Source organism: Sceloporus occidentalis, unplaced genomic scaffold (genome assembly GCF_023333645.1).
Source record: "Sceloporus occidentalis isolate IW3139 unplaced genomic scaffold, rSceOcc1.0.p SCAF_239, whole genome shotgun sequence".
Lineage (NCBI taxonomy): Eukaryota > Metazoa > Chordata > Lepidosauria > Squamata > Phrynosomatidae > Sceloporus > Sceloporus occidentalis.
Genome location: NW_028317219.1, coordinates 702,328 through 846,506, shown reverse-complemented (window position 1 = coordinate 846,506; position 144,179 = coordinate 702,328). Strand labels below are relative to the sequence as shown.

At 43.4% G+C, this 144,179-nt stretch overlaps 1 protein-coding gene across 1 annotated transcript; it reads left to right on the top strand.

The window, feature by feature from the left end:
- The first annotated feature begins 48,847 nt into the window (after window positions 1-48,847).
- On the top strand, window positions 48,848-101,014 carry LOC149276438 (potassium channel subfamily K member 4-like). Its single transcript, XM_089503661.1, has 6 exons — window positions 48,848-49,042; window positions 49,593-49,710; window positions 50,465-50,625; window positions 95,954-96,140; window positions 99,796-99,935; window positions 100,538-101,014. The coding sequence occupies exons 1-6, from the start codon at window positions 48,854-48,856 to the stop codon at window positions 101,012-101,014; spliced, it is 1,272 nt and encodes a 423-aa protein (XP_089359787.1). The 5' UTR covers window positions 48,848-48,853.
- Window positions 101,015-144,179: the final 43,165 nt, after the last annotated feature.

Genomic DNA, 144,179 nt, shown 5'->3' with positions numbered 1-144,179 from the left:
CTTCATGAAATGGGTTTCCATAGCTGAGCAGCAGCATGCAAGCCACCCATCACCAAGTAGAATGCCAAGTGTCGCATCGGTTAGTGTAAAGCATGCTTCTCTGTCTGATGGGCAAGCCTGGGTTTGGTGGATGCCAGGAAAATGTTACCTGCCTGACTGCATTGTGCCAACTGTAAAGTTTTTTGTTTTTTTTCTATTTGATGCAATCTGAGGGGACAGATTTCATATAGTAATAGCGTACTGTCATATCTTTCTCGTCATTTTGCATCAAGTATAAACAAAATTATAGCTTTAGTTACATTTAACAGCTCTACTGATTTATTTATCTAGTTAGCTAAATGTACACAGACACCTTAACTTAAACACTTAAACACTAACAGGCAACTAGAGCATAGTGGAGAATTGTTTGGAGGGGGTTATAAACTAAGATTGGAAATGTATAGTTATGTGCATTTAATAGGGCTCTTTATAGAAAAGTTGCTAATGTTTTATAAATATCAGATTGAGTGTTTGATGTACAGATTCCTTTCTCCATATCTATCTGATATTTAAGTTGAGTATGAACTGCTGACCATGGAGGCAGAGTGTTTGTTTTCCAATTTCTTGCAATTATAATCTTTGTGGAACCAGTCAGAGCATATATTTGGGCCATTTGTCCTTGCAGTGAGATTGATATACAGGGCTGTTATTGCTTGAAGTATCCAGTTACCCATCTCCATTTGTTGTAGGGTTTGACAAATTGTTGTGGGGTTTGTTGAATTCCCAGCTGACCCTGTCAAACGCTTTCTCTGCGTCTATTGACAGGGTCAGCAGCGGGATCTTCCTCTGTTCTTTTTAGTATATTAATTATCCTGCGGGTATTTATACTTGATAATCTGTTAGGAATAAAGCCTATTTGATCGTTATTGATTAAAATTTCCAGCATGGGTTTCAGTCGTTCCGCTAATATTACATAGTAACATAGTTCATAAGGTTGAAAAAAGACCAAAGTCCATCAAGTTCAACCTATATACATATTGTGTCCCTACTGTGTTGATCCAGAGGAAGGCAAAAAACCCTTATGAAGCAGATGCCAATTGCCCCATACCAGGGGGAAAATTCCTTCCCGACTCCAAATATGGCAATCAGAATAAATCCCTGGATCAACGTTCTGTCCCTATTAATCTAATATCCATAACTTGTAATATTATTGCTTTCAAGAAACACGTCCAGGCTCCTTTTGAACTCTTTTATTGAGTTTACCATAACCACTTCCTCTGGCAGAGAGTTCCATAATCTCACCGCTCTTACTGTAAAGAACCCCCGTCTGTGCTGGTGTAGAAACCTTCTTTCCTCCAGCCGTAGAGGATGTCCCCTTGTTATAGATACAGTCCTGGGTATAAATAAGGTCCTGGGAGTGATCTCTGTACTGCCCCCTTATATATTTATACATAGTTATTAAGTCCCCCCTAAACCGTCTTTTTTCCAAACTAAATAACCCCAATTCTGATAATCAGAATAGATTATTCTATTGCTGAATAGATTTTTTTATCTACATTAAGTAGCGAAATAGGTCTATAATTTTCTGTTTTTGTTGAGTCTTTACCTTGTTTTAATATAGGGAAGATATTGGCCCTGAATAATTCTTCCGGGGCGGTTCCTTTTTCCGCTATGTCATTAAATGCCAAGTTTAATTTAGGAGTTATAAATTCTGCAAAAATCTTATAAAAATAGTTGCTAAATCTGTCTGGGTCTGGCGTTTTTTTTCCAATTTTGTGATAATTGATTGAATTTCTGCATTTGTAAATTGTTTATTTATCCTGGATCTTTGATCTTGAGACAATTGAGCTAGATTAGATCTTTTTAGATAAGGAGCTAGTTTTGTTTTAATATCTTGTACCAGAAGATTATATAGGTCTTCATAATAATTGTTAAAGGCTTGGCCTATTTCTCTTGGGTGTAAAATGGTTTTACCATTTACTATTAGCTTGTTGATATTGTTATTCTGCCTTATTTTATTAAGTTTATTTGACATCATTTTCTCAATTCGATTTCCTTGGGAGTAATATTTTTGCTTCAGTTTCTCCATATTTCTAAATATTTTAAGTCTTAAGAGTTTGTTAATCTCTTCTTGAATAGTGAGAAAGTCTGAAAATTTTTCATGGAGACTATTCGTTTTAACTTCTCGTGCTATTTTGTAGAATTGGATGTAGAGGTTCGCTAATCGTTGTTTAGTTGATTTTTTCCTATGGGTCTCAATATTTATTAGGGGACCTCTGCATACTGCTTTAAAAGCACACCAGTTGTTTATCGGTGAAGTATCGATTGGGTCATTCTCTTCAAAAAATTGTTTTATTATGCGTAAAAGATGTTCTTTTACAGTTGAATCATTAAGAAGATGATCTTTGATTCGCCACGAGTTTCTAACAAAAGGTTGATTATTATCTTTTAATTCGATTGAGACTATACTGGGGTCCGACCATGTATTATCTACAATTTCTATTTTTTTGGTTTGAAAGAGATTGCCCCATATCATGTCTATCCTGGAGAGTGACAAATGGACCCTTGAGAGGTGGGTAAACTCGCCCTCTAAGGGGTGAAGTACCCACCAGATATCATATAGTTCTGAGTTTAATAGGGCTTTGTTCAGTCGTTTAGCTTCTTAAATAATATTAGGATTAACTGTATTTTGTTTTACTATTTTTTTATCTATATCAGGGTCTAAAATAGCATTAAAGTCACCTGTAATTATGATTTTTCCTACTTTGATTTGTTGAATATTATTCAGTACTCAAGTTGGATGAACATTTGGTAAATATAAGTTTACCAACGTGTACATCTCATTGTTTATTTTGCATACTAAGATAATAAATCATCCTTGAGGATCCAAAATTTGAAAAATATTTTCAAATTGGATCCTCTTAGATATAATTATTGGAACGCCCTTCTTTTTTTAAAATTTATCTGAAGCGTGTATAATAATTGGGAATTTATTTCCACCCCAGGTGATTTTATCATTTATTCTCCAATGAGTTTCTTGGACACAGCTAATATCAATTAGATTTTTTTACATATGATGATATAACATGGATCTTTTAACGTTTGAGTTGAGGCCTTGCACATTTAACGATATCAATTTAATCATTTATATCTCGTAATTTATTTCCTCCCTCCTCTCCTCTATTCACAAAATTGTTGCCAAAAAAAAAGACATACCATTAAAAATAGAAAGAAGTACCTAACACATATTCTATGACTTACACACCCAAGTAGGCTGTTTGTGAGTTTGCGGGCAGCCTTGGGTAACGTTTTCTTGGAAGCCCTACCTGCCTTATGGCTGTATACTTCCATACGTGTCTAAAGAAAAGAAAAAATAGACATGGGTCCTAGGCTAAATCTATAGCCCAAAGAGGGGTTGAATGGAGTGAAGCTGGGAGGGAAGGGGGAGGAAAAAGAGTAGTAGTAGTAGTGGAAACCTAGATAAAAAAAGAAATAAGTGCCTAGTGAAACGTTAATAATAATGTGTATTGCAGGGAAAAAATAAATAAATTAATGGAATTGGATTTCTAAGTGTAATAATTAGGGAGGGTGATTGGTTTAGTGATATAATATAATTATGATATTGTGAGTAAGGGGACAAAAAAAAAAGAAGGGTCTTTGTGAGGGAATGTGAGAATAATGTTGTAAAATTATGATTGTGAGATAATTAATAAAGAGGGTGAGTGATTTGATAATAAAATTTAGTTATGATAATGTGAAGTGAAAAGAGAGAAAAAAAAAGAAGAATAAAAGAAAAGAAGGGTCTCTGTGAGGGATTTTAATGTTGTAAAATTATGATTGTGGTAGTGGTGGGGGCCTAGATTAGAGGAGAAAAATAAATAAATAAATAAATAAAATAGAAAACAAATAAATAATAATAATAAAAAATGTTAAAAAAAAGTGCCAAGTGAAGCGTGTAGTAATAATAATGTATGTCACAAAGGAAAAGTAAAATAAATAATAATTAAAAAAAAGTTCCTTGTCTGCCCTAGATTCTAAAGTCGTTTATATCAAACTTGGTTGGTTTTAGCTATTCTTGGGTTTAGCCAGCTTTCTAGTTCGTCTGGAGAATCAAATATTTTAGGGTGACCCTCTATCAAGACTCTAATTTTGCCTGCGGGTCTCCACTGATACCTAATTCCCTTTTTTTTTAGGGTTTCTAAAGCAGTAGTGAAGCTCCTTCTCCACACCCGAGTTGCTGGAGAAATATCTTGGTATATTTGTATATCTTTAAATCTTCGGTCTTGTTCCTTTTTCTGCCTTCATTATCTTTTCTTTTAAATCAAAAGAATGAAATTGAATTATTACATCTCTAGGAGTTGAAATGGGTATTTCTTTTGGTTTAAAGAGCCTATGATATCTTTCTAATATAGGCTCTTGGGTTAGTTGAATCGGAAAAAATGATTTGAAAAAGTCCAAGAAAAAGGTCAATAAGTGATCCTGATTAATTGATTCAGGGATATTTCTAATGCGTAAATGTGCTCTGTGCGATCTGTCCTCCATATCCCTTAGTTTGGTTCCAAAAATTTCACTTTTAACTCTATATTTTGTGTGGTAGTTGTTAAAGTAGAACGATCTTTCGTGACTGTTGTTAATTTCTCTTCTAAATGATTGATTTTAACAATTTCTTGTGTGAGTGTCAATGCTTGATTCTCAAAGCATTTTTGGAGGAAATTCTCTGTTATAAAGTAAACCTCTAGTGGGTCAGCACTCCCTTGAGTACTTGTTGTTTGGCTCATCCCTTGATAGTTTAAATCTAGTTTGGGATGGGCTGTAATAATCTGACACCCGTTTTTCAGATTTGTCATCTTTTTTCATTTTATCTGCCCCTTTCTCTTTCCTAGATTGTATACTTTTAGATGCCATTCTCTGAGAGTGATAGTCCTAGGGTATCCCTCTGGAATCAAGGTATTAAATGTAATTGGGGGTTAATTGGTAAGAACTAGTCAGTTTGCACCAATTACCTCTTCTGACAGGTCTCCTCCACGTTTGGCCTGTATAGACTACTCTTTCACCAACTCCTCTTTGTTTGCACAGTCTAGTATTATTAAATATATGTCTGTTTGTGACAAGAGAAAGAAAGAGAAAATAAACTTATCTGAGTTATCGTTCGGCACCTTAGGGATCCCTCACTAAAAACTCCACTGCAGAGAAGAGGGTCAGCACTCAAAGCCTACACCTCACTGTCACCTCTAAGCCTGAGATGATCCAGGCTTGCTGCCTCCAGACAGGTCTCCATTCCGCAAAACAACAGGCACGCTACTTTCCCTTCTTGCTCCACGAACTCCAACCAACACCAGCAGCAGACTGATACCCCCTCCGAGCACTCACTCCATTCAGCACACCTCCTCCTGACGTTCACATGTTTACATCATCCGCCAACTGTAAAGTTTGATGGAGGTTGCAGGTTGGGGTGGCACTTTGTCTAACAGGTGCATTTAACACATTTTGCCCTTCTTTCACAAACAATGTTTGGTGATGAAACCCAATAAAAATAAATACAAAGCTAACAATTGTCCCATAGCCATTAGCACCATCTGCTCTGCATACATTTGCTGGATTGTAACCATTTGATTTTCTTTTTTTTCCCATCTCAATAAAAAACCTAAGTAATCTAAGGTACAGTTAGGTCTAATGCTTAGACCTTTCTCATTCCTCTGTTGATGGAATTAGTTAGTTCTGCATTTTCACTGGGCCGAAGTCTATATTCTTTGAATATAGGTTAAGTGACAAACTCACCAGAAGGATCACTTTAAAGATGATTTGTATATCCATTTGTCTTTTAAAATCCATCATCATAGATATAATCTGCTTCAGCTAAGGCATCGCTAGACTAAAATATAAAATACATAACCAAAAGCTGATCTCACATACATACTGGTAATAGGGTGACCACATATTATTTCTGCCATTCAGGGACACACTATGAAGCGAATGGGATCACACACACACAGGTGTATATATTAGACTTGTGCATTTGTTTTGGGCAAACATGAAAACGAACACGAATAGTGCGTTTTCTGTGTTCAAACCGAAAGACGAACAAACGAAGATGGCGGTGGCAAAACGTAGACAAAGACGCACAAAACGAAGAATCTTCATTTCTTCGTGTTCGTTTTCGCAACGCGTCCGCCAATTTTTCAAAGAGGAGGACACAGATTGAGTGAGCTGATCTTCGTTTGTCCAATCAGCTCACTCTTGTGACATCATGCTGGGGGCTCGTCCAATGCCTGTGCTGCTTTTTTTGAAATAGGAAACAGTCTATATAAGAGCACAGCTTGCATTTAAACCCTTTCATTTGCGCTGTGACTGCTTTTGCAACACTGCTGTGCTGCATCCGAGCGTTACAGAGAGGAAGATTGTTCTGTGTGAGACTGGTAATCCTCAGCCTGCCATTACTCACAGTGTACTCTTACTGAAGTAGGTTTTTTTCAGTGATTCTTTGTCAACTGTGTAGTGCTGTTGCACACAGTGTCTCACTGGCACTGGGGTGCCCTTGCCCTGTCTTCCCTTAGTTGTTTTTTTTTTAAATTTTAACTAGATTTTGTAACTTCAGGACAGTCAATAATTTAATAATTTAATTAATTTGCCACGTCAATGGCACCACGCAAGGGGGCGGGGCGACACCTAGCGGTGGATTTAAAAACTGGCACTGAACTTCACTCAGTGCTCAGTTATTGTGCTTGACAGAGCTAATTAGTTTTCGCTCCCGTTTGTATTGATTCCTGTTTCTGACCTCTGGCTTGTTTATCGCTGTTCCTGACCTCTCCTATCCCGACCTATTGGCTTGTTATACGGACTTTGCTGCTCTCTGCCTCCCTGACCTTCGGACCGGTTTTGGATTTCACCTTGCCTACTAAACCTTCCCTCATCTCCTGGAAGGTAGCTGCATACTGGGTTCCTCACCTCGCTCCTTTTAGCCTGACATCACTAGAGTTTTCCCCTGTCTCGCTAGAGTTGTGGTCCATTCCTGGATTTCCATATGCTCTGTTCTGTGCTTCTGATTCCTTGATCCCAGTTCTGCTCTTTTCTTCAGCTCTGTTTCCTTTAAGGTGTGCCCCACTTGTTTGTTATGTTTGTCTCAGTCTGCAGTCTAAAGGTATGTCCCTCTCTGTTCTGTGTATAGATTCAATGTTTCGTTTCAGTTTATTAATAATTCAGTAGGCAGGGTTTAGTGCTAGGACCCACCGAATATTGGAGTACTTTGGCGTAGTGGTGGGCTAAGCATACTATGGCCATACGATGTGACTAAATCTCCAATTGTTATCACATAGTCCTAGGCTAGTTCCTGTATTCATGCTTGTCTGTCTCTTTTGTGCCTTTGTCCTCTATTCCCTGAATCACCTGAGGATCTCGGTTCCTCTCTCCTCTCCCCATGTCCCCGTAAAGATATCCTATCTTTGCTTGTCTCGCTCTGTCCCCCTTGCTTGCTATGTTTCAGCTGTTATTCTGTAACATAGTAACATAGTAACATAGTAACATAGTTCATAAGGTTGAAAAAAGACCAAAGTCCATCAAGTTCAACCTATATACATATTGTGTCCCTACTGTGTTGATCCAGAGGAAGGCAAAAAACCCTTATGAAGCAGATGCCAATTGCCCCATACCAGGGGGAAAATTCCTTCCCGACTCCAAATATGGCAATCAGAATAAATCCCTGGATCAACGTTCTGTCCCTATTAATCTAATATCCATAACTTGTAATATTATTGCTTTCAAGAAACACGTCCAGGCTCCGTTTGAACTCTTTTATTGAGTTTACCATCACCACTTCCTCTGGCAGAGAGTTCCATAACCTCACCGCTCTTACTGTAAAGAACCCCCGTCTGTGCTGGTGTAGAAACCTTCTTTCCTCCAGCCGTAGAGGATGTCCCCTTGTTATAGATACAGTCCTGGGTATAAATAGGTCCTGGGAGTGATCTCTGTACTGCCCCCTTATATATTTATACATAGTTATTAAGTCCCCCCTAAGCCGTCTTTTTTCCAAACTAAATAACCCCAATTCTGATAATCTTTCTGGGTACTGTAGTCCTCCCATTCCCCTTATTACTCTGGTTGCCCGTCTTTGAACCCTCTCCAGCTCCACTATATCTTTCTTGTACACTGGTGCCCAGTACTGTACACAGTATTCCATGTGTGGTCTGACTAGTGACTTGTACAGTGGTAGAATTATTTCCTTGTCGTGGGCACCTATGCCCCTTTTGATGCACCCCATGATTTTATTTGCCTTAGCAGCAGCTGCCTGACACTGGTCGCTACAGGTAAATTTACTGTTAACTAAAACTCCTAAGTCCTTTTCCATGTCAGTCGTCCCCAGTGTTTTCCCATTTAATACATATTCCCAGCCTGGATTTTTCTTCCCCATGTGCATAACCTTACATTTATCTGTGTTGAACCTCATCTGCCACATCCCAGCCCAAGCCTCCAACCTATGCAGATCCATTTGTAATCGTGCGCTGTCCTCTATTGTGTTAACCACGTTACAGAGCTTAGTATCGTCTGCAAAGATTGATACTTTACTATGCAATCCCTCTACAAGGTCATTAATAAATATATTAAAAAGAATAGGACCCAAAACTGACCCCTGTGGTACCCCACTAGCAACAGTCACCCACTCAGAGTATGTACCATTAATAACCACCCTCTGTTTCCTATCACTGAGCCAGTTACTTACCCACATACACACATTCTCCCCCAGCCCAAGCATTCTCATTTTATGTACCAGCCTTTTATGTGGCACCGTATCAAATGCTTTGGAAAAATCAAGATATACGACATCCAGCGATTCACCCCGATCCAGTCTTGAGCTCACCTCCTCATAAAAGCTGATCAGGTTAGTTTGACAGGACCGATCCCTTGTAAACCCATGCTGATATGGAGTCATACATTTATTTTCATTGAGATACTCCAAAATAGCATCTCTTAGGAAACCCTCAAACAGTTTACACACAACAGAAGTTAAACTAACAGGCCTATAATTCCCCGGGTCACTTTTTGTCCCCTTTTTTAATATTGGCACAACATTTGCTATGCGCCAGTCCTGGGGAACAGACCCTGTCACTATAGAGTCCTTGAATATTAGAAATAGGGGTCTGTCTATTACATTACTTAACTCCCTTAGAACGCGGGGGTGAATGCCATCTGGACCTGGTGATTTGTCTATTTTGATTTTTTTTAGGCGGCACTGCACTTCTTCCTGCGTTAGACAGGCGACATGTACTGAGGCATTTATCTCATCCTGCTGTATATTACCTGGCATTTCATTTTCCTCTGTGAATACAGCAGAGAAGAATATATTTAATAGATTAGCTTTTTCCTGATCCCCATCTATAACTTCTCCCTCATTACTTTTTTAGGGGCCAACGCTTTCATTTTTAACCTTTTTACTATTTATATAGTTAAAGAACATTTTGGGGTTTGTTTTACTCTCTTTGGCAATGAGTCTTTCTGTCTCCAATTTTGCTGCTTTTATCTGATTTTTACATATTTTATTTTTTTCCCGATAGCTTTTTAGTGCTTCCTCACTGCCTTCCTGTTTTAGTAGCTTAAATGCCTTTTTTTTGCCATTTATTGCCCCCTTTACATTTTTATTTATCCACATTGGTTTTCTCTTGTTCCTGACTCTTTTATTCCCATACGGTATGTACCTTTCACAGTGAGAATTTAAGATATTCTTAAAAATCTCCCATTGAGTGTCTGTACTCTTGTTTTTGAGGACATTTTCCCAATTTACAGTGTTAAGGGCTTCTCTTAGTTGATCAAACTTTGCCCTCCTAAAGTTCATAGTTCTTGTGGCTCCTCTAAGAGTTCCCTTATTGAAGGACAAGTTATAATGCATCATATTGTGATCACTATTTCCTAGATGTCCCCTGACCTGCACATTAGTTACTCTGTCAGGTCTGTTGGTTAATATTAAGTCCAGTAGGGCGCCCCCTCTGGTCGGGTCCTGTACCATTTGGGACAGATAATTATCCTTACTTATAGTCAGAAACCGGTTTCCTTTATGAGATTCACAGGTCTCGCTTTCCCAGTTTATGTCGGGATAGTTAAAGTCCCCCATAATAACCACCTCATTGTGATTAGCTGCCTTGTTTATTTGCTTTAATAATTGATCTTCTGCTGCTTCCATTATATTTGGTGGCTTATAGCAAACCCCGATCAGTATTTTATTATTTTTCTTTCCATATATTTCTACCCATAATGACTCCACATTATCATTTCCCTCACATATATTCTCCCGCAGTGTGGCCTTTAGGCTGGACTTTACATAAAGGCAAACTCCTCCCCCTTTTCGTTTTTTCCGATCCTTCCTGAATAGACTATACCCCTGTATGTTAACCGCCCAGTCATAGCTATCATCCAACCATGTCTCTGTTATACCCACTATGTCATAATTTTCTTCAGACATTATTAACTCCAGTTCGTCAGTTTTATTGGTCAGACTTCTGGCATTAGTAAGCATACAATTTAGAGGTGTATGGTTTTTTTCCCTATGAAGCCTATCCCTATTAACTATTCTAACCCCTCCCTCCGCTCCACCCCCAGGTACATTTGTAAGCCCCAGATCTCTATCTACACTATCTTCCCCTTCTATATTGTAGTTTCCCTCCCCCCCTTTCCCTAGTTTAAACACTCCTCCACCCTTCTGACCATCTTCTCCCCAAGCACAGCTGCACCCTCCCCATTGAGGTGCAGCCCGTCCCTACCGTAGAGCCTGTATCCGACAGAGAAGTCGGCCCAGTTCTCCATGAACCCAAACCCCTCCTTCCTACACCAGCTTCTGAGCCACTTGTTTAGCTCCCTAATCTCCCGCTGCCTCTCTGGTGTGGCACGTGGTACAGGTAATATTTCAGAAAATACTACCTTGGAGGTCCTTGCCTTAAGCTTGCTACCTAAGTCCCTGAAATCATTTTTAAGGACACTCCGCCTCCCTCTCACTTTGTCATTGGTGCCAATGTGCACCATGACTGCTGGGTCTTCTCCAGCCCCTCCCAGTAATCTGTCAACCCGATCCGCGATGTGCCGAACTCGAGCGCCAGGCAGACAACACACTGTTCGGCGATCCCGGTCTTTGTGACAGATCGCCCTGTCTGTCCCCCTAATAATTGAGTCCCCCACTACCAGCACCTGTCTGGCCTGCCCTGCGCTCCTCCTTCCCTCCTTACTGGAGCAGACACCCCTCTGGTGGTCAGAGGCAGTGACTTGCTGCAGTACTGCTAACTCTGAACTAACATCCCCCTCATCTGCCAAACGGGCAAACTTGTTGGGGTGTGCTAGATCAGGACTAGCCTCCCTGGCGCTTTTCCCCCTACCCCGCCTTCTAACTGTAACCCAGCTAGCTGCCTGACTGTCCTGTACCTCCATCCCACTATCCTCCCCCACCTCTACCTGAGAGAGAGCTTGCTCAGTGAGCAGCAGACTCCTCTCCAAGTTGTCAATAGATCTCAGTGTTGCCAGTTGCTCCTCTAGACTCAGGATTTGTGCTTCCAAATGAGCAACCCGCACACATCTCGCACAGCAATATGCACCCTCGAAGCGCTGCTCAAGGATTGCATACATTGAGCAAGATGTACACCTGACCGCATTGTCAAACATGGAGGACATCTTGGCAATGGGGATAGCTCAAATAACTGGCAAAAACAGACAGTAAGGCGCAAAATATATATAAATATATTATATGCAATCACAAGGATTTATACTTTACCCTCCTTCTTGCTTTTTAACTCCTTTTTGCTTTTTAACTCCTTCTTTGCTTGTAACTCCTCGCTTAGAGATGTCACTTAGGAGATTCGCCCCAGCTCAGGATTCGCTTGTGTGTCCAAGCTAAATGCAACTGCAAAAGCCAAGCAGAACTCACAGAGAAGGTTACTTAATTAGCAACACACCTGAAATAGCCCTTACCCTTTTTTTTTTTTGCTTTTTTCAACAAAACTTTACACTGAACACAACACAAACAAACACAGTGCTCCCCCTTGCAATAGTAATGAATATACTCTCCTTCTTTGCTTGTAACTCCTCACTTAGAGATGTCACTTAGGAGATTCGCCCCAGCTCAGGATTCGCTTGTGTGTCCAAGCTAAATGCAACTGCAAAAGCCAAGCAGAACTCACAGAGAAGGTTACTTAATTAGCAACACACCTGAAATAGCCCTTACCCTTTTTTTTTTTTGCTTTTTTCAACAAAACTTTACACTGAACACAACACAAACAAACACAGTGCTCCCCCTTGCAATAGTAATGAATATACTCTCCTTCTTTGCTTGTAACTCCTCACTTAGAGATGTCACTTAGGAGATTCGCCCCAGCTCAGGATTCGCTTGTGTGTCCAAGCTAAATGCAACTGCAAAAGCCAAGCAGAACTCACAGAGAAGGTTACTTAATTAGCAACACACCTGAAATAGCCCTTACCCTTTTTTTTTTTGCTTTTTTCAACAAAACTTTACACTGAACACAACACAAACAAACACAGTGCTCCCCCTTGCAATAGTAATGAATATACTCTCCTTCTTTGCTTGTAACTCCTCACTTAGAGATGTCACTTAGGAGATTCGCCCCAGCTCAGGATTCGCTTGTGTGTCCAAGCTAAATGCAACTGCAAAAGCCAAGCAGAACTCACAGAGAAGGTTACTTAATTAGCAACACACCTGAAATAGCCCTTACCCTTTTTTTTTTTTGCTTTTTTCAACAAAACTTTACACTGAACACAACACAAACAAACACAGTGCTCCCCCTTGCAATAGTAATGAATATACTCTCCTTCTTTGCCTGTAACTCCTCACTTAGAGATGTCACTTAGGAGATTCGCCCCAGCTCAGGATTCGCTTGTGTGTCCAAGCTAAATGCAACTGCAAAAGCCAAGCAGAACTCACAGAGTTTCCATGCTTAGTTTCCATACTCCCAGTTTGCAGCATCCTGCACATTCGTCTCTTGTGCTATGTCTCATGCCTTCTCCAGGGTTCCTGCAGGATATCACTTTGCTTTGTTCTGGACAACATCCGCTTCTATGTCAGGGCCTTGGTATGTGGCCGCAGAACCCTAGATGCCCACCCGGGAGAGTGCAGTCGCCATGAACCAGGCCCTGTCCAACTCTGCTACTGCACAATAACTCCTGAACTCCATGTTTGGGCACTCTGGGTCATAACAGTCGTCTGTACGGACCCAGTTCCTGACAACCATTGTAGACAACTACTAGTGCGTAATATAAAATCATTAATATTTAATAATATTATTATAATTAATTTTAGCTAGCTTATATTATCTTATTTTGCTTGAGACATTCTGTCAGGTAGAAGAGTTAATTTATCCCACATAAAGATTAACCAGTCCACTACTACCCTTAAGCTTAAGCTAGAAGTTGATAATTAATTTTAATATTAATTATATTAATATAAGAAATCCCTAAAAATGTATTACTTACTTAGTTAATAATTTAGTTAATACATTTTAAGTTTAAAGTTACGCTAATCTTACTAGTACTGGTGCTGCAGTGCTTTAGTTTGTGCTTTGTGTTAGCAACAGCAAGAGACAAAGTAAATTTTTCTTTTTAATATTAATTAATAATTTTATTAATTTTAATTATTTTTAATTTAATTTGTTTTGCTCACCTCAGTCCATCAGTGAAGTGAACTTGTTGGGCTAGTGAGTCCAGCCGCATAATTGCTGTGTGTTTTTTGTTTGGCAAGCAGTGAAGCTGTTAAATTTTATTTTCTGACTTCTTTTCAAGAAAGATTGACTGTGTGATGACAACTGTAGTAAGCAAAGCTTCAAGGTACTAGTAAAAATAATTTAGCAAATATGTCTGCTTCTGTATTTGAGTAAAAGTTGTTTAACCCCATAATATAATAATTAATTATAATTTATAATCTATTACATAGTTACTGTTACTCACCTGTCGTCGGTTCCCACGCCGCCGCAGCAGCCACCACGAAGGAGAGGGAGACCCCCCTACACCGCACGGCCACCTCCGCAGCAGCCGCCACGAAGGAGAGGGAGACCCCCCTCCAGCGCACGGCAACCTCTGCTACCATCTTCAGAGGAGTCGCGCAGGAGAGGCAGACCTCCAGCCGCACGGCACTCCGCTTCGGCGCTCCCAGACTACAGGCCTTTGTGAAAGCAGACTACGCCACACTCAAAGTGGCCGCGTTTCCCGGACACCGGAATTGACATCATGAGGGTTTGGCAGGAAATTCGAACTTCCTCTGCGGTTCCCTATTTAAGCTCCTCAGACCAGCTATACCTTGCCTTCTGATGGTTGTCTATGCCTTGTGCTAGTGCCCAGATAGCGTTTACTTTCCTGATTCCCGTGTTTTGACCTTGGCTTGCCTGACTACGTTGATCTTCTGAATCCTGACCTCGGCTACGTTTATTGTTTATCCTGATCTCATGAATCCTGACCTTGGCTATGTTTATCGTTTATCCTGCTCTCCGGAATCCTGACCTCGGCTTGTCTGAACTTGTTCTATCCTGGAGTCCTACCTGACCACGGTGTCTCCTACTACTTGTACGTGACAGTTACATAGTTAGATAGGCTGAAAAAAGACATGTGTTCAGCCTTTCCTATATCTGTTTATTTCTTGCTGTTGATTCAAAATACTGTATTTTCTCGATTATAAGACAAGGTTTTATTATACCCCTCGTCTTATAATCGAGGTCGTCTTCTAATCAGACCTTGATTAGGTTGCCAGGCTGCTTACCGGTGCTTTGGTCGCGAGCAGCGTCTCCTCTTCTAGCAGCAGGAGAACAGGAAGCTAGTAGAGTGTCACATAACTCTGCCTCCCCCCTCCTTCCTCTGGGGGCTGGGCCAGAGAAGTTGCTCGCCGGGCCCCTGCAGAAGTCTTCAAATGAGAGATCTGCAGTTCAGGTAAGGGGGGCGGGGGAGGGTTTTTGAGCAAGTATGTGTGATTGTGGAATGAATGAGTATTTAAATGTTTGTGAATGAGTGTGTGTATGATAGCATGGATGTGTAAGGTGGGTGGTGGTGGTAGCATGCCATAGAGAGGCTGTACTCACACTCCTATCATCCCCAGGTTCCAGCATGTACTGGCTGCCTTGGCTTGATAGGAGTGTGATTGCTGTTAGCAGTTATATATATATATACCTCCAGAAATGCCTTTTAACCCCCTATATGCCACTCTGCCCAATGATATGCCTTTTAACCCCCTATATGCCACTTTGGCATATAGAGGGTTAAAAGACACATCATGGGGCAGAGTGGCAAATAGGGGGTATAAGGCATTTCGGGGACCAGAGTGGCAACCCTGGGGGCAGATATGCATAACTGGGGGGGCAGGTTGGCAAATAAAAGGAAATAAAAAAAATATATATTTTTCTCAATCATAGCTTTTATTAGATATGAAAAAATTGTTTACATGCATTAATATTTACTAGTAAAACTTTTTTTTTCTATAGGGTAGTCTTATATTCAGGCTTTTTGTTGAATGAATATTTAGATTTTGGGGGGTCGTCTTATAATCGAGCAAATACGGTAATATACTGATATAACCTCGCTTTAGCTTAGTGGGCTTGAACGCGTCTGCTCTTGCCTAGAGGTAGAGGAAAGGAAATATAGCTTTAGCATATATGATGCACACAACATCACAGTGCAGTTGTGCGTAATTTTTCAGCAGTAGCACTGAAGAGAAAATTCCGCAAACTTTTTTGTGTTTCCATTTTTTCTTTTTTTCTTAAATCCTATTTTTCTTTATAAAGCTATTTTCCCTGCCCCCCTAGCTTTAAACACTACAAACAAAACACAAAATTTGAAATGGATCCTCCTTTTGGGACTAAGAAAAGGAGGGAGGGACAGGCTCCATCTACACGTAGTGGAACTCCATCTAGCAAGGTACCAGAGGAGCGTGAGACTGAGAGGCCAAGTGCAGAGTTAGACTCTGTTCTTCCTGCTAGTACTACTACTAGTAGTAGTCATGAGATCAGCCATAGCTCCAGCCTAGCAGGAATTCCATTTGATCTGGCTAATGAAGATCTTGACTATGAGCCAGAGGAAGTGGAGAAGAGAATAGAGGAGATGAGTGGTCAGGAATCAGATTCCTCAGGGAGCAGTGTATGAATGACTAGTCCAAACCCCCCCCCCAAGTCTCCACCTTCTCCTCTAATATCATCATTACCACAAACAGCAAAACCTACCAAATCTGGTAGAATTTAAAAAATTAGCAGTCCCACTAGCATTTCGATGGCCAGTACTCCTGTTTGCACTGGCACAGTTACCAGTGCCACCACCAGTACTGTAACTGTGCCAATATGAAGAACAACCACTGTTAGTAGCAGTGTAGAGAGCCTAGAGACGGAGAGTGAGATTAATGTGCCATCTCCCAGTGTTTGCAGAACTAGTCCTGCTGCTGCTCATCCACCCAGAGCAGTAGAAGCAGCACCCAAAAGTGCACTGTCCAGGGCTCTCCACACCCCAATTTGGGAGCACAATGAAAAAGTGCAAACATTGTGGGAAGCTAATAGGCAGAGGAAAAGTCTCTGGGCATTTCGCCAGTGCTAGCATATAGCATATAACACAGCACTCAACACAACGCTGTGTTATTGGGGAAAGATGCAGAAAAACATAGGGCAGGCAGCATAGCTGGTGGCCTTGGTACTGCAACAACTAGTACCATCTCCAGAGTGGAAACCTCCAACAGCTGCTTCTGAGCCAATAGCAGCTACAGCTAGTGCTGGCAGGCAAAGACCAAGGCAGGTTGGAGCACTGCAACATGTCCAGCCCACCCTGGAAGAATTTGGGGCATTCCACTCCAGGAGGTCAATGTCCAAACAGCAGGCCAATAAAATGACCAGACTTATTGGGCAGTTCATTGCTTTTTGAGGGGCATCCTTCTCCATGATTGAAGGGGAGCCTTTCAGGGCTGTGGCTCCACAATACACAGTTCCCTCACGTTCCACTTTCAGTAGGAATGTTGCCCCACTCACTATATCGGTCCTGTGTTTCAGCAGTGAAAGAGGATGTCACGTCTACCACAAGCCAGAGCACTCACCGCGGAAGTTCTTCTCCTGGAGGAGTGCGCAGAGACGCAACCCCCAGGTATTCGATGATCCCAACAGTGAGGAGGCCCCGGAGTAGGTAGATATGGAGAGGTAGATAGTCTCTGGGTACAGCTGGAGAGATCTCCACCAAAATAGTATAGGAGGAGAGCAAAACAAACGCAGAGTCAGACAAGCCAGGGGTCATACACGGGACGGGTAGTCAGCCAGAAGGTGGGTCAGATCCAAAGCGGGTAGTCAAACGATCCAGGTCATACACAGGACGGGTAGTCAGCCAGAAGGTGGGTAAGATCCAAGGCGGGTAGTCAGACGATCCAGGTCATACACGTAGAGGAACAAACACAGCCAAATCGCAGAGCAGAGGGTAGTCAGGACAAGCCAAATGGTCAGATAAATCATAGAACGCACTAGACAGGTAACCAGCAAAAGACCACACCAGGGTACCGGTAACAGGGCTTCCGGATTTTTAAATTTGGCGCCGGTAGCCACCACGCCCCCAACGCTGACGTCACACGCGCCCCCTACCTGCCAAAACGCGGCAGCTGCGGCTATACCTAGCTGCAGTAACGCGCGTGTCCAGCAGGGGGAGCACGACCGCAATGCCGAGCGCAGCCGGCCGACGCTTCCTCCTGACCTCGCCACGAGGTAAGTGTAGCGGCGAGCCGGGAGCCGGACAGACGGACGCAGGACGACGGGGGACAGCGGATCCACGGGAGCTGGTGACAGAGGAGCTTTCCAAGGCTGCTGGTCAGTGTGTACATTTCACAACAGATTTGTGGAGTGCACCTAGCGGGCAGCATGCCTTTCTTTCCTTGATAGCAAACTGGTGGCAGCCCGGTGTGTCTAAGGAAGCTTCTGCAGAAGGCTACCGATCATTCCTTCTCCATGCAGAAGTGATGGATCAAAAGCACACTTCCAAAAATATTCTGCATGCAATAAGGAAAATGTTTTGCCTTTCGGTAGGAGCAAAGGCTGGCACCAATGTTAAAGATGGGTTTGTGGTAACTGACGGAGATGCAAACATGGCGAAAGCGCTGCGAGATGTCATATTGTTTGTGTGCGCTGTGCAGCCCAAATCATCCATTTTATGGTCAAGTCAGCAACGTCAGAAGGAAGTAATTTAGCAGCAGTAGTTCTGTCACACTGCAGAAAGGTCGCAGGGCACTTCCACCACAGTGTTAAGGCTAGCCAACCTGCAAGAGAGGTCAGGTCTTCCCATACACTGTATACGACAAGATGTGAGTATGCGGTGGAACTCCACTTTAGATATGCTGGAGAGGATTTTGGAGCAGCAGAGAGCAATCCATAATCTTGCTTCAGAGCACAATATTGGGATTACATCTCCATTGAATAGGGAAGATTGGACAGTGATCGCCCAGATAGTGGCAGTGCTTAAACCATTCAGGGATGCCAGAGAAAATTTAAGCTCAAACACTGCCAGTCTGGCCCAGGTAATCCCAGTGTTATCCCATATAGGCAGCAAGATGGATGTGTTCCTTGAAAACCATGAGGCTGTTCAAGGTGGCACTCTACATCCTGACGTAGAAGGCATAGTCAGGAAGCTGAAGGATCTGCTAAAAGTATGCCTTCGCAAACACATGGAAGAAAGTCCCGAAATGATGCTAGGGTGCCGTTGCGATCCATAATAATCAAATTCAATGTTGTTAGTAGCTACGTGACCGGCAGCATAAAAAGGGAATGCTGTTCGAGGAGGGAGAGGTGCAGGAGGAGGAAGGGATGATGTTGTCTGCTACTCCTAGCAGCAGCATCAGCAGCAGTGCTGCAAGCAGCACAACATAGCTGAGTGGAGCAGCTTCATTTTGGGAAGAGGCACTTGGAAGTATAGTCGAACCCACTGACAGAGCTAGCAGCAGAAAGGAGAGTAGTGCTGCTGAAATGGTCAAACTTTACCTCTGTGAAGTTCCTTCTGCGCCTAATGTTGATCCTCTTAGCTACTGGGATGAAAAGAAGAGAGTGTGGCCTGCACTCTCATGGGTTGCGCAGCAGCTACTATCATGTCCGGCACCTCATCTGATGGAGCAGATTGCCTTTCTTAAATTCAATCTTCGAAAAGAAAAAATGTTGGTGCGCTAAGCTAGTCACAGGCTCAAATAATACAAATGTATAATACGAGGCCTACCAAACAGGTGTAAGCATACTGCAAAAACAGTGTATTGGCTGTACAATGTATACAAAAAACACCCTATTGAGAGTGTGCCTTGACGTGGCGGGTGAGTTTAATTATGCTTTGGCCAATTCATATAACCAAAACCTCTCATTTATATTATGTTTATATATTTGTTGTCCAACTTTATTAGGGTAAGAAGCGCAGACAGTTTTTGTTTTTTGTATACATTGTACAGCCAATACACTGTTTTTGCAGCATGCTTACACCTGTTTGGTAGGCCTCGTATTATACATTTGTATTATTTGAGCCTGTGACTAGCTTAGTGCACCGACATTTTTTCTTTTCCCTGTTTGCACATATTTGAGGTTGTTGGCTCCTCATTAGTCTGGTTGCAGCTTGCTGTCCAGGGGTTAATAGGGAGGAGGTTTAATTGCACCTCCGCCAACACATTAATAAGGTTTTGGTAGCAGTATAAACTGCTTTGTGTGCCCACTATGTAGGAGGTGAGCGTAGGTTCTCACCCTATTGAGAGTGTGCCTTGACGTGGCGGGTGAGCTTAATTATGCTTTGGCCAATTCATATAACCAAAACCTCTCATTTATATTATGTTTATATATTTGTTGCCAACTTTATTAGGGTGAGAAGCGCAGACAGTTTTTGTTTTTTGTTTTTTTTAAAATTCAATCTTCCCCAGTTGGGGTACCCAGCTCTTAGCTTGGAAAGTTAATTTTCCCAAATGGTCAAGGTAGTTTCTCCCCCTGGCTGCGTCTGTTTGCGGTGTGGCGACGCCTGCTATCTCCGCCGGTGTAGCCAGCTTCCACTTGGACTTATTGTTTGAGTTCTGGATATCCGCTCCCAAACGTCAACGACTGACAATGTTTGGATGCTTTGCCCTGGGGGTGAAACAAGTGAGCGGGTCTTCAATTGCCCACTCATTCACCTTTTCAATTTCCAATGCTGCTTCTTCTTGTGGTGGTGCCAGCGTCTTTTGCCAGTCAGTTCGCTTCCTGGCTAAATTCATGCCTCAAATGTCCCCAATGGTCAAGGTAGTTTCTCCCCCTTGGCTGCATCTGTTTGCAGTGTGCCAATGCCTGCTACCTCCGCCGGAGCGGCCAGCTTACACTTGGGACAAATGTTTGAGCTCTGGAAGTCCCCTGCCAAACGTCACGGACTGATAATGTTTGGATGCTTTGACCTGGGGTGAAACAGGTGAGTGGGTCCCCAATTGCCCACTCATTAACCTTTTCCATTTTTCGATCATCTACTTTTTCTTTGCAAATCTTGCTTTTTCCTTCCTTTCATTGTTTTCTGTCTGATTCACAACCAACCAAACATAACATACACATATACACAATTCACAAGGATCTTTCCTGTTATTTGCTCTGGCCATTACTTCTACACTCACTAGCCTACAATTAACGCTATAATTTACACTTCACCCTATAACCCTAAGATAATATTTGGAGTTTTTTGGCCCTCTTTCTTCTAACAAATAACTTCCAACGGTTCCAAATTTCCCTACAGTCCCGTTGTTTGCATCTTGTCAACTTTGGTAAGTTAGTATGCCCTTGTGGGTAAAAATAAATATAATAAAACAACTTGTATAATATAATAAAATAAATATAAGAAATGTACCCATTATTTTTTATAAAATTGGATATATTATTTATTAATAATAGATTTTTAACCAACCCAGTGCACTACTTCTATTCTTAAACGTAACCTTATATTAACCCTATAAGTCTAAGCTTATTTTGAGTATTTGTCCCACATTCTTCCATCTGCTAAGTCTCAGACAACTGCTCTGAGCAACTTGGCCTGGGAGGAACGGGGATTTCATTTTAGGGCAAGGTACACTTCGGAGCACCTCGGATTGCGCCATGATTTAAACTTCCCTGTGTGCTACTCTATTGGTCGCGGGCAGGGGGCTCGTCTGGCATCAACGAATGAAGTGCATGTGCAATGTGTTTGTTAACCCTGTATTAACCCCTGCTAGGAAACCGGGAGAAAACGAAGATGGAAACGAACAAGAATAAAGTATACAAAAAAAATCTTCATATTCTACGAATATTCGCCTGTTCCTGTGTGAATATTTTTTTTCCCCCAAAGACGAAGACGAACACGGAGACTTTGCCAGCGCCCAAGTCTAGTATATATATATATATATATATATATATATTATATATATATATATAAATATTATAAATGCGTTAGACATGCATTTTTAAATACTTATTTATCTTATCTTATCTCTTTGTTTGAAATATGATTTCAAAATAACATCTAAACTGGCAGTTTCTTTAATATTAGCCCCTGCTGCCAATATATATTAATATTAGACCCTGCTGCCGATATATATAAATACTAGACCCTGCTGCTGATATAAAGTAATATTAGACCTTGCTGCCAATATGTGTAAATATTAGATCCTGCTGCTAATATATATTAATATTAACATCTGCTGCCAATATATATATATAAATATTAGCCCCTGCTGCCGATATATATTAATATTAGCCCCTGCTGTCAATATATATAAATATTAGCCTCTGCCGATATATATAAATATTAGATCCTGCTGCCAATACATTTTATATTGAAAAAATGGGACCCTAGGCAAGCAGTTCCTTGGACCCCGCCTCACGCTCTCTAACATGCAATCCCTCCCTCCCTTCCCGCACCAAAAAATAGTTATAGATCACATAAAACAGCACTTGCATGTATAGATCAACTGAATAAGACATACAAACTTTATATTTACAGGTATACATAGCAGGTATAGATCAACACATTAACACAAAAACCCAGCTTTGCATGTATGGATCAATTGAAATTCACATGTGAACTCAGCACTGAAGGCATAGAATCAGAAATACAAATCCTGTATTTGCAGGTATACAATAATAATGTAAGGAAACATAGAATTGCAGGTATAGATCACCAGAACACACAAACCCAGCATTGCAGGTATAGATGAACTGGAAATTACATGTAAACTCAGCACTGAGGGTATAGATCAAATAAACACATGGAAACAACATTGCAGGTATTGATCAACTGAATAAGACATGCAAACCCTGTATTTGCAGGTATACATAAATAACCCCTTAAAGTCCATTGACGGGTCAGGCAGGTCACGGAAAAACTCAATTAATGACCTTTGACGCGCCTGACACATCATTTCACAAGCTTAGAAAGTGATCTACGCTTTCTTCGCTTAAATGGTGTTTCTGTATGTCGAGGTCTCGATGTCAAGGCATTCAGCAACACCAAGATCGGCATCATGGGCCATGTCTGGCCCCTCCCCGTGGGCGTCAACATCCGCCATACACTGTATGGCGGCGGACGCCCGTTTTAACCCCTACAATCCCAGGGGTTTTTGGTACCTCAAAGCCCAGAGCAATTTTGCCATTTTTGCGCTATGTCGGTTCAGAGATTATTCTCTTTTCCTGTGAATAGTGTACCCATGTAAACTATATATTGTTTTTTCAAGGAGAGATAGAGCTTTCTTTTGATACCATAGTTGGATGATTCGCTGAAAATTTAATGAGTAATTTAGTAAAAACTAGAGAAAATTAGAAAAAAAAAAATTTCTTTTTACATTTTCCCTCTGAATCCTCACAAAATTAGGTAAAGTGATGGAAAATCCCCTCCAATTTTATCAATTCAGGTGCCCTGATTTCAGAAATACCTAATTTATATAGATTTTCCATGCTTTCCCAGCACCAGGGAGCATACTATAAGGTGTACATTTTTTGTATAATTTTTATGCCTATGGCTTAACAGGTTTGGGGGTTGTGAACGGGGCAGGAGGGTCATACTGGCTAGATGTTATGCTAGGGCAATGGGATGTAACGTTTTATAATTATTTTTTTAATTATATTTTTTTGCTATTTCTTAAAAAAAAAATTATATTATTATTTTTTTATTTTTTATGTATTTGTTTTACACAAAAATGGTTAGAGGTCCTCTTAGGGACCTCCTGAACATGCCAGTGATGTCACAATGACATCACAGCTCACATTATTATTTTTATTATTATTTATATTATTATTTTAATGATTTTTTTATTATTTTTTAAATGAATTACCTGCTTTTTTTTCCGTCACTGCTTCAGGACGGGAGGGGGAGTGAGAGACATGGTTTCTCACTCCCCTCCCCGCGATCCCCCTGCACGGATCACACTGTGATCTTTATGCAGGTCCTCACAGACCAGCACAGAGATTGCAGCGTCTGCGCCTCATCGGAGGACAGGATATCCCCTGCAGGGGATATCCTGCCCTCCGATGACCTTCCGGGTTACGTCAGCAGTGACGCAACCCGGAAGGGAATGCCCGATCGCGAGATTTGGCATTTGAAACAGCCCGATCGCGCGATCGGGCAGTTTGAAATGTAACAGCTTTCCGGCTTTCATGCCGGAAGCTGTTACAGCAGATCAGACAGCAGAAAGCCGGGACAAACGACAGCCTGATCTCCCGTGCAGCGGCAGGGATGTGTCCCTGACGCTGCAAGAAGGGCTGGATGTACCGGGACGTCCATTGGGGTTTCTTAATAGGCGTTTTTTGGACGTCCCGGTACGTCTATAGGGGATTGAAGGGGTTAAAAGTTTAGGAGGTGATCAACGATCACTTCCTAAACTTCAATGGTGTTGCTGAAATGCCTCAATCACGGCCGCCACTGCGAGTGATTTTGCCACTCGCAAGATGGCGGGCGTCCTGTAATAAATTAACAAAGTTAGAAAAGTTCGCCAGAGGGTCTCCAGACCCTCTAGAGAACTCTGGCTCCACTTGCAGGTTGAATACAGGTACTGCATTCAACCATGAAAGTCAATGGAGCCCAGCTTTCTAATCACTATGTGATTAGTAAAATATTAAAAAAATAATTTAAAAAAATATGGAAAAAATTGTAACGTTTAAAAATTATTATGCATCAGAGAAACCATCCAGTCCCAGCCAAATGTAAAAAAAAATTCCAAAAAGAATAAAATAAAAAAATAAAGTTTATTATTATGAGCAAGTGCTAAAATTAGCGCTGTATCTTCAGAAAGACCTTGACATGGAAAGAGTTAATGTAAAAGTATTTCTGTCATGGAATAAGTTTGTTTATTTGTTGTTTCCCTTTCTCCCATTAAGTGGCTGGTTGCCCTGGCAACTTTCCAATTCTCATAGCTGAGATTGGGCTATTCCTCTTCCCGTGCAACTTTTCTGTATTTGGTTTGTCCTGGGTGTTTTCCTGTTCACCTGAATCTCTCCTCTGTACGTTCTATCTCAGCAGCCTCTGTGAGTACAGGTTCTGATTTTCTTCTCCCTTGCAAGGCAATCCGTTTTTACCTTCCCCTTGCAGAAGCACTTCCACCCAAACCAAAGCACCTTCTTCTAGAGAAGCACGTTTCCAACACTATACAAGTGCCTTTATTTCTGTGACTTTCCTAATAAAGAAAAGAAAATACAGAAGACTTTGTGTGCTTTTATAGGGGATGAGTTAAGCTATCTGACCTTATTCATATCCTGGCATTTGATATTCATATCCAGGCATCTGACCCTGCTGTTCCAGAATAATTTAAAAAAAATGAATGGTTTGATGGGGTAAATTGGAGTGGCCGGGCTCAAAGATAGGCACAGAGTGACCAAAATGGGGAAAAGAAAGCTCATTTCACAAATGTGGCCTTTTAACCCCAAACAACCTGGCAAACCCATGCATGGGGGTATCACTGTACTTGAGAGATATTGCTGAACACATATTGGGGTGTTGTTTGATATGTACCAGGAGCTGTAAATCCATACCTGAAGCACAATTTTAGTGAAAAAAAAACACAAAATATATTACTACCACAAAGTTTGACAAAGGGTGGTAGTAGAATTAGTGCATGGAAAGGGTTTAAATACTCATAAGTTGATTGACTTAATTTCTCAAGTGCACTCTACATGTACTCCTTCTACCTTTTTGGCACTGGATGCCGAGAAGGCTTTTGATAGAGTCAACTGGAACTGTTTGAGCGCTACCTTAGATGTGGTCTGATTGTTGTTTTTTTAAAAAGAGTATAATGGCCCTGTATAGTAACCCCAGTGCCAAGGTGACAGGTCCTTCACTAAACTCTTTTTTTGACCCGTGAGGGATGCCCTCTGGCACCCCTGCTTTACGTCTTATCAATTGAGCTATCTTAATTAGATCCTTATATGGAATTAAGGGGATTAACTTCAAAGATCAGTCCTTTAAAATAACACTAAATGCAGATGTCATTCTTCTCACCTTTGTCAGCTATTCAGGAATTTATTATAAGGTGAACCTCCCAAAGACTCAAAAGACTATGCTTACTGAAGGGTATCTGTTTGACTGCTCAAGAGAATGGGTTGATTATCTAGGGGTCAGATTAAGGTTTGACTTAAAGAAAATTTTTATTAATTAAAAAACTCTCCCTTCTAATAGAAAGGATGAAATGGGTGGAGGTGTCCTGGCTTGGGAGAGTGAATTTGATAAAAACCTACTTGATTCCTAAAATATTGTATTTATTCAGGACTATACTACTTCGCGTCCCTGGGCCTGTTTTGGATAGACTCTCGAAATTACTTTTTTCATTTGTATGGAAATCTGGGAAACCTAGAATCAGTCAAGAACTCAATTATAAGACAAGGTTTTTTTCAGAGCAAATGCTCTGAAAAATACTCCTCGTCTTATAATCGAGGACGTCTTATAATCAGACCTCAAATAGGTCTGACTATGAGACTAAGATCCAGATCCCCCGCAGCATTGCCGGGGCAGCGTGTAGACGTCTACACAATTTGCGTAGACAACTTCCGCTGCAGCCGGAAGGAGGTGCGGTTAGCAGCGGGGGTTGTCTGCGTCCATTGCGCAGACCTTCTCCGGCTATCGGAGATCAGAGTTCCCCGCACCGGTGCATGGAATTCTCTCTCACAGTCGGTGCGGGGAATACTCTCTGACAGTCGGGGAAGGTCTGCGCGATGGGCGCAGACAACCCCCGCTGCTAACCGCACCTCCTTCCGGCTGCAGCAGAAGTTACCTACGCGAATCGCGTAGACGTCTATCCGCTACGCCGGTGAGTCAGAAGCACCGGTATGTTGGGGGGGGTGTTCAATGGGGGGCATAAGCAATGTTCCATCTAATTTTTCTTAGGTGGCGTGCGCAGAAAATTTCTCTTGTGCAAAAATTTTCCCAGAGCCAACATTTTGTGTGTACAATATCCACGCTGCATAAAGTATCAAAAAAAATAATATATATTTTTTTCTTTTTTTTTATTGGGAAAAACTTGTGCGCACAATTTTTGGACAAGAGAGCGCACAGCTTAGAGGGAACACTGGGCATAGGGCATTTCTGTAGGCAGAGTGCTGTATGAAATGCATTTTAACCCCCTTAATGCCACTCTGCCTCCAGAAATGCCTTATACCTCCCTATATGCCACCCTGCCCCATAATATGCCTTTTAACCGAGTGGCATATAGGGGTATAAGGCATTTCTGGAGGCAGAGTGGCACATAGGGGGTCAAAAGGCATATCATGGGGCACAGTGGCATTTAGAGGGTTAAAAGGCATATCATGGGGCACAGTGGCATTTAGAGGGTTAAAAGGCATATCATGGGGCACAGTAGCATATAGGGGGTAAAAGGCAATTCTGGGCAGAGTGACAAGCCTGGAGGCAGATGTGCATAACTGGGGGGCAGGTTGGAAGATTAAAGGAAATAAAAACAAAATATTTTTCTCAATCATAGCTTTTATTAAAAAAAACTAGTTTACATAGTTTACATGAATTAACATTTAATGGTAAAACTTTTTTTCCTATAGGGTCGTCTTATATTCAGGTTTTTTTTTTCTTTTTTTCCTAAATTAATATTCAGATTTTGGGGGGTCATCTTACAATCGAGCAAATACGGTAATTACAATAAGCTGTAGATACCTGGGTTTCGGCTTCACAGATATAAGAATGCTACATGAAGCCTCAATGTTTATCCATGTACTTCATTGGGATGCTAAAAAAGACAATCATTTGGGTTGGATTTATTGCGAACACAATCAGACAACAATTTACTAACCCTATTATAACTGATGCAATAAAAACTAGTTTTAAGAACAGGGCCTCATTAGGTATACAAGAGGACTTCACTGTTTATACACCTATAAATGTATTAAAATACTTTATTCAAGATATAGACTTAACGAACTGGATGTCTAGTGGTATCCTCATATTTGGCGATTTAAAATCGAATGACTCTGTTCTGAGCTTTGCTGAAATTCAAACTAGAGTTCCCTTAGCAGATAAGGACCTATTTTTATACTTGAGAGTGAAGCATTTTTTGAAATCCAAAATAATTTTTCCATCATCAGAATTGGATGTATTCTTTAGTAAACATCATAAACAAATCTTATTTCCAGTGACACAATACTTAGATACCCATAAAAATGATTTTATACCTTCTTCAATAGAGAAATGGAGTGAATGTAAGATCTCTTTTCCTATGCAGTGTTGGTCAAACATATGGCTACAAGTTAGGAAGGTGGTTCACTCAGTTAGTTTACACGTTTTATAAACTTCTCCACCAATGGTACTTGGTTCCCTCTTGCTTAAGTAAGTTTTATAACTCATCTCCTGTTGGAGATGTGGCCGAGCAGGAAGGGACCCACTCCCATATTTGGTGGACATGCAGCAAATTGGCAAATATTAAGCTAGAAACTACTAAACTTCTCTCATATATTCAGAGCCAGTTTCGCTCTTTATTCTCAAACTTGGCTCTTTCATTTGGATTTACCTACCTCAAGCAATTCCTCTAAGCTTTTGGCAGACAACATATTGCTTGCTATAAAAATCTGTCTCGCTAGATGTTGGTGCAAAGAGGAGCGCCCCACTTGGATTGAGATTTTGAACCAAATTTCATTCCAATCAAATATGGAACGTTATTTTTACTCTTTGAACCATACTCTTCATAAATATAACGATATATGGTCCCTGGTTTGAATATGGTTTGTATATGGTTTGAATATACCAAACCTAATGATCTTTATAGATGGTCCTTTATCATTTCTTAGGACTACACCCCTATGAGTTTAGTGCGCCAGTGACAACTCTCATTACACTCAAGAATTAGCTTTGGATGCCCTCTGAACACTGCTGCTGATTGTCTACGTCTTGGTTTCTCTAATAGAAGTCCAGTTGATACTTGTTCTATGAAGATTTGATATGATACTGTGTCGCTAATACCTGATCCTTGTATTCTGTCTGGACTTTTAACAAGATTCTATTTATGTATTTTTATTAGACTTGGGCACCGGCCAACTGCGTTCATTTCAGGCGAATATTCGTGTACATTCTTGGTGTTCGTTTTTTTCTTCGTTTTTTGTAGAAGGGGTTAATACGGGTTAATACAGGGTTAACACTGCACGGACTACGCAGAAGCTTTGGCACCAGGATTTAAAATGTCCGTGCGAGCAACTCTATTGGTCGCCTGCATCAACCAATGAAGTACACCTGGAAAGTACAGAACTGGGGGTGGAGGAAGACCACCGCCGCCACGAGGTGGACCGGCACCCTGCGACGCGACCATGCCGCCCCCTCCTAGTGCGTGCTATGGAAGTGCGGCAGCAAAGAGAGGTAGGTACATAACTGGACCACCTCCTCAAGCGGGCCCTCCAGCTGCGCTCAGAACCAGGGCAATCAGGGTGAGAAAGATGGAAAGTACGTATTTTGGCAGGTGCGTGAATGTGCTGTATTGGTTCCCAGGAGCCTGCTTCACTGTACCCCTTCCAGTGGATGAGGTATTCCAACTGACCCCTCCTAATCCTGGAGTCAAGGATCCGTTGTACCTCATATTCCTCCTCACCACTGACTTCTATGGGACCTGGTGCTGATGCTTCAGAGATGCAGAGGGATCAGGAACCCATGGCTTTATGGGGGATACATGGAACACAGGGAGTATTTTATAGGTCCCTGGCAGCTGAAGGTGAACAGCAGCATGACCAACCATCTGCAGTGCTGAAAAAGGACCAATGAATTGGGGTCCGAGCTTCTTGGTAGGACAGTTGAGTCGGAGATGGGTGGTTGAGAGCCAGACTTTATCTCCTGGTTGATATCAAGGTGTTGAGGTATGGAGACTGTCAGCATTTGTCTTGTATCTATGTTGGGCTCTTAGTAAATTGCGTCAAATTATTTTATAGGTATCTAAGAGATCCCAGAGTCATTTGGTGGCCTCAGGTACAGATCCCGGGAGCAAGATTGGATGATATCCATAGTTGGAGTAGAAAGGCGAATAACCTGTGGCTTTTTGTATATGATTGTTATATGGATACTCTGTCGTGAGTAGTAGATGGGTCATCTTGTAGATAGGATACAAAACACCTTACTGTTCTATAATTTGATTGATGAGTTCTTTGTCAGTTGCTTTGGGGGTGAAAAGCGGTCATTCGGTTGACTTGAATGAGGTAAACTGGGTACCACGGTCCAAAGTAATAGTGTTGGGTAGTACGTGTAACCGAAAAATCTCCTTGATGAACAGAGTAGCTGTTTCTGAAGCTGTTGGTAAACCTTTAGTAGGTACAAAGCGTGCCATCTTGGTGAATTGGTCAACAATGCCGAAGATAGTTGTGAACCTTGGGCAGTCAGAAGATCTACGATAAAATCCATCGAAATGTTTACTCACTGTTGTTTGGGTACTGGAAGCGGTTGTAAAAGGCCTGCTGGTCTTAGACATGATGACTTGGTGCTGGCACAGGTTTGACATCTGGATACAAAGTCATGTATATCCTTGCGCATGGAAGGCCACCGGAAATTCCATTTGATGAGGTCCTTTGTCTTTTTATAACCTCTGTGACCCGATAAGACAGTTGCATGATGTTGGTGTAGCACCTCATGACGGACCTGTGGTGGTACATATATGTTGGTAAGATGGTATAAAAGACCCTCACGCGGTAACAACTGGGGTATGTTAGATGGCATAACATGTTTTTGAAGAAGATCCCAGAAGGAAGGATTAGTAGCTAGGAAGTGTCCCTGGCGTAAAATAGTCTCTTTATCATCCTGTGCAGTTGTTGATGGTTCGTATATCCGAGACAATGCATCAGCTTTGCCGTTCTTGGATCCTGGTCTGTAGATCAAAACGGCAGAAAAACATTGCCCAGCGGGCTTGTTGTGGTTTAAGGCATCTGGCAGAACGGATATATTTGAGATTTCTATGGTCGTGTAGACGAATATGGGGAATTTTGCTCCCTTCAGATGCTGCCTCCCCTCCTCCAGTGCCAGTTTCATGGCAAGTAGTTCTCTATCTCCTACATCGTAGTCATTTGGAGAAAAAAGCTACCGGATGGAGTAGATCTCATTCTCGTTGTCTTTGGGACAGTACCACACCAACAGCAGATGCATCTACCTCCAGTACGAATGGTTTTGTAGGATCGGGAAACACAAGGATCGGGGCAGAGGTAAATAGCAGTTTTAGGTGGTCAAAAGCCTTTTGTGCTGATGAGGTCCAGAGGAAGTTATGTTCTTTTTTTTGACTGGATGCTGTCCCCTCTTTATCAGTAGCATCCATAGTGGATAGCTGTGCGACCTGTTGTAAACAATGTCCCATGCAATAGGAGGATGGAAAGGACACAACATACCAGGACTCCAGTTTATACTGAGATTGTGGCGTCTGAGCCAAGGGAGGCCCAGTATTATGGGGAACAAGGGAGCAAGTCAAATGTTAAATGTTCTAGATGCCCGGTTCCAAGACGTGTCTCCAAAGCCTCTGTTTCATGAATAATTGGACCAGAAGCCGAGGGATTGCCATCCACAAGATGTATATGGACATGGATCTTCTGAGAACAACGTGGTATTTGATTTAAGGTAGCAAAGGTCATATCTGTGAAATTTCTGCTGGCCCCAGAGTCTATCATAGCAGTGGTTGTTATAGCCCTTTCATTCCACTGTAACAGGAGAGAGACAAAAAGGTGAGGTGCATTGTACGGAGATACTGGTAGACCTTTAGGTTGTGTAGATAGCAGTTTAGCTCTAGGTCTAGAGGGCCGTTCAGGGCAGAGTAAGTGGTTAGCTTTACCGCAATACAAACATAGGTGTAGAGTCCGTCTCCTAGCACGTTCAGCGGCAGTTAGTGGTCCTCTGAAGAGACCAATTTGCATGGGTTCGTCAGTGCTCTGGGTAGGAAAAGGGATAGGTGGGGCGACTGGTCGATTAACCACTGGTTACAGGCGACGTCTTGGTGGACTGTATCCAGTGGCACGTTCCTGTCTGCGCTCCCGTAAACGTCTTTCTATCTGTATTGCAAGATCTACCAAGGCCTCCAGAGTAGGGGGTACCCCAATACGGGCTAGTTCATCCTTCAAGGCCTCGGTGTCAGGGTTTCGGCCTACCTGCACTGGCTTTCCTCCTCATGGCTCTCTGTTTGTTAGGCCGCACCCCCTTCCTCTTCCAACTTTATGTCCAAGTTAACCCCTCCTCTTCCTGCAGGCTGTGACTATATTAACCAGCTAGTTCAGTTGCTGGTTGCCCTTTCGTGGTTCCGGACCTGTGAGTGCATGCCTCCTTCCAGTGTTTGATTCTTGTGTATGACCTGGCCTGTCTGACTCCCATTCTGGTGCTGACTCCTGCCTGCTTTTGGACTACGTGGATTTCTGGACTCCTGACCTTGGCTCGTATGACTACCCATTCTGGCTCCTGACCTTGGCTTGTTCTACGACCACCCGCTTGTCTTATGTTTTGGATTCTTGTTATTATTTTATTTTAATAAACATTTTGACCAGTACCTTTTTGCCTCCATCCTGATTCACTGGTACCCTGACACTCGGAAAGACCCAGACAAAATTGATCAAGGAGATTGGCTTTGTTCCATGCTGTCTTCACAGCTGCCTGGTGGAATGCCGTCACATATTCCTCGATGGGTCTTCTACCTTGTCGGAAACGTCGTAAGGTGTTCTGTGCTGTGGAGGCTCTATGGGGATCATCATATAATGTCGCTATGGCTTGTTGAAAGGAGGTCCAGGAATCCAGAATTGGGATCCGCAAGAGATGGTGAGCCCATTGTTGCTGTTCCCCCGTAAGGAGAGTGATCACATTATGCTCTCTTATATGATCCATGCTCTAGGTTCTTGGCCGTAAAGTGAACATCACTTGACAGGCAGTAATGAAAGTCTGATACTGGGTTCTGTCACCTCCGAATTTCTCTGGAAAAGAAACCCGTGGTTCAGGTGCTGCGGTGCCCTCAGGGTTAACTATCGGTTGTACCGGATGGTGGGCTGGTCCTGGAGCATAACGTCCGGAGCGTAATTCACTTAACTGGTGGTGCAGGTCGGCTTGTCCAGCTTGTAACTCTTGTACAGTCTGTGTTAGAGCAGAGACTTGTTGTGACATGGCATCAATGGCCTCAGCTAGTCCTGCGGATTCTATTAGTAAGGCTCAGGTATTCTGTAACAACCTGAGAAGGTATCAGGAGTAGGAACCCGTTATGCAGGAGAGAGCTTGGAGACAATGAAGGAGGCACCACAATGTAGTGAAACCGAGAACAGGAACCAGTTCAAATGGTAATGGGTTAAACAGCAAATATAACTAATCCAGGTGACAGTCCAGGGGTGAAGGACAGGCAGAAGACAAGAGCAATCCGGGTCACGGTCCAAGGGTCAGAGGCAGGCAAGAAGTAATCCAGGTCACGGTCCAAGGGTCAGAGGCAGGTGTCAGACAAAAGGCAGAAGACGGGGTACAAACTGGGTCAAGAAGCAGGGTTTACAAGGACAGGACAATAGCAGCAGGAAGACACGGAATGCAACTAAGCAGCTGTGAATACCTGAGCACCGCCATCATGGTTCCAGAGTCTTTTATAGGACTGGCAGGCACCTCCCCCGTAGCTCCACCCCTCGCTTCTTCCAGCAACAGAGGGGTTAATGAAGAAACACTGACCCCTGCCTGTTCTGGCAATGAAGGGGTCCTCTGTTAACAGCTGCGCCTCCTCATCACCGCGGTCTGCGAGGGCGCAGGGAGTGAAGAACTGGGGGTGGAGAAAGACCACCGCCGCCACGAGGAGGACCGGCACCCTGCGACGTGACCATGCTGCCCCCTGCCATGGAGGTGCGACAGCAACAAGAGGTAGGTACATGACAGGTAGATAGTGAGAAAGAGGGTAGTAAGGGAAGGGAGAGAATTAATGAATTTGTGGGAATGCATTAATGAATATGCGTAAATGATTTGGGTGAATGAGCGAGAGAATGAATGATTGTGTGAATGAATTATGTGAATGAAAGTATGAGTTAATGAGTGACTGTAAATGGTTTTGTGTGTATCATAGATGTATAATTGATTTGTGGAAAGGCAAAGATGGCACAAGCAGAGTGTTCCAGCCTTGGGGACCAAGATGCCACAGGCAGGGTGTTTATGGGACAAAGATGGCATAGGACGGGCTGTTTGGGGACAAAGTTGACTCATGCTGGGCTGTTTGGGGATAAAGATGGCAAGTCCTATGTGTGTTATCTGGGTGCTGGTCATGTTCTATGTGGGCAGTGTGGACGCCAGGGTTGGCTTTGGGTTGTGCAGCCTTTGATCTATGTCTGTATTTTAGGGGGTTTTATCTATACCTTTAATACTGAGTTTTTATGTGAATTCCAATTGATCTATACCTGCAAAGCTGGGTTTGTGTGTTATCCTGTTGATCCATATTTGCTATGTTATGTTTCCATACATTATTTATGTATACCTGCAAATACAGGGTTTGCATGTCTTATTCAGTTGATCAATACCTGCAATGCTGTTTCCATGTGTTTATTTGATCTATATCCTCAGTGCTGAGTTTACATGTGATTTCTAGTTGATCTATACTTGCAATGCTGGGCTTGTGTGTTCTGGTGATCTATACCTGCAATTCTATGTTTCCTTACATTATTATTGTATACCTGCAAGTACAGGATTTGTATGTCTGATTCTATGCCTTCAGTGCTGAGTTCACATGTGAATTTCAATTGATCTTTACATGCAAAGCTGGGTTTGTGTGTTTATGTGTTACATAGTTACATATTTCATAAGGTTGACCTAAGTTCACCAAGTTCAATCGGATTTCTCCTTGGATCAAGAAGCTCTAAAATATTAATGTTATTCTATTTATAGCCCTGTATGTCATGCCTTTCTAAAAAAATATCCAGACCCCTTTTGAAGGCATCTGTGAGGCACAGAGGCCACCTCCTACCTCGTCCCAGGGACCGTCACACTTCGGACTTTCACCTCCTAACAGGTGTACGGGGGGGTGGAGACCTCAAGAGAGGGGGAGGGGTTCCTACCTGCCTGACCCTTTATAAACCCTCCAGACACCTCACACAGTGCTAACTAGTTGAGCTATGTACATGTGCTATACCTGCTCTAGCAACCTGGTGTCTACCTGTGCTTTGACCCTTTGGATCGTGACCCCGATACCGACTGTTTTCTGCCTGCCTCGACCTTGGATTGTGATCCCGATACTGATTGATTGCCACCTGCCTCGACCTTTGGATTGTGACCTTGCCCAGCGCACCTTCTGGTGGCCTACGATGCCAAAAGACATAGACAAATACCTCAGATCCTGCTTGGTGTGTGCTCATTCCAAGAACCCCACCACTACTGCCACAGGCCTCCTCCAACCACCACCCCTACCAGATCAACCCTGGAAGGAGATCACAGTCGACTTTGTGGTAGACCTACCGCCCTCACAAGACCATAACACAATCATGGTTGTAGTGGACCGACTGACCAAGATGGCTCACTTCATCCCGACTACCGGTCTACTCACATCCGCCAAGACCGCTGACCTGTTTCTGCGCTACGTTTTTCGACTCCATGGGACACCGAGAACCATCCTCTCCGACCGGGGCACCCAATTCACCTGCCGATTCTGGAAGGCCTTCTGCGCCGGCATCTCCATCCAGCGTTGTTTAACATCGGCCTATCACCCCAGAACCAACGGACAAACGGAGAGAGTGAATCAAATCTTAGTGCAATACCTCTGTTGTTTCGTTTCTCAGTCAAGACGACTGGTTTTCGCTGTTACCCATCGCGGCATTTTCCCACAACAACCATCTTCAGAGGTCCATAGGAATGTCTCCCTTCAGGGCCAACTACGGATACGATCCCTCATTCATCTGTGATTTACCATCAGCCCTGGACGTCCCGCCTGCTGGGGACAGTGTCCAGCGCCTCCAACGCACCTTGCCCCTACTGCGAGACACACTCCTGAAAGCACAAAGCAGCTACAAACGACAGTTCGACAAACACAGACGTCCCCACCCCATGTGTACCAAGTAGGGGACAAAGTGTGGCTCTCCTCCTGTCACATCGCAACCAAGACGCCATCCAAGAAACTCAGTCCAAGATTCCTGTGTCCTTTTCCAGTCACTGCCCTCGTCGGACCTGCGGCAGTACGGCTCCAGCTCCCCGCTTCGTGGCACATCCACCCTACCTTCCACGTCTCCCTGATTAAGAAATGGGCCCCGGACCCACGGCAAGACCACCACCTACCATGCTGGAGGGGGAGACCCAGGAATACCAGGTGGACCGTATCCTCGACTCTCGTGTGTGCGGAGAGGCCATTTCGAGTACTTTGTCCTCTGGAAGGGTTACGGCCTGGAAGAACGTTCCTGGGAACCCATGTCCAACATACACGTCCCCGCGAAGCTCAGGGCGTTCCATCGGGCGCATCCTCATCGCCCCTATCCGGGAAGCACCCGGAGGTCACTCGTTCGGGGGGTGTGTGAGGCACAGAGGCCACCTCTTACCTCGTCCCGGGGACCATCACCCCAACTACGCGGTCAGCGCGCGCCGCGTCTCCCACATGTGAGCGCGCCTCCGACGAGGAGGGGGCATGGCTTAGCCTCCGTGATTGTGGAAGGGAGGGGAGGTGGAGTCTTCGGACTTTCACCTCCTAACAGGTGTACAAGGGGGGCGGAAACCTCAAGAGAGGGGGAGGGGTTCCTACCTGCCTGACCCTATATAAACCCACCAGACACCTCACACAGTGCTAACTAGTTGAGCTATGTACATGTGCTATACCTGCTCTAGGAACCTGATGTCTACCTGTGCTTTGACCCTTTGGATTGTGACCCCGATACCTACTGTTTTCTGCCTGCCTCGACCTAGGATTGTGACCCCGATACTGATTGATTGCCGCCTGCCTCGACCTTTGGATTGTGACCCCGATACCGCTTGTTTGCTGCCAACTTTTTTTGCTTTCGTTCCTGCGCTACGCTCCACAACCCGGCCTGACAGCATCTAATGTATTTGATAACACCACCTCCCTTGGCAGTGAATTCCATACCTTTATTGTCCTTACTGTAAAGTATCCCTTCCTTTGTCGTCTAGGAAATCTATCTATACCTGCTATCTTTCCATACATTATTTATGTATACCTGCAAATATAAAGTTTGTATGTCTTATTCAGTTGATCTATACATGCAAGTGCTGTTTTATGTGTTGTTTATTTGATCTATACCTATTTTTTGGTGTGGGAGCAGAGGGATTGATTACATGCTAGGGAGTGTGGAGCAAGGCCCAAGGAAATACTTGTGTCCAATTTTTTCAATATAAAATGTATTGGCAGCAGGGGCTAATATTTATATATATCGGCAGCAGGGGCTAATATTAATATATATTGGCAGCAGGGGCTAATAATATATATTGGCAGCAGGGTTTAATATTTATATATATCGGCAGCAGGGTCTAATATTAATATATTTTGGCAACAGGGGCTAATAATTTATATATTGGCAGCGGGGTCTAATATTAATATATATTGGCAGCAGGGGCCAATGATATATATTGGCAGCAGGGTATAATATTTATATATATCGGCAGCAGGGGCTAATATTAAAGAAACTGCCAGTTTAGCTGTTATTTTGAAATCATATTACATATTATGTAGTTAAAAATGTGTATATATATATATATATATATATATATATACACCTGTGTGTGTGATCTCATGCGCTTCATAGTGTGGCAGAAATAAAATGTGGTCACCCTAATTCATATGTGTGTTTGTTTCTTGTGTAGAGAACCATCTCAACTTCTCTCCGGAAGCTCCCTGCTGATAATATGGTTATTGACCGTTATTGATCATGATCATTTATCTTAAAATGCTGAGGGAGCAGAGAAGAGTTTTTATGCTCTCTCAGGAACCAATTAATAAGGAAGTGTGCGATTGCTGCCTTCTGCACAATTTCATGTGAGGCTTGAGTGGAGTCTTTATATTGGTAGGGAAAGGGTTATATTGTTATTGGGCTCTAGACAGGTTGATTGAATGTATGGGGACAATGAAGATGATGTTATGTCTGCTGGGCTCTTTTAGGGCGCGGATAAAGTTATCCATTATAATGTTTACTTATGTGGAAGAGGCTACGTAATGCTGTGTCTCAGGGGTTAAGACTGACCTCAGCATTCTTGTATTGTTATATTTTGTGTGGCTGTCCCTGTGAAGAACCTGTGGCAGAGAGACTACAGAGCATCACAGTGCACTGAGCTTGTGGCAATGCAGAGCATTATCGAGTGCTGAGACAGAGCAAGAACACAAGCGTCGCAAACAGTGAGACTCCTGTATCCCTTCTATTATTACACTAATCAGATTCCTTTTTTTAAATACCTGTCTCATCTTGTCCCGGTACATAAAGTTTGGACTTTGTTACCTCTTGCACTCTAGTTTATCACGTCTGAATTTTATTTCACTATTTGTATGGAATGAATTCTATTATAGAGTAATGTTCTCATGGTTTTCAGTTCCCACATTTTCTGTTATAGAATATATGTAGAGAAAATCAATGATAAATTAATTACCAGTAAGAGAATCCAGTCCTCTGTCTCTTTGCTTACTCTCAAGCCTTGCTTATTCTGTCTCGTTATGTCTGTGTATTTAGTATTTGTCTCATATTGCTTAGCTCTTTGTCTATATATCTGTCTCCTTAGCCTGTGCTTGTCTTTCTGTCTAATGGAGTCTTTAGTCAAATTTGATAACTTTGATTGGACAAAGAAAGTGATATAAAGTTAAATAAAGTGGACCCCTAAAACAGATAGGGACATGGGATTAGCGGGGCCAGAGCAAAGGTGTGAACAGGATGTAATTACAAATGTTCAATGAGGTTCCATCAAGAGATGGTGTAGTAGACAGAAGTCTGTTCCTGACCAAAAGACTATGAAAATCGACTGGCTGCTGGTATGACACTTTTGTAGAGCGAGCTGACATATTATACAAACATCTAGAATCTGGTCGGAAACCACCTTGCATAAAATATGGAACCTGCTAGCACTTTCTATGAGGACATTCTATGCTGTACTTGTAAAGGTTCCCAAGATAAGTAGAGAAGGGAGAGAATAATGGCAGTTTATCCATGTGTATATTTATATATTCCTTTGTGTATTTATTTGTATAATTTTTAGTGTGAGCTTGTGGATATATATGAGTGTGTGAGTCAATGCATGTACATATTTGTCAGAACATGCTTGGAGGTAAGTGTCTGTCTGTATTTGTTCACATGAATTTATGAATTTCAGATGCAAATAATGTATTGAGTGTGTCAATGTGTTTATGACAGATGGTTTGTGTGTTTTTATTGCTCTTTTATGCCAATTTTACATGGGGCATCTGCAGTCTTTTCACAAAAGCTTTGCCATCTCTGTACAGATCTACAAAATATGTATTGACAGACCTGTATCTGGCTTTTATGACACTTATTAAGGTTATGGTAGATAAACCGCAGGTACATGATGCAGCAAATACTTCGGTAGCTGAGAGGGTATGTGGAGCTGAGAAGGGTTGAACGACCGCTAATTTTGTTGGTTAGCAGTAAACAAATACTTTTTCTACATTGTTTTCATACAAATATATGGAAAACAGTCTGTGATTCTCTAAACAGAGCTTTCTAGGGCTGGCCTTTGGGGTGTGTACCACGAGCAGTGACTAATGCCATTGCATGGAGAGGGGAGCAACCTATTCACTGTGATTGTATGTCATACATGCCAACTGTTCTGATTTCCCCAGGACACTCCTGTTATTTGAGAGCTTGTCCCAGTATTGTCTTGTCCCGGGAAATCAGCAGTTGCGAATGTAGGTGTAGGGTCAGTTGCGGAGATCACAGATCTTCCTGTGACCGGCCCAAAATGAAGGGAGTGTGAGGTCTGTTTATTCAGACCTCTGCCTCAGCACTCCCTAACGCTGTGGGCCAACAATTGTTGTTGAGCACTTGTATATGATGCATACATGCCAACTGTCCTGACTTTTCCCAAGACAGTCCCAGGACTTAGGAGCTCATCCCTATACTTTTATGTCGACAGACATGTCCCAGGAAATCAGATGTTGTGGGCATTGTACAGGTGCAGGGCAGGTTGGGTCGTGATCTCCCTCTAACCGGCCCAAAAATAAGGGAGGGCGAGGTCTGCTTCTTCAGACCTCCGCTTCAGGGCTCAGAATGGAAGCTACGCACCCAGAGTGGGAGTGCTGAAGCAAAACAGGCCTTGTGCTCCCACGAAGATGAAGAGGAAAGCAGAGGCAGAAAGATAACGTATGGGGAGAAGGGGGAAAGAAGAAGAAAAAAAAGAGATGGGGTGAAGAGGACTGAGGGAAAAAGTAAAATGATGGGTAGAAAGGGAACAGGAAAGAGAGAGAAGGGGGTACAGTGAGAGAAAGAAAAGAGATGGGGAGAAGGGGCAGAGGGAGAAATGAGAAAGATAGGGAGAAGGGGGCAGAGGGAGAAAGGAAAAAGATGGAGAGAAGGGGCAGAGGGAGAAAGGAAAGAGATGAGGAGAATGGGGGCAGAGTTAGAAAGGAGAGTGATGGGGAGAAAGGGGAGGCAGTGTATGTGTATATGTGTATTTTGACAGTCTATTCATAGTATTACGTAACACAGGTTTAACATAGGGGCACTTTTTAGTACTGTTTTTTGTAATACTTAATATTTTGCATTATATTAACTAGTAATTTTCAGGTTATTCTGGGTTATTTCGATCTAACCTCCATGCCAACTGATTTTATATGATTCATCTACTGTAAATTTTATTTGAATATATATGTATATAATAATACAACATATGTTTTTTCAGAAAGTATTTTTAATGTCTTGTGATTTCTTGATATAGGTATTTGGGTATGTATATATAATGTGCGAGTGCAAAGCAAGATAGCTGACGTAGGATTTGGTTGTGAAGCAAAAATCAATGTATTTTAATTTCCCCTTTATGGCGCACTTGCTTGCTGAGCATGGACAGGTGCCTGCAGGGTTCAATCCCATAAAACATACAAACCTAGAACCTACATCTGCTAGCTACCCATTAAAACTAAAGTATCCTGGGCAATAGCAACTCATGTGAATTTGGTGATATGATCCGCACCATAACAGCTAGACGGACCTGAATTATGCTAATTATGTATGGGTAGAATGGGTGGAGCTTTGGGGTAGTGGGTGTGGTAAATTAGTAAGTAATTGAAAAAAAGTAACTGAAAACTGGGCTGGAAAGTATACCTGAACGTTGTTTTCAAATGTTGGCAACTATGTTATGGTGCCTCTTAAGATAAGTGGAGAAGGAATGAGAGATATGTGACAGCAATGGTTGTGCGTATGTATATATCAATCACTATACGAATAATGGACCAGTGTGAGTTTGTCAATGTCTATGCATGAGTTAGTGTGTGTGTGTGTGTGTGTGTGTGTGTGTAACTTCCTAATAAGATGTTACTGTATGTACATAAGAATTTATGAGTATGTCAGTGTGCTTGTTTATGAGGATCGGTGTGTATTTTTTGATGAGTTGTCAGTTTGTGGATTCCGCACAGAGCTCCTGACAGCCTAAGAGCAGTCTTCTTGGCCACCCACTCTCCTTAAGTCTGTGTCTGTGTCTCACAGCCTCTTGCTTTTTCATTCCGTATCTCCACGCCCATGCAGTGTGTGGATGGGAGGGAGGGCTCCATTTGGGATTCATTCTCCTGTTAGCATCAGAAACACTATGTGAGCTGCCGGCCCTGCTTGTGAGTAGATACACCTGTAAGAGACCGTGTCCATTTGTACATAGATCTATATAAATAGATATACGCATATATATGTTAGCTAACTATCTTTCCTGGTAAGTGATTAAATTAAATGCTATTGCTCACATAAATAACTTACGTTTTAATAATATCAGTCTGTATTAGTGCTATAATGTGTGTATATATATATATATATATATATATATATATATATATATATTTATATACATATTAGTTAAATCTGTGTACGTACAATAGTTTGTGTATTTTTGTGTCTGCTACATGTAAATGTTTTAAATGATATATCTGTCACTCTGTCAGTGTTTTCAAACCTGGTTTTTCGAGGCGCATTAATAGGACAGGATTTAATAACTACCAATTCCAAAAGGGAGATACATAAAATCCAGACCATTGGTTTGCTTTGAGGAATGTATTTTGAACTACTGCTCTATGTCAATAAATAATCTTGTTTAAGGTTTGTGTATTGATATGTTTAAAAGTTATTTTAAAATATGTTTATAGTTTGTAAAATTGGATATGCTGTATGTGTGGCAGCACACTATAAAGCAAGGAATCTGCTCTCCCAGTAAATATACTGTAAATAATATAAATGGTAAGTGGCGGGCTAAACAATATTTTTCGGCATATAAAGTGACTGCATCTGCAATATTTATACTTGAGATAGATATTATTTAATAGCATTTACTAGACTTAGGCACCGGCCAACTCTTTGTGTTCATCTTCGTCTCTTTTTCTGTGTTCAGGCGAATATTCGTGTACATTCTTCGTGTTTGTTTTTTCCTTGTTTTTTGTAGAAGGGGTTAATATGGGGGTTAACGCGGTACGCATTACGCAGCAGCTTTAACTCTTGGAGCCAAGTTGCTGCACCAGGATTTTAAAAGTCTGTACGAGCAACTCTATTGGTCCACGGCAGGGGCCTCCTCTGCCATCAACCAATGAAGTGCAAGTGCTGGTGACCAATAGAGTCTCTCGCACAGCCTTTTAACTCCTGAGGCCAAACCTACGGATTTCCGCTCCCTATAACCCCTGCGATGCTGCGTCGATAAGGTAGGCTAGATGGGGAAGGGACCAGGGAGATTTGTAAAGAAGATGAACATGAAGATTCTTGTGTGTCTTCGTATTCATGTACGTTTTGCCGCCGCCATGTTTGGTATTCGGGATGAACAATGAAAACACACCCTTCGTGTTCGTTTTCATGTTCACCCGAATACCAATGCACAAGTCTAGCATTTACTAGTTTATATATATGTACACACACATTTGTATGTGTTACCGTATCATACTATAGTATAGAAGTATATCTACATGTCTGTATCTTAAAGAATTTTGTGTTTAATCTAATTGCCCAATGTTCATAATTGCTACTATTTTTATTGTGCCAGGAAACCCCAGGAAATCAATACTCATCAGAGTTCATGCATGTGAACAGGAATTTTGTTATTAAGCAGACGTTACCCTCAATAAACAGAACTGGACTGTTTTCGATGTTGGCTGTTAGATTATAATTTCATTGGAACACAAAGGTTCTACTAGATTTTAATATATGGTTTAATAAAGTTAATTTGTGTATATTGTGACAAACCCTGTTGCATGAGGGCCATACATGTCACTTTTAGGGGTCCTAAGCACAGTCCTCTGGAAAACCTCCCCCAGACAGCACACACAGGTCCAGGCAGGTATTGCCTCACTTGGCTCAGGGATGGTCTTCTTGTTCAGGGCCTCTCCTTGCCCTGGGAGCTCAGGGAACTTCTTGTTCCCCCCAACAGTCTCTCTCTGAGTATCAGGCTCATTTTTAATGCCCAGCACCTGTGCCTGATGCCGGCCTCATAGAAATCCCAGTGAATGTGTGTCTCTCTCTGTCTGTCTCTCTCTCTCTCTCTCTGTGCCATTGAGTTGTGTCTCTCTCTGTGCCAGTGAGTGTGTCTCTCTCTCTCTCTCTCTCTGTGCCAGTGAGTCTGTCTCTCGCTCGCTCTTTTGGTGCCAGTGAGTGTATGTCTCTTTCTCGGTGCCAGTTAGTGTATGTCTCTATCTCGGTGCCAGTGAGTGTGTGTGTCTCTCTCAGTGCCAGTGAGTGTGTCTCTCTCTCTCTCTTGGTGCCAGTTATTGTGTATCTCTCTAGGTGCCAGTGAGTGTGTCTCTCTCTGTTTCAATGAGTGTGTCTCTATCTCTCGGTGCCAATGAGTGTCTCTCTCTCTCGGTGCCAGTGAGTGTGTCTCTCTTTCTCGGTGCCAGTGAGTGTGTCGCCTCGAGAGAGAGAGAGCGTGCGCGAGTGTCTCCTCGAGCGTGCGAGTGTCACCGCGAGAGAGATAGAGAGCAAGCACGAAAGTCGCCTTGTGCGAGAGAGAGAGAGCGAACGCGAGCGCCGCCTCGAGCAAGAGAGCGAGCATGAGTGTCGCCTCGAGCGAGAGAGAGCGAGCGCCGCCTCGAGCGAGAGAGCTCTTAAAGTGATAGAGCAGTATGAATCCAGGACAGATGGAAAATTATTGGAGTCATAAAAAGGACACATCGGTACCCATTAACACAACAATTATTTAGGGCTGCAACTAATGATTATTTTCATAATCGATTAGTTGGCCGATTATTTTTTCGATTATTCGATTAATCAGATAAAAAAACAATATGCTAATTTTTCATTTATTTAAAATAAAAACTTATAATTTACATTAAGATGTGTCATTAACACTGACATAATAATTAAAGCTATATTTCAAAGGAACCCAAAAAAGTTTTACTAGTAAATATTAATTCATGTAAAAAAAAATTTATATTTAATAAAAACTGAGAAAAATGCCTCTTGTTTATATTTTCTTTTATTTGCCAACCTGCCCCCCAGTTATGCACATCTCACCCCCAGCTTGCCTCCCTGCCCCAGAAATGCCTTATACCTTATATATGCTACTCTGCCCCATATATGCCTTATACCTCCTATATGCTACTCTGCCCCATATATGCCTTATACCTCCTATATGCCACTCTGTCCCCATATATGCCTTATACCTCCTATATACCAGAGATGCCACTGTGCCCCGATATGACTTATACCTCCTATATGCCACTGTGTCCCCCCCCTTATATGCCTTATACCTCCTATATGCCACTGTGTCCCCCCCTTATATGCCTTATAGCCCCCTAAATGCCACTCTGCCCCCTGATATGCCACTGTGCCCCGATATGCCTTATACCCCCCTATATGCTAGTGGGGCCTCCTGATATGCCACTCTGCCCCTATATGCCACTGATATGCCACTCTGTCCCCGGATATGCCTTATACCTGTCAGGGTACCAGTGAATCAGGACGGAGGCAAAAACGTACTGGTCAAAATGTTTATTAAAATAAAATAATAAGAATCCAAAACATAAGACAAGCGGGTGGTCGTAGAACAAGCCAAGGTCAGGAGCCAGAACGGGTAGTCATACAAGCTAAGATCAGGAGTCCAGAAATCCACGTAGTCCAAAAGCAGGCAGGAGTCAGCACCAGAATGGGAGTCAGCCATGTCATGTCATGTCATGTCATGTCATGTCATGTCATGTCATGTCATGTCATACACAAGAATCAAACACTGGAGGCACACACTCACAGGTCCAGAACCAGAAAGGGCAACCAGCAACTGAACTAGTTGGTTAATATAGTCAGAGCCTGCAGGAAGAGGAGGGGTTAACTTGGACATAAAAGTTGGAAGAGGAAGGGGGTGCGGCCTAACAAACAAAGAGCCATGAGGAGGAAAGCCAGTACAGGTAGGCCGAAACCCTGACAATACCCCCCTATATGCCACTGTGCCCCCCCTGATATGCCTTATACCCCCTGATATGTCACTGATATGCCCTTAACTCTCAATATGCCACTGATATGCCACTGTGCCCCGATATGTCTTATACCCCTCTACATGCCACTGTGCTCCGATATGCCCTATAGCCCCCTATATGCCACTGATATGCCACTCTATCCCCTGATAAGCCTTATACCCCCCTATATGCCACTGTGCCCCCCTGATATGCCTTACACCCCCTATATGCCGACATGCCCCCTATATGCCACTGATATGCCACTCTATCCCCTGATATGCCTTATACCCCCCTATATGCCACTGTGCCCCCCTGATATGCCTTACACCCCCTATATGCCGACATGCCCCCTGATATGCCTTACACCCCTGATATGCCACTGTGCCCCCTGATATGCGCTATAGCCCCTTTATGCCACCGTGCCCCCCTGATGGAGCACCGGAAGGTCACGTGATGCCGGCGTTCAGTAATAGAAGCCCCAGCAGAAGTGGAGAGGAGAAGCCGAGGATGTCTGCACGTATCGCATAGACACCCACCGGCTGACAGAGAGGAGAATCCAGGTCTCCTGCAGGGGATCTGGATTCTAGTGTTATAATCGGATCTCTATTTGAGGTTGGATTATAGAAGGATGGGAGTTTTTCCGAGCATTTGGTCTGAAAAAACTAATTTTATAAATCGATAAAAATCCATTCAACTAATCGATAATGAAAACGATTTTCATAATCGATTATCGATTTTATTGATTCGTTGTTGCAGCCCTACAATTATTTTTAGGAATATTTACGGGTATGTTATGAAACATAAAGTAAAAAAATCTAATTGACAATGTTTCTGGAATTTTTCTTGCCTTTATGACCATGACATGCAGATGTGTGTTGTACCTAATCGCAGTGCCACTTTACAAAGTATCAGATGATATAAACCAGTTTCATTCATTTTTAACAATCCTTAAACCAGTTTTGACCAACACATCCTTACCAAGCTAAATAAAGAATGCAAGCCACTGCAGCCCTCACAAAAGAAGGGACAAACATGGCCTACCTCAGGCTAAAAACAGTGAGCCATTGGAAAGTAAGCTTTGTTTTTATTTATTTATTAAAAGTGTTTTCTATCTGTAGAGCATACTGTTGATTAGGAAGACGTTAATTGCTCCTTTTTTTTTTACTCTCCTGAAACTTGCGACTGCTGGTCACCCTCTGAGTCCATATATCCTCCCTCCACCTTCTGTGGGTCAATATACTACCCACTCCACCTGGTCATCATGAGCTGCAAGGGCAGCAGCAGGTCTGTGCATGTAACAAGCTCAGATCTCAGCGAGCGTGATTAATTAATCATTCCCTTTATCTTTTGCAAATTTCTCAGCAAATAAAGGTTCATTAGCAGCATAAGAACTAGGAATTACTGTGTGAGCTGGAGCTTCAAAGAATCCTTTGCAGTATAAGAAATGTGGATTGTTAGCCTTGTAAAGGACCTGTGTGAGCTGAAGGTATAAAGGTCCTTTAGCTGGATGCGAACTAGATTTCTCACTATGAACCATCTAGTTCCTATCCCTGTAAGGGACCTGTGTGAGCTGGATGTATAAGGGTTCCTTTGCAGTACAAAAACTATGGATTGGATGCTCATAGCATTTTAACTAAAAAATCAAATGGGGTATTTCCTACCCAAACGTTATTAACCTTCATGAGGCTACCATGTTGACACACTATCTGGCATGGGACAATACCTCAAATAACCTCCCCAGATGGATACAAATAGAGCAAGCAGACATCAGGAAGTGTAAATTATATTCTTTATTCTGGGCCGATATTCCCCACTTAAAGGGGGTAATCAAATCGAATCCAATAATTTATGATACATTAAAATCAATCGATAAACTTAAAAAGAAAGTAAAATTAAATTCCTCCTTTTCACCTTCCACTCCTATAGAAATTTTACAACTATATATTCAGCATATTGATTTAACTAAACGGATTAATGGTGGTATTCGTTGTTTAGAAAATATCTTTAATCAAGATTCACTCATGTCCTTCCCTCAGATTAGAGAACACTATTCCCTATCTATCTCTGAATTTTTCTCCTATATGAGAATTAAGAACTATATGAAGCGGGTAAAATTAGAAATAAATCCTGACATAGAACACTGGCTGGCATTACACAAAAAACAAAAACAAATTTCAAGCACAATTACATTAATGCAAGGACTCTCCACAGACGAGAAAGACTTACCACTTTGTCAAGTGGGAAAGTGATCTTAATATTGAGATCGGATTAGAACATTGGCGGCACGCTTTTATGCTGGTGAAAAAGCATGTCTACTCGCTAAGCCTGACAGAACTCTATATTAAGATAGTATATCGCTGGTATCTAATCCCAAGTATACTTAAGAAAATCAGCACTAGAAACTCAGACAACTGCTGGCGATGCTCGGTACATATTGGAACCTTTCTTCATATATGGTGGAAGTGCCCCCAACTATTTCACCTTAAGGAAAAATTATCGTCTCTAATTGGCTCCCTTTTTCCTACTCAATTTCAATTGGCCCCCCAGATGTTTTTGTTCCATGTGGATTTAGATAAATTCTTATTAAAACAAAAGATCTTAATCGCTCATGTATTCTTAGCGGCTAAGATCATCATGGCCAGACAGTGGAGAAAAGAAGAATCAATTAGTTGGAATATGGTCTTTAATCAAATACAATTTCAATACTTAATGGAAAGAGGATACTTTTTTAAAACTAACAATATCAGCAAATTTGATAAAGTTTGGGAACCATGGAAAGCAGTCCTGGCAGCTGGATTAGACAAAACTGTTAACTAAAAGGTACTCAAAATATATATACAAAAAAAACAAAAAGAAAAACGCGCTTTCTTTATATCTCTTTCCCTGGGCGAACAGATCATCTCACTGTCGATAGTTAACATGCCCTGATAGAATGTTTTAGGTCCCTCCCATGAGGATGTTTGATGGAGGAATGGGTTATTTAAATATGCTCAAATCAGCAGGAAATATTAATAATTCTTAAAGCCGATAGAAAAGCATTAGATACTCACTGTACATTTGTAATTTTTTTTTCTTCTCTCTCTTTGAAAAGAAAAAAAAAACCAAAAAACTATGGATTGTTATCCTTGTAAAGGATCTGTGTGAGCTGATGGTATAAATGTCATTTAGCTGGATGGGAACTAGATTTCTCCCTATGAACCGTCTAATTCCTATCCCTGTAAGGGACCTGTGTGAGCTGAAGGTATAGTTGTCTCTTGGCTGTATAAGGACCTGTGTGAGCTGAAGGTATAGTTGTCTCTTGGCTGTATAAGGACCTGTGTGAGCTGAAGGTATAAAGGTCCTTTGGGTGGATGGGAACTAGATTTCTCACTGTGAGCCGTCTAGTTCCTATCCTTGTAAGGGACCTGTGTGAGCTGGAGGTATAAGGGTCCCTTTGCACTATAAGAACTAGGGATTGTTATCCTTGTAAAAGACCATTATTAGCTGAAGGTATAAAGGTAATTTAGCTGGATGGGAACTAAATTTCTCACTATAACGCATCTACGTCTGATCCTTTAAAAGGATCTGACCACAATGGAGCAAAAGGTCTTTTACAGCGATAGAAACTAGCTCTCTTTATATGAGTTGGATAGTTCCTATCCCTGTATAGGACCTGACCACTAGGGGAAAAAAGTAGTCGCAACCAGAAAACATCCGCCATACAGAACTTTACAGCTTTGGGTTTAAACAATAAAAAAATCCAGATTGCACTTAAAATACACAGGCTGTTTAACACATGCACTCTTAAAGTTAACATCCAGATATTTTTTTTTCCTTGTAGTGTCCTGCAAATCACCAATAGCACCTATCACTGGGAGCCTCCTGTACCAATTGTCTTGCTCCTCGCAGGATTCCATTTTGTTGGGTGAACAATTAGGGGCTGAGGAAGTGGTGCCCAACAGTAACGTCATGAAGAAGAAAACTGTTGTAGCTTTGTTTGGGGTCGTTCTGGGCTACCTGGTGACAGGGGCTGTGGTCTTTCAGATGCTCGAGCAGCCTTATGAGTCTATGCAGCAGGACAGGCTTTCAGAGCACCGGAAAGCATTTCTCGAAATGCACACCTGCATCCAGGAGGTGAACCTAGATGATTTTGTACTGGTAAGAATTATGGTGAGAATTGTTTTTGCTGTGTGCCATTAAGTGATAACGTTAGCTTATAGTTAAAGTTTCAACTCTCCATAAATGCTGAAAATGGAGAATAAAACAACATTTTCATTTTGAAAAGATATATATAGATACTGGGTAACCCATTAAGGAAATAACAAAAAATATACAAAATGAAGCACTTAAAGAAATATTTTTTTTATGTATTTATATATTTAACATGTATATCATTATTAAATGTATTATGTTTTAATGATACATATTTATTTTCAGTTTGACTCGTATATGAGCACATAACAGTATGTTTCACTAAATACACATACTAGTGTACTATATATATTTTCTTTTACTTTACTTTGGTATTAAATACTGTATTTTTCTCCCTAACTGTTGCATCCAGTAAATTTAGAGGTAATCATGTTTGGTAGAGCTCTGCTAGTGGAGAGGTTAAAGAATGTTCTGCATGCCTGCATTGGAGGGGTAAGTGAAGTTGTGTAGATTGGTGCTAGTTAGAGAGGGGTTAAATGACCCTCTGGCTCTGCAGCAGGTGAAAGACGCATTGAATTCTGGAGCTGATCTCGCAACAAACGATACAAATGTCACTTCGCGCTGGGACATCGGGAGCTGCTTCTTCTTTGCAGGCACCGTAATCACCACCATTGGTAATGATCATGGGATGGGGGTGTTTATGTATATATGCAAAAATATAGACACACATTAAAGAAAAACACGCATTAAATATATAAGGGAGCTAAAACAGCTGAAGCAAAATGGAATGTAGATTTTGCATTATTCTTTATCAGACATGGGTATTATTCCTAAAGCTAAAACTGGAATAACTAGAACAGACTGCTAAATTGCCACTAAAAGCAATGGGATTTATCCTGCTGGTTGCTCCACATTTAGTGTTCTGTTCCAGACTTGTTCCTGTTCCTCCTTTAGACTATATAAAGTTTGGGGTCACTTAGCTGTTTTCATGGAAGACAAGGAAATTTCTAGCTGTGCTAACATAAATGCAAAAAGATTTTCTATTGGTCCATTAGCCTTTAAACCTAAACTAGGAATAGCTGACACATAAGTGACGCATTAAAAGTCAGCCATTTACAACTACAATAGTCATTTAAAACATTAACAATGTTCACACTGGATTTCTGATCCATTTGATTTTAATGGACAAAAATGTGCTTCCCTTTCAAAAACAAGGCCCTACACTTTTGAATGGTAGTATATATATATATATATATATCTATATCCTAATGTTACTACATGTGTTTTCTATCTATTGTCAGTGGGTCATTATAGTCTCAGTTTCGCTTCAACTTTACTTAAGTGTCTTTGCTTTGATCATTTTTAAGTAATTGCTGCATGACCTTACACAATTAAACCTTACTCAACTTTTTACGTTTCCTCTTCCAGGTTTTGGTAACAACTCACCAAAAACAGAGGGTGGGCGACTCTTCTGCATATTCTATGCACTGATTGGAATCCCACTCTTTGGAATTCTGCTGGCCGGAGTAGGGGATCACCTAGGGTCTGCTCTACGTGAAGGGATTGGGAGAGTGGAGAAGGTTTTCCTGGTAAGATCACAGAACCCATTTTTTCCCAACTGTTTAAATGCCAAACTACCCTTGTAATGCAGTGGCATATTTTGGCTTAGGCTGATGAGGCCTAGGGTGGCAGGTCTAGAGGCTCAGATCTTGTCAGCTGGCCTATTTACACATGATGTATCTGATGCTGTGTGTCATTCCGATCGTAGCATCATTATATGCCATCATATTTCAGCTCTCAATAGAATCTATTTGGCTGCAGAGGGAGGTTCAGGAGGTGCTGCCCTGGGACAAGGCTTGGGTAGCATCTGACATTCATCATTGTTGTGATGTATTTTAGTAGCAACCAAATTGACTGGCAGTTGTACCTCCAAAACAAGTCATGATTGATAGGAACCTATTGGCTTAGCTATTGATACATGCCCTATTAAATAAAGATCCACTTTGTATTTCCTTTCTAAACTAGCCTAATATCATAGTTGTAATCAAAATCTTCATAATTTCAGAAACCCTACCTGGGGATTTAATTGTTCTAGCCACTAAACATTCCTGTTCTCTTTAGAGCTTTTAAATGTACCTCACTAGCGTTTTGCTCACCTACAGCAGCCTTCAGGAGATGCATTAACTCTGTAAGAAAGATCTTACAGACAGCTCACTTGTCAATAAGCCACCCTGAAATTGATTTTTTTTAGCTTTTACAATTAGATTTTTAGATGTGCTTAGGACTTTGTACAGACAGTCACATGGGTGGAATGGGAAATTGTTTGCAATGTGTCTTGTATCTAGGAGAAATAACTACTTTGTGTAGGTGTATTATATGTAAGTAGCTATGTTAAAGATCAGTCAACACGTGAGAGAATCGGAGATGACAGCGTAAGTATCTATATGTCTTACACCTAGCATGCAGGGTTTGAATATAGAACCGCATTCAACTACAAATCAATATATTTTAACCCTTCTCATGAAATCAAGTTGGTGAATTTAACAGGCTTGTTCATGCCACTTGCACCTCTGAATTGCTTTTCTTGTTATGTCACACACAAATTAATACATTGTTTATGGCTTTAAAAATTGTTTATTTTATTATTCTGATGGATTGCTTAACCAAAACATTAAATCATATGGGGGGCTACAATGTAGAATAAAATAAGGCCACAGGCTACACGAAAAAATAAGTGAATGACTGAATGCGTCCAACAGGCAGCTCACGCCAGTGATCTATGAGCACATGGTCTTAAAGTGCCTGGGCTCATTTTACTTCCCAGGCAGGTCCTGGATTAATTAGTGCAAATCAATACTATATGAGATAAAGCTACACATATTCCAGAATCATTACAATAGACACATGGAACTCTTGTATATTTTTGTCTGTACAATGTACAGTACTTCTTCGTTGGCTACTACAAATTGTATTGACTCTTAGGTATGTGTCATGAGCATACCTGGGAACTTCTGGGCTCCGGCTACCCTGGAAGGCTCAGGGTGGGAGGCCATTTAAATGGAAAATGGCCAGAGAGCAGGGCGTGTCAATAAATCGGATCAGTAAAGTGAATTGGTTCATTTTGTATTCATTCATTGAAATAATCCAATTCATGATCCGATTCTTCGGATCACTCTTTGTCACTCACAGCAGTTACTACTTCCCAGTCCCTCCCTGCAGTCACACTGACGATTGGCCCCGCCCCTTTCCATATAGCATCCACACTGGTCAGCAACTCATCTAACAGTAAGTATAAAATTAATATTTGGACTGCTGAAAGTTAGGGGAGGTGGAGGTTAATTTAGGGGCCGTTATGGTTAATGGGGTGTTTAGGGTTAATTTAGGGGCAGTTATGGTTAATAGGGTGTTTAGGATTAATTTAGGAGCAGTTATGGTTAATGGGGTGTGTAGGGTTAATTTAGTAGCAGTTATGGTTAATAGGGTGTTTAGGATTAATTTAGGAGCAGTTATGGTTAATGGGGTGTGTAGGGTTAATTTCGGGACAGTTATGGTTGATGGGGTCTTTAGGGTTAATTTAGGGGCTGTTATGGTTGACAAGGGCGTTAGGGTTAATTAAGGGGCAGTTAGGGTTTATGGGGTCTTTAGGGTTAATTTAGGGGCAGTTATGGTTGATGGGGTCTTTAGGGTTAATTTAGGGGCAGTTATGGTTGATGGGGTCTTTAGGGTTAATTTAGGGGCAGTTATGGTTGATGGGGTCTTTAGGGTTAATTTAATGCTGAGGACTAAGGGTTAATTTAATTAATTTAATAAAGTTAACTGAAAGTGCAGTTAGATGTAAAGGGGGCCAAACTAATGGGAATCTAAATCCTGGGGGCAGTGAAGATTAATCCTGTATTTTTTAATAAAAGTATTGTGTCAGTGTGCTGTGAACGACTCTCTGAATTGATGAGCTGTAACCTGATCCCAGAGTCTGTGTCTGTGTCTGTGTGCTGTGCAGATGACTCACTCTAGGATCATGATTCACAGACTGAACTGTTACAAATGAATCGTTCAGTCTACTGCACAGATTCATCCAGATCACTAAAAAAAATCTGATCAAAAGAATGATTCGTTCATGAACCAGACATCACTGCCCGCGACCCGAAGGATTCGCGTCTTGACCCGGAGACATGGTGCTTCACCCGGCAATCTCCGGGTCAAACCCGGAAAGTTCCCAGGGAGGGTCATGACTGCAGGTACTAGATCATCTCTGTGCAGGTACAGGTGGTTGTTCATGGGAGCCTGCATGAATCTGGTCACTTACAGAGCCTCTGATGCCTGCTGCAGCCATACTCCTTTTTTTTTTGGTGCAATCTACAGGCATGACAGGGAGCACACATGAGACTGTGACTGGAATGGGCAGTCATCAGGAGACAACTGAGACAGGAATGAGCAGACAACAAGAGATGTCTATTTTGCTGGGTACAGCCAAGGATGCTCAAGATCAGATTGTACTCACTTGCCTTTAAAGTTACATACCCTCCCAGGATCCTGCATGCAACTCATAAATTGGTAAATCTGCATGCTTTTGTTTTGCAAGTGTAAGCATGCACAGTTAAGCTAACCATTAGCATATCAATTTTAGTTTTCCTAAAGCCCACAACCAGAATCACATATGCATACTCAGCATTTCAGGTGTCCAAATCAGGACACCTATGTTGGAATGTAAGAGGTAGGAAGGGGTTGGGACGAGAACTGTGCAGGGTCTGAGCCATGGCACCCAGCTCCTTACCCGTAAGAGCCACTGTATAGCATCACAAGGTGACCATTTTGATTTTACAGCTCCCTGGGCCAGTTAAGGACAGTGCCTATAAACTGGGACTGCCCTGTGAAAACCAGTACTGTTGGGAGGTATGTATCTGTTAATACATGTATTAAACCTTAACTTGACTGACCACTTGGCTTCTTCATGGATAGACCCAAAAGACTTGATACAGAGACATTTTTTGATGGCCTGATTTATATGCCACATTAAAAAAAAACTATGTGTCTTCTTGTTCTGTCTGCGCTTCCAATAAGATGTCTTCTTGCAAGCCTGCTGCTGGTTTAATATCATGGACTTGCCTGCTTCCACCGGTCCTACAGTGATACTTTTAGTAGTAGACAGTCTCATCACGTTGTTCAATAATCCTCTGTTTTAGATCTCTACTTCTGAATAGACCTAACGTTTGATTCTCATCCATGGGATGCCCTCTGAGGTTGTGTCAAACCTAGGTAAACAATTTACTTTTATGTTTTGGAAAACATTCTCCAGGTCCCTTCATATTAATGTTCAAACAACATAACAGATGCTCCCAGCAATGGACACATTAAAATCAGACTTCATCAGGAAGAAAAATCCATAGTAATTTTAACATACCTGTTGAGAAGTACCTGGAAAGGACATATAGTTATTAATATTTGTTGTGTTATTTACACATTGATCAGTTTAATATACCTGTGTTCCTTTAGTGTGATACAGCGCCATTGGTGATAATTTTTTTATGTTTTTACAGACTTTGGAAGTAAATGTGTTTTACAGATGAACTCATTTGCGTTATTCTTATGAGTGCATAATTGTACATATTTAAATAATTTAAATATTTGACATACTGTACTATTATGAGCTACCTAGAAAAGGTTAATTGTTCTTCTGATATTTCCCTGCACCTCTCTCTCTTTTTGGAGCCTTCCATAACTAAAATTATATAGGCAGTTAATGTTGGGTGTATGTAACTCATATTATTTGGCATTGGTAAACCCATCAAGTCCAGGCAATGAATGCAGTGCATCGTCAGATCAGGCAGATTGCACTTCTCCAGAAATTTCTCTACCAAGAAGTGCGTTTGTGGGGAAGAGCCTGGTCAAACAATAACATTTTACAGATTTCTAAAACAACCAGCTAAACTGTACGAGTGGATAAAAATAAAATGGATAATCTAATCTAGAATACCTGGGACCTCTTTGTCCAAAAAGATACAGAGGACAAGTAGAGTATATTTAAACTCACACTTCAAAAATATATTTCTAAATATGTACCATTAGGAAGTAAATCCACAAGAAAAAAACTAAAACCAATGTGGATGAATAAAAGTGTTAGGTAATGCGAAAAAATAAATTGGTAAGCAGCAGGTCCCCTTTCCGGTAAAAAATGTTTAAAAAAAAAAATCTACCACCACTGTATAAAACGCACCCAGTTTACACATGGGGAAATATGGTAAATACACTTAAAATAGACAAAGCTCCAGGGCCAGATGGAGATACACCCAAGGATACTACGGGAAGTTAATCAAGAAATAGCCAGTCCACTGTCTTTCAGTTTTCAGATTATTTCCAGGAATTATACCAAAGGACTGGCGTAAAGCAGATATGGTTCCCATTTTTAAAAAAGGATCCAAATCTGAGCCTGAGAACTGCACACATGTAAGCTTAACATTAACCCCTTCAGGACCGGGATTTTGATACTAACGTGTCGCTAAAGGACCGGAGCCGTTTTTGTGTTTTTGCCATGTCTTTCTTCAACTGTAATTTCTCTCTTATCAATTGGTGCACCCACACAAATCATATATTGTTTTTTCAGCACAAGTAGGGCTTTCATTTGAAACCATAGTAAGCTGGGTAGTACATTGTTTTGTTTGAAAAAAACTGGAAAAAGTGGGGAAAACATACAAATTGTACACACATTAAACCAATGGGAAAAAATTATCCCAAATATATTCATTAAGTTGTCCTGATTTGGAAACCACCCAACATGGCCAGGATTTTTATCTATTTTGACCAGTATAGGGCAAATATTGCAAGGCATCCATCACGTTTTTGAAATGTAATTTTTTTCAAATTTGGCATGGTAGTCTAATAACTGCAATAGTTGTCACAGATACTGATTACCCCCCCAAAATTATATGTTTATGAACAGTAGATAAGTCAAGGTGTACAACTAGGGTCATTTCGACACTTTTCAAACAGGGATTTTATCGCCAATTGCTGCCAAATTTTGAGGTATTTTTATATTTTTGGGGGTTTTTTTGCATATGTTGCAATGTTGCTTTAGATTTTATATTATATTTTGTATAGAATATGTGCAACTGCAGAACAAAACACCAAATTGTGTTCACCAACATCCCCCGGTTCCAACAAGGCCTCACATGCATGGTTCATGCATTTTTTGAGGAAGCTATGAGGGCAAAACTGGAACATGCGCATTTTCGTTTTCACATTTGGAATTTTCAGAAATTGGGTTCTGGGCCCATATCCCATTTGGGACATTTTGGAAGCCCCCTGCTGTAAATTACTACATAAAAGTATATATTTATGAACAGTAGACAAGTCAAGGTGTTCAACTAGGGTAGTTTTGACAGTTTTCAGCTAGCCTTTTCTTCACTGATGTCTGCCAAAATTCACGGAAAATGTATTTTATTGCGTTTTTAACAAATACATTTCAATGTTGCAATTTATTTCTTGCACAGCATATGTGTAACACTGGAAAAAAAACACCACATTTTGTTCACCAACACCCCCTGGTTCCAACAAGGCCTCACATGCATGGTTCATGTATTTTTTTGAGGAAGCTATGAGGGCAAAACTGGAACATGTACATTTACATTTTTTTTAATATTTTTTTTCATCAGATTACTTGTAAGTGACAGGTTTAGGCCGCTGACATCAATCAGGGAGACCGATCAATAATCAGCGACTTAAAATGTCACCGACAAGTGATCAGGTAATAATTATGATTTTTTCATTTATTAATAATTTGTGTTTTTTCATAATTACCCTAGATGACCCCTCTCTCTTTGTAGAGCAGGGTCATCCGTGGGCTGCCATAATGATCCAATCACTCCTTTTGGCCAGGAGCGATCTGATCAGCCCAGCATTTGACCTGGAAGCACCCTGGACTTTCAGGTCAGTGCTGTTATTTTTTTTTAATTATTATTATTATTTTATTAATATTTATTTATTTATTTATTTATTTTATTTATTATTATTATTATATTTTACATTATTTTTTTTAACTCTTTCAATGCTGATGCTCCATTGAAGCACAGCATTGATTGATATTTAGTCCCCACAAGCTTGTGGGGACTAATATTAACCCCTGCAATGCTGCGATGGGGGTCATACACAATCGCAGCATTGAAGGGGTTAATTGAGGAAGAGGGGGGGTAGGGGTTAACTGAGGAAGGGTGGGGGGGGGTCTGGTCTCCACACTCATGTGGAGACCAAAGAACCCTGTCTCCCTGTCCCTGAAGCTGCCTCTGGCAGCTGGGACACAATCTCCAATAGACTGGAGATTGTAGGGGAGGAGTCTCTCTGATCAGTCCTACAGGACTGATCAGAGGACTTCTGGGGGCTCGTTTTTGCTGTTGCTGGTCTGCCTGGGCTTCCAGGCAGACCACCAGCAGCAGAACCCCCTAAAAAATGGGAATTAACCCCTTCAATGCCGCGATGGCGGCATTGAAGGGGTTAACGCTGCACTGACGCTCTCATGGAGCGATCAGGCAGCAGGGGGGTGTTGGATCAGGTCCCCACACTTGTGTGGGGACCCATTCAATACCCCCCCCCCTTCCCTGAAGCTGCCTGTGGCAGCTGAAACCGCGATTGCAGATTTTTCTGCAATCGCTGTTTCTGCCTACAAAATCACTCCGTGGGAGTGATCGTGGGCTGCGGGGCGGGCTTAGACAGGCTGTGCTGTCTGCCCAGGACTAGTGATGGGAAGTTCGGATCATTAAAGTGAATCGGATCATTTCGATTCGTTCACTGAAATGATCCGATTCATGATCCGGATCTTCGGATCACTCAGTGTGTCTGCACGGAGTTACTGTTTTCCAGTAACTCCGTGCAGGCACACTAACGATTGGCCCCGCCCCTTTCATTATGAATCCTCCCCCCTGCCTCCAGTGATGTCAATGAAGGCAGAGAGTCGTTCAAAGATTCGGATCTTACAGGGATCCGAATCTTACAGTGATCCGGATCACTGTAAGATCCGGATCATTGTAAGATCCGGATCATTGTAAGATCCGGATCATTGTAAGATCCGGATCTTTGAACGACTCTCTGCCTTCATTGGCATTGTAATCATTCAGAGAATGTCACCATACTGTTATAAATAATACATTCATAATCACTGCCCCCAGGATTTACATTCCCCTTTACCTGCAACTGCACCTTAAGCTAACTTTATTAAATTAATTAAATTAACCCTCACCATTAAATTAACCCTAAACACCCCATCAACCATGACTGCCCTAAAATTAACCCTTAACACCCCATCAACCATGACTGCCCCTAAAATTAACCCTTAACACCCTATTAACCATAACTGCCCCCAAATTAACCCTAAACACCCCATTAAGCATAACTGCCCCCAAATAAACACTAAAGACCCCATTAAGCATAACTGCCCCCAAATTAACACTAAAGACCCCTTTAAGCATAACTGCCCCCAAATTAACCCTAAACACCCCATTAAGCATAACTGCCCCCAAATTAACCCTAAACACCTCATTAAGCATAAATGCCCCTAAATTAACACTAAAAACCCCATTAAGCATAACTGCCCCAAATTAACCCTAAACACCTCATTAAGCATAACTGCCCCTAAATTAACACTAAAGACCCATTAAGCATAACTGCCCCCAAATTAACCCTAAACACCTCATTAAGCATAACTGCCCCTAAATTAACACTAAAGACCCCATTAAGCATAACTGCCCCTAAATTATCCTTAAACACCCCATTAAGCATAACTGCCCCCAAATTAACACTAAAGACCCCATCAACCATACCAATTTATTAGGTAATTTATCTGGAGTACATGCAATTAATTTAGGGGCAGTTATGGTTAATGGAGTATTTAGGGTTAATTTCAGGGGCCGTTGTGGTTAATGGGGTCTTTAGGGTTAATTTCAGGGGCCGTTATGGTTAATGGGATCTTTACGGTTAATTTCAGGGGCAGTTATGGTTGATGGGGTATAAGGGTTAATTTTATGCTGATGATTGAGGGTTAATTTAATTAATTTAATAAAGTTAACTGTAGGTGCAGTTATAGGTAAAGGGGGGCAAACTCAGGGGAATCTAAATCCTGGGGGCAGTGTGAACATTATTAATGTATTTATTTATAAAAGTATGGTATCAGTGATTTTCTCTGAATGATTCGAATCTCTGTAAGATTCGGATCCTTGTAAGATCCGGATCCCTGTAAGATTCGAATCATTCGACTCTTCGGTTCATTCGACTCTTCGGTTCATTCGACTCTTCGGTTCATTCGACTCTTCGGATCATTCGACTCTTTGAACGAATCTCTGACTCTATGAGTCATCGTTCCTGTGAGAATTAATGAGCTGTAACCTGACCCCAGAGTGCTCTGCAGATGACTCACAGCTCTAGGATCAGGTTACAGCTGCATGATGATTCACAGACTGAACCGCTACAAACGAATCGTTCAGTCTAGTGAACCGACTCATCCGGATCACTAAAAAGAACCGGATCAAATGAACGATTCGTTCATGATCCGGACATCACTACCCAGGACTCCTGGGCAGACAGCAGCAGCAGCGCCCCCACGATCACCGCGATTGTGGTGATGTGGGGGCGTTTTTTGGAGGAGACGTACCTGGTACGTCCCGGTCTACCGGTGACTGTTAACCAGGAAGTACCAGGTACGTCCCGGTACTGAAGGGGTTAAGAGATGGCATACAGCAATATATTGTGAACAATGATACCCTCAGTAGGAGTCAGCACGGCTTTGTGAAGGACAGATAATGTCAGACCAATTTAATTGCATTCTAAACATTTGTGAGTAAATGTGTAGATCAAGGTATTACTGTAGATGTTGTCTATCTAGGTTTTGCAAAAGCATTTGACACTTCCACACCAGCGGTTATTGTATAAGCTACGACCAATCGGTCTTGGAGAAAATGCCTGTGTTTGGATCAGAAATTTGCTTAGTGACAGGGTGCAAATAATTATTTATTATTTATAATTATTATTAATGACTTTGCAATAGATATTGGATGTCACGTTTCTGTGTATGCTGATGACACAGAATTAGGTAAGGTTATAAAGTTTGACCAGGATGTAGCTTCTCTAAAGAATGATTTGGATAAACTAGGGGACTGGTAAAATAAGTGGCAGATTCAATATAAATAAGTGTAAGGCAATGCACTTTGGTATCAAAAATAAGCATGCAGCTTACACTCTAAAGGGCATTGCATTGGGGATAGCAGAAATTGAGAAGGACTTGGGTTTAAATGTAGACCATAGACAAGTGCAGTGCCAGTCAGTGGTTGCAAAAGCCAGTAAGGTATTGGCATGCATAAGGAGGAGTATTAAATGACAAGATGAAAAAAGATGTTACCTCTTTAGCAAGCAGTGGTGAGGCCTCACCTTGAATATACAGTGCAATGTTGGGCACCAGTTTTTAAGAAGGATGTTATAGAGCTGGAGAGCGTGCAGAGGTGAGCTACAAAGTTACTTAAAGGAATGGAGAATTTTAGTTATGAATAAAGACTAGAAAAACTGAACTTGTTTCCACTGAAAAGAGAAGGGGTCTGATAACTTTATACAAATACATACAAGGTCAGTATAAACAGCTCTCTGGTGATCTGTTCACCAAGAGGTCTTTACAAAAGACACAGGGTCATCCGTTGAGACTTGAGGAAGGGAGATTTCAGCGTCAGAATTATCTGCCTAAATATGTTGTTTTATCTAACTTTGTGGATATTTTTAAGAAAGGTCTGGATGCTTTTCTGGTTGAGCATAACATAAAGGGCTACAGCTGTTAAAAGGACAGTAGTATTAGCAAGTTGATCCAGGGAGTAATCAAGAAGGATTTTTTTCCTTGTCGTGGCAAAATTGGTAACTGCATCATGTAGGGTTTTTTGCCTTCTTTTGGATTAAGTTTAGAACTTTAGAGGTAGGTATGTTTGAAAGGTTGAACTTGATGGAGTGAAGAGTTTTTTCAACCTACTATACTATATACTAAGCCGAAGCTCAGGGTGCCAGAGGTCAGGATAAACAATACACAGCCAAAATTTCAGGATGACAGACGCCGGGATAATCAATAAACAGGCCAAAGTTCATGATTGCAGAGGTCAGGATAATCAATAAACAAGCCAATATTCAGGATACACGGAAAATGCAGTAAATACCAGAGCAACATGCCTCTTTGAAGGCACAGTATAACTGAGCACTGACATGATGCAAAGGGCAGGTTTAAATAGAGGCAAAGGATAGCCTCCAGAGCTTACATCATCTCAGCGGGCCCTACGTTGCCACAGTGACAGCTGATTCTCAGCAGCATGACAGAACTTTTACTTTACCTAGAGGGTGATAAATAATACAGTGATACCCCTCATGCATGTGGGAGGTAAAATGCCACCTTTGCAAGGTGTGCATTGTTTTTAAAACTTGGACATCTGGTCAGTCTGTGCCCATGTCCTATTGTTCGGACTTCTTTGAAACCAGCCACTTCAATTTACCCCGTCAAATCATGCATTGACTTCCCCATGAGCATTTAACATGCCAGTATTTTACTCTTTCCATGCAAGAAGTTTTGTGGAAATATAACACTATTTTTAGGACTTGCTCATAAAAATAAACACACATAGATATATTGCTTGGATTTTTAATTTTTTTTAACATTTTTGTTCGAACTGGAAGGTTCCCCGGATAGTGACGTCAGTAGGGAATTATTTTTACATGTTACCAATTTTTAAAAAAAAAACTATTTTCATTTTTCTTGTTTTTTTATTGTGATTAGAAAGCTGGGCTCCAATGACTGTCATGGTTGAGTGCGGTACCTGTATTCAACTTGCAGGGGGAGCCCAGAGTTGTCAGGAGGGTCTTGCGAGACCCTCTTGGAAACTTGTTTATTTTCTTAAAGGACACCCCCATTTTGCAAGAGGCTCTCCAGAGCAGTCGCACTACATTCTAGAGTGGGCTTTCTGTGTCGCTGAATGCCTCACTATCGTTGCTCGTCTTCTAAGCTCTTTTAAATCAGGTGTCTGTCTTCATACAATAAATGGTGGCTGTTGCCGGCTGGGGGAGAGGCCACACAGAGCTCTTGCTGCCAATCTCGGTGTTGCTGAATGCCTCGGCATTGAGGTATTACACCAACACCTTTTGCGTGAAGAAAGTGATCGTAGATTGGTAGAAGTAGCCAAAATAAATGAGAGGTGGTCTTATTGATGGTTAGGGTTGTAATTGATGGGTCCGACAACCTGTGGAAGCTTTTTGTAACGTTTTTTTCTCACTCTAGCCAATCAGCATCTACAAGGGGAAAGAACAAGCATTATATATACAAGTATACTGACACCATTTTAACTTGTCACTAGCAGCAATTATAGACTGATGAGACAGTAACAGTGACAGTGGTATGTATAGAAACTCTTAATACTTAGGGGTAATTTGATGTCTTGAGAGCAGGAGCCAAAACAGGAAAGTGCTAGAGGAGCAGGTGAACAGATAGTCCAGGAGTGAGTAGAAGCAAAGGTTACTGACAGGGCTCGGGTAAGCAGGTCAGGTAGGAGCGCAGTTGCAGGAGATATCAGAGGCTCAGTTTGTACCCCATGATGCATCATTACCAGAAGGAAGGTACAGACAGGCAAAATGAAACACAGCATCTTAATATGAAATAGTCTAGACAGGTAAGTACAGGCTGTAGACGCAACCAAATAGGGAACAGGCACAAAGGCAGATGTACAGCACGAAAGCCCCCTAGTCGGGCACAAGATAGTACTAGGACGCTGTGGCTGGACTGGCAGGCCCGCCCTCTGGAACACGGCTAAAAGCCCACAGACAGGGCACACGGCTGGAAGCCCTCAGGGCACTGGACACACGGCAAGGACACTGGACACACGACATGGCACACAGCAGGGAGCCGTCAGGCAGGCTGGGTCAGAACCAGGATGACGATATCAATGCTGAATCAGAATCCAGGAGGAGAATTGGAACAAGCCGGGTCAACACGGGCAGTGGAAGAGCCACATCGGGAAGCAAGGAACGGAGTCAGAAGCAAGCCAGGTCACAACGGGTTAATCCAAATCAGAACATGGCTAGCAGGAGAACAGGTATTTTATTAACTATATGCAACAGTACAATAAAGGATATAATGGAGCATTTAAAATGATAGAATGAATTAAGACATTGTACATAAAATTACAATAAATACATAAAACCAGTTTTTGGGGCGTCAGTCCATTCCAAGTAAATGTTGCACATATTAAGGCACCAAAGTCTCTTTGCTTTCATTGAATCCATGCCTTTACAATCCTTAAAAAGTGTGTATACATTGCTTAAAGCCATATTAAGACAACTAAAGGGTCTATATGTTCTTTCTTAAGCAGTAAAATACTTCTGGTCTTCCAAATAGCTTATTTTATACAATGTATCATAATTCATGAAACACGCGACTGGTCAGCTGTGGAACAAGTAAAAAGGCCATATAAAACAACTGTATAGTTTAAAAACCTAAGGCCGCATATCGATTTTAAAAGGGGCCCTGCCTTTTTCCATATATCCTGGGCATAAAAGCAGTTCCAAAATATATGCAACAAAGTCTCATCTAGTGTACACTCTGGGGCACTTAGCGGTGGTACCAAGACCTCTCTTGTGCTGAAATTGTCTACTAGGCAAACATTCGTGCATCTGCCATGCAAGATCTCTCTTATCCAGGCTAAAGCCTTGGAGGGGATAAAATTGTATAGTTTTTTTTCTGTTTTTTACTGCTTTGGCGGATTTAAAAGCACAGGAGAGTCAAGAGACAGTGATTAAAAGTAGACTTGTGCATTCGTCTTCGGGCGAACATGAAAAGGAACACGAAGAGTGCGTTTTCGTGTTCGTTCCGAAGACATGAATCTTCACGGCATCGCAGGAGTTGACGGAAGCAGAAATCCGTAGGTTCACCGTCAGGGGTTACAGGCTCACTCGCACTGCCCTATTGGTCGCCTGCAGGGCCACCAATTGGCTGATGCCAGAGGAAGACCCTGCAGGTGACCAATAGGCTCACTCGCACAGCCTTTTTAACTCCTGACAGTGAACCTGACAGCGGGAGCAGAAATCCCTAGGTTAAAGGGCCGTGCAAGCGACCAATAGGCTCACTCGCACGGCCCCTTAACTCCTTAAGGTGCAACCTGACCACTGGTCTCCCTGTTGCAACAGTTAAAAGTCCGTACGAATGACCAATAAAGTCGCTTGTATGGATATTTAACTGATAGAGCAGGGAGACCAGTGGTCTCTGCCGGACAAGTTGCTGCATTAGGATTTTAAAAGTCTGTACGAGCGACCAATAGAGTCGATTTAAATGAGTTTATCGCCTCCTAAACTTCAATGGTGTCGCTGAAATGCCTCGATAACAAGGCATTAAGCAACACTGAACACTCACTCCAGGACACGCTGTAACCACTCTGGAGAGCGGTCACAACCGCCACTGTGAGTGATTTTGCCACTGGCAAGATGGCGGCGCGTCCTTTAAAAAAAAAAAGTTCGCCAGAGGGTCTGGAGACCTCTAAAAAACTATGGCTCCACTTACAGGTTGAATACAGGTACTGCATTCAACCATGCAAGTCAATTGAGCTTTCTAATCACAATGTGATTAGTAAAATATAAAAAAAAAAACTAAAAAAATATGGGAAAAAAAGCTTTAAAAAAAAGTGTTAACATTTAAAAATAATTATGCATCAGAGGGACCATCCAGTTCCAGCAAAATGAAAAAAAGTCCAAAAAGACTGTTGTTTGATAGTGACGTTTACCTGGAGCTATACATTTATACCTGAAGTACAATTTATCTGAAAGAAAAAATACTACCACAAAGTTTGGCAAAGGCTGGTGGTAGAATCTCATGCATGGAAAGGGTTAAAATAGTATTTGAAATACCTCGAGGTGTCTATTTTTCAAAAATATATGGTTTGATGGGGTACATTGCATTAGCCGGCTTCAATGATGGCCCTATTAGGACATGGGGGCAGTAGGACCAGATGTAAAAGTTCCAAGTTAAAAAATGCGCACTTCCTAAATGTGGCGTTTTACCTCCCAAACAACCCGACCAGCCCATGCATGTACTCGGGAGATGTTGTTGAACACATATTGGGGTCTTGTGTGAAAGTGACGTATACCAGCAGCTGTAAATCCATACCTGAAGCACAATTTAAGTGGTAAAAAACACAAAATAAATTATTACCACAAAGGGTGGTAGTAGAATAAGTGCATGGGAAGGGTTGAAATACCTTGAGGTGTCTAGTTTTCAAAAATATATGGTTTGATGGTGTACATTGCATTGACCAGCTTCAAAAGACACCCGAAATAGCACATGGGGCAGAATGACCAGCTTTGGAAAAAATGGTTTTGAAATAGCAAACCGCTACTTGTACTTATTGCCCAATAACTTGCAGAAAAAAGCAAAAAAACATTGGGTATTTCTAAACCCATGACGAATAGTAGCAGGTTTGGATGCGTAAAACATTTTTCCAAAAAAAGTGAGAAAACATTTTATTTTCTTCAATTTTTCATCATTTTATTATTTTTTTTATAGGAAATTAGATATGACAAAAATGGTATCTGAAGAAAGTCCTTCTTGTCCTGAAAAAAACAACATATAACTTGTGTGTGTACACTAAATGAGTGAGGAGAAAACATCTAAACACGAGCATCGCAAAAGAGCCTCGGTCCCAAAGGGTACAAAAAGTAAAAAACAGCCTGGTCCTTAAGGGATTAAAAATTCCCGAAACAGAAATTTTACTTACCGTATATTCTCTTTTCCCCAGTATAGTGGCAGTCCCAGTGGGCTTGCTCTTTCTCCCGGGACAAGCACTCAGAAAGATAGTTAAAGGGTTAAACTCCGCCCTCCCCTACCTTATATCGGCACTCACGATACTCCACCAGTCAGTTAACAACAAGATAACCAACCAGTATGTAGAAAAAACGTATTATCCAAGTTAGGGAGGGAAACACATACACTATACTGGGGAAAAGAGAATCCACGGTAAGTAAAATGGCTGATTTTCCCTGCGTATAGTGGCAGTACCAGTGGGATATAACAAGATCCCTAAAATAAAGAGGGAGGGTATTAGTAATTAACAGCGTGGAGGACTTGACGCCCAAACGATTTTGATACCAAGGAAATGTCCAGTCTATAATGTTTAATGAACGTGTTCCAGGAGGAACAAGTGGCCAATTTTACACATGTCCTCCGGAGACACTGGTGCCCTAGCGGCCCCGGAGACGGAGATAGATCTTGTGGAATGGGCCTTAATCTGGGACAGAAGAACTGTATCACATGATGAATGATGTAAGTGAGCCATCTGGCCACCGTGGATTTGGACACTGCCTGACCTGAAGATTTGCCGTGGAACTGAAGAAAAAGATGGTCAGATTAACGAAAGGAAGCGATACGTTTCAAATAAATGTTGAGAGCTCTCTTAACATCTAGCCATGTTCTTTCTTCAGGTGAAGAGTGTGGAGTGGAATCCCTGTGTTTTCCAAAATGTCTGGGCACACTGGTAGTTTCCAATGATTCAACGATACCTGACAGAGGTCTGTAAACCAACTCCGGTTTGGCCAAAATGGAAGTATCGCCAAGACTCTTGCTTTGTCTGTTTTAATTTTTAGAAGCACTTGAGGAATCAGATACTGGAGGAAAAATATATGCTAGATTGAACTGCCACTTGATCGCTAGACCATCCAGAAAATGCGGATAATCTTGTAGAGAGAGGTGAAGAGGATTCAGTCTTGTCGCCATCAGATCAAGACATAGGCCTTGAAGTCCGTTGAGATAGGATACCGTCGTGGTATTGTCTGATTGAATCTTCACTGCCCTGCCCGATATCCATGGCCGGAAGGCTAGCAGGGCCTTGAAGACTGCGTTCAACTCCCTGAAATTTGAAGATTGGATTGCCTCTTGTGATGACCAGTTTCCCTGGGCTATTCGAAACTGGAGATGAGCTCCCCAACTGGTCTCGGACTCATCAGTCGTCACTATAATCCAATTTTTGGCCTGAAAAGATAGACCGTTTAAAAGATTCCTTTTGACTTTCCACCAGTTTAGCTGCTGGAGGACTACTTAAGGCAGGGGTGTCCAAGTTTTTTCTGCAGTCGGCCACTTCATCAGAATTGTATACGTGCGAGGGCCGTACTCATTTTTCACTGTGAGAAAATATGGCGTTTAATAAAATATGCAGATTAAAATAAAGTAAATGACACAAAACCTTTACTTTTCCTCTCACTGATTTCAGGGCCTAGAAAATTTTGTTGAGGATTCTGGATAAGTAAAAATGAAATATTTGTATTTATTCTAGGGATGCAACAAAATGAAAATTCTGGACCAAAACTGATAATTCAGGGTTCACTGAAAATGACCCCTCCACCTTTAAAAATAAAAAAATCCCACACATTTAATAAAAAATAAGTTACACACCAAAATTGTACAGAAAATGTAATAACAATATTATATATATATATATATATATATATATATTATATATATATATATATATATATATATATGTAATGATTGTTAACAGCAATCTCAGGCTGGGCTGGCTGGACATGATAGGAGTGATAGAAGTGTGATTGCTGTCAACAATAATTTCTAAATTAATATTGTTATTGTATTTCTTTGTACAATTTTGGTTTGTTACTTACTTTTAATAAAAGTGTGGTTAACACACCAAAATTGGACAAAAGAATTCAACAATATAACCTGGCATGATAGGAGTGTGATTGCTAACATCAATCACACTCCAATCATACCCAGGCAACCAGTAAATGCTGGAACCTAGCCATGATGGGACTGTGATTGCTGTTAGCAATCACACTCCTATCATGCCAAGTCAGCCAGTTAATGCTTAAACCTGGCTAGCTGCCCCCCTTGTGTATTGTTGCTGCCAGCAGTATGGGGTCTGCACATCACAGCCACCCTGTACCATGCCCCCCCACTTACACATCCATGCTATCACACACACACGCTCCTGTGATCCCAGTTTCCCTGGCTGCCGATCTCACGCGGGCTGCACCTTGAGGTCCCGCGGGCCGCATGTTGGACGCACCTGACTTAAGGTATAAGAATGCCTGAGTCTAGATCATCTTCCCTTCCGGACCAATGGGACAGAATATGCCATTGTAGAGGTTTCATCCTTGCTCTTGCCCATGCCTCCCCAGGAATGGTAGACGTCATCAACCCCAGGATACTCATTGCCCGTCTGATGGGGCAGAGTGGATTTGTTTGTAACTGGGTAACTTTTTGCCGTATCTGCTTGGCTTTTAGATCTGGTAGATAAAGACATAGAGACATTGAGTCCAACAGAAAACCCAGGAACTTGATCTTTGTGGAAGGGATCAAATTGGACTTGGATAGATTCAGAATCCATCCGTGGCGGTGTAAAAAAGAATTTGTGGTCTGTAGATCTAACTGAAGTTGGGCAGAGGATGATGCCTTGATGAGCCAATCGTCTAGATATGGAACCACTGCCATACCTTGAAGTCTCAGCTCTGCCACTAATGGAGTGAATATCTTGGTAAAGACTCTTGGGGCTGTAGAAAGGCCGGAAGGTAAAGCCTTCGATTGAAAGTGACTGCTGCCTCTCTTTGTGCTTACGGAAAATCTTTCTGGATCTTTCCGCTATCGGTACTGTCAGGATTCCACCCTACTAGCTACTTTTAAAAAGGAACGATCCATAACTTTCTCATTAAAAAAGTTTTGGTAAAACTCTTGTTATACTTTTAAAATGCCCGCAATGGAGGGCTGGCCTTCCATCTCTAAAATGATGTCTCTCTTTTGAGATATTTGTTTAAAAAAGAAGCAAGTGCACTTCTCTCCTTCCTCCAAGTGCTTTACCCGGCAATTAAAATGAATTTGTTTACCTTTAAAATCTAAAACCTTTTTGAATCTCCTTCTTTAAATTAAAAATCAGTTCATCAGTATTGCTTACACCAGCCTCTTTCAACTTAAAAAGAGTTTGGAAACGCACATTAAGATCTTTAAAAACTTGTTTGCTCTGTTTTCTTCCTCTTGCCAGCAAGAATAAAAAAGTTCTTAATTTTGGACTTGATGGTTTCCCACCAGTCCAAAAAATTCTGACTTGAGTCTTTCTGACGCCACCATCGCCCATATGAGACCTTGAAATTATTACGGATTTGTTCGTCCTCTAGTAACAATAAATTGAGTTTCCACAGACCATTCCTAGTTTTAGATTCATTAGGAATTAAAAAGCTAGTTTTTAGAAGCTAATGATCTGAGAAAACATAAAATCAACGCGGGAGCTGATGTGGCCATTAGACCATGTATATCCAGGGTCAGAGGGTTTTAAATGCTTCCACCCATCTTTCAATTTAAAATCAATGATAAATATTTTAAGCTGGCGATAAATTCTATCTACCCTCTGGTTCTCATCTCCTCCACTTCTATTTTCCCCCAGTAATATACAATTAAAATCACCTCCAAGTATTAGAGGGGAAGAACCTGTGGCAAAGAAGGAGATATGCTCTAAAATTTCCATTCTTTGATTCTTGACTGGTGAAGCATATACATTCATAAGACGAACATTAAAACCTTTAAAAACAACATCAATCATAAGAGGGATTTCCTTACCGACATACAGCAATGTCCATCCAATGGAGGGTCATATTTCTTTTCTCGGAGATTCTTATAGATGTGACACACACCGATGTTCAGTAGTGTTACTATCTATGTACCTTTAACTTGGTTTTGCAGGCAGTAGATGTTCTGAAGATCCAGTCCAAATGTTTTAATTAGCACCTCCTCTACAATATACTTTGAAGTTCCTGAGAGAAGGAAGAGAAAGGAACAATTTCGATTGAATTTCTGAGTCTTCCGTCTTTAACAGATGCAAAGTTGATGGTTGCAGGCATTTTCTTTTCACCGGAACGACAAAAATTACTCTGGCTTAAGGTATGCAGCCTGCTGCCTTAACCCCTTCAGTCCCCTATGGACGTACCGGTATGTCCATAAAACGCATCTAAAGAAACCCATATGGACGTACTGGTACGTCCTGACCTTCTTGCAACACCAAGATCGGCATACAAGCTACACGGGAGATCAGGCTGTTTGACAGCCTAGACTCCCCCTGTCAGCAGAAGCTAGCATCGCCAGAAAACTGTTACATTTTTAAATGCCTGATCACGCGATCGGGCATTCCCTTTCCGGGTCGCGTCACTGCTGACATCACCTGGAAGGTCATCGGAGGACAGGATATCCCCTGCAGGGTCTGTCCAGACCCTGCTGGGATATCCGATCGCTCCTATGAGGCACAGACACTGTGATCTCTGCAAGTCTGCGGGGACAGCGCTACGGAATTTGATGGCGCTATATAAAACAATAAATAATAATAACTTGCATAGAAATTTCAGTGTGATCGATGCAGGGGGAGTGCAGGGAGGAGAGTGAGAGACCATACTGGTCCATATGACAAAGGACTGCCATCAACCACTTGTACCTGGAGAGGTTGGGCTTTGAACCTTGTGGGTACAGAGAGACATTTGGCAAGCTGGAGATCCATTAAACACCTGGAATCAATGACTGCAATCACTTGCATGGGCCTGTGTTTCTACTGCAAGAACAGAGGGAGGAATAAATAACACCTAGGTTCAGATGGTAAAGAGGCTTCTTTTCATCTGGGTGGTCTGGTAGGACAGAAGCATAAGAAGTGTCCACAAAAGAGACACAGGTTTTGTGTGCGTTGTCAAGTCACCTCCTGGGGGCTGAGTGATCCAGCTGTCAGGCCAATTTGCATGGGTTCTTCGTAAGGAACAGGAGAACACTCAATAGCAGTAGGTAGGCAAGAGATAGACATCTCAAGGGATCTCTAACGCAAACTGTGATCTGTCTGCAGTGAGAGCGTAATGATGTCTTCCAACGTGCACGGGACCTCTGTACGAGCCAGCTCATCTTTTAGATTTTCGGGAAGGCTGAGACCAGATTCATTTCAGTTAGTGGCTATAGCCAGGCACTCAGTTGTCTATTCTTCTACTGGAAGGCAGCCTTGTCTAGGGGCCCTGACCTTGGCCTATGCAGTGGAGGCCTTTTGTGTGTCTTCATACATGTCCATAGCTTGGATAAATGAAGACCAGGTATTAAGGACTTTGTGTCTGGAGTAGGTCAAACTTGGGGTTTCTCGGATAGCAGTGATATAATGTTGTGGACTTTGACAAAATCGGTACTGTAGGTATGTGGTTTTAGGGAGACATCATTCACAAGATGAAACTAAAGTTCTGTACTGGTCATGTTTCCTTGAGAATCTTTTTGGCAATATTGACATAGGTAAGTGAATAAGTTCCCATGCTCATAGTCACCCATGATCAGAAGGCTATGTGGTCAATGGAATATCTGCCTTTCCATGGCAATGTCTTCCATGCCTCGTTTCTGACACACTTGTGGCCTTTATATACTAGGGTTGATCCAAGCTTTCCTTGCAGGAGCATTTGATCATGCCCTGTGTTCTTGTAACTGTTCTTGCAATTAAGTTATTTGCTTAACCCTTTGCTTAGATTCTAATTTGCATTTTGTGCTGTATCTCTTAGCACCTTATTTTGGCCTGGCTGATTGTGGCCAATAACCCAGTTTGGACTTTGTCTCTGTTTTGGTCTCTTAATTACCTGATATTTGACCTAGGCTTGGGCTTGGAATATCTCTTTTTCTTATCCTTCCTTACCATGCTCTGGTTCCCTCCATGTATGACATTGGCAAGTCTTACTCCTTAGTCTACTTTTCTTAGACTCCTGCCAGACCCCATGTCAGGCTCCCGCGTCTGCCAGACCCATTCTCAGACTCCTGCCCTCTTATCTGCTACACAAAAGACCCAATATTTCTAACTATTTCAGGATTTAAGATTAACAGAGAAGATGAGAAAAGTTACACGATACTGCAAAAGGTTATGTTGCTATTACTCCCCTAACTAGAAGAAGACAGTACAGACCCAGTACAGATACTATGGATACTATGGATAGCAAAGCAGAGGCATCAGTGACAACATATATGGTTTCATATACCAGCATGCTTGCAGCAGGTGACATGCAGACCACAAAGGGCAAATCATTGATGTATAGGTTTGTGTTGGCAGCTGCATAAGCCATCTAGGAAAAACAGAGTCTCACACCAAAACTCCTAAGCACCCTGTGGGGTACATGAGATGTTGCTAAATATATATATATATATATATATATATATATATATATATATAAAATTAAGCCTGCAACAATCGACAAAATCAATAATAATAGATAATGAAAATCGTTGCCAAGAAATTGCACATGGGGGATACTAAAACATAATTTTAAAAAGCTTGTGAGCTTTATTAAGCGCAGCGTAAACTGTTGGCGCTATATAAATAAAAGATAATAATAATAATAATAATAAAAAGGCCAATTTCAATAAGATAAGGGCAGCTTTACAACGTATTGACTGGCATAGGGCTGCAACTAACTATTATTTTCATAATCAATTAGTTGGCCGATAAAAAAAAAAAAATGAATATAAATTTTTCATTTATTTAGAAAGTGATGGCAGATAAGAACCAGTAGGCCTATCCAGTCTGCCCAACCTCTGAGTACTTTCCTTTAGTACTTGCCCTTATCCTATATCTAGCTTGGCCTTATGTCTATCCCATGCTTGCTTAAATGACTTTACTGTATTAACATCTACCACTTCTGCTGGAAGACTATTCCATGCGTCCACTACCCTTTCCGTAAAGTAATATTTTCTGATGTTACCATTAAACCTTTTCCCCTCTAGTTTATGGTTGTGTCCTCTTGTTGTGGTAGTATTTCTCCTTTTAAACAAATCTTCCTTTACCTTGTTGATTCCCTTTAAGTATTTAAATGTTTCTATCATATCCCCCCTGTCACGTCTTTTTTCCAGGCTATATAGGTTAAGATCCTTTAACCTGTCCTGGTAAGGTTTATCTTGTAATCCATAAACCATTTTAGTAGCCCTTCTCTGCACTTTCTCCAACATTTCTATATCCTTCTGGAGATACGGTCTCCAGTACTGTACACAATACTCCAAGTGAGGTCTCACCAGTGATCTGTACAACGGCATGAGCACTTCCCTCTTTCTACTGCTAATACCTCTTGCTATACAACCAAGCATTCTGCTAGCATTACCTGCTGCTCTACTGCATTGTCTGCCTACCTTTAAATCCTCAGAAATAATTACCCCTAAATCCCTTTTCTCATACGTTGAGGTTAAGACAGTATCAAATATTCTATACTCTGCCCTTGGGTTTTTATGCCCCAGGTGCATTACTTTGCATTTGTCTACATTAAATGCCAATTGCCACAGCTCTGACCATTTTTTCCAATTTACCTAGATCGTTTGCCATTTGGCTTCTTCCTCCAGGAACATCAACCCTGTTGCAAATTTTTGTGTCGTCAGCAAATAAACATACCTTTCCATCAAGACCATCTGCAATATCACTAATAAAAAATATTAAAGAGAATGGGTCCAAGTACAGATCCCTGAGGTATCTAACTGGTAACAAGACCTTGTTCTGAATATACGCCATTCACTACAACCCTCTGTTGTCTGTCACTCAGCCACTCCTTAATCCATTCAACAACATTGGGATCTAAACCCAGAGATTGCAGTTTATTTATAAGTCTTCTATGTGGGACAGTGTCAAAGGCCTTACTGAAATCCAGATACGCAATGTCTACTGCACCACCTTGATCAATTACTTTAGTCACCCAATCAAAAAAATCAATAAGATTTGTTTGGCATGATCTTCCTGAGGAAAACCCATGTTGTTTTTAATCTTGAAACCCATGTGACTTCAGATGTTCAACAATCCTTTCCTTTAACATTGTTTCCATTAATTTCCCCACTATAGATGTAAGACTAACTGGCCTGTAGTTGCCAGACTCCTCCCTACTGCCTTTTTTGTGAATGGGCACAATATTCGCTACTTTCCAATCCCCAGGGAAAACTCCCGTTACCAATGATTCGTTAAATATATCAGTTAACGGTTTTGCTAGTACACCCCCAAGCTCTTTTAATAACTTGGGGTGTATCCCATCAGGCCCCATCAACTTAATTGTCTTTACCTTAGACAACTGAAGTAGAACCTCCGCCTTGATAAACTCACATATTTCAAATGATTCAGTCTTTTTTCCCAACTGAGGTCCCATTCCCTCATTTTCATCTGTAAAAACTGAACAGAAATATTCATTGAGACAGTCAGCTAAACCTTTATCCTCTTCTACATATATTCCTTTTGTTTTTAGTCTAACTAATCCTTGTTTAACTTTCCTTTTCTCATTTATATATCTAAAAAATGTTTTATCTCCATTTTTTACTGAGAGGGCAAATCGCGCTTCTGCATGTGATTTGGCAGATCTTATAACTTTCTTTGCCTCTTTCTGCCTAATTTTATAGATCTGTCTATCTTCCTCACTTTGGGTATTTTTGTATCTACTAAAGGCTAACTTCTTGTCTTTTACGATTTTGACCACTTCTGCAGAGTACCACAGCGGTTTCTTTAATTTTTTAATCTTACTGACCAGCCTAATACAATTTTCTGTTATCTTCAATAATACAGCTTTTACAAAATCCCATTTCTCCTGAACGCCATTTAAATTGTCCCAGTCTGATAATGACTCCTCTATACATATTCTCATTTTAGAAAAGTCAGCTTTTCTAAAATCTAAAACTTTTGTTTTTGTGTGATGTGACTCAGTCACTGTTCGTATATTAAACCACACAGACTGATGATCACTAGATCCCAAATTTTCACCTACAGAAATATGTGTTAACAAATCTCCATTTGTGAACACTAAATCCAATATGGCCTCCTTACAAGTTGGTTCCTCAACTACCTGTTTTAAAGATATTTCCAGTAAGGAGTTTAGAATATCCGCACTCCGGGTACAACCAGCTACTTTCGTTTTCGAGTTCACATCAGGGAGATTAAAGTCACCCATGATTATAACATCCCCCTTCACTGTCATTTTAGCTATTTCCTCCACTAGTAGATTATCTAGTTCTTCTACTTGTTCTGGTTGTCTATAAATCACACCTATGAGAGTTACTTTACTTTTGCCAAATTGTACTGTAACCCAAACCGACTCTAAGTTCTCCTCACCAACTTGTATTAAGTTAGATTTTATGTTATTTTTCACATATAAGGCCACCCCTCCCCCTTTCTTGCCCTTTCTGTCTTTTCTATATAAAGAGTACCCCGGTATTGATATGTCCCAGTCATTTTTCTCATTATACCATGTCTCAGTAACAGCCACTATATCAACATTCTCAACTGTTACAAGTTCATGGATCTTATTCCCTTGACAAGCGCATAGTTGAGATTGTGCCCAGGATGACCGTACCCCATACCCAATAATGACACACACACTTTATTGGGTGCAAATATATTTTCCACAGCTTTATTAAATTATACAATATTTAAAGGTCATTGTCAAAACAGGCCATCCCGGTTAGAACATAAATAACATATTTCCTTTTTATTAACACTGACAAGGACCTCCCATAACAAATACATTAACCGTATAACAATGGCACCAACACATACCAGGTGCCTCCACATTAACACATTGTGTCACGAACCGGGGGAGCAGGTCTGATAGGAGCCCAGGTGCAGGGGATACGAGGGGCTCTGTCTGTACCCCACGATGCATGATGGCTTGGGGTTGGTACAGACAGGCGTAGGAAATAACTCAAAGACAGAAGATGCGGATTAAGAGTTGTATTGCATATGATGGTACAACAATATATATACAAAGAAAGTCACTTGGCAGGAAGCTCTCTGGTTGGGGCACACACGGCAGGAAGCCCTCTGGTTGGGGCACACACGGCAGGAAGCCCACTTGCAGGGCACACACGGCAGGAAGCCCACTTGCAGGGCGCACACGGCAGGAAGCCCAATTGCAGGGCGCACACGGCAGGAAGCCCACTCGACTTGGGAGTCCACTTAGCGGGGCGCTGGCCGCAACTCAGGAACAAATCAGGAAACAAAGCAGAAACAGATCAGGAACCAAAGCAGGAACAAATCAGGAACCAAAGCAGGAACAAATCAGGAACCAAAAACAGGAACCAATCAGGAACCAAAGCAGGTGGTCCTCAAACATCAATGTCAAGGCCCAGACTGCAGGGCTGGGCAGGTTTATAAAGGCTGTCTTGATCATGAAATCAACTGCAGCTGGACCTGATAATCAGTCAGAGTGGTTCTGAGTGGCAAGGGCTGCCACTAGTGGCTGGAAACATGAATTGAGTAGCACCAAGTTTCAACAAGTCCATACAGCGAAGGGTGAACGTTACACATTGACCACAATAGGGGTATACCAAGACAAACCCCAACCAGACCGTTTAACCAAATTATAAACCATGTAGGGGCATACCGAGACACCCCTACACCACCAATTTAACTAAACCACCAATGCAGTGACATACCGAGACACCCCTCCACCACCAACTTAACCAAACCACCAAAGCAGGGGCATACCGAGACACCCCTACACCACCCCAGGTTCTGAGCCACAGGCCACCTCGAAACCCACCAAACTACCTTGAACCAAGTCAAATTAGTAAACCAAACCATAAAAAACCACTGTACTAAACAATAATCCCCAACTATCCCCGCCGCTGTGACCAAACGGGGTTTTCACCCCCACAACCCATCATTAAAGGGAGGGAGGGTGGGACAACCAGGATTTAGAAAAGCAGTTAAGTGACCGTTTACAAAATGGTTGCCACTTATATACCTTGATAGTAACCCCACCCATAACAAATTTGAAGCAATTAAATTAAATCACTCCTTATGCACACCACCTAGCTCTGTCAAGGCCCACTCCACCTAAGCTGCGCTGTTCCATGGGCTTCAAAACTGCGAGCATTTGTAGACATGACCTTTAGTTTGTCATTTAACACTGATGCTGCAATCGCTTTCTGTCCTTGTTTTGGGGGGCAAAATATATGCTTCCCCCTATTATAATAAACAAATGATGACACATTTAATTTTATTTGATAAACAAATGATGTTAAATACAACAGCAGAATAAAAAAACTTTGATAAAATGCATTTCTTGTCTTTATTTCCCAACCAGCCCCCCCAATTTATGCACATTTGAGCCCAGGCTTGCCACGCTGCCTCCCAGGCTTGCCACGCTGCCTCCCACATACGCCATGCTGCCTCCCACATATGCCATGCCACGCTGCCTCCCACATATGCCACGCCACGCTGCCTCCCACATATGCCACTCCACGCTGCCTCCCACATATGCCACTCCACGCTGCCTCCCACATATGCCACTCCACGCTGCTTCCCACATATGCCACTCCACTCTACCCCCACATATGCCACTGTGCCTGATACGCCTTATACCCCCTGATACACCACTCCATCCTCCCAGACATGCGACACTGCCACCCAGACATGCCATGCTACCCTCCCCGCATATGCCTCTCCACTCTACCCCCAGATTTGCCACTGTGGCCCCAGATATGCCTTATACACCCTGATACACCACTCCGTCCTCCCCAGACATGCCACACTGCCCTCCCCACATATGCCTTATATACCGTATATGCCTTATACCCCCAGATATGTCTCTCCATCCTCCCCAGATATGCCTTATACCCCCCAGATATCTCATAGTCCCCTCATAGAGTCACAGCCCCGTTCACAGCACACTGACACCATGCTTTTATAAATAAGTACTGGGTTAATCTTCACTGCCCCCAGGATTTAGATTCCACTTAGTTTGTCCCCCTTTATCTCTAACTGCACCTTAAGTTAACGTTATTAAATTAATTAAATTAACCCTCAGTCCTCATCATTAAATTAACCCTAAACACCCCATTAACCATAACTACCCCTAAATTAACCCTAAATACCCCATCAACCACAACTACCCTAAAATTAACCCTAAACACCCCATTAACCATAGCTGCCCCTAAATTAACCCTAAAAACCCTATTAACCATAACTGCCCCTAAATTAACCCTAAACGCCCCATTAACCATAACTGCCCCTAAACACCCCATTAACCATAACTTTTCCTAAATTAACCCCCACCTCCCCTAACTTTCAGCAACCCAAATATTAATGTTATACTTACAGTTAGGTGAGTGTCACAGCCATGTGGTTCTGGAGAAGGAAGGGGCGGGGCCAGTTGTCACAGTGATTACAGGGAGGGACTGGTAAGTAGGAGCTGCTGCTGTGAGTCACTGAAACGTATTATATAATGAGGGGTTTGCTCTGAAAAAACCCTCATTTTATAATCGATAAAAATCGATTCAACTAATCGATAATGAAATTCGTTGGCAACGATTTTCATTATCGATTTTATCGATTAGTTGTTGCAGCTAGACTCTTTAGTGATAAAAAGAGAGGAAAATGGAGTATCTTCATTCAGATATTAGAAAGGTGCTCTTCTCAGTATGTACAATTGGTTAATAAATATAAAATAAACAGTATGCCTCGTTGCGACTCGCCCTTTCGGCCCTCGCCCCTAACAGTACTGAGCTACAATGTACGTGGCCTTAATATCCCGGAAAAGAGGTCTCGGTTGTTCCGAGAACTCCATCTAGCAAAGGTATCAGTGGCCCTCTTACAGGAGACCCACTTCAAAGAGTCTCATGCACCTGCTTTGCGGAACCCCGCTTTTCCTTTGATTTACACCAGCAACTTCTCGGCCTCGAGATCTAGAGGCACAGCCATATTGTTTTCCCGTCACACTCCTTTCATTTTGTCTGAGATGAGGGGTGACCCCGAAGGTAGATACACTTTCATTAAGGGTACCATACGGAACCAGACATTTACATTCACTTCCATATACCTCCCCAATTCTGGACAGTGTGCTTCCCTCTCCTGCATTCTCCGCTCCCTTATGGAGTTTAAGCAGGGTATCCTGGTTTTGGGAGGGGATCTAAACATGCCGCTCGCTCCCCGTGTGGACACCTCTTCTGGCTCCTCTCGCGCCCCGCCGTTTCAAACTCAAAAATTCAATTCTATCCTGCATAAACATAGATTAGTTGATTGCTGGAGGGCCTTCCATCCAGCTGACAGGGACTACATCTGTTACTCCCCTCCCCATAGATCTTATTCCAGAATCGATCTCCTCTTAATGGAGTATTATCATCTCGACCTAGTGGTGGACTGCACCGTTGGGATGGCGGGACTATCGGACCACTTCATGTCCACATGTTTAGACCGCGCGTCAACTCCTGGCGCCTCAATGAGACGCTCCTATCTGACGAACAGGCACAGGCAGTTAATGAACAGTTAGAACACCTTTTCCGGGCGAACGCGGAGTCTGGGGTAGGCCACTCCGCCATGTGGGAGGCCCATAAATGTACTGTACGTGGAGTCTTCATTAGTAGGGCCGCCTATCTGAAATGCTTGCGGTCTGGGGAAATTACGTCCCTTTCGAATCAGATCGCTTCTTTGGAGCAACTTCTTAAACAATCTTGTGACGAACGCACGTACTTAGAACTGACGACGCGCTGCGCTGTTCCATGGGCTTCAAAACTGCGAGCATTTGTAGACATGACCTTTAGTTTGTCATTTAACACTGATGCTGCAATCGCTTTCTGTCCTTGTTTTGGGGGGCAAAATATATGCTTCCCCCTATTATAATAAACAAATGATGACACATTTAATTTTATTTGATAAACAAATGATGTTAAATACAACAGCAGAATAAAAAAACTTTGATAAAATGCATTTCTTGTCTTTATTTCCCAACCAGCCCCCCCAATTTATGCACATTTGAGCCCAGGCTTGCCACGCTGCCTCCCAGGCTTGCCACGCTGCCTCCCACATACGCCATGCTGCCTCCCACATATGCCATGCCACGCTGCCTCCCACATATGCCACGCCACGCTGCCTCCCACATATGCCACTCCACGCTGCCTCCCACATATGCCACTCCACGCTGCCTCCCACATATGCCACTCCACGCTGCTTCCCACATATGCCACTCCACTCTACCCCCACATATGCCACTGTGCCTGATACGCCTTATACCCCCTGATACACCACTCCATCCTCCCAGACATGCGACACTGCCACCCAGACATGCCATGCTACCCTCCCCGCATATGCCTCTCCACTCTACCCCCAGATTTGCCACTGTGGCCCCAGATATGCCTTATACACCCTGATACACCACTCCGTCCTCCCCAGACATGCCACACTGCCCTCCCCACATATGCCTTATATACCGTATATGCCTTATACCCCCAGATATGTCTCTCCATCCTCCCCAGATATGCCTTATACCCCCCAGATATCTCATAGTCCCCTCATAGAGTCACAGCCCCGTTCACAGCACACTGACACCATGCTTTTATAAATAAGTACTGGGTTAATCTTCACTGCCCCCAGGATTTAGATTCCACTTAGTTTGTCCCCCTTTATCTCTAACTGCACCTTAAGTTAACGTTATTAAATTAATTAAATTAACCCTCAGTCCTCATCATTAAATTAACCCTAAACACCCCATTAACCATAACTACCCCTAAATTAACCCTAAATACCCCATCAACCACAACTACCCTAAAATTAACCCTAAACACCCCATTAACCATAGCTGCCCCTAAATTAACCCTAAAAACCCTATTAACCATAACTGCCCCTAAATTAACCCTAAACGCCCCATTAACCATAACTGCCCCTAAACACCCCATTAACCATAACTTTTCCTAAATTAACCCCCACCTCCCCTAACTTTCAGCAACCCAAATATTAATGTTATACTTACAGTTAGGTGAGTGTCACAGCCATGTGGTTCTGGAGAAGGAAGGGGCGGGGCCAGTTGTCACAGTGATTACAGGGAGGGACTGGTAAGTAGGAGCTGCTGCTGTGAGTCACTGAAACGTATTATATAATGAGGGGTTTGCTCTGAAAAAACCCTCATTTTATAATCGATAAAAATCGATTCAACTAATCGATAATGAAATTCGTTGGCAACGATTTTCATTATCGATTTTATCGATTAGTTGTTGCAGCTAGACTCTTTAGTGATAAAAAGAGAGGAAAATGGAGTATCTTCATTCAGATATTAGAAAGGTGCTCTTCTCAGTATGTACAATTGGTTAATAAATATAAAATAAACAGTATGCCTCGTTGCGACTCGCCCTTTCGGCCCTCGCCCCTAACAGTACTGAGCTACAATGTACGTGGCCTTAATATCCCGGAAAAGAGGTCTCGGTTGTTCCGAGAACTCCATCTAGCAAAGGTATCAGTGGCCCTCTTACAGGAGACCCACTTCAAAGAGTCTCATGCACCTGCTTTGCGGAACCCCGCTTTTCCTTTGATTTACACCAGCAACTTCTCGGCCTCGAGATCTAGAGGCACAGCCATATTGTTTTCCCGTCACACTCCTTTCATTTTGTCTGAGATGAGGGGTGACCCCGAAGGTAGATACACTTTCATTAAGGGTACCATACGGAACCAGACATTTACATTCACTTCCATATACCTCCCCAATTCTGGACAGTGTGCTTCCCTCTCCTGCATTCTCCGCTCCCTTATGGAGTTTAAGCAGGGTATCCTGGTTTTGGGAGGGGATCTAAACATGCCGCTCGCTCCCCGTGTGGACACCTCTTCTGGCTCCTCTCGCGCCCCGCCGTTTCAAACTCAAAAATTCAATTCTATCCTGCATAAACATAGATTAGTTGATTGCTGGAGGGCCTTCCATCCAGCTGACAGGGACTACATCTGTTACTCCCCTCCCCATAGATCTTATTCCAGAATCGATCTCCTCTTAATGGAGTATTATCATCTCGACCTAGTGGTGGACTGCACCGTTGGGATGGCGGGACTATCGGACCACTTCATGTCCACATGTTTAGACCGCGCGTCAACTCCTGGCGCCTCAATGAGACGCTCCTATCTGACGAACAGGCACAGGCAGTTAATGAACAGTTAGAACACCTTTTCCGGGCGAACGCGGAGTCTGGGGTAGGCCACTCCGCCATGTGGGAGGCCCATAAATGTACTGTACGTGGAGTCTTCATTAGTAGGGCCGCCTATCTGAAATGCTTGCGGTCTGGGGAAATTACGTCCCTTTCGAATCAGATCGCTTCTTTGGAGCAACTTCTTAAACAATCTTGTGACGAACGCACGTACTTAGAACTGACGACGCTCAGACGGCGGTTAAGCACCCTACTTAATTACAAAATTCAGCGCTCTTTCCAATACACTAAATCGCTTTATTATGAACATGGCAACAAAAGCGGGAGCCTACTAGCTAATGCGCTACGAGCTAAACAACGCTCGATATACATAAGCAAAATTAAAACGCACCACGGCTTCACCTCTTGTTCCCCTTCCGACATCTCCGACTCTTTCTGTCACTATTATCAATCGCTCTACGGCCTTCAAAGCGTCTACACGGGGGAGCACCGGAACTCCCTTATCAGGGACTATCTGAACACACATGTACGTCATAAACTGACGGACGCTCAAGCGGAGGCACTTGAGGGGGAAATCTCAGACGTAGAAGTCTCGACCGCCATGAAATCCATGGCCGCTGGGAAGGCACCAGGTCCTGATGGGTTCCCCCTTCGATACTACCGGGCCTTTTGGAAACACTTGCAGGGACCCTTCACAGCCTTGCTCAACGCCATCAGGAATGGTGAGCCTCTGCACCCTCACTCACTTATGGCAACTATCTCTGTATTGCCTAAAGACGGGAAGTACCCCTTATGGTGCCAAAGCTCCAGACCAATCTCTCTTCTGAATATAGATGTAAAACTTTTTGCAAAGGTTTTGGCGACCAGGCTTCAGCGAGTTTTGGGGTTCTTGGTCCATCCTGATCAGACAGGCTTCCTCGCTGGTAGAGAGGGTCGTGATGGCACATATAGGGCGCTCAACACCATCCATATCGCACAACATACCGGTCAGAGGATCCTTCGCCTGTCTACAGACGCAGAGAAGGCATTTGATAGGGTGGCCTGGGACTTCATGTTCCTAACTCTTCGAACTATGGGTTTTGGCCACTCTTGGATGCATTGGGTCACGTCTTTGTACTCGCTGCCTTCCGCCCGCGTGTGCGTAAATGGTGCACTCACAGCACCATTCCAGATTTTTAACGGTGCACACCAGGGCTGCCCCCTATCTCCCCTCTTGTTTACCCTCACCCTTGAACCCTTTTTGCAGGCCGTCCAGCAAAATCCTAACATCCACGGCCTGACCTGCTCAGATCGTGCTATGAAAGTATCCGCCTATGCTGATGATCTTCTATTCGCAGTATCACAGCCACTCATCTCACTACCGCACATCCATGAAGAGCTGCGCGTCTATGGGTCCCTCTCCAATTTCAAAATAAACACAGATAAATCCGAGGCCCTCGATGTTTCTTTGCCACCAGGAAAGGCGCGAACGATCCAGAGCTCATTTCCATACCGATGGTGCCAACACAGCATTAAATACTTGGGGGTTTGGGTGCCGAGGGACCTCACCACTGTGTACGCCGCTAACTTCCCCAACCTTCTAACGCAAGTCAGAAGAGATTTGCAGTGCTGGTCTTTCCCCCACGTATCGTGGCACGGCAGAATCAATGTGCTCAAAATGAACATACTCCCAAGGGTTTTGTACCTCTTTCAGACTCTCCCCATAGCCATACCAAGGGTCTTCTTTGGGGAGCTTTGCTCCTTAATGATTTGATACGTATGGAGAGGACGATGCCCCAGGCTAAGATATGCCGTGCTCACCCGCACGGGGGAACTAGCACTGCCCGACTTTCTCACTTACTACCGTGCCTCCCACTTGCAACGAATCATGGAGTGGAATTACCATCCGCCCTCGAAATTACGGATAGATCTGGACCAATCCACCATGCGCTTTCCTCTATCTACCTGCATGTGGCTTCGCCCAGAAACCCTGTTGATGCCGTCCTGCACTTACCTGTTTGTTTGTGCCACTTTGGCTATATGGAGATCCCGTCAGGTTGGGGGGCTCCTCTCCTCATTCCCCTCTACGCAGGCAACTTAGACTTCCCTCCGGGCTTGGAAGAGGGATACCTGCATTCGATGGGCTTAAACTCCAAGTCCTGTGCAACTGACTTCTGGGACAACGGTGCTCCCCTAGCCGCTGAGAAGGTCTTCCCGTCCCCTGGACCTAGCGTCCTCCACAGATACGGCTTTTCTCAACTCATGCACTACATCAAATCGCTCCCGGGTAAACATCACCTCACCAGGGAACTCACCGCCTTTGAACGGCTTCTCCAACCAGAGGGGAGGGATCTCAACCACGTACCAGCTACTAAACTCGGGCACTCCCGCCGCGTCGTCCCCATTTATGGGTGCATGGGAGGAGATCCTTGGGGAATCACTCACTGAGCAGTAGTGGGAAAAGGTCTGCATTCTAACACACAAAGCTCCTTTGCTTCCAAATACCAGGAAACGGCCTATAAGATTCTCACTATGTGGTATAGGACTCCAGTGTACATTAATAAGATATGTCCGGGGAGTGATCTGACTTGCTGGAGATGCGGAGAGTAGCCTGCTACGTTCCTGCACATATGGTGGGAATGTGGGAGGATACGGCCTTTTTGGCGGGGTGTTGTACACGGAGTGGAGGAGGTGTCGGGACGAGAGATGTCCTGCATCCCCGGTTTTTGCCTAATCTCCCATACGGATGTATCCCTGACTTCCTTGAAACGCTCTGTTACCAGGCATCTTCTTAATGCGGCCCGCTCCCTGATCCCTCGACAATGGAAACGCACTGAATCACCATCACTACGTCAATGGGTAGCTCAGGTGGAAGAGATAAGGGCAATAGAAGAATTGATGGAAGCATATACTAAGGTCTGGGCTAGCTGGATATCGTTCCAGTCGTCCCCCGCACTGGCAGCGCTCCTGAGGTGATACCCCACCATTTCTCTCTGTCCCCATGCCTCTGTCTCTCCTTATCCTCTTCCTCTCTTCCTTCTTTTTCCCCTCTTTTTCAAATTTTTTATTTATTTTTTTTTAATCCCCTGTATCCCGGGCAGGCGGTGGACTCCGTCTGAGATGATGTGAGTCGGTGGTCTGGACACCGAAACCGCCCCCCCTTGTGTTCCCATAGTGTTGTATTGTCTGTTAGTGTGATATTATCTTTTGTGGTTTCTTGCTCATGAGACATATATATTGCTCCACATAATTGGAAACAATTGCTTTCACCCGTCACCTGCAATTTTATGTTCTGTATCTCTACGAATTCCGACCTACGTGGCGATTGTCAAACTGCTCGATTTATTATGTCAGCCTCCAATTGTTATCAATGCGATTCTATTGTACGCTGTCCGACCTCTGATGCAATAGATAGTTTACAGAAATCACACATTATTGACCATCATTGTATCAATGTTCTTTTTGTCTTACCCTTTGTTGTTGTACTCCTTTTATGTCAATAAAACCTAAACCTAAATTTTTACATTCGGTATGATGGGACTGCAACTCTAATTTAAACAAATAAAACAAAAACACCCACAAAGGTATATATTTCTGTAAAGCAGACAATCCAGGCTATCCTATCAGGGGGATTTGGGCACTCTACATGCAGGTATTTGGCCACCAATCACTGTCAAAGGTGGCCACAGAAATTAGTTCCTGCACTTTTTTCACCAACACATCTTAGTATTTTGTAGTATTCTTAGGATTTTTTGTACAGGGTATGTGTTACGGCAGAGAAATCTATCCTAAATTGTGGCTTTCTGGACATTACAGGGCACAAACGGGACCATGCGCGTTATGGATTCCAAACGTGAAATTTTCACATTTTGCTTTAGTAGACCCAGTAGCCTACCTAGTGCGGAGCGGGGGGGGGGCGGGGCGTTCCGCCCCGGGTGCCGATCGTCAGGTGGGTGCCACGTGCTGGGGTGACCTCATGTCCGGATCCCCGGCAGTATCGTCATTTTTTTTTTTTTTACACCGCTCGGCGCCCCTCAGTCTCCTTCGCGAGGCCTCTAACTCTGTCACGGTGCCGGCATGCCATGTTGAGCGCCGAAATATGACGTCATATTTCGGCGCTCAGCAGTGAAGCGGCACAGCAGGAAGCAGCGGCAGAGCAGGAAAACGGAGGCGTCGTGCTCCCACCGCAGGATGGTAAGTAAAAATACTTTAACTACAAAGGGGGAGAGGGGGGTAGATAGTGAGAAGGGGGAGGTAGATAGTGAGAAGGGGGAGGTAGATAGTGAGAAGGGGTAGAAAAGGGGGAAGGTAGATAGTGAAAATGAGTGAGAGAATGAATAAATGCGTGGATGAATTGTCTGAATGAGTTTGTGAGAATGCATTAATGAATGTGTAAATTTGTGTGAATGACAAATTCACATAATTAAATCACACAATCATTTATTCTCTATAAATGATTGTGTGAATTAATTATGTGAATGAAAGTGTGAATTAGTGCTGATCAGGTTCTATGTGGGCAGTGTGGACGCCAGGGCTGGCTTTGGGTTGTGCAACTATATGCCTGTAGTTTTATCTCTTGCTATGTTTCCATACATTATTATTGTATACTTGCAAATACAGGATTTGTATGTCTGATTCTATGCCTCCAGTGCTGAGTTCACATGTGAACAATAATAATAACAATATATATATATATAATTGCTAACAGGAATCTGGGCATGCCTGGGCATGATAGGAGTGTGATTGCTGTTAACAATCACATATATATATATATATATATATATATATATATATATCTATATATATATATATATATATCTGCTGTGTTACTTACTTTAAATAAAAGTGTGAGATTTTTTTTATGGTGGGGGGGTCATATTTGGTTTCGGACAGGTGAATGCTGGATTTTCGGTTTCAGTCCAGAATTTTCGTTTCGGTGCATCCCTAAGCCAGACAATGAAGTGGTAGGCCTACACCACATCAATGTTTGGCTTAGTATATAGTGATAGGAGTTATGCTGCACTATTATCAGTGTCTGCCTCAATGTATAGTGATAGGGATTACGCTGTACCACCGTCAATGTCTGCCTCAGTATATCGTGTTAGGTGTTATGCTTTACCACTGTCAATGTCTGCCTCAGTATATAGTGGTAGGTGTTATGCTGTACCATCGTCAATGTCTGCCTCAGTATATAATGATAACAGTAATGCTGTACCACCTTCAATGTCTGCGCCAGTATATAACGATAGAAGCTATGCAGTTATGCAGTTGGGGGGGTGTCACGTACAGGATCCACCCCAGGTGCCAAATACGCCCCTGAGTAGACCGATGTTTCATTTGGGCCTGTTTAGCACCCCCCTAATTATAAATACCCCATAAAAGTATTTTTTCTGTGGTTTTCTGGACTTTACAGAGCACAAACGGGACCATGCGCGTTATAGATTCCAAAAGTGAAATGTTCACATTTTGCTTTAGTAGACCTATGTTTCATTTGGGCCTGCTTAGCACCCCCCTAATTATAAATACCCCCATTAAAGTATATATTTATGTAAAGCAGACAACCCAGAGTATCTCATCAAGAGCATTTGGACAATTTCCATCCAACCATTTGGCCGCCAATCACTGCCAAAGTCAGTCGTTGCTCTAATTTCCTGCACTTTTTTCACCAACACTTCTGTGTTGCTGGGGATTTTTGGCACAGAGTATGTGTTACGGCAGAGAAATCCAGCCTAAAGTGTTCAGCCACCTCTCCTGATTACGCAAATACCCCACATGCCTAGTTTTTTTGTGGTTTTCTGGACTTTACAGAGCAAAAACGGGACCATGCGCGTTATAGATTCCAAAAGTGAAATGTTCACATTTTGCTTTAGTAGACCTATGTTTCATTTGGGCCTGTTTAGCACCCCCCTAATTATAACTACCCCCATAAAAGTATATATTTCTGTAAAGCAGACAACCCAGAGTATCTCATCAAGAGCATTTGGACAATTTTCATGCAACCATTTGGCCGCCAATCACTGCCAAAGTCAGCCGTTGCTCTAATTTCCTGCACTTTTTTCACCAACACTTCTGTTGCTGAGGATTTTTGGCACAGGGTATGTGTTACGGCAGAGAAATCCAGCCTAAAGTGTTCAGCCACCTCTCCTGATTACGGAAATACATGCCTAGTTTTTTGTGGTTTTCTGGACATTACAGGGCATAAGTTGTAACGTGCCGGCATACTGGATCACGGTGTGTGCTAAGCCAATGCTATCTATGAAGCAGTTTAGCAGTCCCACAGGAGAACATGTTCCCATAAAAGTATACATTTTTGGAAAGCAGTCTACCAGAGTATTTTACCAGGAGCATTTGGACATTTTCCATGCAGCCATTTGGCCATCAATCACTGCAAAAGTCAGCCGTAGCAATAATTTCATGCGCTTTTTTCACCAACACATCTGCGTTGCTTTGGATATTTTGCACATGGTATATGCTATGGCAGAGAAATCCAGCCTTAAGTGTTCAGCCACCTCTCCTGATTACGGAAATACCCCACATGCCTTTGTTGTGGTTTTCTGGACATTACAGGGCACCCACCAAACTAAACCCACATTTTTTTTTAAAATGTTTTTGTTTTTAGGGTTTTTTTTTTTTTTTGAAGATTGTGGGGAGGAAAGGGTTAATTTAGGGTAAGATATGTATTTGGGTGTATTTTTTTTTTACTGCTGCTCTGCATGATGCTCTGTCTCTCTCAGATGGAGGAGAGAGGCAGAGCATCTGCAGTAACCAATGACCAATCACAGCGATCGTGTGACATTACTGTCGGATGTGTGGCACTGGGGGACTGCCCAGGGTGTGGGGCAGTCCCCCAGGGCTAATGACAGACCGGAGGGAATGCCCGATCGCACGATCGGGCATAGATCTGTAACAGTTTACCGGCATTCGTGCCGGTAACTGTTACAGCTTCCTCATCGGAGTGATCGGGTAGCCCAGCAGGGTCTAGACAGACCCTGCTGGGCTACCCAATCCTCCCGTGAACTTCCAGGTGACGTTAGTAGTGACGTGACCCGGAAGGGAAAGCCCTCAGTACCTCATCGGAGTGATTGGGTAGCCCAGCAGGGTGACGTGACCTGGAAGGGAACGCCCGATCGCGCATACCTAACTGTAACATTCATGCCGGTAACTGTTGCAGGTACCTCATCGGAGAACTTCCAGGTGATCTCACGTGCAGCGGAAAGGATGTGTCCCTGATGCTGCATGAAGGGCTAGACATACCGGTACGTCCATAGGGGTTTCTTAATGGGCGTTTTTTGGACGTCCCGGTACGTCTATAGGGGATTGATGGGGTTAATTTAGATAAATACAAAGTTATGCACTTTGGGGTAAGGAATGCACAAGCAACTTACACCCTAAATGGTTGTGAACAAATGTGAAGGATTTGGGAATTGTTATAGACAACAAACTAGGAAACAATACGCAATGTCAGTCAGCAGTTGCTAAGGCCAGTAAGGTATTGTCATGTGTAAAAAGGGGCATCAATTCGCGGGGTAAAATTTTTATTTTGCCCCTTTATAAATCAAAGGTAAGACCACACCTTCAATATGCTGTGCAATTTGGGGCACCTATCCTAAAGAGGGATAATTTTAGCACTGTACAGGGATCCAGGGAGATACGGCAGCCGGCCCATCTCCCCAGCGGCAGCAGGAGCACCAGGGAGGGGATGCAGGCGGCATCACTCCCCAGCAGCTGATTGTGTACCCGGGAGATGGCGCAGCTGGCCAGTCTCCCCAGCGGCAGCTCCCAAGTCCGGGAGCGGAGGAACCTGTCCCCCCTCCCCAGCGGCAGATCCCATTTGAGGGAGCTGAGCGTATCGTCCGTCCTCCCCAGCGGCTGACAGAGGACCTGGAAGATGGCGCAACTGGCCCATCACCCCAGATCGACCCGTTGAGGATCTAGCCGGGTCGGCCTGACTATGGGTCAGGGGGGGGAGGTTGTGACGGTCCCTCGTTAAGCGGTGCCTTCTGTGGTAGTTATTGTCTGAATTCTGTATGTCCCAGTATATGTATGATTATTGTTATGCTTTTGTTATCCCCTCATGTGTTACCCTGCCCATGTGACACATGTCCTACCCATGTGACACATGTCCTGCCCACGGACTTCGGAACCCCTCGTAGCCTGGAGACCATCGTCCCAACCACAGCACCGTTGTATGGAGATACCTCACGGGTGGTGAGGGTACGGACCAGGGGTGGTGAGGAGAAGGAGCCTCCTGCAGATTCCTGGCCGCTGGGGCTACCAGAAGAGCGGAGATCAGCACGCACGCCGGCTATCTCGCGGTCCGTCCCGGGGAAACTTTGAATGGCTGCGGCTCAGGGGGTCCCTTTGACCGATTGCGTCGCTTTTTGGACAGGATATCCTCAGGACCCCGAGCTCCTTCGGGATCACCCCGAAAACGACGGTTTAAAGCTGTACGGACATTGCGGGGCTCGGTGGCCTAAGTGTGGCGCTGGACTGTCTGGGGTGGGCGGGAAGATGTGGACATGATTTATGGTTTGTTTCTCACCTAACCTGTATATAAGCCTGTGTGTTTCCCAAAATAAAGAGTCCCTGTTTTACCTCACTATGAGTCCTGTCTTGTAATTGAGGTAAGCCTTGGTGCTGCCCATATCATGGTGGTAGAGCGGTGTATTGCTATACTTCTGTATACTACAGTGCCGCCAAGGTTCCTAAAGAGCTGTGTCCTCTGCTATGACCAATTATTGTCCTTTTCAGGACAATAGCCCCACGGTGTAGCTCAGCTTCGGCTAGCCACAGTGGTGAAGCAGCCCCATTGCAGTGGCGTTCCACCTTATCTCTGCAACGCTGGTTCTGTCTGGCGGTGAAGGGGTTAATCGATGGTATCCGGTGGCCATGGGGAGAAGGAAGCAACGATTGGCGGGCGTACCCTGTGGGGTACAGTTCCCGTCAGAGGCACCTGTTCTAAAGAGGGATAATTTTAGTACTGGAAAAGGTGCACAGACGGGCTACAAAATTATTAAAAGAAATGTAACACTTTAGTTATGAAGAAAGGTTAATTAATTTCAATCTGTTTAGCTTCAGAGGTGATATGACAGCATTATATGAATATATTCAGGGCCGATACGGACCATTCTGTGGAAATCTATTCATAAACAGGACTATGCATAGGACACGTGGTCACACATTTAGACTGGAAGAAAGGAGATTTATTCTAACGCAAAAGAAAGTAAGGACAATAAGGATGTGGAATTATCTGCCTGCAGAGGTAGTTTTATCAGAGTCTGTACAGATATTTAAACAACAATTGGATTAATACTTGCAAAAACATAATATTCAGGGATATAGTTTTTAAATTATGCGGAAACAGCTTCTTGATCCAAGGAGAGATTGGACTGCCATTCTGGGGTCAAGAAGGATTTTTTCCCTTAGTTTGTGGAAAATTGGAAAGAGCCACAACTATTTTTTTGCCTTCTTTTGGATCAACAGCACGAAATTAACAGATATGGGAAAGGCTGAACTTGATGGACGCATGTCTTTTTTCAGCCTATGTAACATGAAAGCATGGTTCCATCCTGCCTTGTATCAACGGTTCAAGCTGGTTGAGGTGGTGGTGTAATGGTGTGGGGGGACATATTCTTGGCACACTTCAGGCCCCTTAGTGCCAATTGGCCATCATTAAAACGCGACAGCCTACCTGAGTATTGTTGCTGACCATGTCCATCCCTTTATGACCACAGTGTACATCTTCTGATGGCTACTTCCAGCAGGATAATGCAGGATAATGCACCATGTCACAAAGCCCACAATCTCAAACTGGTTTCTTGTACATGACAATGAGTTCACTGTACTCCAAAAGCCTCCAGAGTCACCAGATCTCAATCCAATAGAGCACCTTTGGGATGTGGTGGAACGGGAGATTCAAGTCATGGATGTGCGGCCGACAAATCTGCAGCAACTGTGCGATGCCATCATGTCCATATGGACCAAAATCTCTGAGGAATGTTTCTAACACCTTGAATGAAGGCAATTCTTAAGTCAAACTGGGTTCAACCCGGTACTAGCAAGGTATACCTAATAAAGTGGCCAGTGAGTATATATATATATATATATATTGTAACAAGGTGCAGGGTGTTGTGGACGGGGTATACATTCCTCCTCGATTTTGCAGGGTTTTGTATGATATATAGGGCAGGCTGGTGCTCCAACCCGCAGTTTACATGCACCTGGACTGACACAGGATCCAGGCCAGGAGTTTAAGTTGACTCCGATGCACTGGTCAGCTGCAAGTAATTAGCTGCACTGACTGCAATAAAAGACACGGATATAGGGGCGCATGTACATGTGGGGAAGAAAATAAAAAATAATAGTGCAATATCTCAAGTAAATAATATAGTGTGAATGTGTAGTGAGTGCACTCACAAAATACAGATGGTATACAGGCTCTTCAGGGTAAAATATTCTTTATTTCTTCTATTTCTAAAATGGATATAAAAGAGAAAAGCCAATGGTGCAGAATCCTCCTGTCGTGCACCATTGGCTTTTCTCTCCATTTTAGAAATAGAAGAAATGGGTTCTGATTGTGGCTGCTGGTGTTGGAGAGTTTGAAGCTGGTATCTCCAAAAATGGACAAACCCATGAGCATGCCCTCCTTGCATACACTCTTGGTGTCAAGCAACTAATTGTTGGTGTCAACAAAATGGATTCCACTGATCCACCATACAGCCAGAAAAGATACGAGGAAATTGTGAAGGAAGTCAGCACCTACATCAAGAAGATCGGCTACAACCCAGATACTGTTGCCTTTGTGCCTATTTCAGGCTGGAACGGTGACAACATGCTTGAGCCCAGCTCCAACATGCCCTGGGTTAAGGGAATGAAGATCACCCGTAAAGAAGGTAACGGCAACGGAACAACTCTTCTTGAGGCTCTTGATTGCATTCTGCCATCCAGCAGGCCCAATGATAAGCCACTTCGTCTGCCACTCCAGGATGTCTACAAAATCGGTGGTATTGGCACAGTACCAGTCGGTCGTGTAGAAACTGGAGTCCTGAAACCAGGCATGGTCGTTACCTTTGCCCCAGTTAACGTAGCAACTGAAGTTAAGTCAGTAGAAATGCACCAAGAGGCTTTGAGTGAGGCTCTGCCCGGTGACAACGTTGGCTTCAACGTAAAGAACGTCTCTGTGAAAGACGTCCACCGTGGAAACGTTGCTGGAGACAGCAAGAACGACCCACCTCTGAAAGCTGGTGGATTCACGGCACAGGTCATCATCCTCATCCACCCAGGTCAAATTAGTGCTGGGTATGCCCCTGTGTTGGATTGCCACACTGCTCACATTGCTTGCAAGTTTGCTGAGCTCAAGGAGAAGATTGATCGTCGTTCTGGTAAGAAGCTGGAAGACAACCCCAAATTCCTGGAGTCTGGTGATGCTGCCATTGTTGAAATGGTCCCAGGCAAACCCATGTGTGTTGAGAGCTTCTCAGACTATCCTCCTCTTGGTCATTTCGCTGTGCGTGACATGAGACAGACCGTTGCTGTTGGTGTCATCAAGGCAGTTGAGAAGAAGGCAGCAGGCAGTGGTAAAGTCACAAAGTCTGCCCAAAATCTTTCACAAATCACCTACCACCTCAGTCTTAACCAGCGGTGGAAGATTGGTCTCAGAACTGTTTGTATCAATTTGCCTTTTAAGTTTAATAGTAAAAGACTGGTTAATGACTACAATGCATCGTAAAAGCTTCAGAAGGAAAGGAATGTTTGTGGACCATTTGTTTGTGGCAGTTTTAAGTTATTAGTGTTAAATCAGTAAATTTCTAAATGGAAACAACTTGACCAAAATCTGTCACTGAATTTGAGACCATTAAACAAAGTTAATATTGAAAAAAAAAGAAAAAAAAAAAAGAAGCTGAGGGTAAAGGTGATGGACTGGCCAAGCATGTCTCCAGACCTAAACCCTATTGAGCATCTATGGGGCATCCTTAAACAGAAGGTGGGGGAGCACAAGGTCTCTAACATCCACCAGTGCCGTGATGTTGTCATGGAGGAGTGGAAGAGGACTCCAGTGACAACCTGTGAAGCTCTGGTGAACTCCATGCCAAAGAGGGTTAAGGCAGTGCTGGAACAAAATGGTGGCCACACAAAATATTGACACTTTGGGCCCAATTTGGACATTTCAACTTAGGGGTTGAAACACTGGGACACGTACATGTAGGGAAACAATATATCACAAACAATAGTGTAATACTGTAAATATATGTGATAAGAATCTATAAGATAATTGCACTCACAAATGAGATATGGAAAGCTCCTCAAGGGTTAAGGTAGACGATTTCTTTTATTTCTTAATAAAACTATAAAAGTGGACATCAAACCAAAATAGTGCAGTATCCTTAAATCGCAAAAGGCAAAATGTACTTACAGTCTCGATGGCATAACCTAAAAGTTATGCATCCACGTGTGTAGTTAAAACCTGTAAGACTCCAAATTGGTTGATGCCAGAAGAGGACCCTGCAGGCGACTAATAGGCTCATTTGCATGGCCTTTTTAACTCCTGATGGCGAACCTACGTATTTCTGCTCTCGTTAACCCCTTCGATGCTGCGGCGGGAGCGGAAATCCGTAGGTTCGCCGCCAGGGGTTAACTTGGCCGTCAGAGACCATTGGTCTCCCTACTATAACAGTTAAAGGTCTGTACAAGCGACTTTATTGGTTGTTCGTACGGACTTTTAACTGTTGTAGCAGGGAGACCAGTGGTGTCTGCCGGCCAAGTTGCTGGGCCAGGATTTTAAAAGTCTGTATGGGCGACTCTATTGGTCGCTACAGGGGGCTCATCTGCCATCAACCAGTGAAGTACAGGTGTACTTCATTGGTTGATGGCAGAGGACTCCTTTTCAGGCGGCCAATAGAGTTGTTCGTATGGCCTTTTAACTTCTAGCGCCAAAGCTGTTGCGTAGTCCGTACTGCATTAACCCCGTAATAACCCCTTCTAAAAAAAATGGAAAAAACGCACACGAAGAATGCACACGAATATTCGCCTGAACTGAAGACGGGAACGGGCGAATATTCGCAGAATGCAAAGATTTTTCTCCCCACGAAGACGAACACGAAGAGTTGGCCGGCGCCCAAGTCTATATATAACCACATTGAACTATATTTCTATATTAGCCAGAGTACTGTCACTGTTAAATGATATAGTATACTATGATAGTAAACTGGCAATAGTGTGGCTTGCTCAAATTCCCCAGATGGCAGAATTAGCAAAGTTGCTTTTCCTTGGGAGACTTTACAAAAGCCTGGCTCCTGACAAGTTGTTGTATGCCCTTGTGCTTTCTAACAAAAAGAATACCAGAAAAAGCAAACAAACAAATTAAACAACATGTGTTTCACCTCTGCCTGTGGCTTCTTCAGGGCCACTTTTGTTTTCCTGATGAACTTTTTTTTAATTATTCTTTTGGGTCAATTCACTAAAGAGAGTTGATTATTCATGGAGGTCTTAAACCAACAAGCTTCTGCTGCAAGCATTGGCAGTACAAGAGCCTTACTCTTTTGTCTTTTTCTAAGACATTAAATGTCATTTGGTGCTGCTCTTCATCTAACATTCCATCATTTAGATGTTAAGCATCATCTTGCGAATGTAGTAGGCTTTTAGAATGTAGTAATAACTCCTGCTATTTATTTCTGCTGGAATAAAATAGGGTCAGTTTTATCTTTTCCCTCCCAAAAACAACATTTTCAGTAGTGGAGGTTGTGATCTTCTGGGGGACCTTCGCTTTTGCAGATTTGCCAGTTTTTCTATTTTAGGAAAATTGGATTGACTGCAGCATGGATTAAAAGTAATTACATTCACAGTTAGTAAACAACAGCTCTTAAGTGCTACTGTACTCAACATTTTATTTAGTGCTCAAAGAAAATACTTATCGTTTTCATGGGTCTTTTAACATTACAAAACAGTTGCTCTTAGAAATATATGCTGAGATTACATAATTTGAAAAATTACAATTAATGGCTAGTTGTGACCCCCTCTCCATTTGTTTATTTTTCTTAATCCAGAAGTGGCGTGTATCTACAACCATTGTTCGGATAATCTCTGCAGTTCTCTTCTTTGTTATTGGCTGCCTCCTCTTTGTTCTCATCCCCACCATTATCTTCCAGAAGATTGAAAACTGGAGCCTTCTGGAGTCCATTTACTTTGTGGTCATCACATTAACTACCATTGGCTTTGGAGACTATGTGGCAGGTACTCAGTACGACAATATTTTTTGGTTTATTCCCTTCAAATGTATATTCAGTTGCATATAAGTACATTAATTTGCCCATTGAAGAAATCAAGAAAAGAAAATAACTAACTGATTCATCTGAAATCTAAACTTTCCTCTTATTGACTTCAATGAGTTTTCAACAGAAAACAGCTATGATTAAAGTCACAGCTAGTGATCAGTAGCATAGATGAGTACTGCTGCAACTAACAATTATTTTAATAATCGATTAGTTGGCCGATTATTTTTTCGATTAATCGGATAAAAAAAATGCAAATTTTTTAAAATTTAAAATAATGTAATAAAAAACGTACAATTTACACTTTCATCTCTTTATCGCAATGGCCTCTCTCTATTCACCTTTTTATTTTACTGACATAATAATAAAAGCTTCAAGAACCCAAACACAGTGTTTCTCAAACTAGGTTTTAATACAAAGTTATTAGTAAATATTAATTCATATTTAATAAAAACTATGAGAAAAAAGCCTTGTTTATATTTTCTTTTATTTACCAAACTGCCCCCAGTTATGCACATCTGACCCCCAGCTTGCCACTCTGCCCCAGATATGCCTTATACCTCCTATATGCCAGAGATTCCACTGTGCCCCCTGATATGCCACTGTGCCCCCGATATGCCTTATACTCCTTATATGCCAGTGATATGCAACTGAGCCCCCTGATATACCTTTTACCCCTAGATATGTCTTATGCCCCCCTGATATGCCTTATATCGATATGCCTTATAACTTCCAATATGCCACTGTGCACCCCGATATGCCACTCCGCCCCCCCATAAATGCCCTGCACCACCCTGAAATTCATTATGCTCCCTGATTCACCACTCTGCCTCCCCCAGATATGCCACTCTGAAATTCATTATACCCCCATACACCACTCTACCTCCCCCTATACACCACTCTAACACCCAGATATGCCATTCTGCCTCCCTGAAATTCATTACACACCCATACACCACTCCGCTACGCTGAAATTCATTATACCCCCCATACACCACTATAACTCACCCATACACCACTCTGCCTCTCCCCCTCCTCCCATACATCACTCTGCCTCCCCCCCATTCACCACTCTGCCTCCTCCCCCTCCCATACACCACTCTGGCTCCTCCCCCTCCCATACACCACTCTGGCTCCTCCCCCCTCCCATACACCACTCTGCCTCCTCCCCCCATACACCACTCTGCCTCCTGTCAGCAACAGAGGTTCACAAGACACCAGGGAGCCGGGTAGAGAGGCAGAGTGGTGTATGGGAGGGGGAGGAGCCAGAGTGGTGTATGGGAGGGTGGCTCCCATACACAACTCTGCCTCTTCTCCCCCCAGACACCACTCTGCCTCTCTCCCGACTCCCTGGTGTTTTGCGAACGTCCGTTGCTGACAGGCACTTTCACTGCAGCTTCATACTCACCTTCACTTCCACTGGGGCTTCTAGATCATGTGATGCTGCCATTGCATCGTAGCGGAAGTGGAGGGGAGAGGCGGAAGTTGTCTGCACATCGCACGGACACCCACCGGCTGACAGTGAGGGGAATCCAGGTCCCCTGCAGCATTGCGGGGGATCTGGATTCTAGTGTTATAATCCGATCTCTGTTTGAGGTCGGATTATATAAGGAGAGGAGTTTCAGAGCGTTTGCTCTGAAAAAAAAACCTTTTTATAATCGATAAAAATCGATTCAACTAATCGATAATGAAAATCGTTGACAACGATTTTCATTATCGATTTTATCGATTAGTTGTTTCAGCCCTATAGATGAGCCCTCTGTCCACTATAAAATGATTTAATGGGATAATACAAGTTAAGGCATTGTCCATACATAAACCCTCCTAAATAATAGCATAGATCACAGGTTGCACACTGAAAGTCCAGCTCTGGCATCCACATTGTCCACATAGAACCTGACCAGCACCCAAATTACACACATAGGACTTGCCATCTTTGTCGCCAAACAGCCCAACCCAAGCAAACTTTGTCCCCAAACAGTAAGACATATTTGTCTTCAAACAGTCCATCTTGTGCCATCTTTATCCCATAAACACCCTGCCTGTGCCATCTTTGCCTTTCCCCAAATCACTTATACATCTATGATACACACAAACACTTATACAGTCACTCACTCATTTACTCAATCTTGAATTCTCTCATTCACACAGATCATTTACAAATATTCATTAAAGCATTTTCAGAAATCATTCAAGCAATTCATCCACACATTTATTCATACTCACTCATTAGCACAATTAATCCACACATTATTTCATTAATTATATCACTCAAATGTCATTCCCAAATCCCCTTATACATCTATGATACACACAAACACTTATACGGTCATTCACTCATTCACTTTTATTCAAAAAAATAATTTACAAATATTTATTAATGCATTTTCAAAAATCAGTCAAGCAATTCATCCACAAAATTCATCCTAACATTAATTCTCTTACTCATTCTCACTCTTTATTTCAATATTTTTACTAACCCCCTTTCTCACTAGCTACCTCCCCCTCTCACTATCTACCCCCCCTTTTATAGTTCACTTACCCTGCTAAACTCCTGCAGTGGGAGGGCAAGGCCTCCATCTTGCTGCTCAGCCACGCTGCGAGACCAAGACAGAGGCCTTGTGCTTCCACCACCGCAGTCAGGGCAACACCAAGGTGGGTGGTGGCAGGGAGCATAGGAAACGGAAGGGCGCTGAAAGGTTGCTGAAAACTTTTTAATGATCGACCGCTCTGCGCCCCTCTCTCTCCGCTCCCAGCCGCATGGGTGCCATGCACCCTGTGCACCCGCCTCTATGCGGCCCTGGCCTTGGTGATAGGCTGGCCACCTGGCACCCCTGCTGCCATGGTGCCCTGTGCACACAGCCCACACCCCCCAAAGGCCGGTCCTGTCAGTCAGCAACCTGGCCGGGCGCCACAACTGAAGTCTTCATGTGCCCATTGTGGCACGCGTGCCATAGGTTCACCATCGCTGATACAGAATGAATAAACAAAAGCGTTTTCATTATTAGAGTATAGCTGCGTGGTAAATACATATAAAAAGGTATTTATATATTGATACTGAGCTTTGCTATATTGCAAGCTCATTAGTAATGTATAAATACTCCACTTCATTACAGGAGATAGACAGATGATTTTGAAGTACCTGGTAAAAGTGACAGATGTGACACGACTCAAAGGGTAAAGGGAAAAAGTGGTGGTAAAATAATGCAGGCAAGGGAGGAGAGGGAGACAGATTATATGAGTACAAAGTACTAGAGAAAGTGGAAAGGAGACAGCAGAGTAAAATCAAATTGAGGTAATCTAACAGGATTTGAGAGGAGAGCATGGAAGAGAACACAACTTGAATACATGAAACTAGAGTGAAAAACAGGAGTGAAAGGACTTGAATGAAGATTTACAGACTTACATGACTTGACATGTCTGCTACATCTCACTTTGCTAGCCACTGTTTAATTTGTTTTTGTACAAGAAATCTTAAATACTGTTAACTTTATGTAAAACTTAAAGTAGGAATTTCACAAGAAGGCTCATCCTTGGTATTCAAAAATGACACAATGTAGATCTAACAAAATAAATGCTATATAATATGTGATGTTTATTGGTGCTCTGCTTTTTAGGGGATGGAGTAGGTGTTGAGTACCAGTGGTACAAGCCACTGGTTTGGTTTTGGATATTACTTGGCCTTGCTTACTTTGCCTCCATCTTGACAATGATCGGGAACTGGCTTAGAGTTCTGTCCAGGAAGACACGAGCTGAGGTAACGCAAACCTTTACAAACTGTAGGCATATTGGTCAGAAAAGAGGTTGAATGCCTGCTGTTGGAGAAAGCTTCATGGTGTAGCCATGTTAAAAATATATTTTTCTGGATAGAGATGAAAAATACACAAATATGGACTCAAGTGGTCCTAAGAGGGGTAAAGCAATATTTTTATCACTTATTCTCAACCATTATATTTATTTTCTTTTTTTAAATAGCCCATTAATCTTTTTTTCTTCTTCAGTTTTACTCATTTTTAAACATTCCCCCTTTCATTTAATCTCCTAGTAATACGCATAGGCATCTACTCTTCCTGTACTATAGATAATCATCTTTGGGTTTTGCATCTGAGAGTGGAGTGGGAAAATATCTCCCTGTAGAGGCTTCTGATACACCCCACTGTTCCACCTGGCAGTGTACAAAGTATGGGAATACAAAATAAAAGAGGAATTTACTTTTCTAAAATACTAGGTCTTGCATTTCAGCAAATGATTGTACATATTATTGCATATGATTATTTAGTAGAGCCAAAATAGAAGAAATGCTCATCAGTACCCAAGCAAGTAATTTTGGTATCTTGATTGTTACCTCATTTCTCTCAGATGGGAGGCTTGACTGCCCAAGCTGCTACCTGGACATCAAGTATTACTGCAGACATAAAGCTTCCGCACCGAGGTCTGAGTCTCAACTTTCAGGAGAGGTTGCACCGCCAAAGAGAGGACATGCAAGGACCTGGGGAAGAACATGAAGAGGAAGATGAAAGAGAACAGCAGGATAAGAGGAATGACAAGCAAAGGGAACCCTCGCCAAACCTACTTGGTTCTTCCCCCATCAATATTCAGACCCCAATTGTGACTCCTGCTTTAACCACAGAGGATGTTGTGACACAGGCTTTGGAATGGGGTGAAAATATGGCATTTATAGATGAGTCATCTGATACACAGAGTGACATGGGGGTAGGTGAAGCACAGGTTCGAAAACTACCTAAGGGAAAGAGGAAAGGGAGGGGAGCAAGAAGTGTGGTTAAAAGAGATACCCACCCTGGATCTCGGAATCGAGATAAGGGAGAAAGTGGATAAAAGAGTATTGGGATTGACTGACATCCCCATCTCCCAAAGTGCCACCCAACATACGCTGTTACACTATGACTGAAGGATATACAGCTCAAAAATAAACAAATGTGAAAGTTTACCCATGTGTAAGACTATCCATAGATGCAATGTGGATATCACTGGTGCCAGTCTGACACCATATCAAGATCACCATATCATTGGGTATATATAATAAACACAGCCAGGTAGGCATCCCCTATAATGCACACTCACAGTGAACTGGTTATAGCAACAGGTAAATGGGTGCCTCAAAGTATGTTAGTAGACCATTGATATTGCCAAGTCAAGATCACTGAGCTAATAGGCATGATGTACACTTCAATGGAGAGAGAATGGCATAAAAACACAGGTCATGCAATCATGTTGAAAAAGATAATTTCACTGTAAAATAAAAATATTAGAGGTGCTGCAATCCTATACACATCACCTAATACATGGCAAATATGGGCTGTAGGGTCAGTTACTGAGTTCAGACAGTTACATACACACAAACACTATATACAAAGATGACAAGGGCAAAGCCTCACCCTCACAAATTCACCCTGTATTAACATAGCCTAGAAAGACGCCTATTCTTATCAAACAAATTATCACTTCTGCTTCAAGTGGACATCCAAAATATTGCATGGCACCAAGGGGTTTAGATGGCAAAGTGTTAGCTCTATAATCTGCTGAAATGTGTACATTGAAGTCTGATTGGATTGTGAGACTGATGGTTAATGGTACACAAAAGGTCAATTGATTGATTATTTGTCTGTAATAAAGTGCATCAAGTTGTCAGTGCTACCACAGATTAAATGTCATTAGTCTGCCAAGTATGGACCCACAATACTATGTCTGTGCCCATTCACAAAAAAGGCAGTAGGGAGGAGTCGGGCAACTACAGGCCAGTTAGTCTTACATCTGTAGTGGGGAAATTAATGGAAACAATGTTAAAGGAAAGGATTGTTGTGACATCTGAAGTCACATGGGTTTCAAGATCACAAACAACATGGGTTTTCCTCAGGAAGATCATGCCAAACAAATCTTATTGATTTTTTTGATTGGGTGACTAAAGTAATTGATGGCAGTGGTGCAGTGGACATTGTGTATCTGGATTTCAGTAAGGCCTTTGACACTGTGCCACATAGAAGACTTATAAATAAACTGCAATCTCTGGGTTTAGATCCCAATGTTGTTGAATGGATTAAGGAGTGGCTGAGTGACAGACAACAGAGGTTGTAGTGAATGGCGTATATTCAGAACAAGGTCTTGTTACCAGTGGGATACCTCAGGGATCTGTACTTGGACCCATTCTTGACAACCGTGCGCAACAGTGCGCAATGCCAGCAAGCAGCTACGAGGGCCAATAAGGTTTTAGCATGCATAAAAAGAGGTATCGATTCAAGGGAGTAGGATATTTTCTTGCCTCTTTACAGTTCATTGGTAAGGCCTCACCTTGAATATGCGGTACAATTCTGGGCACCGGTCCTTAAAAAGGACATTATGGAATTAGAAAAAGTAAAAAGGAGGGCTACGAAATTAATAAGGGGATTGGGTGATACTAGTTATGAAGAGAGACTAAAAAAGTTACAATTATATACGCTAGAAAAACGGCGTCTCAGAGGGGATATGATAACATTATATAAATATATGCAGGGCCAATATAAAGAGCTCTTCAGTGACCTGTTCATTAACAGAAATATACAAAGAACAAGAGGTCACCCTCTGAGACTGGAAGAGCTCAGGCTTCATAGACGACAAGGAAGGGATTCTTTACAGTGAGGACAATAAAGGTATGGAATTCACTTCCAAGGGAGGTGGTGTTATCCAATACATTAGATACTTTCAAAAGGGGCCTTGATATTTTCTTAGAAAGGCATGACATACAGGGATATTAATAGAATAACATTAATATTTTAGAGCTTCTTGATCCAATGAGAAATCCGATTGCCTCTTGGAGTCAAGAAGGAATTTTTCCCCCCGATGGCAGAATTCGAAGTAGCTTAATTAGGATTTTTTTGCCTTCTTTTGGATCAAGAATAGGAAGGTTAGGTAGAAGGGTTGAACTTGATGGACTGAGGTCTTTTTTAAACCTTACGAACTATGTAACCTCCACCTCCAGACTAACTTCCCACCTAGGCACCCCTTATTTACAGCATCACCACATCAAATTGCTGCAGAGCCAATCAGGAGTGAGCTGATGATAATTTGATCACTCTTGACCAATGGGAGTCATATGCTCATTATGGCAGCCACTTAATAACCCCTCTCCCTCATTATTAATGACAGCTCTCATACAGAAAGAGGGGTCATCCACATAAAAAAAAACACATATTAATTTTAAAAAAACGTTTAATTCTTTTTTTCAATACATAATTATCTCAGAACCTTCACCCCCAACATCCTTACAAGTAGCAGCAACAGCATTGGAGGTCACCAAAACCCTAATGCCACTTCTAGACACACACTTCACCAAATTGAAATGAACTAGTAAAAAAACGGCAACAAAACAAATACCGTATTTGCTCAATTATAGGATAAGGTTTTTTCAGAGCAAATGCTCTGAAAAATATCCCTCGTCTTATATTCAAGGTAGTCTTCTAATCAAATTGGATCTTAGTCTTGCAGTCAAACCTGATCCCCGCAGCACTGCAGGGGACCTGGATCCTCCTCTATGGCAGCCTCTGCTGCTCCTGGCACTTCCTCTGGTGGCTTCTATGATGGAGCACTGGCATCACATGACCTGACTGTTGTAGCTTCGATTTTTCGGGCTAGGCTTAACTCCCCATTAAAACCCCAATAATGACACCATAGAATATGGATAAGAAAAGGCCACAGCAAATTTTATTTATTAGAGTCATTGTCACGCCAAAACCTGAAACAATAAACATAGGTGCGTTAATAAGGACAATGACTCAAAACACCAACATGTAAATATATACAATAAACACCCAAGCTTGCCAAGTAATCCAGGTACCATAACCAAATACCACTTAAGGAAGGGACATACCGAGATGCCCCCACCCTGACCTGAGGTTCCCAGCACTGACAGCCAAGAACCTCCCACCAGATGTTACCAACCATTCACTTACCACCACATTAACCCCCTGGATACCTGGCAAGCTGCCGCCCCACAGACTGTGACAAACGACACAAACCAACAAACAAAAGAAAAAAGGGAGGGAGGGTGGGGCACGCAACCAGGTAAGCTAACCACAAGAATGGTTCCTAAGCCCGGGAAAGCAGCCACTTATATAATGTTCCCCCCATTTCAACCCCTGAAATTCCCGCCAAAAAGCCTACCCCTCCTACGCACAACAGTCAGGGCCCACTATAGCCCATGCTGGCCCCCCCCCATGGGCATCATGACTGTTGTAGCTTCGATTTTCCGGGCTAGGCTTAACTCCCCATTAAAACCCCAAAATTGACACCACACCATAGAATATGGATAAGAAAACGCCACAGCCAATTTTATTTATTAGAGTCATTGTCACGCCAAAACCTGAAACAATAAACATAGGTGCGTTAACAAGGACAGTGACTCAAAACAATAACATGTAAATATATACAATAAACACCCAAGCTTGCCAAGTACTCCAGGTACCATAACCAAATACCACTTAAGGAAGGGACATACCGAGATGCCCCCACCCTGATCTGAGGTTCCCAGCACTGACAGCCAAGAACCTCCCACCAGATGTTACCAACCATTCACTTACCACCACATTAACCCCCTGAATACCTGGCAAGCTGCCGCCAAGAGCCCATCCCTTGACACCTTAAGCCGGATGGGCCCCCCCCCAAGAAAAACCAAGGCCTTTTCTATCCCCTCCGTGATAGCCAAATTAAAGAAATCAAGCCCTAAATCCGACAGATGCACCCCATCGCCACTAAACAAACTGGGGCAAAATTCCTCCAACGCAACATGGCGAACCACCACCACGCGATGCAGGCGCACAAAACTCGCCATCAATTTATTAACCTTACAGCGGCTACGCCCTATCCCTCGCATAATGCCAATTGCGTCTCGGAATCATCTCCGACCACACCAACAATAAGCCAGGCACCAATTCCAACTAACGCTCAACATCACGCCTCATCTTCCACACACTGAGGCGTAGCCCCCATATCATTACCCCCAGCGTGGATAACCACCACCGAGGGCCGGAAACCCAACCTCAAATACTTCACCACCTCCAACTACACTCCATCCCACACCATGCCTCGTATCCCAAACCACCTCACATGCACTAAGTCCATGGGGAAGCCCAGCTGCAGGCCGTTGCGCCTAACTGCGACTCTCTGTCGGGCCCAGTACACAAAGGAGTGGCCGATGATCCACACGATGAAATGAGGCCCTGCAAAGCAAAACAGAAAAAACATAACGAGCAGAGGAAAGAAATAACTAAAACCCACCAAACAAACCACAATCAACTCACCAACCGCAACGGCCTGATATACCTCCGAAAACAAGCCGACTCCCACCGACCAATTCTCTGGATGACTCCATCATCCAACCCCAAACGTGCCGCCTCCGTAGCCGCCCCGATCCGGAACGAATGCGTCCCAAATTCAGCCGACGCCAACCCAAGCTTACCAAGCCCCAGCCTCATCACACGCAAAAACTGAAATCGAGACACTGGTGATAAATCCCGGTGAACCAAAAACGACACCCCACCTGCCGGCCTAACATCCCAATAATGACGCACGCACTGCACAGGGCAAATGACATCCCCAGGCAGAGCATACAACCGTACCTGCTTGCCTCGTCCCAACACATCCGTCTTAGAAGACCTCAACCAGTGTCAGGGTCCAGCGGTCAGAATACGCCGCAGCGACTCACCGGAGTCCATCGCCACGGCATCCATCTTCCCTTCTTCCTCCGGCGGGGCGTAACCGAGCGGCAAGTTTTAAAACGAGCACTGAGCTTTCCATAAGAACCTGGAATACTTACGCTCGGCTAAACGCCTTCAACCTCGCCTGGCTAAGTGGGCACTGTTTTTCCCCCCGATTTCAGCTGCACATCACGTATTGCCCAGGTTCCCGCAACACTAAGGCTGATTCCCTTTCACGTATGTTTGATGGGGCACCTGTTTCCCCTCCAGATCAAGATACCGTTTTGGCTCCCTCACACTTCGTTGCTTTGACCCACTCCATTTGGGAGTCAGTTCGGAGATACTCCACATATGCTGACTCCTCCAAAATCCCAGGATTACAGAAACTACATGGATTTTATTATCACCAAGACTGGGTATACGTACCTCCTGCAGCCCGGCTCCAAATTCTACGAGCACACCATGACTCACCTGTTGCAGGCCACGGGGGTCTTCATCAGACTTTGGACTTAATAAAACGATCCTTCTGGTGGCCCACTCTGAAAGACGGCGTGACCAAGTAAATTTTTTCATGCAACACTTGTGCCCGTTCTTAATGGGTGCCTCAACGTCCAGCAGGTCTTCTTCAACCCCTTCCAGCCGCGGTTAGACCATGGACAGATATTTCCCTGGATTTCGTTACGGATCTACCAACCTCTGATCATTTTACTACCTTATTGGTGATTGTGGACAGATTTAACAAGATGGCTCACTTTATTCCGCATAATTATCTTCCATCTGCCACAGAGACTGCCACTCTATTTATCCGGAATATTTTTCGCTTACATGGTTTACCTAAAGCAGTGGTGTCCGACAGAGGTTCTCAGTTGACTTCGCGTTTCTGGAAGGCGTTCTGTGAACAACTCCATGTACGTTGTTTCCTGTCATCGGCATATCATCCTCAAAGCAACGGCCAAACGGAACACACAAACCAAACACTGGAACAATACCTCAGATGTTATACTACATACTACTACAAGATAACTGGAGTTCCTACTTGCCCCTTGCAAAGTTCGCTTACAATAATCACTTACACCACTCCATCAAGATGTCACCGTTTTTCGCTTACTATGGATACCATCCGACTATGTTACCCGGTGCACCCATTCACAGTACTGTACCTTCTGTTACTGACCACGTCACTCAACTGTCCAAGAACTTCCAGTTACTCCGTTCCACTTTACTCAATGCCCAACGTTAATATAAAGCATTTGCAGATCGTTATAGAAGAGAAGCCCCTACCTATCGGCTTGGAGAGAAGGTCTGACTCTCTACCAAACACCTTAAATTAACTTGCCCTACAACTAAACTAGGCCCTAGATATATCGGGCCTTTCTCCATCTCACGCCTCATCTCGCCCTCGGCTGTGGAACTACAATTACCAAGCTCCATGTCTGTACACCCGGTGTTTCATGTATCACTACTTAAACCTTGGAACGACAATCCATTCCCTGGCCGGCATCCTACTCCTCCCCCTCCTGTTTTGATCGATGACACTCCTGAATATGAAATAGAATACATTCTGGATTCCCGTTACCACCGCAACCAATTGCAGTATCTGATACGCTGGAAGTGCTATAACTAGGGCTGCAACTAACGATTATTTTCATAATCGATTAGTTGGCCGATTATTTTTTCGATTCATCGATTAATCGGATAAAAAAATGAATGTAAATTTTTCATTTATTTAAAATAATTTAATAAACAAATTGTTAAATACAAACAGCAGAATAAAAAAAAACTTTGATAAAATACATTTCTTGTCTTTATTTCCCAACCAGCCCCCCCCAATTTATGCACATTTGAGCCCAGGCTTGCCACGCTGCCTCCCACACATACCACTCCACGCTGCCCCCCACATATGCCACTCCACGCTGCCTCCCACATATTCCACTCCACGCTGCCTCCCACATATGCCACTCCACGCTGCTTCCCACATATACCATTCCACGCTGCCTCCCACATATACCATTCCACACTGCCTCCCACATATACCATTCCACGCTGCCTCCCACATATGCCATTCCACGCTGCCTCCCACATATACCACTCCACGCTGCCTCCCACATATGCCACTCCACGCTGCCTCCCACATATGCCACTCCACGCTGCCTCCCACATTTGCCACTCCACGCTGCCTCCCACATATACCACTCCACGCTGCCTCCCACATATACCATTCCACGCTGCCTCCCACATATGCCACTCCACGCTGCCTCCCACATATGCCACTCCACGCTGCCTCCCACATATACCACTCCACGCTGCCTCCCACATATACCATTCCACGCTGCCTCCCACATATGCCACTCCCCGCTGCCTCCCACATATACCACTCCACGCTGCCTCCCACATATACCACGCTGCCTCCCACATATGCCACTCCACGCTGCCTCCCACATATGCCACTCCACGCTGCCTCCCACATATGCCACTCCATGCTGCCTCCCACATATACCAGTCCACGCTGCCTCCCACATCTGCCACTCCACGCTGCATCCCACATATGCCACTCCACCCCCACATATGCCACTGTGCCTGATACGCCTTATACCCCCTGATACACCACTCCATCCTCCCCAGACATGCCACACTACCTCCCAGACATGCCACGCTGCCCTCCCCACATATGCCACTCCAGTCTACCCCCAGATATGCCACTGTGGCCCCAGATATGCCTTATACACCCTGATACACCACTCCGTCCTCCCCAGACATGCCACACTGCCCTCCCCACATATGCCTTATATAATGTATATGCCTTATACCCCCAGATATGTCACTCCGTCCTCCCCTGATATGCCTTATACCCCCCAGATATCTCATAGTCCCCTCATAGAGTCACAGACCCGTTCACAGCACACTGACACCATACTTTTTTAAATAAGTACTGGGTTAATCTTCACTGCCCCCAGGATTTAGATTCCCCTTAGTTTGGCCCCCCTTTATCTCTAACTGAACCTTAAGTTAACTTTATTAAATTAATCAAATTAACCCTCAGTCCTCATCATTAAATTAACCCTAAACACACCATTAACCATAACTACCCCTAAATTAACTCTAAATACCCCATCAAAACAACTACCCTAAATTAACCCTAAACACCCCATTAACCATAACTGCCCCTAAATTAACCCTAAACACCCCATTAACCATAACTGCCCCTAAATTAACCCTAAACACCCCATTAACCACAGCATCCCCTAAATTAACCCTAAAGACCCTGTCAACCACAACAGCCCCTAAATTAACCCTAAACATACCATTAACCACAACTGCCTCAAATTAACCCCAAACACCCCATTAACCACAGCTGCTCCTAAATTAACCCTAAACACCCCATTAACCATAGCTGCCCCTAAACACCCCATTAACCATAACTGCCCCTAAATTAACCCTAAACACCCCATTAACCATAACTGCCCCTAAATTAACCCCCACCTCCCCTAACTTTCAGCAGCCCAAATATTAATTTTATACTTACAGTTAGATGAGTGTCACAGCCATGTGGTTCTGGCCTTCTGGGAGAAGGAAGGGGGCGGGGCCAGTTGTCACAGTGATTACAGGGAGGGACTGGTAAGTAGGAGCTGCTGCTGTGAGTCAGACCAAACGGATTATATAATGAGGGGTATTTTTCAGAGTGTTTGCTCTGAAAAAACCCTCATTTTATAATCGATAATAATCGATTCAACTAATCGATAATGAAATTCGTTGGCAACGAATTTCATTATCGATTATTATCGATTTTATCGATTAGTTGTTGCAGCCCTAGCTATAACCCAGATGAGGATTCTTGGGAACCGGCCACCACAGTTCATGCACCTGACCTTGTCCTGGCCGTAGCCCTGGATAACGAACGAGAAAACCCCCGACCAACCGGAATAACATGACAAGCAAAATTAAGGCGCCCCAACAACGACTGCAGCACCCGCAAAGTAACTTTCCTAGCAGACCGCACCTCCCGCACAACCGCCGACAGTGCGGCCACCTTATCAGCTTATCACACCAAGGACCAAATCAATTTCCAGTCCCAGGAGACTCAAACAAGAAGATGGGCCCTCAGTCTTATCCGGGGCCAAGGGAATGCCAAAAGAAGCTGCCACCACCTGCAACGTGCACAACAAGCGCAAACACCCATCCGAATCCCCTGGCCCCACACACAGAAAGTCATCCAAATAATGAACTAAAGAACGACAACCTGCCTCCTCACGCACGACCCACTCCACAAAAGAACTGAATTTCTCAAAATAGGCGCAGGAAATGGGACAACCATTCGGAAGGCACAGATCAACATAAAACGCCCCGTCAAACCAACAACCCAACAGATGATGGCACTCCGGATGAATCGTCAGTAGCCGGAAAGCGGACTCAATGTCCGCCTTCGCCATAAGTCCCCGGGCCCCGCTTCCCGTACCAAATCCACCGCCCTATCGAACGAAGTGTACGAAACCGAGCACAGCTCCCTATCAATGTCGTCATTAACAGACGCACCCTTCGGATATGATAGATAGATAAGGCGAAACTTGCTCACCTCCCGCTTCGGGACAACCCCCAAGGGGGACACACGAAAACCAAGCAACGGCAGCTTCCCGAAAGGACCCGCCATACGGCCCAACTGGACCTCCTTGTCCAATTTCTCCCGCACCACTTCAGGATACGCCGACACAGAATTCAAATTACGCCCCAATATCCGCGAATCCCGGATTCGAAACCTCTGCGCAAACCCGGCGTCCAGAAACACAGCGTCCGCCCGCCTACCGTAACGGCTTAGCCACGGCAGCATCGCGTCGCGGTTCACCGGCGTTCTCCCTTTTAGACCCAGACTGACCCGAGCCTGCACCTGCCTTGGCCCGCTTAAAGCACTTGGACAGGCTGTGATTACCCCCACATCCGGAGCACTCATGCTTAAACCTGCACGAGGCACCCCACTTGCACTGGCTGTCGTTAAACAGCCAGCAGATGCCTTTTTTATGTGCGGCCGACGAAGCTCCCTGGGAACCCCCGCCGGCCCCCTCAGGAAAGGGTGACGCCTTCTGCGCCATCATCAATTTTAACCACAGCGGGAGGTCCATCTGGTCCCACCGCATCCCAGGATTCGTCGCCAAGCGCTGACGAAACTGCTCGTCATAACGCCACCACGCCCAACCCCCGTACTCCCTGTAAGCCTCCCATATGCCATCGACATAACAAAATAAAGAAGAGCACTTATCAGGGGATTTCTCCCCGATAACACTCGCCAATTTCCGAAAGTCTTCGGAATTTTCCTCCACTTCTTCCTCTTCTTCTCATCCTCTTTCGTGTCCAGAGACTCCTCCAGAGGAAGTAAAGAAAATAACTCCACATACTCCCCCTTCCAGATTTTCTCCTTCACCTCAGATTTTAAATGCACCCCCAAAGGACCCGAAAAAGAGACATATGCCGTCTGCCGTGCCGCATCCGGCACCGCACCGGCCAAGGACCCCTTATCACCCACAACCTCGCTGACCGCAACCTCAGCAGACGCCCCTGCACCCCCCACGACTGGCCCTACTGGTGAGGGAACCTCACCCGCCAAACGCTCCCCAGCACCACCTGCCACCCCCCTTAACACAGGAAGAATGACGACCAGACCGACTACGCCGTGACGGAGAACGAGAATGCCTAACCCGCCGAGAACGGCCAGATACACCGCTCGACCGACTACGGGAGCGACGGCAAACTTCAGCCCTTAATACAACCCCCGACGCCTCACCAGACCGCACAGACCCCCGACTGCTGGCTACGGACCCAGGAGAACCACCCGTTGGCCCAGCGCCCCTGGCCCCCACTGAACCAGAAGGAGAACCCCACACACCGCGAAGCTGCAAACGCCCAGCACCCCCTGCTGCCCCGGGTACTTGCCTGACAGCTGCTGATCCAATCCTCCCAGCACGTGTAGGCCACGATGCAGGCTGCACCAGGCCGTCCATCCAGCTCCTCTTCCTCCCTGCCTCCAGATACGGGGACTCTGCTCCGGACAACACCTGGTCCGGGCCTCCGCTAGGCCCCGGAGGCCTAGCACGGCTGCTCCTTCTCCTGCCACTCCGGCCGCTGGATCCTCCGTCTGGGGAGCGAGCTGGCTCCCTGCCCGGGCTCCGGCTGGGGTCCCCACCACCTCCGGAACGTCCCTCCATCGCCTGCCGTCTGGATCCCGCCGTCCGCGGCGGACGCCGCCTCCTCCGCTCCGAATCCCGGCCGCTGTCCTGGGAAACACCCGGAGGCCGCACCATGAACTTCGCTGGGCCTCTCCTCCTCTCCAGGGCTCAAACGACGTGGCAAACGAGTCCTCCTCACCGGCCTTCCAGACCCTGGAACCGGCTCCAGCGCAGATCCCAGCTTCTCCCTCAGCCACGCAGATCCACGCTCCAACGCAGCCTTCCTCACGCCGGCGAGCAGCTCCTTCATTTCCCGGTCCATCCGCCAACCTGCAGGGGTGGTAAAAAGACAACGGGGGGGCAAAGCCAGAAAGCAGAACAGAAAAGCAAAGAGAGACAGACAGCTAAAGCCCAGCAGCGCACAGACACGCAACCAGGTAAGCTAACCACAAGAATGGTTCCTAAGCCCAGGAAAGCAGCCACTTATATAATCTTCCCCCCAACTCCACCCTCCGAAATTCCCGCCAAAAAGCCTACCCCTCCTCCGCACAACAGTCAGGGCCCACTATAGCCCATGCTGGCCCCCCGTGGGCATCATTCTGGTGCTCCACCATAGAAGTGACAGCAGCAGTGGAGGTTGTCTGTGCGCATCCCGCAGCCGGTGAACGTTTGCGGGATGCACACAGACAGCCTCCACTGCTGCAGGCACATCCGCCGGGACTTCTATGGTGGAGCACCGGAAGGTCATGTGCATACCTGGGAACTTCTGGGCTCCGGGGCCTTCCCTTGCGGGACGCGGCCAGGACTGCCCACTGATGAGAAACACCCCATTAAAGGGAAAATGGGCAGGAAGCGGGGCATGTCAAGACCCCGATCCCGCGACCCGGAGGATTCAGGTCTTGACCCGGAGAACCGGAGAAACGGTACTTCACCCGGACAATCTCTGGGCAAACTCGGAGAGTTCCCAGGTATGGTCATGTGATGCCTGCCCTCCGTCTTACATCTCACAGACCTCCACCGGTTGCCCAAGACACCAGGGAGTCTTAAGCACGGGTCACAAGTAAAGGGATGCACTGGTAAGTTGGTTTAGAGTGGCATATAGGGGGTTAAAAGGCATTTCTGGGTTGCAGAATGGCATAAAGAGGAAATAAAAACAAAAAAATTCTTCTCAATCATGGTTTTATTAAATATGAAAAAATAGTTTACATGTGAATTAATATTTACTAGTAAAAAAAATTTCCTATAGGGTAGTCTTATATTCAGGCTTTTTCATAAATTAATATTCACATTTTGGGGGGGGTCGTCTTATAATCAGGGTCTTCTTATAATTGAGCAAATATGGTACATACAAACATTACCCATATAACAGAGCTGGATCAAAACCAAGAGATCCTCAGACACTCCAAGCTAAATTAGATGATCTTGACATTCAGCCCACCTCAGCCCAGTAGGGGGTCGATATTGTAGTCTGTGTGGATGATGGTAAACACAGACTTTTCCCTGACATCTGGCTGAAACCTGCTGGATATCAGATCCAGGTGCAAATAATGGCCATAGAGGTCAGGACTTATAGGACAGAGACCCGATGGAGAGTAAAGCCACACATGAACCCCCTCCCAAAATGCAGTAACCCCAAATCTGTGTCCGAGCTCCACAGTCTTTAAAATCTCTTGTACTTGGGGAAACGTGGCAGTCCGCACCAGGGCCCATAGTCTGTAGGAAGGAGGCTGGCACTCAGTCCCCTCCAGAAGCCCATGGCAGGAAGGCTTCCGTGACATTTACCCATGTTACAATAGTGGTTCCCAGACGCCCTACAATTGCGAAAACCACATGACAAACTCACCATAGAAAGAGCACACCCTTTTGGGTCAAGAACCACTGGACAAAAACCAAAGACCTAGACAAGTTATCGCCAAATTCTTTAATTTTCTAGATAAAGAAGCCATACTAAGAGCCTTTCAAAGCTCAAGACAAATAACTTTCAGGGGCCAGAGAGTTCCGATATTCCAGGACTCCTCGGCACCACTCTATGCAAAACGTTGAATACTCCACTATGCAAGGAGCGCTCTGTTTAAAACCTGAAATTTATGTAATACCCAGCCAGACTGAAAATTGCCCACAAAGGCACGATCTAAATCTTTGACACCGTGACAGAAGCTACCAAATTCCATTCAACCTCAGCAAGAAAACATTAACACCATTAAATCTAAACTTTTACCAACTCCTACACTGCTATATAGACATCTTTATTCCAGAGTTATAAGTTTGAGCCAATGTACTTTGCTCTATGTTTTGGTTCTGTTAAGTTTTTATGTTTTTTTACCCGGAAACTAAGGGCGCTGCCACAAATACACCTAGTTCAAGGGGACAAGGAACCCTCCTATCAACACGCTACCCCACCAGAAATGAAACCTCCCAAACAGGGTATCGGATAACACCACCAGTTCACACAACTGCAATCAACTAAAGAAAAAGTGTCCTGACAATCTTTCTACAAGAGACTAATTGGTCAAAGGACTGCACTGCAACTCTGCACGCACCTTGGATCAATGAATACAACTACATATAAACGCAAAGCCAGAGACATGGCAATCCTGCTAGGAAGACACATTGATTATTATATACACACACTACTATAAAAGACCCTCAGAGCCAATATTTATGCCCCCAGCAAACTGAACCAAGCTTTTTTGTTTCGCTATTTGAAATACTGTTTGCTAACCTTAACCTGCCTTCAATCATAGGGGTGAAGTTAATACAGTAGTCGATGCTGGACTAGATATGATTGACAACAATACACAGCCGCTAACGATTTATTAGTAACATGTCTCCTGGAAAACGTTACACGCCAGGTAGATTACACAAGACAAAACATCTTCCAATGGGGCGGCGAAGCGGGCAACGTATTAACCAGAATAGCAAAATGTAGGAAACCATACCCATGCATCGCTAACATTCCCCACTTAAGGGTATCCTTTCTAGAACATACTCATACTTTAGAGAGGGATGTGAGGACTTACAGAATTTAAACAATTAATTTATGGCCCTTACCCTACTTTCTCTTACAACTCTTGTGTGCACAAACTGGTCACTTAGAGAATGCAAGTCCCTTACTATGAGCAAGCTCTGTGAGTTTAACCCCTTCAATCCCCTATAGACATACCGGGACCCTTACAAAAAATTACCGCAGTTTTTCTGAAGTAATACTGCAGTTTTTTGGACATGAAAAAACTGCAATACTGCACTTTTAGTGCAGTATTACTGCACATTTACTGCAGTTTTACTCCATTTGTACTTCACTGTACTGCAGTATTACTGCACATTTACTGCACTTTTTTTTTTATATTGCAAACCTACAGTTGTACTTCAATATACTGCAGCTTTATTGCATTTGTACTTCCGTACAAAAATAACTGCAGTAAAACTGCAGTACAGCGAAGTACAAATGCAGTAAAACTGCAGTAAATGTGCAGTAATACTGCACTAAAAGTGCAGTATTGCAGTTTTTTCATGTCCAAAAAACTGCAGTATTACTTCAGAAAAACTGCGACGTCCAAAAAACGCCTATTAAGAAACCCCTATGGACGTCCCGGTACGTCCAGCCCTTCGTGCAGCGTCAGGGACACATCCCTGCCGCTGCACGGGAAACCAGGCTGTCGTTTGACAGCCTGGACTCCCCACTGACAGGAGAAGCCGGCATTGCCGATGAAAGCCGGTAAACTGTTACACTGTAAACTGCGCGATCGGGCATTCCCTTCCGGGTTGCGTCACTGCTGACGTAACCCGGAAGGTCATCGGAGGACAGGATATCTGTGAGGTCTGTGAGGACCTGCATAGAGATCACAGTGTGATCGGTGCAGGGGGATCGCGGGAAGGGGAGTGAGAAACCATGTCTCTCACTCCCCCTCCCGTCCTGAAAGAGAATAGCTGGAAAAAAAATGAATCCATTTAAAAAATAATATTAAATAAATCCTTAAAATAATAATATAAATAATACTAAAAAAAAATATAATGTGAGCTGTGATGTCATTGTGACATCACTGGCATGTTCAGGAGGTCCCTAGGAGGACTTCTAACCATTTCTGTGTAAAAAATTTAAAAAAATATATATAAAAAAAGATAATAAAAAAATTATTAAAAAACCTTACTTCCCATTGCCCTAGCATAACATCTACCCAGTATAACCCTCCTGCCCCCGTTCACAACCCCCAAACCTGTTAAGCCATAGGTATAAAAATTATACAAAATTGTACACCTTATAGTATGCTCCCTGGTGCTGGGAAAGTCTGGAAAATCTATATAAATTAGGTATTTCTGAAATCAGGACACCTAAATTGATAAACATGGAGGGGATTTTCCATCACTTTACCTAATTTTGTGAGAATTCAGAGGGAAAATGTAAAAAAGAATCAGTTTATTTTTCTAATCTAGTCTTTACTAAATTTCTCATTCTAAATTCTCAGCTAATCATCCAACTATGGTATCAAACGAAAGCTCTATCTCTCCTTGAAAAAACCATGTATAGTTTACATGGGTACACTATTCACAGGAAAGGAGAATAATCGCTAAACCGACATTCCCCAAAAATGGCAAAATTGCTCCGGGCTTTGAGGTACCAAAAACCCCTGGGATTGAAGGGGTTAACCACTTCCTTTATACAGAGCAACACATTTAATTGATTATAACCCCTTCGGGACTGGGATTTTTATACTAAGGTGGCGCTAAAAGACCGGAGCCGTTTTTGTGTTTTTGCTATGTCTTTCTTCAACTGTACTTTCTCTCTTATCAATTAGTGTACCCACACAAATTATATATTGGTTTTTTTCCAGTACAAGTAGGACTTTCATTTGAAACCATATTAAGCTGGGTAGTACATTGTTTTGTTTGAAAAAGGTGGGGAAAAAAATGAAAAAAAACAGTTTTGAATACATACAAATTGTACACACATTGAATCAATGGGAAAAAATTATCCAAAATATATTCATTAACTTGTCCTGATTTGGAAACCACCCAATAAAGCCAGGATTTTCAAATTTGGCATGGTACGCTAATAACTGCAATAGTTGTCACAGATACTGATTGCCCCCCCAAAATTACCGTATTTGCTCGATTATAAGACAAGGTTTTTTCCAGAGCAAATACTCTGAAAAATACCCCTCGTCTTATAATCGAGGACGTCTTCTAATCAGACCTCAAAAAAATGTCCGCTGGGGCCAGGCTGCTTACCGGTGCTTTAGTCGCGAGCAGCGTCTATTCTACCAGCAGCAGGAGAACAGGAAGTAGTGATGTCCGGATCATGAACGAATCGTTCATTATATCCGAATCTTTTTAGTTATCCGGATGAATCGGTTAACTTACGGTGCAGTTGGGGGTAAAGGGGAATGTAAATCCTGGGGTCTGTCATGATTAACTCATATAATGGAGTGGATGCATGGAAGGGTAACCCAGCAGAGGTGGTTAGTTTCTTTGTTTCAGCACTCAATGAGTTAATCTGAGGTTGATTTAATGTGTTTCTTTGTGAATGCCCTCTGTATCTGTTCTGGCTAGAGGTGTCATCTTCCCAAAGGACCCCTGTGGTGATTCATGGCCTAACAGATAAGGATCCTTAGTTATAGGAATTCCATTCCTATCTTAAGTGGAGGGGTTTCCATCACCTTTACCCCACCATAACTTATTGGCACATCAAAGATGGGACCAGATTCTTGGGGATGGTGTCATTTAATCAGTCATGTGGTCAGAGGGGCGTTTGCTTGCAAAAGTCTGATTTAGGGACAATGCAGCGACCTCAAAGCAGAACTCCATGATATACTCTGATCGGAACAACATCACAAGAAACCATCTGGACTTAAGGAGTTCCCACAGGCCTGCTTATTGGAGAAACTCGTGAGTGAGGGTCCTGTGTTTAAGTCCCTTTGTTTTTAAGAACTGTTTGCCGTTTTATTTTTCTTTTGTATGTCTTGTTTTTTGTAATTCTGGCACTGTGTAATTTTTGTCTTTTTGTTATTAAAATATTCATAATCTAAGTCTATCTTTGGGCTCTAGTATTGATATCCACGAACCCTAAGAGAGGATAACACGTTACCATATTGTTGTTATTACGTTTTACTGGATATATATATATATATATATATATATATATATATATATATATATATATATATATATATATGTTGGTTGCCCAGGGTGGGTTGATATATATATAGAGATAGAGGTTCTAATTCGGATTTCTCACGAATCCGGTATCAAAATCGTGAGTGGTGGCAGACTACCTGGGGGGGATACAGGCAGGATTTGGGGGTTAATTTGGTATAGTTTATGCCTTGTTAAGGGGTCAAGTTAGTAAATCCAGAGGCCTGGTGCTATTAACCCCTTCATGCCCACGCCCTCCACACAGTCACGGCTTGGCAAGTAGTCCTGACCGTGACAGGGTCAGTAATTATTAATGTATTTATTCATAAAAGTATGGTGATATTCTCTAATGTTTCGAATTCCAGTGAAGGCAGAGAGTCGTTCAAAGATTCGGATCTTACAGTGATCCAGATCATTGTCAGATCCGGATCCCTGTAAGATCCGAATCTTTGAACGACCCTCTGCCTTCATTGACATCGCTCGAGTAGGCGGGCAGGAGGGTTAATTGACTAATGAAAGGGGCGGGGCCAATCATTAGTGTGCCTGCACGGAGGGACTGGGAAACAGTAACTCCTGTGAGTCACACTGAATGATCCGAAGATTCGGATCATTTCAGTGAACGAGTCAAAATGATCCGATTCACTTTAATGATCCGAACTTCCCATCACTAACAGGAAGCTAGCAGAGTGTCACATAACTCTGCCTCCCCCCTCCTTCCTCTGGGGGCGGGGCCAGAGAAGTTGCGTGAACAGCCGGGCCCCTGCAGCAGTGTTCGAGTGAGAGATCTGCAGTTCAGGTAAGGGGGTGGGGGAGGGTTTTTGAGCAAGTATGTGTGATTAATGGAATTAATGAGTATTTAAATGTTTGTGAATGAGTGTGTCTGTGATAGCATGGATGTGTAAGGGGGGTGGTGGTGGTAGCATGGCATAGGGAGGCTGTACTCACACTCCTATCATCCCCAGGTTCCAGCATGTACTGGCTGCCTTGGCTTGATAGGAGTGTGATTGCTGTTAGCAGTTATATATATATATATATATATATATATATATATATATATATATACTTCCAGAAATGCCTTTTAACCCCCTATATGCCACTCTGCCCCATGGTATGCCTTTTAACACCCTATATGCCACTCTGCCCCATGGTATGCCTTTTAACCCCCTATATACCACTCTGGCATATAGGGGGTTAAAAGGCATATCATGGGGCAGAGTGACATATAGGAGGGTATAAGACATTTCTGGAGGCAGAGTGGCATATAGAGGGTTAAAAGGCACATCATGGGGCAGAGTGGCAAATAGGGGGTATAAGGCATTTCTGGGGGCAGAGTGGCAACCCTGGGGGCAGATGTGCATATACAACATGCATAATTTGCATGTTGGCAAATAAAAGGAAATAAAAAAATATATATTTTCTCAATCATAGCTTTTATTAAATATGAAAAAATAGTTTACACGAATTAATATTTACTAGTAAAACTTTTTTTCCTATAGGGTAGTCTTATATTCAGGCTTTTTGTTTTTTTCCTAAATTAATATTTAGATTTTGAGGGGTCGTCTTATAATCAGGGTCGTCTTATAATCGAGCAAATGCTGTATATGTTTATGAACAGTAGATAAGCCAAGGTGTACAACTAGGGTAATTTTGACACTTTTCAAATAGAGATTTTATCACCAATTGCTGCCAAATTTTGAGGTATTGTTATATGTTTGTGGGTTTTTTTGCATATATTGCAATGTTGCTTTAGATTTCATATTATATTCTGTATAGAATATGTGCAACTGTAGAAAATAACACCAAATTGTGTTCACCAACATCCCCCGGTTCCAACAAGGCCTCACATGCATGGTTCATGCATTTTTTGAGGAAGGTATGAGGGCAAAACTGGAACATGCGCATTTTAGTTTTCAAATTTGGAATTTTCAGAAATTGGTTTACTGGGCCCATATCCCATTTGGGACATTTTGGAAGCCCCCACTGTAAATTACCCCATAAAAGTATATGGTTATGAACAGTAGACAAGTCAAGGTGTTCAACTAGGGTAATTTTGACAGTTTTCAGGCTTGTTAGTGACAAGTTTAGGCCACTGACATTGGCCAGGGAGACCGATCAATAATCAGTGACTTAAAATATCACCAACAAGTGATCAGGTAATATTATGTATTTTTTTTATTAATATTTTTTTTCCACAATTGCCCTAGATGACCCCTTTCTCTTTCTAAGGGACATTCAGGGGCTGCCATAATGATGAGATCACTCCTATTGGCCAGGCGTGATCTGACTCCTGGGCAGCAGCGCCCCAGCGATCACCAAGATTGTGGCGATGTGGGGGCGGTTTTTGGGGATGACGTACTTGGTATGTCCCGGTCTGGTGGTGACATGTGACCAGGAAGTACCAGGTACGTCCCGATCCGGAAGGGGATAAACCCCACCCTTCACTAATTACAGTCTAGAAAATGGGGGAAAAACCACAGTTAAGCAAAAAACACAGTTTTTGGGGGGGGGGGGGGTTGTCACAAACCCTTCAACCTTCTTGTTGCTGCTTGAGATACAAACCCACTGTTGGTATAGTTATAATACCACTTTTCTGCTGCTGCTGTGGTGCACAAACTGGTCACTTACAGAAAGCAAGTCACTTAGAGAATGCAAGCCCCTTACTATGTGAACGCTTAAATGCCCCAATTATCCAACAAGCAATTCACCAAGTTATATCCTTCCTACCAAGATTGCCAGATAAATACCGTATTTGCTCGATTATAAGACGACCCATCAAAATCTGAATATTAATTTAGGGAAAAAAAAAAAGCCTGAATGTAAGACAACCCTATAGGAAAAAAGTTAATTCATGTAAACTATGTAAACAATTTTTTTTATTAAAAACTATGATTGAGAAAAATATTATGCACATCTGCCCCCAGGCTTGCCACTCCTATATGGCACTGGGGCCCATGATATGCCTTTTTACCCTCTAAATGCCACTGTGCCCGATGATATGCCTTTTAACCCTCTATATGCCACTGTGCCCCATGATATGCCTTTTGACCCCCTATGTGCCACTCTGCCTCCAGAAATGCCTTATACCCCTATATGCAATTCAGGCATTTCATAGAGCACTCTGCCTACAGAAATGCCTTATGCCCCCCATTTAACACTAAACAGGTGACAGCGGGGGTTGTCTGCGTCCATTGCGCAGACCTTTCCTGACTGTCAGAGAGAATTCCCCGCACCGGAACTCTCCTCTCTGACAGTCGGGGAAGGTCTGCGCAATGGACGCAGACAACAACTGCTGCTAACCGCACCTCCTTCCGGCTGCAGCGGAAGTTGCCTACGCGAATCGCGTAGACGTCTACCCACTGCCCCGACTATACAGCAGGGAGTCGGAAGCACCGATTGTTAAATGGGGGTTAAGACAGGGGGATCCAGGTCCCCTGCAGCTGCGGGGGATCTGGATCTTAGTCTCATAGTCAGAGATCTGATTATAAGACGACCTCGATTATAAGACGAGGTCTTATACTTGTCTTATAATCAAGCAAATACGGTACTTCAAAATTCTTAAAGACAACATTAACCCTACTCTACAGTCACTCTATCACATAAAACTATTCCATTACTAAAACCTAACAAGAACATGGAACTAATCACCTCATACAAGCCTATAACCTTCAACACAGATCTTAAAATCCTTATCAAATTGATATCCACACCTCTACACTGCATCCTCCACATATATTTTTATACAATCAACTAGGATTCACAAAATCACATAACCCCATTATAGACATCTGGAAGGCCATAGCAGCCACCATCATTTCAGCCAACCCACAAAGCTTTCAACTAGGGCTGCAACAACGAATCGATAAAATCGATAATAATCGATTATGAAAATCGTTGTGAACGATTTTCATAATCGATTAGTTGAATCGATTTTTATCGATTTATAAAATGATGTTTTTCAGAGCAAATGCTCTGAAAAACTCCCTTCTATAATCCGATCTCAAATAGAGATCTGATTATAACTCTAGAATCCAGACCCCCCGCAAAGCTGCAGGAGACCTGGATCCTCTCTGCCACCCGGTGAGATCTGTGCAAAACGCGCAGACATCCTCCGCTTCTCCCCTCCCCTTCCGCTTCTCCCCTCCATTTCCGCTGGGGCTTCTATTACTGAACCCGGCTTCACGTGACCTTCCGGTGCGGCTTCCATCATGGAAGCCCCAACGGAAGCGGAGGGGAGAAGCGGCTGTCTGCGCGCATCGCACAGACCCCTACCTGCTGCCGTAGAGGATCCAGGTCCCGTGCAGCGCTGCAGGGGGTTTGGATTTTAGTGCGCAATGTGCACTGTGTACTGCCACTTCCACCTGCCCCACCAGGGGTTAATATATCAACAGAAGAAAAACAGGACAAGTAAGCAGCACTGGGTAAGTATTATCTTTATTTTTATGCTCATTTGCCCTGTGTTTCTTCTGTTGATATATTAACCCTTGGTGGGGCAGGTATAATTTTTGCGGGATCTATTAATTATGTGCATTCTTTAATTTGTGTTTTTTTATTTTTTGATGTCTGTAATATTTGATTTATTGTTTATATTGTCCATATATTTATACTGTATTGTGTATTTATTTTTTTTGTTTATATTTAATATATAAATATAAATATAAAAAACCTATTTTAGCCATGTCAGTTTTTCTTATATCGGGGGGGACATAAGACACATCAGGGGGAACAGTGGTATCAGGGGGGACAGTGGCATAAAGAGGCTATAAGTGGTATCAGGGGGCACAGTGGCATAAAGGGGCTATAAGGCGTATCAGGGGGCAAAGTGGCATAAAGGGGCTATAAGGCATAGCAGGGGGGACAATGGCATAAAGGGGCTATAAGGCGTATCAGGGGGGACAGTGGCATAAAGGGGCTATAAGGCGTATCAGGGGGGACAGTGGCATAAAGGGTCTATAAGGCGTATCAGGGGGACAGTGGCATAAAGGGGCTATAAGGCGTATCAGGGGGCACAGCGGCATGAAGGGGCTATAAGGCGTGTCAGGGGGCACAGTGGCATGAAGGCGCTATAAGGCATATCAGGGGGCACAGTGGCATCTCTGGCATCTAGGGGTAAAAGGCATATCAGGGGGCATGGTGGCATATCAAGGGTAAAATGCATATCAGGGGGCATGGTGGCATATCAAGGGTAAAATGCATATCAGGGGGCATGGTGGCATATCAAGGGTAAAAGGCATATAGGGGGCTATAAGGCATATCAGGGGGGCACTGTGGCATATATGGGGCTATAAGGCATATCAGGGGGCACAGTGGCATATAGGGGGTATAAGGCATATTAGGGGACAGAGTGGCATATAGGGGGCTATAAGGCATATCAGGGGACAGAGTGGCATATAGGAGGTATAAGGGTGCACAGTGGCATCTCTGACATATAGGAGGGTATAAGGCATATATAGGGGCAGAGTAGCATATAGGGGGTATAAGGCATTTCCGGGACAGAGAGACAAGCTGGGGGTGAGATGTGCATAACTGGGCAAAAATAGTTTACATGAATATTTACTAGTAAAGCTTTTTTTGGTATTTTTTGGGTTCTTGTTAAAATATAGCTTTAATTATTATGTCAGTAAAATAAGAAGGCAAATCGTGAAATGCCATTATAAATTATAAGTTTTTATTTTAAATAAACGAAAAATTAGCATATTGTTTTTTTACCTGATTAATCGATTAATCGAAAAAATAATCGGCCAACTAATCGATTATGAAAATAATCGTTAGTTGCAGCCCTACTTTCAACTCCATCTCATGGGCACACATTTAGAATATTAAAATTCCCTTTTTTGGGGGCAAATTTCCTAGAATTTCTCCGGAACCTATACACTAATCCATTGACTAAATTAATCACAAACTCTAACATCTTATACCCAATTCCCATAGGTAGGGATGTGAGACAGGGATGTCCCTCTACCACCTATACCCCCTACTACATCTTCTAGCAGCCCTACCAACTACACCATCTGAACTATTCTCTTTTTTGAGGATGAAGAATCTTATTAACCAGGTAGGAATTGATAGGAACCCTGAATTAGAACATTGGTTAACAACACATAAAAATAAGAAACAAATCTCAAGCTCATCTATACTTTTACTATCTTGCAAAAAGATGAGAAAGATCCACTGATCCTGAAGTGGGAAAGTGACCTAGGTATTGAGTTCTCCTTGGACCAATGGCGTCAGGCCTTTGTCTATACAAAAAAGTTTGTCCACTCAATAAATCTAATAGAGACTTACATTAAGATAACCTATAGATGGTACCTGGTTCCAACTAGACTCAATAAAATCAGCACTGCACATTCAAATAGATGCTGGCGTTGCCTTTCCCATACGGGTACCTTTGCCCATATTTGGTGGGAGTGCCCGCAATTGTTAAACTTAAGAAACAATCTTTCGCAATTACTCGGATCACTTTTCCACTGTCAGGAACAACTAGATTCACAGGTGTTCCTCTTCCACCTGGGACTTGAGAATTTTTGTCTAAATCATAGAATCTTAATTACGCATGTCCTTATGGCCGCAAAGATATGCATAGCTAGGCATTGGAGACAAGCAGGTCTATTTAACTGGAGAATAGTTATTAATCAAATTAACCATCAGAACCTAATGGAAAGAGGATATTATATCAAAATTAATAAACTTGCCAAATTTGACAACATTTGGCGACCCTGGAAACATTTTTGTGATATTGACTCTTAGAATGTTAGAGATTCTATTTGAGGATTAATGTTCTTACTTCTCTTTCTATACATATATACAATTTACTTATTTATTTACTTACTTTTTTTTTTTTTTTTTTTTTTTTTATCACTTATTATACCCTTGGACGGACAATTTATTACGACTCAATCTATGACCAACAGCTAGCCCCTATATGTCTCTCATCTTCTCCCAAGTATGACTGATGTATGAATGATATATGTGGTATTTGTGACTGACATTTGGCTGCTATATTTACAGCTTATGCTAAATATCCTGTAACTTACTTCTCTGCTGTTTTTTCTTTTATTCAGTGGGGCTAGAAATATAGTATCTATTGTAGTACTAAAATATAGTAACGAATAAGGACTGGACATTTTGTTTTGTTTTGAACAAGCGTTTAAATTCATTTAAGATTATATATTTCTTTGTTGGCAAGAAAGAACTGACATTGTAATACCCTACCGATGTACTTTATATGTGTGTCAAACTGTTTGAAAATTTAAATAAATATAAATATAAAAAAATTCCCTTTTTTGGGGGCAAATTTCCTAGAATTTCTCCGGAACCTATACACTAATCCATTGACTAAATTAATCACAAACTCTAACATCTTAGACCCAATTCCCATAGGTAGGGATGTGAGACAGGGATGTCCCTCTACCACCTAGACCCCCTACTACATCTTCTAGCAGCCCTACCAACTACACAGGCCATTGGTTTAAACACACATTCAATTAGTAGTTAGCAGACGATAAACTACTATACACGACACCCCCCTCAATCGGACTGGCCGGCTATAAAAAAAACAAAAAACCTTATAGACTTTTACGTGGATTCAAAATCAACTATGACAAGTCCACAGCCCTCTATCTAAACAGATTGAAACCACATGACATGCCTCCCACACAACTACACTGGGCAGCCTCCTATATACAATATTTGGGTATTAGCTTACCCCCCATCAGTAACAATATATACTAACTGTAACATAATTCCAACATCTAGTTGTACTCAACACTATCACTATCAGGACCCCAGCTCTACCCCTTATGCTATCCCTGAATGTTTTTGGGCCCGAGTGCCCAATTTTCTGTATGAAACCAAGTTGCAGACCTCAAAGTGCCAACAGTACATATTAACCCCTTAAGGACAATGGGCGGTCCATAAACCCATTGAAAACAATGCATTTGGAGCCTGTACATGTACGGCCTTTGTCATTAAGGGGTTAAACATGGAAAGGAAGTTTTTTGGCACAAAGTTACTATACACAACAATATAAATTAGGTTTGTTTGTTTTTAATAATAGAAACATAGAATGTGTCCGCAGATAACTACTTGGTCATCTAGCTGCCCAAGCAGAAAAACACATGAAAAGAGGGTCTATTTGTGAAAAGGATTTTATTAAATATTAGCATTTGCACTGAAATGATATCAGTTTAAATAAATAAATAAATAAATGGAGCCTAACAAATCACAGTACTTGTCCTGTATAGTCTGACAACTCTTCTACATGAGGATCAAGAACTTTACATTACTAAACGTTTTAGTAACATTACTAAAAGTAAAGAGAGACATATGAAGAAAGTACAAAAAATCTGAAATCTAAACTTTCCTCAATGATCAGAAGCATAGATGATGATCCCTCGGTCCACTATAAAATCATTTCATGGGATAATACAAGTTAAGGCAATTTCCATAACTATCACCTTGTCAGGAGACGGGCAAGCAGGTCGGGTAGGAGCCCAGTTGCAGGGGATACTAGGGGTTCTGTCTGTACCCCTTGATGCATCCTGATGGGTAGGTAGGTACAGACAGGCACACAACAGATAAATAAGCAGGACTGGAAACAAAGAATAAAGGGAGCTGTAGTGAGGACAAGGGAGTTGTAGCAATGACACACGGCTTGGAAGTCCTCAAGCAGGGCAGGTGGCAGGAAGCCCACTGGCAGGGCTGAACTGGTGGGGGCCTGCTCTGTGTAGCTGTGCTTAGAAATGCCAGTAACAGTAGGCAGAAGAGAGGTCCATATATCTAGCCAGGTCAGGGACAGGGTACAAGGAACAATCCGGGACCAGGTGCAGAGATTTTTATTAGCTATATGCTATAGTACAATAAATAAATACTTTAAAACAGCGATTCATGTAGACAACTTCCGCTGCAGCCGGAAAGAGGTGCGGTCAGCAGCAGGGGTTGTCTGCGTCCATCGCGAAGACCTTCCCCTGCTGTCATACAGGAGAGTTCCCCACCGCTGAGGGGAATTCTCTCTGACAGCTGGAGGGTTACGCGCGATGGACGCAGACAACCCCCGCTGCTAACGGCACCTCCTTCCAGAAAAATAAAAACAAACATGCAAAGGTTTCTTTGTGTACAAGTCAGAAGGGGGGGAATACCACTCCTAAATACATAATCAATGGCAAAAGTATTGTCTTGATGATTAAAAGTCTCCCTTCCATTGTCAGCTTTCGCGTTTGCCATAATTCTATTTTGCGGTTAAATTTTTCTAAAACTAGATCCGATGATCTCTCGCCATTATTTGCATTATCAAAAACTACTCCCAGAATTTTAATACTGTCACCTTGGGTCTGGACAGCAGGTGTCTGACTGCCATCCCAATCACCAATAGTAAAACAGTCACATTTGCTAAGATTCAGCTTAAAACCAGAGTCATTCTAATAGCTCTTTTCAAGGACTCTGGGGTTGTGCAATATACACTATCATCATCCATGGAGCCCAGAGCCTTCACCTGAAGCCCCCCCCCTCGGGATGGAGACACCCCAGATAAATGTATCCTTTCGTAGAAAGGCTAAAAGGGGTTCAACGGCACAGACAAAAAGAAGGGGTAAAAGCGTACATCCCTGCTTCACCCCAGATTTGAGAGACTGAGTTAAAAAGCTATTGATTAAAATATTGCTAAAAGACAACTTATATAAAAAATTAATGCACTGAATAAAAACATCTGGGAATGCCATTTTCTTTAAAACCATAAAGAGATATTCATGGGATACATGATCAAAAGCTTTTTTAAATCCAGAGATAAAAATGGCCAGTTCTCTTACCGTTCCAAATACCCATCTAATTCTGTACCTTCTGTGGGCTGGATACTTTATTGCAATAGCGATATAACCAGGCTATGATGGCTTCGTCAGACATGTATGGATTATACATATGAACAGTAATAGGGATTTCCTAACCGCCATACAACGTAAAGCGAAGTCCATCCACTCGAGGGTCATCTTTCTTTCCTCTGAGGCTCGTGTGGACGTTATGACAGGCACCGATGTTCAGTAGTGTTACTACATATGTTCCTTTCACTTGGTCTTGCAGGCAGTATATGTCTTTAAGGTCCAATCCGAGTGTTTTTATTAGCACCTCCTCTACAACATACTTTGTTCCTTTTTCCTCCTTCTCTCTCTCAGGAACTTTAATCTTGATTGAATGCCTTAGTCTCCCATCCTTAACAGAGGCAAAGTTGATAGTTGCAGACATTTTCATTTCACTAGAGCAATAAATTACTCCGTCTTAAGGTAGGCACCCTGCTGCCTTAAATGACTGTAGGCTTTCCCTACAGTTTCCTTGTTTTCAGAGACTGACAGACTTTGGGGCGGAAAACCTCCTAAGATGCCTGTTCCAGAGAAGTACGGTGGGGATCCTTGTGAATGTAGGGGATTTCTGAACCAATGCCAACTACAGAACCCCACCAGAGACTTTTTCCTCTCATGTGTGGCTTTCATTATTAACTTACCCCGGGGTGAGGCCCTTGCTTAGGCTTCTCCCCTTATGGAGCATAATTCTCCACTGCTGGACGACGCTGACGCCGTCCTCGCCACTTTTCCTGCCGTATGATGCTCCTGAAAGGGTTGAATCTGCTGAGGCTAGTATTATGGAACTGCAGCAGGGCAAAAGGTCTGTGGCCCAATATGCGATTGAGTTCCATACTCTCACCTATGAGATTGACTGGAACACTCAAGCTCCAAAAGCAGCATTCCGCAGGGGGTTAAACGACTCTATCAAAGACACCCTTACCTTTTGTGATCTTCACGAGAATCTGGGGGACTTTATTGCCTTGTGTCTCAAGACGTCTAGAGAAAGCGAGAGGAAATATTGCCCGTATCGCCCGATTCCACGACCCCATCCCGCATCCATCATGGAAGAATCATCTTCTTCGGCTCATGAACCCATGGAAATTGGTCCTCTTCTCCGTTTATGGGATGCTAAAAAACAACAAAGGTGTAATTTGGGACTCTGTTTGTATTGTGGGCAGAAGGGTCATATTGCCCTCTATTGTCCTAAGAAGTCAGGAAACACCCAAGCTTAGTGGACAACAGAACCATTCCACAATGTTAAAGCCTCGTCTTGAACATCTGACACACGATTTCTTGTTCCCATCATGCTGCAGTGGAAAGGTCACCAAGTGGCCACACAAACTTTCATTGACTCTGGTGCCGCAGGGATCTTCTTAGACCAGACCTGGGCTCTTCTCCAGGGTATTCTGCTGGTTTCCAAATCCCACAGGAGTACCGTGGCAGCAGTAGATGGTACGCCTCTCGGGATTCCCATGGCTAAGGAAACATAACCCCACGATCAACTGGAGCGTGGGTCGAGTTACAACTTGGGGCCCTGACTGTTTTTGTTTTTGCTATTTACGTCCCATCAAGGTGACCCCTATCCTTGAAAACCCCTCTCTGGATCCTAGAGAAATTGTTCCTGCACGATATTAGGACTTTCTGGACGTATTTTTGAAGCAGTAGGTGGATATTTTGCCTCCTCATTGCATTCATGATTGTGTCATTGACCTTTATCCGGGGACGTCTCCCCCTTCGGGCCGGACATATCCACTTTCTGGCCCTGAGAATCAGGCCTTATGGATATATATATAAAAGACTGTCTGAAAAAGGGGTTCATACACCCTTCCTCCTCCCCTGCAGGAGCAGGGTTCTTCTTTGTTAAAAAGAAGGATGGATTACTCAGGCCTTGCATAGACTATAGGGGGCTAAATAAAGTAACAAATACCCATTACCTCTCATGACGGAATTTTATGATCTTCTGAAGGACGCTAAAATCTTCACCAAATTAGATCTTCGTGGTGCATACAATTTAATCAGGATCAGAGAGGGAGAGAAAACAGCTTTTAACACCCGATTTGGACACTATGAGTATTTAGTGATGCCATTTGGACTTTGTAATAACCCCGCTGTATTCCAAAATTTCATCAACGACATCTTTCGTGATATACTTCTGTCTCGTGTCATGATTTATTTAGACGACATCCTGATTTTCTCTGCCAATCTCGAAGACCTTAGGAAACATGTTCGTGTTACAACGATTAAGAGAGAATTTCCTGTACGCCAAGGGTGAGAAATGCGAGTTTGTTGTATCAAGTTCCTGGGATATATAATATCTGATTAAGGATGGATCCTGAGAAGGTCACAGCCATCGAGGAATGGAAAAGGCCCACAGATCTCAAAGGCATACAACGATTCTTAGGTTTTGCTAATTACTATCGTCGCTTTATTCGTAATTTCTCTCACATCGTGTCTCCCATTTCTGCCTTAACACTTAAGGGAGCCTCTCCCACCAATTGGCCTTCCGAGGCTATATCAGCCTTTGAAAAACTTAAGAGGGTCTTCCTATCTGCTCCAGTTCTTCACAGACCGGACCCTTCTTTGCCCTTTATTCTTGAAATGGATGCTTCTGAGACGGGTGCCGGTGCTATCCTGTCTCAAAGAGACTGCAAGATCAACAGAATTATGTGTTAATTTTTTTATAAAAGATTTACTTCCGCTGAGATGAATTATGACGTGGGAAATAGAGGATTGATGGCCATCAAGATGGCTCTTGAGGAGTGGAGACATCTCCTGGAGGGGACTGAGACCCTGATCACTATAATCACAGATCATAAAATGTACTATATCTGGAAAAGGCTAAAAGACATCCTCGCCAAGCTGGGCCTTATTTTTGACACGCTTCAATTTTTTTATCACCTATCGCCCTGGGTCAAAAAATATTAAAGCAGATGCATTATCCAGACAGTTCGAGGGTCCTCATACAGTCGAGAAGAGTGAGACCATCATTCTGTCAGGGGCTGGGTCCAAAGATTGTGTTCAGGAGTTACGGTGCAGTAGCGGAGTTGGACAGGGCCTGGTGCAGGGCGACAGCACTCTCCCGGTGGGCATCTAGGGTTGTGCAGCCACATACCAGCTCCCTGACATAGCAGCGGATGATGACAGAACACAGCAGACACCCTGGAGCAGGCATGAGACGTAGTACTGGAATCATGTGCAGGATGCTGCAGACTGGAAGTAGGGAAGCTAAGCAGAGTATATAGCAGAAACAGAACAAGCAAGGGACAGGGCGACCAAGCAAGAAACATACAAGATATACCAGACAACATATACATAATACAGGGCACAACAGGGAACAACTCAAGATCTGACATGAACAGGACAGGACACCCCTCTACCGGGGGTTCAAGACAGGACACCCCTCTTTAGGGGGTTCAAGACAGGACACCCCTTTACCGGGGATACAGGACAGGACAACAAAGCACAGAGCTGACAAGACTGACCAGGCAACACATGACAAGAATACACAGAAACCATAGGACCAAACAGGACTAGCCTAGGACTACAATAACAATTGGAGATTCCGTCACATCATATGGCCATAGTATGCTTAGCCCACCACTACGCCAAAGTACTCCAATATTCGGTGGGTCCTAACGCTAAACCCTGCTTACAAGGGTACTAAACAAACCAAACATGAAATCCAAACACATATCAGAGAGACATACCTGTAGACTGTAGACTGAGACAAACATAACGGCTGGGGCACACCTTATAAAAGAAACAGAGCTAAAGCAAAGAGCAGAACAAGAAGCAAGGAATGCAAGATCAGAACAGAGCATAAGGAAATCCATGAATGAATTGAAGCAAAACAGAGAAACTGAAGCAAGATCATATTGTTGCCACCATGTCGACTGCTGTTCTCCAAAGTATCTTTCGTCTTCAACGCTACCGTCCCAGAGATCTGGCAGTTCCTCCTGGACGACTGTATGTACCACCTCAATATTGCAACAAAGTTCTGTCTTGGGCCCACAATTCCCCTATCGCTAGACATGGTGGAATCCGTAACATACGTTTTCTCCTACAACCACATTTTTGGTGGCCCACCATGCTCACTGACATTGCCGAATTTGTACATGCCTGCGATATTTGTGCTAGATTCAAAGTACCCAGAAAGAGGCCTGCTGGTCTTCTCTAACCGCTACCCATTCTAAAGCGGCCTTGGACACAACTAGCCATGGACTTTATTACTGATTTACTATCTTCTGAAGGAAAGACTATGGTCCTAGTGGTTGTTGATCTATTCTCTACACAAGCTGATTTTATCGCGTTAGCCAAGTTGCCCTCTGCTGTGGAATTAGCAACGATAACATTGAAAGAGATTTTTCGGCTTCATGGGATTCCTCAAAGTATCAGTCCAATTGGGTATCATTTTTCCACCTGGCAGAACCGTCCTACAATTCCTCATATCATGAAGCTATCAAGACCTCTCCTTTTTGCACAGCCATTGGATTTGAACCTAACTTATGGCCACCCAACTGTTTCCCTTCTGAAGTGCCGGCCGCTGACTCCCACGTCGCTCGGTAGGTTGGTTCTCTACACAGCATTTACATCTCAGACAAAGTACAAGAACCTTAGGGCCCAAATACATTGGTCCATTCAAAATCCTGGCAAATAATGAGGTCTCTTACTCCCTGGAACACATGGACAACGTCTTCCATACATCACTACTGAAACCAGGGTCCAGGGTCCTGACGGATATGAGCTTGAGGCTATCATCGACTCCAGAATATTCAGACGCAGATTACAATATCTTGTCCGCTGGCTGGGATACGGACATGGGCGTAGGAACCCCTAAAAATCTTGGGGGGGGCGACAGCATTTTCCCCCATCAGATCCCCACTTTCTCCCCATCTCTCACACTATCTACCCCCTCTCTACCTTCTCACACTATCTACCCCCTCCCTACCCTCCCTTCTCACACTATCTACCCCCTCCCTTCTCACACTATCTACCCTCTCCCTACCCTCCCTTCTCACTAGCTACCCTCTCCCTACCCTCCCTTCTCACTAGCTACCCTCTCCCTATAGCCCCCTTCTCACTAGCTACCCTCTCCCTACCGCCCCCTTCACACTAGCTACACTCTCCCTACCCCCCCTTCTCACCAGCTACCCTCTCCCTACCCCCCCTTCTCACTAGCTACCCTTTCCCTACCCCCCTTCTCACTAGCTACCCTCTCCCTACCCCCCCTTCTCACTGTCTACCCCAGGGGTGTCCAAGTTTTTTCTGCAGTGGGCCACTTCATCAGAATTGTATACGTGCGCGGGCTGCACTCATTTTTCATATGGCCTTTGAAAATATGGCCTTTAATAAAATATGCAGATTAAAATAAAGTAAACGACACAAAACCTTTACTTTTCCTCTCACTGATTCCTGGGCCTAGAAAGTTTTGTGACTACAAATTCAGGACTCAGGATAATTAAAAATGAAATAGTTCTACCGTATTGGCTCGAATATAGGCCGCACTTCTTCCCCCCACTTTAAAGACTTAAAGTTGCGGCCTATATTCGAGGTTAGGATGCAGGGTTAGGATGCAGATCCCCCGCAGCGGTGCAGGGGACCTGCATCCTACTCTCTGATACGCTCAGACAGCCTCCCCTGCCAGCACCTCCCACGGGGGAAGTACCGGCACAGGAGGCTGTCTAAGCGCATCGCGCAGACGTTCACCGGCAGCGGCGATGCGAGCGTAAACAGCCTCCGCTGCCGGCACATCTGCACGATGTGCTTTAACAATCTCCCTTGCCGGGAATTCCCACGGGGGGGAGTCCAGGCAAGGGAGATTGTTAAAGCACGTCGTGCAGACGTGCCGGCAGCGGAGGTTGTTAACGCTTGCATCGCCGCAGTCGGTGAACGTCTGCCCGATGTACGCTCGGCGGAAGTGCCAGCACCGGAAGTTAAGTACGCGTACTGCGTAGCTGTCCCCCGCCGGCCCTGCAAGACCCCGGGGAGTCTGCATCGGTAAGTTTAGGGAGGGGGGACCTCTTGGGGCAGAGTGGCAGCATATCTCGGGGGGGGTAGAGTAGCAGCATATCCCGGGGGGGGCACATCTCGGGGGCAGAGTGCATATCTCAGGGGGGGATAGAGTGGCAACATATCTCGGGGGGGCAGAGTGGCAGCATGTCTGGCAAGGGCAGAAAAGCAGCATATCTCGCGGGGGCAGAGTGGCAGCATATGTAAGTGTTTTTTTTTTACTAAGACATTTTTTTCTTTAAAAAAGCACCTAACTTTTAGGGTGCGGCCTATATTCGGGTGCCGCCTATATCCGAGCCAATACGGTATTTATTCTAGGGATGCACCAAAATGGAAATTCTGGACCAAAACATTCACGGTTCACTTAGCCAAAACCGAAAATGACCCCCCACCTTTAAAAATAATAATAAAAACTCAAATTTTTAATGAAAGCAACACACCACAATTGAAAAAAAAAATAGCAATATGACTTGGCATGATAGGAGTGTGATTGCTAACAGCAATCACACTCCTATCATACCCAGGCAGCCAGTACATGCTGGTACAGGGTGGCTGTAAGTGATATGCTGACCCCATATTGCTGGCAGCATCAATACACAAGGGGGGCAGCTGGCTAGGTTTCATCATGTACTGGCTGACTTGACATGATAGGAGTGTGATTGCTAACAGCAATCACAGTCCCATCATGCCTAGGTTCCAGCACTTACACATCCAACCAGTAAATGCTGGCACCTAGGCATGATGGGACTGTGATTGCTGTTAGTAATCACACTCCTATTATGCCAAGTCAGCCAGTACATGCTGGTACAGGGTGGCTGTAAGTGATGTGCAGACCCCATACTGCTGGCAGCATCAATACACAAGGGGGGCAGCTAGCTAGGTTTCAGCATGTACTGGCTGACTTGGCATGATAGGAGTGTGATTGGTAACAGCAATCACAGTCCCATCATGCCTAGGTTCCAGCACTTACACATCCATTCATTCATATACTCATTCATTCACAAACACTCTCCCCACCCCCTTACCTGCACTGCAGCTCCTCGATGCCGCTCACAGACTTCAGCAGGGGGCACGGCCTCCATCTGCGTTCTCTGGTACTGCACAGAGGAAGCAGGATGTGATGTCACGTGAACTCTGCTGGGTTCCGCTTCCTCTGTGCAGTACAGAAGACCCTCCCACAGGTAAGTAGCAGGGCTCGAGGTGCGGACCGCGTAAGATCGGTTGCCCTGGCTGCCGATCTTACGTGGGCCGCACCCTGAGGTCTTGCTGGCCGCATTTGCGGCGTTTCTATTGGGGGGTTCCTACGGCCCTGAGGGAGATTTCTTCATTATCGGTTCCCCCCCCCCCGCATGAGTTACTGGGGGGGATCTGTCCCCCCCGTCCCCCCCGGTTCCTACGCCCATGGATACGGACCAGAACGATCCTGGATAGATGCTGCAGATGTCCATGCTCCCCGTCTGGTTCTTGCTTTTCACCATCATCATTCTACCAAACCGGCCCCTGGTCACCAGCACGGCTCCCTTGAAAGGGGGGTAGTGAAACTACAAGGTATTTACCGCCGTCCCTCCGAAGTCCCTCGATGCCAAGAGCTGTACGAATTTCGTTTCTTCCAGGATCCTCTTATAGGGACATGTCTCCTATGCATTTCAAGCCGCCTTTTCACCCTGGGCGGGATATTCAATCTAAATGACTATTTAAACCTGGCAGTTATGATTGATCAGTGCCTGTGATAGTGCCTTATGCATTTTGGCTGTGCTTTATTAAACTCCTGTGATTTTGGCTTGTCCCTGGCTTGTATTGACGTTCCTGTCTGTCTCCTGCGTTTGACTCGGCTTGCTATTCGACTATTCTGTTCTCTCATATCCCTGACCTCGGCTTCGTGTAACGACTACATCTTCAGTTCAGTATTGATACCAAGTTCCTGCATTGCTGGTCCTCTAGCCGTGACAGATACAAGATTCATCCACACATTAATTATGCATTCTCTTACTCATTTGTTGTTGTTTCAGTCCCTCTGCTCATCTGGCCCTTTCACAAGTAACAGGTGGTTTAAGGGTAGTCCACCTCACAACACATGATTTGGGGGCCACTTGTGATTGTGTAATGCTCATATCCCACACATAAGTGGTATTTATGTGCTCAACATAAGTGGGAGAATAATCTTTTGAGTTTTCCTTCTTGTTCCAGATAGGCCACCATCCCAAAACTTGCCTGACACGTGAAGATGAGAGGCGGAGATTGCTGGTTGTGTTTGCAACTTAGAAAGGCGGAGTATCAAAAAAAAATAAGGGGTGGGGTTTTAAGGTATATAGTCTTTGGCATAGGGAAAAAAAACGTCCCTCTCTGTGACGGAACCCTCTATCGCTGGGGCCACTGGAGAGGCCTGAGAGCCAGCCTCCTCCCTACCGACTATGGGCCCTGGCTATGGATAGACTTCTGTATCTACCCTCAGACATATACTACAGACATTTACCCCAGCCAAACCTTTTAACTGATTAGGGACAGTCATAGTGGAGGTTGGGACCCTATTGTATTATTAATCCCTTTACTGACCCTGTTGTCTAAGGGCGTCAGGGTCCGCGGCAAGAGAATCCTCACCGCAGCAACTCACCTGAGTACCCGCCGATAGCGGGTACTGTCTCCCACGCCGCAACCTCCATCTTCCACCTGCAAATGCAACTTAACGCTTCTACTGACCAAGCTCCTGCTGTTACGCCTGCTGCCGTACTACCTGTTATGGAAGGCGCTTCAGCTTTAGAACCTCAAGTTCCTTTACCTGAACGTTTCGCTGGGGATCGGCGCAAGTATCGTACATTTGTAACCTCCTGCGAGATCCTGTTTCGTCTGAGACCTCGTACCTATGCAACGGACTATATTAAAGTGCACACAGTTATCGCCTTTCTCTCGGGAGAACCCCAACTCTGGGCACACCATCTACTGCATAGCAACAACAGTGTATTAGACTCTTGGAGATCCTTTCGGGAGGCATTAGACTCTCTCTACGAAGATCCCTACAGGGCCTCCTCTGCAGCAACCACCCTTCGTACTCTAAAACAAGGTCGGCGCCCCGTGGAGGAATTCAGATGCCTGACTCTGGAGTCTAATTGGAACGAGCCAGCCCTTCATGATCAATTTCGCTCGGGTCTGTCTGAGGCCATCAAAGATGAACTTTCACGAACTTCTATTCCTTCACCTTTAGAGGAATTCATACGTCTAGTAACGCAAATTGATCGGAGACTACGTGAAAGACGTTGTGAACGCCAGACCTCCAGTCCCAGCTGGACTCCAGCAAGTGAACCTCAAAGAACCCCAGCTCCTTCTCCCAATGAAGAACCTATGCAAATAGGTATTGTACGAGGCCCTCTCTCAACTGAAGAGAAACAGCGTCGTAGAACTTTAAACCTATGCATGTACTGTGGCAAGGCAGGCCACCGCTACCAGGATTGTAGAGGCCGTGGCCGCTATAACCAGGGTAAGGATCCTACTCCTCTACTATATACACATCCTGGAAGACGCCCCTGCTTATCTCCTCACCTATCTGTTTCTGTCTCATTACAGTGGACTAAAGATTCCGCACACCTTTCAGCCATGGTAGACTCCGGAGCAAGCGTGAATTTCATCGATTTTGACACTCTGCACTCCATGAGGATCCCCTCATGTCTTAAAAAGAACCCGGTGGCTATTCAACTGGTGGACGGAAGCCCCCTCAAGACTGGTCCTATTACAAGGGAGACCGTCCCACTAACTCTCAAAATAGGAGATGGCCATATTGAAACCATCCCGTTTGATGTCGTCCCTTCTCCGGTATCACCTCTCATCCTAGGCCTACCATGGCTCAGAAAACAATCCTCTCATCAACTGGGAGACGGGAGTACTTCAGTTTTCGTCTTCTTTCTGTACTATAAACTGCCTCAAGCTTGAATCCCTCTGTCTCGCTCAGGCCGTCTCGCCGCAGGGGATTCCTCCTCTTTACCGTCAATTGAGAGACGTTTTCAAAAAGAAAAGTGCCGACAAATTACCCCCTTCCAGACCTTACGATTGTCCTATTGACCTCCTACCTGGTGTCGCCATTCCCTTTGGTCGCATTTATCCGCTCTCCAAACCTGAACTCACCAGCCTCAAAGATTATATTGATGAGAATCTGACGAAAGGATTCATTCGGCCTTCAACTTCTCTTGCTGGGGCCGGTATTTTCTTCGTTCATAAAAAAGATGGGGGGCTGAGGCCTTGTATTGATTACCGTGAATTGAATAATAATACAATAAAGAACTGTTACCCGTTACCACTTATCCCTGAGTTACTTGAACATGTTCAATCCACCAAGATATTTACCAAACTTGACCTACGTGGAGTTTATAATCTGGTTCGGATTCGTAGTGGCGATGAGTGGAAAACAGCTTTTCGATGTCGGTGTGGACATTTTGAATACCTCGTCATGCCATTTGGCTCCAGCCACTTTCCAGCATTTTGTTAATGAGGTGTTTCATGATATCTTAGACCACTTCATCATCGTATACCTGGATGATATTCTAATTTTTTCCCCAACCTTGGAAGAACATCGCGTGCATGTATGTCAAGTGCTAGAACGTCTAAGAAAAAACAATCTGTACGTCAAGCTTGAAAAATGTTTATTCAAAGTACAAAGAGTAGAATTTCTGGGATATATCCTATCCCCAACCAGCATTGAAATGGATCCTAGGAAAGTGACAGCTATCCTCAACTGGCCCACACCTGTAGATCGTAAAGCAGTACAGCGATTCGTCGGTTTTGAAAATTTTTACCGTAAATTCATACGTGATTTCTCCAAAATAATTCAACCCATTACTAATCTCACCTCCAAGAAACAAAAATTCACGTGGACTGAGGCAGCCCAGAAAGCATTTAATCATCTCAAAAACAAATTTGCTTCCGCTCCCATCCTCTAACTTCCTGTTCCACAAAAACCATATACTCTCGAGGTTGACGCATCGGATACGGCGGTAGGCGTGATCCTCTCACAGAGACAGGATTCTGATAATCAACTCCACCCTGTGGCCTTCTTCTCCAGAACCCTCACTGCTGCGGAGAGAAACTACTGCATAGGTGAACGAGAGCTATTAGCCATAAAATTAGCCCTTGAAAAATGGCGACACCTCCTGGAGGGCACCTTACATCCTACCACCGTTCTGACCAACCATAAAAACCTTGAATATTTACATATTGCTAGACGACTACAACCCTGCTACAATGGATTTTATTACGGACTTACCTCCATCTCATAATCAATCTACTATAATGGTAGTAGTTGACCGCTTTACCAAAATGGTGCATTTTATTCCTATCAACCACCTTCCTTCCGCTCACGAAACTGCTTCCCTGTTTATACGAGAGATAATTCGCCTACACGGACTCCCAGTTAACATAATCTTCGGACCGCGGCTCCCAATTCACCTCCCGGTTTTGGAGGGCTTTCTGTACACAATTGCATGTTCAACGATCACTCTCCACGGCCTTTCACCCACACAGTAATGGCAGACAGAAAGGACGAATCAGACACTTGAACAATACTTACGCTGTTTCACTACATATCTACAGGATGACTGGGATAGCTACTTACCTTTGACTGAATTCGCCTACAATAATCACCTCCATCAGTCCATTAATACGTCTCCTTTCTACGCCAACTATGGCTATCACCCCATTATGCTCCCAGGCTCCCCGGTTTCATGTAAAGTGCCATCAGTTTCTGAAAACATCAGTAAACTGACTTCTACCTACATTATGTTACGAGAGACACTCAGAAAGACCCAATTAAGACACAATTTTTTTGCTGATAGACACCGTTCTGAAGCTCCCACGTTTACACCCGGCGACAAGGTTTGGCTATCAACTAAACATCTTCGGTTGGATTGCCCCACCAAGAAATTGGGCCCAAAATTCTTAGGACCCTTTCCTATCTCCTGTCTCATTTCTCCCGTGGCAGTTGAGCTCCACCTACCTAACACCATGAAGATTCATCCAGTATTCCACGTTTCCCTCCTTAAACCATGGTTTGCCAATCCTTATCCGGGTCGGTCCCCTAATCCTCCAGCTCCCGTCCTAGTTAATGATGTCGAAGAATATGAAGTTGAAAACGTACTGGATTCCCGGCGTCACAGGGGCCGTTTACAATACCTCACTCGCTGGAAAGGTTACGGTCCGGAGGAGGATTCATGGGAACCTGCCAGTAGCATATCAGACTTTCACAAACGCCATCCTGGTCACCCCGGTCTTGCTAGAGTCGGAAGGCCTCCCCTCAAGGGGGGGTACTGTCAGGGTCCGCGGCAAGAGAATCCTCGCCGCAGCAACTCACCTGAGTACCCGCCGATAGCGGGTACTGTCTCCCACGCCGCAACCTCCATCTTCCCAGAACCAGCTCCTTCAGACTTCAGATCCCTCCTGCCTCTTCTAGTTTCCTGCACGACGTAGCCTGGGGAATGCACGTCAACGGGACCACGCAAGGAGGAGGGGCGACATCTAGTGGAGGATTTATAAACTGGCACTGAGTTTCATTCAGTGCTCAGTTATTTTCCCTGACAGAGCTATTTAGTTTGCGCTCCCGATATTGTGATTTCTGGTTTTGACCCTTGGCTTTGTACTTCGTTTATCCTGATCTCTCCAACCCCGAATTTTGGCTCGTCTTACGGACTTCGCTGCTCTCTCCCGCCCTGACCTTCGGACCGTCTCTGATTTGGCCTTATCCACTAAACCTTCCCTCATCTTCTGGAAGGTAGCCTGCGTACTGGGTTCCTCTCCTCGCTCCTACCAGCCTGACAAAGGGGCAGATTAAGGGGGCGGTTTGTATCCCAATATCTTAATTTATGTTAATGTGTGCTTTGCTGGCTATATGCAGCCCTGCTTTGTGGTTTCTAAGGGCAATCTGTATATTATACCCCGGTGTATACTGTAACTATTACACTTGGAAAGGGGCAGCTGCTCTGACTCTTCATTGGTTGATGTCAGACAAGCCCCCTGCCTGCGACCAATAGAGTCGCTCTTAAAGACGCTCTCCTGGCGTGAAAGCCTGGTTTTCCGCTTAGTGATTTCCCCACCCTGATGAAGCCGAGGTATATCTCGGCGAAAACAGCACCGGGTTATAGTGTTATTTTTCTTACGCTGTTAGTTTTTTAGGGTTAGAGTCCTAGGGAAATATTTTTCTTACGCTATTAGCTTACGATAGTTTAGAGGCAGTGACTTGTATTCCGGGGAGGGACCAGGAAGAATAGCTAGTTGATATTTAGGCATTATGTCTTAACTAATAGGCTAGAATAGTATAGCAATAGGTATTTTAAGGCCCTTTGAATTTATAATGCGCATTACTTATAGATATACCACTCTGCCCCCAGATATGCCACTCTGTCCTCCAGATATGCTTTATAACCCCTGATATGCCACTCTGCTCCCCAGATATGCCACTCTGCTCCCCAGATATGCCACTCTGCCCCTAATATGCTTTATAACCCCTGATATGCAACTCTGCCCCCCCTCCCCCAGACTTACCTATGCATCCCAGACTTCATGGTGTCTAGCGGGGGCAGCCGGTGGATGTCTGCGCAATGCACTTAGACAACCTCTGCTGCTTCTCGCCATTTCTGCCGGGGGGTTTCTATGCCGATGCTCTCTCAAAGAAGCCCCGGCAGAAGTGCCGGCAGCAGCGGAGGTGCCCGGCACCCGAAACTGCGCATCCCTGATTAAAGGCCGCACCCCCACTTAAAAGACTTAAGTGCGGCCTATAATCGGGCCAATATGGTATTTTACTCCGTCAAAGACCAATCTACAGTTATTAACTACTATTCCTACTATTGCTGGCTCAGCATCATGCAGTCAGGAAAAGTTCATATTGTGTGGTATACTGCAGCATTCTGAGGTATTACAAAAAAGGGGGGTAGTTAAAAGGTAGTAAAAAGGTACATAAAGGATTGGAACCAAAATAGGACACTAGGTAGTTTTCCAGTGGTTCTGATAACACTCTCTGCTGTTATTACATTTGTCGTGATGTTCAGCCAACTAAAAGGATGGCTGAGAATCATGAGATGCGCATTACAGAGCAGCTGCAGTGCCAATCCATAAAAATATAAAAACTATCCTTTGACACTCCGGTTGTACTCACTTTCCCATGATGCTTAACATACCAAAGGAGCTGAAAGTCATAGGAGCTGGAGTATTAACTATAGCTACGATACCTATTTGAAATAAAACTACCTTGTGTTTGGAGCCAGCAAACTATGTCTCTGCCCAGGTTGAGACTTTGTGTCTATGAGGAAGCAGCTACCAGAGTGAAGGAGAGGAGACCAGCTAGAGGGAAAATAATAATTTAAAAGGTGCAGTACCGGTTGGGGATATCCCTGATGTCCCTCTTACTGGCCCAACTTTAACCCCTTCATGACAATGACTGATTTAATTTTTTTGTACCCTTCGTGACAATGGCTGTTTCAACATTTCTGCGGTGCTCACATTTAGCAATTTTCTTCTTTCCCATTTACTTAACCCACACCAGTTATATATTGTTTTTTTCAGGGCAAGAACTTTCTTTAGATATCATTATTTTGATTGTATCATATAATTTACTTTAAAAAAAATGAGAAAAAATGGCTTTTCATTTCATGGCTTTGTCATTAAGGGGTTAAATCTGTTATTAACCCATTCAATCCCAGGGGTTTTTGGTATCTCAAAGCCCAGAGCAATTTTGCCATTTTTGCGCTGTCGGTTCAGCGATTATTCTCTTTTCCTGTGACTAGTGTACCCGTGTAAGAATGGTTAATGGGGTGTTTAGGGTTAATTTAGGGGCAGTTATGGTTGATGGGGTGTTAAGGGTTAATTTAAAGCTGATTATGGAGGGTTAATTTAATAAAGTTAACTGAAGGTGCAGTTAGAGGTAAAGGGAGAATCTAAATCCAGGGGGCAGTGATGATTAATGTATTTATTTATAAAAGTATGGTGATATTCTCTGAATGATTCAAATCCCTGTAAGATCCGGATCCCTAATCAAGATTCAATGATTCAAATCATTTGAATCTTTGGATCATTTGAATCTTTGATTGACTCCCTGACTCTATGAGTCATCCTTCCTCTGTGAATTAATGAGCAGCAACCTGATCCCAGAGTCTGTGTCTGAGTGCTCTGCAGATAGTCACTCTAGGATCAGGTTACAACTGCATGATTCACAGACTGAACTGCTACAAATGAATCGTTCAGTCTACTGAACCGATTCATCCGGATGACTAAACTATGAACTATTCGTTCATGATCCAGACATCACTATCACAGACCAGGCAAGGAGGGCATTAATCAGAGAGGCAACAACGAGACCGAAGATAACTTTGAAAGAGTGGAGATCAGAGTATCTGTCAGTACACTCCACAGAGCTGGGCTTTACGTAAGAGTGGCCATAAAAAAAGCCATTGTGTAAAAAAAAAAAATAAGCAAACACGTTTGCTGTTCGCCAAAAGGCATGTGGGAGACTTTCCAAACATATGGAAGAAGGTCCTCTGGTCAGATGAGACTAAAATATTCTGGTGCAATTACGGGGGAGGGCTGGCAGCCTAAGGCCTGGGGGGCAAGTCTAGTCAAGTGGCCCGTTGGGCCACCGAATCAGCACACCATCCATGCCCATCTTTTCCTGATTTTCTAAAGCATTTTGATGTAATGTGATGGGACTGGGAGTAAAAAATAATATGTTTAATACATTAAAAAACAGCTAATCTTTGTAAAAAAATAAAATTTAAATATGGACCCTAGGCATTTCCTTGGGCCCCTGCCTATAATCATCCCAAGAGTCCCTTTGTCCCTCATTCACTAAGCCACACCTCTGTTTAACTTACTCCCTGTAGTTCAGCTATAGATCAAATAAACAACACATGTAAACAGCACGTGCACGTATAGTTCAACTGAATAAGAAATACAAACCTTGTATTTGCAGGTATACATAAATAATGTATGGAAACATAGCATAGCAGATACAGATCAACAGAATAACACACAAACCCAGTTTTTCAGGTACAGATCAACTGGAATTCACATAACAACTAAACATTAAAGGTATAGTTAAAACCCCCTAAATTACAGGCATAGATGACAGGATGCACACCCCCAAAGCCAGCCCTGGTGTCCACACTGCCCACATAGAACCCGACCAGCACCAAGATAACATTAACAAATTACAGTCCAGAGCGAGCCAATT

Excerpts from the sequence above, each read along its gene's own strand:
- LOC149276438 (XM_089503661.1), top strand. The coding sequence starts at position 48,854 with ATGAAGAAGAAAACTGTTGTAGCTTTGTTTGGGGTCGTTCTGGGCTAC. Across the intron at positions 50,626-95,953 it reads GAGTGGAGAAGGTTTTCCTG|AAGTGGCGTGTATCTACAAC; the intron begins GTAAGATCACAG and ends TTCTTAATCCAG. Across the intron at positions 99,936-100,537 it reads CCAGGAAGACACGAGCTGAG|ATGGGAGGCTTGACTGCCCA; the intron begins GTAACGCAAACC and ends CATTTCTCTCAG.